We start from the raw sequence: 144179 nt of genomic DNA, 5'->3' as shown, positions 1-144179 counted from the left end.
AAGCAAAAAGTAATGGGGATAGTGGACATCCCTGCCGAGTACCCCTACCTATACAGAAATGCAGCGATACCACCCCATTAACTCTGACACTAGCCATGGGTTTTTCGTATAGTATTGCAATCCAGCGCCTAAACACCGGACCAAATCCGAACTCATCCAGCGCCAGCATAAGAAAGGCCCAGTGTACAGTATCAAATGCTTTTTCAGCATCCAACGACAGGATGAGATGTGGCTCTTCTCTTGTGTTCACCACCTCCAACCAATTATGTAACCTCCTCAAGTTAAGCCTTGTCGACTTTTTAGGCATAAAGCCAGATTGGTCTCTGTGAATGAGCCCAGCTATCACCGCTGTGAGTCTGTTTGCTAGTATTCTGGCCAATATCTTAGTCTCTATGTTAATAAGGGAGATAGGCCGATAAGAGCTGCACATCTGCGGCGGTCTGTCCGCTTTAGGGATCACCGCGATCGTGGCTGTCCTCAAGTCTCTGGGGAGGCTCCCTACCTCGTAAGTCTCCAGGTATAGTTGGAGGAGGTGAGGTCCGAATAGTGTTACATGTTGCTTAAAGAATTCTGGGGGTAGCCCGTTAGGCCCTGGGGCTTTCCCGGTCTTCAGCTGACCAATGGCTGCCGTTATTTCCTCTGTCGTAATCTTATCATCTAGCGCTTCTGAATCGCTATCTGTTAATTTGGGGAGTCGTAGTGCCCAAAGATATTCCTGGGTCTGCGACGGCTCTGCTAGTTCGCGTTGCCTGTAGAAGCCCTCGTAGTAGTCTGCAAAAGCGTTGGCTATTGCGACTTGGGTCAGATGAGTTAGTCCATCTTCCGTCTGGATCTGCGAAACCCATCTGCTTTCACGCTCTTTTTTGCTAAGCCATGCTAGCAGCCTACCTGTCTTGTCTCCCACATCGTATAGACGCTGATGCATGGCCTGTATCGCATGTTGTGCGTCTTTTCTGGCCAGTGCGAAATATTCCTGCCTAAGGAGTTGTAGACTTCGGAGCAGTGATGGATCATTGCCCGTACTTGCCTGTGCTTCAAGCTGCAGTAGTCTAGATTCCAACCCGGTGATCTCCTCCTTACGCCTTTTATGGGCTATAATGTTTTGTGCCCTGTCACGTAGTACGGGTTTGTATGCCTCCCACAATGTAATGGCCGAATCCACCGACCCCACGTTCTCTTTAAAATACAGCTCGGTGTCTACCCTGAGTTCCTTAGCAACCTGGATGTCTTTAAGTTCCCAGGGGTTCAGCATCCATTCCCCGTTCAGCCGTTTCACGCGGGCACCCACCGTGAGCCATAAAGGGGAATGGTCCGAGAGACCCCATGCCAAGTATTCTACCTTATGTATCTCTCGTAGCTCTCCCACTGGGGAAAATATATAATCTATCCTTGAAAAAGCTTTGTGGGCTCCAGAGTAGTAAGAGTAGGCTTTACTCTGTGGATGTTGCATACGCCATAGGTCTGTAAGTGTTAGGGTGTCTACAAACCGTTTGAGTGGCGTGTCCTTGGGGTCTCCCCTGGGGATCGTCGTGCGGTCCCTGATAGGGTCCATCACGTCATTAAAGTCGCCCCCTATAACATGTGTGTCAGAGCCCGCCTCCAGCAAAATTGCTGCAATTTTCTCCATCGTTTGCCTTTGGAGCTTAGGTGGTGCGTATTCACTAATAAAAGTGATATGCCATCTGCTCCACACTCCTTTGACCGCCACATATGTGCCGTAGGGGTCAGTCCAGGTGCGTTCTAGTCGGAAGGGTGGGTTTTTTCTGATGAGCATTGCAATCCCCCTCGCCCCAGTAGAGAATCCAGCATGGGCCAGCGTTTTGTATGCCCCTCGACCTAGAAACCCACAGCGGGTGCCTTTTAGGTGAATCTCCTGTAGGAAAATAACATCTGGTTTCAAGCGTTTAAAGTATGCTGCCACCAGCCCTCTCTTAATCTTATTCCCCATCCCGTTCACATTCCAGGAGAGGATGGAATACATTCCCGGATTAGGTATAGCCATCTTGGTGATGTAGAACTCTCAGCCCCTCAACGAACCTTCCTCCCCCTCCGTACTGCCATTGTCTCTGCAGGTTTGTGATGTCTAATGCATTGCTACTTTGTGAAATAAATATAACAAAACACCAACCCCAGGCCCCTCCACCCCCCCTCCCACACCACCCAATATCCATCCGACTATCCCCAGGGTCAACGGGACCAACAGTGTCGTGATCAGATAGACCTCGCCTATCACCCCCCCCCCCCAAAACCTTAGAACCTAAACAGTGTCCTGTCCCTCCAGCCCTTTCCCTTCTTGTAGAATCGCTGGCCCCAGCCGGGCCAAACGAGGAAGGGCCTTTAGTCTGTAGTCTATAAAGCCCGACTAGTAAGACAGATGTCCCAGCTGTAGGTTACAATGACTTACACAGTCCAAAGCTCAGTCAAATGTCACAGGGACAGGGCACGTGAGTAGCGTGCGATATCCGTCTGCGGTCTGTTTAACCCAAAGCTCTTTGGCCTGTTTAGTGCTCGTCGACTTCACCATCCACCTGTTGGTTCCGAGTGTCTTTTCCATTCCCAGTATCCGTCTCTCCTGTACCTTCCAATAGATTAATGTGTTGCAGCAACGATTCGGATGTAATGTCTTGATCAGTGCAGTCCGCCGAGTTTCTCATGCCCGTTTCCGTCGGTTTCCCAGTTCCTGTGGGGCTATCCAGGCTCTGCACCGTCCCCGGGGGGCGTGCATGTGGAGTGGTCACCGTCAGTTTCCTGTTCCTGTATGGTGTTGATCTAAGTGTTGTGCTTGGGACAGTTTCAGCATTTCTCCTGGTACGCCCCTGAGAGCGTGGTCTGTCACTGCGAAGCGGCTGGGCTCTCCCAGGACGCGGCTGGACTTCTCCAGTGACTCTCGGCATGGGGCGCTCCTCCAACCAGCGCCAGGCCTCCTCTGGCGTGTTGAAGAGGGAACGGGCTTGATAGATCACCTTAAGTTTGTCAGGGAAGAGGAGCATGTACGTGATTTGCATTTGCCGCAGTTTGTCTTTCACCGAGTCAAATGTTTTGCGTTGCTTCTGTACCTCCTGTGAGTAGTCCGGGAACACCATTATCCTCGTGTTGTCCAGGCGGACTTCTCCTTTTTGCCGAAATGCCCTAAGAATTAGATCCCGGTCCTGGTAGTTAAGGAACCGTGCGATCAATGGTCGTGGGGTCTAGTCCCAGGTATTCTGTGCGCTCTCTCTATTATAAAACATGGTGAGAAATGGACTGCCGGAATGGTATCCAACAGCCACCTACGCAGGTAGGCTCCAGCATCCGTCCCTTCAATGGCCTCCGGAAAACCAAGAAAGCAGAGGTTGTTACGCCGGGCTCTGTTTTCTGCATCATCAACCCTCCAGAGGACATCCTTCATGGCAGCTGTCAGGGCCGTGACCTCACCTCGCAGTGTATGAGTGGTGTCTTCGAATTCTGAGATACGGTGCTCAGCCTGAGTAACTTTCTCCGATACCTTCCTCAGATCTTGACGTAACAGGTTGACATCTAGTTTGATCTCGGCAATCTTCCCTTCGAGCACTTCTCTAGAGGACTGGATAGCCTGCAGTATAACCGAGTTATCAGGGGGGCCCACCGGGCCCGCCATGGAGAGGTCCGGCGCCTGCAGTGGCTTAGCGGACTTGTCCATATTCCCTTGCTTCTGCGTCTTGGAGTCCTTGTCCCGCGCCATCTGCAGCTGTCAATCTGAGGGACAGGCCGGACTCAACAGCTGGCGGGCCTCAGGATGTCCACCTCAGCACTCTGGTCGCTACCGAACTCAGCGAACGTCACCCCCAAGCCAGTCGCAGTACACTTCGCGCTCCCGGTTCTGGCAAGTAGTACTCTCCCGTTATTGCCAGCTATGCTGCAGACCGCCAACTCACTGCTCACAATGCCGTTCCCACAATGAGACCCTGATGCCACGTCGCGTCCAGTAATCAGCCCCAGAAGCGAACCCAGGCGTCGTGTGCTGTGCCTGTGAGCTTGTGTACTCCTTCGTCTCCCACACCACCGGGCAGCTCACAATTTGTCCTCCAATAAGTGGCTCCTACAGGCTTACACCCAAGCGTATGGTTTAGTAGCACATCAGTACAGCTTGCTCCCGTACCATAATGCCTAAGACTCCTGCAGTATGATCAATTCAGGCAGCTGACCCCCGTCTTCCCATTTACGTTCCCACCTGCCAGCTCTGCCAAAGCTCCTTGCGTGTATCTCGCCTCACTCCGGGGCCCTTGGGGTCTCGTGAGTCACTGTGTCCTGTGGGTTCCAATTCTGCCCGCCTCCACACTTTGCAATCAGAGGGCGTCGCGCCTTCAATCCCGGGCGATCCCCCTTCACTATAGGCCGTTCGCGCTACTCGTTGCTGGTCTCCGTCTCCTCCGCCCAATCTTCCTCGTTGCTGATGCGCTGGGCCGACCCGCACCGGCTCCACTCTCCGCTCCGGAGCGCTGCTCGTGTCTCTCAGCTCTTCCCGCGCCAGGGCAGCGAGCGGTGTAGAATTCCTGTGCCGGCTCTAGAGTGTGGTCGTCAAGCACGTCTGCCGCGCCTAGGGGTTTCCAGATGAAACCGCGCGATTGTCGGAGCCAGTCCCCAGCGCGTACCTGGATAGGTCGTCCCTGAAGCTGCAATCGGACACCGCAGCCGCCGTGGATCTCAAGCCCCCTCTGCTGGTATGCCGCTGTGCCGCTCTCTGTGGGGGGCAGGACTATGTCGCTACTCCGGATCTTCAGTTACACTTTCTTCCCCCGTTCCGGAGCTCATACCGCCACCATCTTATTTGTGGCCGATCCGCACCGGCTCCACTCTCCTCTCCGGAGCGCTGCGCGTGTCACTCCGCTCTTCACCGCGCCAGGGCAGCGAGCGGTGTTTAATTCCTGTGCCGGCTGTAGAGTGTGGGCGTCAAGCACGTCTGCCGCGCCTGAGGGTCTCCAGCTGAAACTGCGCGATTATCAGAGCCCGTCCCCAGCGCGTACCTGGACAGGTCGTCCCTGAGGCTGCAGTCGGTCACCGCAGATGCCGTGGATCTCACTACCCCGCTGCCGGTATGCCGCTGTGCCGCTCTCCATGGGGAGCAGGACTATGTCGCTATTCCGGATCTCCAGGTACACTTGCTTCCCCGTTCCGAAGCTCATACCGCCGCCATCTTGTTTGCGGCCGCGGCTGCACTGTTGTCTATTCCAGGCAGCTGCACGTCGACTCCTTCCCATTTGGTCCTATCCGTGCGAGCACAATGTCTTTAGGCACTCGTACCATGTATTTTAATGTACAGAATATAGCCGCCAAGCCCAGGATTTCTCAGGATCAGTTCTCGGCCCTTGGAGCTCCGGACAGACACGTCTAGTCCGCCATGCTGCTGGCCTCGCCCCCCTCGAGAGAAGGGTTTTGAACTGAAGTGTGTCTCCAGCATTTGAGTAAAGCATCCCAAACGAGGGAAGTCTTAAAAACTACATTTACCGCATACACCTCAAGGATGGTATTTAACTGGTTTCTAGCCAGCTAAGATTACCTTTAGGTTTGCAGGATGCTAGGAAGATTAGACTCTGAAAAACTGGGGCCATTGTTCCCACCGATGTGTTGAAATGGTCAACGCCTATTGTTGTGAAACAACGTTCTGGTTAAATAGGGATGTGTCTAACTCCTTACTATAATGCAGGAGATGGCTGTTAACAAATTCCCACTTTGCATAGTTTCTGAACTACTCTCTGTATGGGAGAGAGCTAGTTATTTTACCGCCTTTGATCCAGCCTTTGTTTATCAGCAGATGAGGCTAGAGGGAGGTTGTCAAGAATTCACTTATTTTAGAACGCCGGTTGGGGCATTTAAATTTGTGTGCATACCTTTTGGAGTGGCCACCACAGCTTTGTTTTTTCAAGAAGCCATGGCATCTGTGTTAGGGGATATGATTGAAGTTCGATTTGACTAATTAACTGATTTTTGGGAGCGCATAGGAAGAACAAAATGCTATGGTTGTTGAAGTTCTCAAAATATAAGATATTCATGCTTGAACTCTCAGAGATGAGTAGTGCTGCTTCGCTAAGGAGATCTCATACCTTGGTCACTTAGCTTCTCATGGGGGGGCATTTTCAGAGAGTTCCCCCCGAAAAATAAAAAAATAGGGTTTTATTATGACATTGGCAGTCTTGGTGTGGGCCGCCCTGCTCCAAGACCGCCAAAGCTATAAGAAACCGCCCGACCGATTACGACTTTTTGTGTCTCTGGCGGGAGGTTCTTTGGCAGTCCCACAGAGGTGCCTTTAAAAAAGGCACCGCAATGGGAGAGTAAAAGGCAGTTCCTGCAGTGCATGGACTGCAGGAATTGGGGGTGCATGCATATAGTGGGACACTTCATGTGCCCCCCCTGCATGCATCCCCAGGGGCAGAGGCAACAGGGGGCACTCTAGGGCCACCTTTGTTTCCTCACCGTCACACTTTTCCCAGTGGGCTCACTGCCATGAAAGCTATGGTGGTGAGGAACCTCCTTTTATGCTTGGCAGTGCTGCTGCAGTTCCACTAGCATATTAGGGAACTCAGAACGCTGCAAGACCGCCAAGGATTGCAGATCCCTGGCAGCAGCAGTGGCCTAATGGGGGTCCGACCGCCCTACTTGTAATACGTGGGTTTGGCGGTCCATCGGAAAGCCAAACTCATAAGGCCCCTACTCTCTTTTCTTCTGAGGAAGGGAGTGGAATTTATTTGGAGTGATAAATGTAAAAAAGCCTTTAGAGTCAGAAGGGAAGATTTGGAAGGGAACAATCTTGAAAAATGTTTGTTCCTGGAAGGGAGTGGATGGTTAGTACAGATGCAATTGCAAAAGGTCTAGGTGCTATGCTGGTCCAAAAACATGAATGTGCTCAACAAACCACTGCATTTTTTTCAAGGGCATTGAGAGGGGTCAAATTAATTATTCCGTTATTGAGAAGGCGGATTTGGCAGTACATTGGGCCCTTAACAAGTTCAGATGATTTTTTTTTAATGGGGTGAGGTTATGACAGTAAGAAGTGATCCCAGACTTTGGTGGATGTTAAACCTTATTGGATTGTGTGGACTTGTAGTTCAGAAGATACAAAAATAACTGATTTGGCATAGGAAGGCCATTTTAGGATTGTGACGACTAAAGAAAGGTTACAGCTAAATTGTTGGTATCCTAGTTTAGATTTACAAGAACCAGAGAGTGCCCTATTTATTGCATGAGTGCTAACGTTTTTAAAACATTCCCACCACCTATGCATTAGGGGAAACTTTCATTGTCAACGTGGGAGGATGTTGCCCTGGAACTTGGAGGTCATTAGCTGGAGAGGTTGATACTCCATACATATTTGTTGCTGATGACATGTTCTTGCGGTGGCCGAAGATACAATGGGTAAGTGATGTCAGTTTTAAAAGTGTTATATCCGTCTTCCGAGACGTGTTGGTACAGAGGAGTTTCCTAAGGCAATGTTAATGGACAATGGAGTGCTGTTTTATAGAAAAGGAAACTGTAACCTATTTTAAGGAGTGCTGCACTGATCAAAAGAAAACTTCTCTCTCCCACCCTGAATGTAGTGGCGTGGTTGGTAGGCATGTTCAAAGACAAGTGTACAATTGGGGTGGGGTGGGGTACTCAAGGATGGACTGGAAGGATGAATTGCTCAAGAGGGTTGAATCATATAGACAATCTCCTTCTCAGACAACTGGTAAAACCCCATTTGAATTACTCGATCACAATCTGAATTGTATTTTGGACTAAGGGTAAATGGTGTGGCAGAAGAGCTGTGTGAATGTGACCACTGAAGATTCTTGGAGAGGGAGCTAAGTCTCCAGGATGAGTGGAAACTTATTTTGATATTAGGAAAGCTGAACATAAGTGTGTGGTTAAGGTAGGAGATTTGTGTGTAAAACGTTTTCTAAATTCATAAGGCCTCTCAAAGTCAAGACATTATTCAAATTGAAACGTATTGAACCTCAGTCGCGTTTCAGTGTGCGAAGAAGGCGAAGGGGAATATACCCAGGTACCAGACTGGCTCTAGAAGCTTTCACAGCAGTGGCTTGTGACTCTATGTTGACTGTATTCCACCCCAGAAGTAACAGACCAGAGTTGCATATAGGTGCCACCGCTGTGCTTTAACGTTCGTGTTTTTCTTGACTGCTTCTGCAGCATTGGACGCAGAGCACAACACATTTGGAAGTACCATTGGGAATATATATAATTTGCTAAAAGAAATGTCCTCCCCACGCACAGGGAGGTGGGAGGACAGTAAGGAGGGTGCGGTTATAGAGTATCCACCAGAAAGAGTGTTACTGAAAGTAAGTAACTTGTTCTTCTGATGGATACTTCTTTTTTTTTTAAGTTTGAGTTTATTGAAACCATAAAGACATTACAATATGCAATCAAAAACCATTAAGAAAACATAAGTAACCATAATATATATAATAAAGGATAAAAAGTATACTGGTTACAATAAACACTGCATCCTAGAATAAAGAAAAAGAGCAAAAAGGGAAAAAAAAGGTGGGGGGGGGAAGCAATATAAATGTCATTGGAAAGAGTTTGAAACAAAATGTAACAATAAAGTGGAGCATTGCATGTAATTAAAACACTAAAAAAGATATAATTATATAATTGTGCAAGTATAATATGTAAAACAGCATTAGATTGTTCGACAAAAAGACAACGAAACAAAATCAGGGCGGTTTACGGACATCATCGGACGTTCTCACAATAGTAGTAATTGAAGTATTTGAAGAGGCGGAAGCAGATAAATATGTAGTGAGAGGGAGCCATAGCAAATCTCTTTTAATTGCTAATGATACAGGGGTAACATAATTAGTATCAAGTCTATGATGACAGCATAGGGCGTTCCACCAGGCTCTGTAATTAACTTTATCTGCATGCTTCCAATTGGAGGTGATTAAGTGTAAGGCTATAGCAAGTAACACATCAATTAGCTGAAAATGAGATGGGGATTGAGGCCAAGAAGGGGATAAAGAACCTAGGAAAATATTTGGGAGGGAAAAGGAAACCAAACTAAATGCCAAATTTTTTCAATATTGGGGCATTCAAATAACATGTGTTTTAAATCAGCCCTTTAGCACGAACAGGACCAGCATTGTGATGAGGTGTTAGAGGAAAAGGAAGATAAATTTGCAGGTGAATATAATGAATGTTGATACACAAAATAAAGAGTTTGAGTAGTGTTGGCCGCCCGTGAGGTTTTGTGGATCTTATAATTTATCCCACACAGAGACAGACCAGCATTGCAATAGGTCCTTTTCCCATGCCAATTCAGTCTTCATTTTGCATCTTGCCGAAGAAGATAATAGACATTTGTAAAGGGAAGATGCAGAAGGGGAGGTATTTAATAATGGAAATAATGTAGAACATGTTATAGGGAGATCAGGAAAAGGTGGAAGTAATGAAAGATATTGGTGGAGAGAAGGGAGTAGAAGATCATATTGTTTCTTGAAAGAATTAGGAAGAGCAAAGTTAGATTTAAGGTCTGAAAAAGATAAAGGTTTATTATCAGACAAGAGTTGAGAAATCCATACCAGTACTTTGGATTGCCATGCTTTTCAATAGAAAGCACGATTTTTAATGCGTAACAATTTATTGTGCCAGATAGGTTGTTGAGAAAGTGAAATAAGCGAAGGATAGGAAGATGGCAGAAGAGGCGATAAGAGTTTATGTGTATAAGAAATGACAGAATGACGTAAAGAAGAGGTGTTAGCAGAGAAAGCAAGGGATTCTAGAAAGCCAAAGGGGGAAGTGAAGAATTTTTCTATGCGTAGCCAAATCGGAGGATAGGTAGGAGAGTCAGAAGAAAGCCAGCAAGAGGCTTGTTTTAGAGAAAACGCATAATGGTAAGATTTAAAGTCAGGAAACTTAAGTCCGCCATTTGATTTATCTTTTTTAAGAGTAGATAAAGCTATTCGAGAGTGATTTTTAATGAAGTGACTGTGGAGTTACCTTGGATTTTTGAAGTCCCATTTATTTTCAAAGTGTCTTCCTGCCCCATTTGAAATTGTTACATTTTTGCATTTAATTTTTCACAGATACCCCCTTCTACACTAGGGCCTTCGTCCCTCTCTTTGGTGGCCCTGAGGAAGGTGGTCCTCCACCGAAACGCGCGTAGGCCTATTCTACCAATCTAGAGGAGAGGTCCCAAGAGATCCAGCACCATCAGAAAACAACTGTTCTAGTGGCTGTTTCTCTCCTCTTACAACCTTGTGGGACCTTGTTTAGCCTCTGAAAGTTTTTGCTATTTTAACAGTAAGAGTATGACTGATGTATGGTTGAGAATGAGAGTATGATAGTGTTTTTGTGTTACATCAGTAGCGGGGGTATTCATATGTAGAATTGTTTTCTTTATCTGTCTTAGATGGTTTATTGAATATGTATGTTCATTGTATTTAAAGTATCTGATGCTATCACTTTAGTAGAATTTAAAAAATTGAAAAAAGCGGAAAAATAAAATGACTACTTATTAATACATTGTATTGGATGTATCTTTAATCATTACATTCTGGTTGGCAGGATAGAACCTGTATAGGTCTTTGCTAAAGCAATATAGGTCCTGAAAGAGGTTTTTTGATTGTATGAGTAAAATCACTAAACCATGAACATACAATGCGATAAACAGTTATAAGATTAAATGAGTAAATAAATGAGAACTCAGGAGCGTACTAACAAGAAGGTAAAAGAGGAAAAGATTAAAGGCAATAACATTAATAAGCTCAATAGTAGAAAAGAACAATGAACAAGAAGTATAAATTTGCGAATGATCAGATAAAAAGGAGAGAGAAAAAAGAGAGTACAATAAGGCAAGTACAAGGGGAAGAAAAGAAGGGGAAAAAGGGAAAAGAAAATAAAGGAAGAGAGGAACAGTAATAAAAGGCAACGAGAAAGACACAAAAAGAAAGTGTGAACAGGAAACATACTTACATGAAGGAGATCCAAGGGAACAAGGGGGAGGGGTGAGGCCACATGACACAGACGGTACATCCGGGATTGACCGAACGGAGGACGAGGGGCAACATGCCAAAAATATAGGGTATCTGCGGATGTGAGAGAGAACAAAAACAATAGAACTATTAGCATAATGAATAGTGAAAAATGTGAATCATAAGATAAAACAGAGCGACTAATACATAAAGTACCAAGTCAAAATTGCAAGACTATCAAAGCCAAGAGAAACAACAGATGGTACATAAATAATGGTAGAGAGGAGAAGCAGCGAATGAAGAATCTGTAAGAAAAAACAACATAACGTCAAGTAATATTTGAGGACGAAGACCCTGAAGCATCCATGGCATCCGTCTTGCTAAAGTTTATAAAACTCTGTCGTTGCAGCGGATCTTCATAGGTTGTCGTCTTGTTGTTGAACGTGACCTTAAAGAGGCAGGGGTGAAACAGCCCATAGCGTGCACCCATGGAACGAAGAGTAGACCTCATGTCAAGAAAGGCCTTACGTCTGTTAGCAGTAGACTTGGCATAATCTTGTGCGAAAAACAGGGTTGAGCCAGACCAAGTGATGCGCTGAGAAGATTTAACCGCTGACAAAACCTTCAGTAAGTCCGTGTATTCCAAGAAGTACAAAATGACACCTCTCGGCCTCTGTGGAGATGAAGCAGTCGAGGGAGGACGTCCTAATCTATGGGCCCTCTGAATGTTAAGGGCGGTGCCTTCTGGCATATGAAGAATCTTGGGTAGAAAAGTTTTAAAGAAGGCAGGAGGATCCGATCCCTCCGACCCCTCCACCAGACCATAGATGCGTAGATTATTCCGCCTATTACGATTTTCGAGGTCCTCAACTTGGCGCTGAAGTACGGATACTTGAGATTGAAGGTGAGACACATTGGCGGTAGTATCTTTAAAAGAAGACATGTGACATTCAACTGCAGTAATTCTCGTGTCAAGTTGAGACCAAGTATCAGTGAGGATTTGTAGTTTATTATTTGTTTCCTCCATAAAGGGTCGAAGGGCCCTAATCTCCTCCAGTAGTGTCTCCATGGAAACAGGCGAGGTCGTTTTAGGTGGAGAAGGAGGGTTTTGCTTTAGACGCTTGATGACAGATTTTACAGAGGGCGCTGGTGGGGGAGAGGGATCCATACTTGTCACGGAGGCTTGAGATGACGACAAAGAATTCTCTAATTTGGAAAAGGCAGTAAAAAGTCTTGAATTTTTGACGAAGATACGCTTAGGCGTGGGTTGTTTAAAGAGAGTGCCTTTTATTCTACCCATAGAATTCAAAGCCAACACTCTATTCAAAAGGGGTAGAAACGTGGCCAAAAATAAAAATAAGAGCCACTGACAAGGAGAGAAGGCCGCAGAAGGAAGTATAAACCAGAAATATAACAACTCTGGTCAGACGCCCAACATCACTATCAAGTCCAGTAAGTATCAAGCCAATATTAGGCAAAAAAAGGGGTATTTCTGGACAAAGGAGAAGTAATGAGGGAAGTTATGCTCAAATGTGCAGTTGAAGCTCCATAACGCAAGGAGAAAAAAACAACACTGCAATCCAACAAGCGCTCACGCAGTCACAGAGATGAGGAATAGGTTACAAAATGGCTGCCATGAGTGCCTCTTCTCAAGTAAATGTATAAATAGCTGTGTATAAAAATAACAGCATCTGGTAGTGAGTTAAAGGAAAGAAAGTGATAAAGCAGTCATTTGGGCACTTCCAGGCATGCTTAGCAGCCCAAAAATAAAGCCCTCTTCTGAAAAAACTCTTTAGTGTAAATGTTTGAAAACACAAAATGGCGGCCACGAAATCACGTCGCCGCCACCTGGGGACTCACTGTGCTGAAAATAAACATGTCTCGCTATGGAACGGGAACGACGAGGTCCACGCTTCATTCAGCGGGTCTTCCGACGCTCTGAAACGGCATTTTATCCGCGGGAGAAAAGCAGATAACGCGGTGCTGCCAGGTCGCACCGGAGAGCTTCACCCGGACGCCGCCATGCGTCTCGGGCGCCAAGCCACGCCCCCTCTGATGGATACTTCTAACGAAGATCCCTCACCTTTAGAATAGATACCAAAGCAGTATCTCCCAAAGGTAAAGGGTCTGTGGAGTGTGCTTAGAGCAAAAAGCCCTCGTGGACAGACCAGGTGTGTGAGAAATTGGTCACCAAATTAACCTGTGCTTAACCATCTGGTAGCTTGGCACAACAACAGCCAGGCTTAACACAAGAAAAATCTTATTATTTGAAACCAGTAGAACTAAAGTAATATATGTTTTAAGATTTTAGTGCACAACATCTAGTAGTCCGAGAATGGAACAAAGTCGAATCTTATGGCTGACTGAGATGTAGTGGGGTTCGGACACACATGGCGGATTGGGCCTGGTCTCTGCTTACCTTCGGACTTACAAGAAATTTTGAAGAAAAATGTTTGAGAAGGTAAAGTTCAGCAGGGCAAAGCAGCTGGTAGTGTATTAGGGAGCTGTTGGACGTAGCCGTGGTGAAGATTTCTACGTTCTAAAATCTCCAGCAGGATAAAGCTGTAGACAGTAGCCGATTAGAGCTCCATGAGGCTAGATGTCCTTCTGACGAACAGCCACTGAACATGATTTGCTGCTGCAGAAGAATGTAGCAGGAGCAACAGTGAAGTCAGGCTGACCAGCGAAGCACCTCGGGCAGAGCAGTGAGCAGGTAGGTCCCAGCCTCCTCTCGGTTTTCAGAGCACATTTTTGGCAGAACATTTTCTTATTCCCAGGTTTTGGCTAATTAGGCATCGCTAGTACCACTTCCAAGGGTCCATGATTTGGGGTTTTTGGCTGGTTGGGCATAGTTAGCGCAACTTCCAAGGGTCCAGGATTTGGGGGCACTACTTGGAAGGTCAGGACTCACTGAAGGCTGGGTCCATGTGCAATTTGCAAGCTGTTGGAGCTTTTTTGTGTCCCTATAGCTCTGAACAGGAAGCCAGCTAAGTAGCCCTTGGACAGTCCATCTACCTGTTCCCAAGCAATGTTTATCCCTTATTAAATGTTACAAGGTAACCCAATATTATCCTATGGGAGAGGTAGGCTCACAGTACTGAAAACATGAATGTGTTAGTTTTTCACTACCAGGACATGTAAACCTTAAAAATACATGTACAACTTTTTAAATACAGTGCCCTCTGCCCTATGGGCTCTTTAGGGTCTACCCTAGAGGTGACATATGTATTAAAAAGGGAGTTTTAAGGTTGGCAAAATGTTTATTTTGTTAAGTCGAATTGGCAGTTTATAACTACACACAGGCTACAATTACAAGCCTGAGGTATATTTTAAGGGACTGCTTAAGTGGGTGGCACAATAAATGCTTCAGGCCCACAAGTAGCATTTAATTTACTGGCACTGGGTATATGGTATACCATGTTACTAGGGACTTATAAGTAAATTAAATATGCCAATCAGGTCTAAGCCAATTTTACCATGTTTTAGGCCAAGAAAAATTAATTTCAGCAAATAGGAGGGGAGAAAGCAAAACGGTTGAAGGAAGACCACCTTAATGCCGACATGTCTCACAGGGTGAAATACCCTTCTCTTTGGACCTGCCCGTCAAGGCAGAAGTGTTTTGTGAACGTGTGCACAGATGCCCATGCCGTGGCTTGACAGAAGTCAAAGACAGGCACTCCCAGTGCTAATGCAGTGGCAGCCTTGGCCCTGGTGGAAGGAGTCCTCAGTCTTCCGGAAGCTGCTTTTTAGCTCATGCTAGACCAGTTTGTCTGGAACAAAGGTGGTGTTTCACCGAAAGAGTCTGGAGCTTATTCAGTAATTGCAACAAGGAGGCTAGTCTTCAGACTCAAACAATGCAAAGAGCAGCTGTGCATTGGATTCAAGGAAGTACACAAGAGAAAAGTCAGAACTAAATTAAGGTCACACTGTGGCATCACAACCTTTACTAAAACTTGTCACAACAGATAATTTAAACAAAGACGGTTGGTCTAGTCAATGCAAAAAGGTCAAAAGGGCTGACATATAACCCTCAATGGTGCCCACTGCAAGTCCAGTGCTGGTCCAAAGGCAAAGCAAATAAAACATCCGACAGCTTGGCTTGTAACTGATGTGGGCTCCACACAAGGTCACAAATTTGTCCCATCGCATGGTGTAAGAAGACTTTGTAGAGGATATCTACCAACACAGATAACTTGCACAACATCCAGTGGTAGATCAAATACAGTCAACTACTGCTGCTCAATCTCCATGCAAGGTGTACATTGCGTAGGTTTGAGTTTAGATCCCTGCTCTGCTGCTGCAACCGAATATCCTCCTGAAGTGATAGCCTGATAGGAGGACAGACGTTTTCGAAACCACTCTCCTGGCCCAATCAGAAGCCACTAGGATGGCTTGGGCCTGGTTAATCCAGATCTTCAGAACTCGGGGCAAGAAGGCAGAAGCAGAAAGGCGTACAGGAGGCCCTTGCTCCACTCTAGCCTGAATGAGGCTCCCAGAGAGAGCATTCTTGGGAATTCCAAAACATAGAAGTTTTGACACTGTGCACTCAAAGAATGTGTAAAAGATCCAATGAAGCCTACCCCTTCCACAGTTGAAAGATGTCCTGCGCTTCTCCAGATGCAACCCCCATTTGTGATCCACATCCACGAGGCATTGCTTGCTGAGCTCATTTGCCCTGGCGTTCAAAGATCCCATCAGGTGGTTCCTGATCAGGGAGACGCACTGGCGCTCCGGCCAACTCCAGAGGTGTAGCACCTCTTGGAAAAGGACCAAGGATGCCACTGTTACCTGCTGGTACAATAATACATGGCAGTGGTATTGTATGCAAGAACCTTCACCAGCCTTTGCTGGATAGACGGATGGATGGCAGGAAAGCCTTTATTGCCAGGCAGATGGCTAACAGCTCCAACATATTTATTGGTCACCGCCGTTTGCTCTGGGATGGGAAGGTAAAAGTGCTGCAGTTGAGCAGCCACCACTGCAGCTCTTTTGGAGTCTCCTTCAAAACCTGGATGACATTCAACCGGTTTCCTTGATGCTGGGTCCACTGAGACTACGGATCCCACTGCAGAGCCAGCATATGCCAACTGCAGAGTCGGACAAGCAGGATATATGAGGCCAGGATGCCCTGCAGCACTCTCACCGAGTTCGAGTGCAGAGGCTTAAACATCGGGATCATAGCCCGAATGTCCTACACTGGTTATGATGGAGGAAAGGCCCTGAACTGTGTCCATAACTGCTCATATAAAAGGAAGCCTCTGCGAAGGAGTCAGGTGCAGCTTTGGCTCTTTAATCGAGAACTCCAACAAAGCCTGGTGGTTCACTGTTGTCTGGAGCTGGTCTACGACTGTCAGTGGCAAGTCCACCTTCAACAGTCAGTCGTCCAGGTAGGGAAAAACTGGTTTACTCAACCTTTGAAGATAGGCATCTCCGCTGCCATCACTTTCCGAAACAACCGAGGGGTTTTGGTAAGGCCGAAGGGTAGTGCAGCGCAAACTGAAAATGCTCCTGACTGACACTGAACTGCAGCTAACATCTGTGGGGCTACATGTCAGGCACATGAAAGTATGCGTTTTACAGGCCCAAGACCAATATCTAGTTCCCTGGATCAGGGCAGAAAGAACATGGGCTAGTGAGCATTATGAATTAGTCATTTCATAGGAATGGAATTGAGAGGGCTAAGATCTAAATTAGGACGAAGGCCTCTGTCCTTCTCCTGCATGAGGAAATAGTGAGAGTAACAACCAGTCCCTATTTCCGAATTCCTTATCCTCGCTATGGCTCCTTTGCAGAGTACAGTCTACACCTTGTGCAAGAAGAATGACAGGTGCTCCTCTAAAAAGTGTTTTAAAGTGGGTGGAAAATTCAGTGGATTGGTAAGGAATGAAAGAACATAGCGCCACGGAACGATCTGGAGGACTCATCCATCAGACTTGATAGTTTGACACCCTCAGAGAAAATGCTTGATTCTGCCACCTGTAGAGGAGTGGTGCCAAGGGTAACCTAAAGTGGATTGGAAGCTGATCAGAGTCGTAATGAAAAGCAGGTGGAATAATTTGAGGGCAGCTCCATGATAGAGGCAGTGTTTTGTCCAAATCTGACTATATGGGAATCGTGTGCATTGGAATGAAGTTAGGATGTGACTTCAGTCAGGGCCAAGATGAGTTCTCTCGGAGTCCAACTCAGCAAAAGGGCTCCTCTCCAGGGTCATAGGTGTCGGGAAACGTTGCTGACATCGAAGGGACGGGGGCAGGTGTTTAAATCGGTGTGGAAGTTGACAGCTGAGTTAGTGTGGCACCAGAAGCTGGTTCAAAAGGCACTGAGAACAGATTTGCCTGTAGTAACTGACTGAAGGCCCCTGCAGATCCTTGGGGCCCAAAGGCACACCAGAGGGAACAGGAAGAGCGCCAAATTTACACAACGTGACCTCCGTAAAGGTCTTGATCTTTCGCCAATGACCCGGGGAACTCAAGGTGCATTGGAATCAGTTGTGGAGTTAGGTCCTCAATCGGAGATGGGCAGCAAGACTGAGCGGCACCCTTATGCCCTCGCAACGTCTCAGAGGATAACGAGTAGTGGGATGTGGACAAAACCCTGCTTGGCTTGTGTTTTCCCTTCAAATTGGAATCCAACATACCAGACGACCTAGATAGCGAAAAGAAAGAATCGGTGGAATGGCCTTGATAGCAGAAACGAAGCCACCCACACCCTCGACTTTGAAGGGGACTTGCGTGGCTCTTTCCGATGCTCCACAACTTATGGCTTCACTTTGCCATCCTGATTTGCCTATGGGTTCAAGAGGGCGCATTCTTCACAAGTCGTCCCCGAGCCCAAACACCAAAGACACACCTTTTGTGGGTCCATCATCAACATTTGTTTCTGACATGGTTTGAACACTATAGTTTTCGGTGAGGACATTGTTTCTTTGCACACTAGTTTTTAATTATTGGAGGAAAAAAAGTTTGACAAAAGAAGGAGAGCAGGGCTTCGGATCCACATTTCAAGGTTTGGAAAGAAAATAACTGGCATCAGTGTGCAGGAGTGGCACTTTTATGTGGCTCCTGTCTGTCTCTTCCGGGAGAAATGAAGTCAACATGTAGCTGCACAGCACCACATACCCGCACACGGGAGCACTGCTGTGAAAGCTTCTGGATCCAGTCTGGTGCCTGGAAATATTCTAAAGGTGAGATCCTTCGAGAATGTTTATAACAGTATACTGAATGAAATAAAGTTAACAAAAAGACCTGAATGCAGAAGTCAAAATACTCCTACTTTTAGAGGTGATGGTGTCAGTCTCAACCTTGAAAGATGTACAGGGATATTACTCCTAATTCACTGTTACTAAAAACAAGGAGGACTCTCTTAAGTCCTGGCTTGTACAATACTGTGTTCTTAGTGTTATTATATAGCGCAATGTAATGTGTCTGTATTGACTATCCTTAATAAAGGTTTTGGAAAATTTAAATAAAAAAAAAAAACAAGGACTCTCTAATCTAGATCACTACAATCTTAATCAGCACACGTTGGTGGCTCCATTTTCGGCCCGTTTGGAGGCGGCAGTAGTGTAGCCTTATTTTTGGCTCTCCAGTTCACATCTTTCTGTTCATTCAAAATACTGCTACCAACCAGTAAGAAATTTGCTTTTACTGTCTGTAATGAGGCTCCACTCACTAAGCTCTGGTGGTGTCAAGTGGACTTGATCTCTTGTCCAGAGGAAGTCCATCTCACCCTCACCACCCCATCCCAGATTTTGCTTTGCGGTTGGAACATTGGGAAATGAATCACAGATTGTTAGAAGCTTAACTATAACAAATTGTACACTGTGATTCTTTCAAACAAATGTGATTTAGTATTTTATTTTTAAATATCATTCACTTTCTTTTCTCATGCTCTCAACCACAGATTGCCACCACCTCAAAAGAAATCTAAGATATAAACATTTATTGCTTCTATTATTTAGCCTCTATTAAATTGTCTTTTTGCTCACATTATTATGAACCATCCATTTTTTATTTAGAGAACACTGTCCACTTATGTGGGCTTTGCATCTGTTCATCTCAAAGATGGAGCGAAAGACTTCAAGGTGAAACTCTAACTTACAAGGAGAGTGTAGGTTGTTGACTTTGAAGTGTGAGAGGGCATCAGGAATATGCCATACTCAATCGACCTCTCCCACAAATCCACTACCCACTTACAGAATTACAGGGTACATGTTATCCATTGGTTCTAAATGTAGAAGATGGTGGTAGTTTACCACTGGAAGGAAAGATTTGAATGGTATGAATATAGCTTTCATCTCCAACACATTTACGAGCAGAGACAAACCGGATTTGTTTAACAACACGATAGTGAGGTCTCCATTCGTACACTGAATAGCTGACTGTGAATCCGAGTTGTGTATAAGAAATACCAGAAACCGGGATGGATTAAATGAATAGTTATGATAGGTAAGTCAAATAACTCATCCCAGGTCTGTGCCTGGTAGAGTAGCAGCGAACACAAGTGGAGTCTGACAGGAAGAACCATCCGTATGCAAGACTTCAAGTCCCACAAGGAGTTCTGGGTCTGTTTGTTGGTCACTACCTTCTCTAAATAGTTGAAAAACTTTGCAAGACTCAAGTACAGAATTGTCCTGCTTAACTGACTTCTGTTTACTGAGTCAAGCAGAATTTGGAAAGTTCCTGGAAAAACCAAGATCGAATAGGACCATGTCAGACCTTGCAGCCTTCCTTGACAGATGAGACAGCCTGGAGAAGGGTAGCAGCAGACCTTCTGCAGTTACAGAAAGGCAACTACCAGGGACATGACCTTGTAGACGACCTAAGTATTAGACTCAAGTTACCACTAACCTGTAGATCCAAATGTTGAAGGTAGGGGAATAGGGATATCAGAGAAGGCACAGAGGAGAGAACATCATGTTGTAATCGTACAGCTAGGCTCATCAAATCGAGGCTCTCTCTGGTGTTTTGTAGTCTTTCACAAAGGACAGCTCTTTTATACTAAACAATAAAAGACTACTATTACTCTCTGCTCTTACATCAATTTAAATTATAGTAAACACACAACATATCAATGCCACCGTACCTTTATCTTGCTGGACCCAAGGCAATCAACATGAGACTGATCCTGTTCCCAATGTACTATATAGAGTTCTTAAAGCTCCATAACTTGAGGCACCGAACAAAAAGAAAATTTCACTCAGGATTTGTAAATAATTCTGCGAAGGCTCAGGAGACAGTTGCTACAACACCGGTGTACCTATGAAGTATAATGGGCCTCTTTAAATGACACAAAGGAAGGTGAAGTAACCACACAAAAGTCAATGGAACATCTTGGCCTCTTTCTTGATGGCTGGCAGCTAAATATGTTCTTATCCTGAAAGAGAATCATCTTGGACTGTGGAGTAGTGTCAGAGGAAGAGAAGGCTTGCAGCAAAAGGAGCTCCGGACCTGACAACTGTATAGTGTTTCCTGGCTGAAAGGAGGGTTGTGTCCTATACAGTAGTACTCAGCGATCTGATCATTATGTACTGCTGAAGAACACGGTCAGTATAGAATTTAAATGGGTTCTCGCTATCAATTGGGAGATTGGCTATTTTCTCCTGAGCCTTTTACCACAAACCTTAGCCTCCAATTCCGTCTCTTAACTGTTTCATCTTGCCACTCAATTGCATGATGATTCTTTGTTTTATGTAGGATTTATGTGAGAAATGGACAAATGTGAGATAAATCTTGGAGCGGACGTTAAAAACATGAGTTTAACTTAATGAGCTACCTGGCCAGCTCTGCCCAATAGGGAACCAGCCATCACGAACGAATGAAGTTTGGGGAGGAGGGAATATGAAGTGGGTAGCTGCCCGAGAACAAGACTGGATTGGCTTTGGGAGCTCAATATTCATTTAACAAGGGCTCAAAGATGGCAAACAGAGAGGGTGGTTTCCCCAGTTTCCTCAGACAGTTTGAGGACCTGGGGCATCATGAGTAGGACCTGTTTTGGTGGCGAGCCGAAGCTGCACCCAGAACATATATGCCCTAATTTTCCGGTCAAGGATCAGAGTCTGCAGGGCCTAATAAGTTACAAGAACTATCTGATCCATCTGGTGGATACTTATAACCTCACATTCCTCACCTTTAGATTATCCCTATGAGCCACACTAGATCCAGAGGATTTCTTCCAGCAATGCTCCTGTATTGCTGTGTTAACTCTATATCGCCCTGGAAACGACAGAGAAGAACCACATATAAGCGCAACCCCTGCAAATGAGGTCAGTTGTCTTCTTTCCATGCCCTTCAACGCACACCTGGAGAACAGCTCCCAACTCTGTTGGTATTCTGACAACTCATAAAACCTTTTAACAATGTTCACAGTGTGCTAGAAAATGATGTGGCAACCAGAAACAACAGGATTAAAGCAGTGCTGTGACTGAAGTATGCAGATGCGAGCCACAATTCCACACAAGGTCTGTGTATGGTTCTTGAGTTCAGGCTACATGTGACTAGTGCCCTAATGTACCCTAAGGCTATTTTTAATGGTGAAGTTAAACTCCATATCACAAAACTTAAGACAAGGTGGTGGTTGAAGCATTGGTCTTGCTCCACTTAAAGGTCAAAGGCAAGATCGCAGTCCCAATCACAAGGCAGCTCCTGTGAAAATTCAATTTACCACTAAAAGTTTTCTGGTAAGTCGAAGTCAAAATCTGGGCACAAGTGCAAGTAGGCCAAGCAAAACAACTCCATCCTGCCACTCGAAGTTTAGTGAGTGTTAGGGCGTCATAAAAAAGATCACATTCCCCGGATGTTTCCTGGATCTGGCTCAATCCCGCAATTGGTCTCACCATGCCCAGTTTCATAGGCCGCCATTGACCTTTCAGCGAAAAGCATCCTACAAAGAGGCTGGGCTGCTTAAATTTGAAGTAATTTGGCTCAATATGGAACAACTTCTGGCCCTACGGAGCCACAGGGCCTCCGGTCAGATTTCCACCAGCGGGGCCGTTTCAGACACTGTCGAACCCTTTCAATCCTCTCACAGGCCCATACAGACTACTACTCTGGCACCATGGTCCACACTGTCATCTTCTGTGCGGATGCTGACTCGTCAATGATCCAATCCACACACCAGAGACTGTGGCTATTTAACCAGATTCCAATCCAAGGCCTCTGCCTCGATGTCAGCATCAGCAGAGAATTTAAGCTCTTTTTGGCTCAGTTTCAGACCAGTGCAGGACACCACTGTCCCTATTGACATGGATGAGGAGGAAGGGGAAAGATTGCTGTCCCCCTCATTATACTGATGATGCATTTTATCTTGGCTTACAAAATGCTAGAGGGCTATAAATATCCTGGAGGAAAGTGTATTGTTTGTGGAGGTTTGGCAGAAATCTGAGACACTAGAATTGCAGTTGCCCGTTACTGACAGAAAATAAATCTGTTAATTGAAGTTATTCGATCTGGGCCAGCATAATTTCAGCCATTATTGTTGTTTAATTAAGTCCTTCCTGATCCCGTTCTGGCTACATCGTCGAAGGCATGCACTTGCTCGCCTGTCAGTCTCTCTGTGGTTAGGCAACACCTCCCGGCTTGACTCAGGCTTAGTAAGTATTCTAATCCAGAGAGCTACATCTTTCAATTTTCAATATGTGAGGTCAATCCAAATTCCTTTCAGACCAATCCTCCATATAGGGAATCAAGAATGGATGCTGTTGGAAAAATAGTGTTTTCTTCAGCTAGTCTAGATCTATCAACACAGTTGGTCTTTTGAGTAGGTACATACCCACGTTTTATGAGATAGGGCCAGAAACATCTTGCTGGCTGTCTCTGACGATCTCAGGGCCTCCTTGACGGTACAGGATGGTCAGTGTGCAGTCAAATATTTGCTGCAGATCAGCTTGGAGACTACGGACTGCATATGCAGGGCTACTGGCACCAGTGTTGTACTACAAAGGTATGCCAGGATGAGATCAACCAGGCTTCTGGACCTGCATAGGCAGCCCAAATGGGCATGCCCTTTATTAGCTCTAGGCTCCCCAGAGAAAAAAAGAGATTTGGTGCTCGAATAGATCAAGGACAGTCACGTCACAGCACATTCTCAGGAGCTGTTGACACCAAACAATCAATATTCCCACCAAAACAGAAAATTCAGAGGCTATTCCAGGGAGTTGACTTACAAATAAAGCCAGCCCTACCAACTTCTACTACAACAGCTGACCCAGTCCTTTCAGGACCACTCAAGTCAGCAAGGGAAGCATTCTTCAAATGTTGCTTCCCTGACACAGCAGCTGCCAAGCTGCTTTAATTTACCTTTGCAGGTTCCTGCCTGGTCAGTTAGAGGCACAATACAGAATTTCCTCACTGGCTGGAGACCCATCATATTCGGCAGAAGGGCCTTGCAGGTTGGTCAAGGGAGCTACGCCCTAGCATTTTTCTCCTCCCCACCCTATTCCTTGTGCAATCGAGTGATTCTCTAGAGCTGTCCACAATCCTGATGCACAACATTAGCCTTCTGTTGTTCAAGGATGCCAGAAAGAGAGTGCAGACTCGGGGAAAGATGCACTTTGGGTTTCCTCCTTCCGAAGGAGGATGGATACCTCAGCCTACTTTGGACCTCCACCAACTGAAAGCCTTTCTGAGAAAAGACAGATTTGGTTCAAAATACACACTCTGGCTCAGATTCTGTCAGCTCTGGATGCAGGAGGCTTGATGGCATCCTTAGCCTTGCAGGACATGTATTTACATATACATGTCCTGTAGCAGCACAGGCATTAGCCAAGAACACTTTCAATTTACCCTTTGGCCTTACTTCAGCCCCTCGGGCATTCATGAAAGTGTTGACGGTGGTCGCAGCCCATCTTTGGAGATCAAAGAAAACGTACTGCAGCATGCCACTGGTTGCTGAAGGAAGGCTCACTGTAGCCACATTTAGACCACCATCAGGAAAAGGCGTAACGCCCAACATCATTGGGGATGAACATCAACGAGCCAAAGTCTCACCTGAGAACCAGCAGAGGATTTCATTTCTTGGGGGGATTCTGGATATGATGTTATTTCCTTTGCCAAGACAGCAATATTCAAGCTGCTTAAGGATCAGTCCTGGGTTTTCTCTGAGGCTTCTTTGACTCCTCTATACTTCTCATCCTGAATACCAAGTAGCACATGAAGGCCTTCCAGTAGCCCTCACATCTCAATAGAACGAGCATCAGAGCTGCCTCTCTGACTATTCAGATCCCAAAGGAGACTGTGCAAGATCTGCAGTGATAGATGCCAACTTGACCTGTGGCAGGCTGCTATCGCTCTCTCACCCAGAGTTCACAGTGGTGACAGGTACATTACGACTGGTTTGACGGATGAGAGCATATGGAAGAGGTGGAGATCAGAGGCATTTGGTCTCTGGCGTCAGCCAGCTCCATATCTATCTTTTGGAGCTCTGAGTGATCTGTAAGGCCCTAAAAACCTTTCTGCCATCTATCAAAGGGAGATGGGTGTAGGTCCTCATCGACAACAACCACCACCATGTCTGGTACAGCAATAATCAGTACAGAGTGAGATTCCTGGATCCGGTGCCAGGAGAAACTATGTCTCTGGAGGTGGCTGGACCAGAACATCTTCCTGATAGCCAACCACTTGACAGGGTCCCTGAAAGTGAGGACAGATGCCAGCTAGCATCCAAAGGTAGTGCAGGGAGTCTTCTATAAAATGGGAAATGCCTTGGGCACAGCTACTCACTAACATCGATAATGTAGAGTGTCTACAATTCTGCGTGATGGAGTTTCCTCCAAGGCACTCGTTACTAACCGCACTCAATCTGGAATAGGAGGACAGTCTCATGTATCTTTCAACCACTACCAGTCCTTCCTCATTGTTGAGGATGATCAAAACAGACTGGGCTCAGGCCATTTCTAACTCCCTGGACTGGGCCAGGAGAGTGTGGTACCTGAAGCTCCTAAGCTTGACTATTTCTCCTCTGATCAGGCTTCCCCTTTAGGAGAGCCTTCTGTAGCGACAGTAGGGCAGGGTTCTACATCCAAGCCCTCACCTCCATGTCTGGAAATAGAGTGTTGGCAGGTGAATGAGTACAAACTACAGACTGAGATGGCTTGCCCAGTCTATTCTCCAGGACTTACTTATCAGAGGCCATTCTCTAGACTCTATACCTTTGGGACGTACTGCTGTGTATCTGAAGGTAGGGGACTCTGCAGTTTAAAGTATCCATCATAAGTTACTTACCTTCTGTAATGCTCCTTCCGGTGGATAATCTGTCTAACCGTAGATTCCATACTGCCCTCCCACTTTCCATTTCTGTGGAGTGGTGTAATTATCATCTAAAAACACTCATTAGGAATCCGCACACTGTCTCAGAAAATGTGTGCTATGCTCCACATCTGAGGGTGCAGAAGGATAAAGACACAAGAAACTAACGTCAGTCCACAGGATTGGCGCCTGTATGTGGCCTCACTTTGTCACTTCCGAGACAATATGGAATCACTGTGAAGCTTATGGTGCCACGTACCTGCACGCATGACAACTGATGTAAGAGTTCTCCATGTCCAGTCTGGCGCCAAGAGATATTCTAAAGAGGAGTAATACGATGTTCATTGGTTTCAGGTTTGCATGGTGCCTAGAGTCAACATCAAGATCAATATCTGATTTACTCACACAAAGTTCTCTCCATGGAGGAAGCCTGCTACTGACTGACAATAGTCTTAGCAATTCCTGATAGACCTGCTGGGGCAATTCGAACTGTATTTGGCACTGGTAGTTTGGTCATAAACGGTGGTTGCAAAAGTGGAAGAGTGGATTTGTACCTAGAGCTGGTTCTCAAGTGCAGGGAGTAGGACTGTGACCAAGGGCCACTTCACTGTGGGGACCAGTCAGAGGAAGAATGCCTTGTGGTGGTCTCCCCTGGTCTTCAGGTTTGTACTGAAAGCATCCAGGAAGTAGCACAAGCAAAGCCTGTACTAGGTTGATGCGGAGTTGGGTTGTCATGTTGTCAATGTCAAAGATTTTTGTATAGCGCACAAATCACCAAAGGTCGCAGGGCTTGACTGGTCCACTCTGGAGTTCATCTTCCCTTAGGGCAAGGGAGTAAACAGTGGGGTACTGAGAAGTTCTGATGAGGCAGGCTGTTGGTATTGAGACTGAAGTGCACAGTCGGAGACTGAACTGTTGAGAGTGGAATAATGGCACGTTCCTCCAAGATCTGGAGTTGCAGGGAAGATGGCAGGATCATGAACATCTGAGTAACCCCTGGAGCGACCTCTCAAAACGACTACTGCTTGTGGTTGACCTGAGCAGATTACTCAGTGGTGACTAGTGCCTTTGCTTCTTTCTAGAACTCTAAGTGTTTCAGGATAGGTAGTGACTTACACTGGGGAAGGGAGGCCTCATCCCCTTTTTGAGAAGAATCCTGGCACTTAGTGACTTTGATGCCTTCTCCTTATTAAATGCCCCTTGCACGATATTAGCACAAAGCTCCTCTGTAGACATGGATGAAGGGTATATAAAGGTCTAGTCAGGCTGGGACTGCAACTAAAGGTGCGCAAAATATGAGCTTAACTCTTCTCTCTGGTGCACCTCTCCAGAGAGAACTGAGACTTGGTCCGCTAGCACACATACTTGGAGACCTGATCAAAGTTTTCATGGAAAAGTCAGCAGTAGAACATCCAGAGGAGAGACGTGTCAAATCCTACAGCGCAAATGGATGGGGACATTTATGACCTACAGGGAATCAGATCCAACCCAACGGTGCAGTAGAGCCTCCGGAGGTAGTTCGAGTTTGGCTCCTAAAAAGAACTCATTTTCTGATGGCTAGTGCCTTCTTATTGGACCTTTCCAACTCAATCAGGCCAAGATAGGTGTCTAACATGGGGTGTAGGACTGTTGGGGTTCAAGAGAGGGATCTGGATGGTCATGACACCTGTTGCCGTCTCCTTTTCTCAAGTTACTAGTGACCAATGACGGTCCCTGCTTCCTTACAGTTTAGATGACTATAATGCTGAGAGACCTTGTACCACAACTGCCAATCATTATTTCTGGTATTAAAATCTCACATCTCCTGCAGAACAGATGTACCCTTACTCTTTGGAAACCCCATGCAGTTCTTCTGATACTACCGTACAGAGAACATATGTGAACCTGATGACTGCTCCCCAATAAGAGATGCAGAGGTTATAATGCTCCTCTACTGCAAATGGTTAGTGAAATAACACACATAGTAAAATATACCTAAGGTGACAAAGGAGGATGGACGTCAGAGTATAGCAAAACTCTTTGAATGGGAAAGAGGGCATAATGAGTTGCATAACTTGAGAGAAGCAGATTTCCCATTCACACAGTAAGGTGAAAAACAGGGAACTGGTGATAGGGTGCGTACCATTGGCTAATGTCCGAAGGTGTGTGGTACAGGCCATCAAGGGCTGTTATCAAAGCAGGTTCGAATCAAACCACATGGTTGCATTGTAATTGCATGCTGATTAACGAGAAAAACAGTCTGAAAATATGAATACTGTGGGTTGCGCACCAAGCATTATTTATAGGAGCACCATACTTCCATGCTACATTTTTTTTCACAATGTGATTTCTCACTGCTTCAGTGATCCAACCTGTAACCTAATATGCATTTGTTGATTCCAGTCTGCACCATTTTTACCATCACTGTCCACAAACCTGCTATTCAGCTGGAACCCAGGTCGACTCATCATCACCAACAACCGCTGTGTAGCCTTTGTCACAGAAGAGGCTCAAGCCCTACCTTGTTGCTAAGGTCACATGGCCTGAAAAGCATATCAAAAGTAGAATGGAGTACAACAGGACCCTTAGTACTTCAGAAAAGAGTCACATGTTGGCTTGACTAAACCAATCTTTGCATAGGTGCAGGAAAACAAATGAGGTTATTTTTAGTTGACGATTTAGAGCACTCATTTGCTGTGAAGTATCGGTTACAGAACTGACTTTTGCAATTGTTGCTATCAACTCTACCCTGCATGTGCCATCCATTGTTATTACACCATCATACGTACAACACAGATGCTGTGAGTCACTAGGAGAGGCACATTTCTCACACCAACATGGGAGGGAGCTCCCCCGCCACTGCAAGCACTTACTGTAACACCTGTTCCTTTCTATTTCTTGGCTCAGGTCAACTTGGCAGTAAGTACAAACTCATACAGCTCATCCACTTTCACGTTAGCATTCAATAACCTGCAAAATATTATAAAGGTTCGGTTGAGATTTCAGACTCGTGTAGGCAAATGCCGTGTTGCATGTGGGAGAGCCTGAAAAATGCATTGTTGTGGGAGGCATCCCAGCACTTATTTCCAAGGCATATGTGCTGCAAGATCTAGAGAGTCTGACTGAAGAAATCCTAGCCCTAATATATGTATTCCTGTACTCAGATAGACACAAAGTATCACGATTATACACTGTCTGCACCAGCTAGCCAGCAGTGAATCCCAAGCTGAGTATTTTCTGGCATAAATATAATTTGAACCAGTACCCGAATCTGCAGTGTGTTCACAACATCCTGACCATGCAGTGACTGCTGATGGGATTTGGGACAAACCTAGGACATGGGTGGGTGGTAATGTGTGCAAACTGGAAGCCATACCACTTGGCATGCACAAAAAGGGATCCTCTACAACTGGCGACAGCAACATCATTAGAGTTCCCAGCCAACCAGTCACCTGACACATCCCCAGGAAGATGGGATCAAGTATATTAAGTTATGAATGCTTTAAAGGGTACATCCTATGAAAAGAGGAGAATAATTTTGTATTTTGAAGTGCCAGCTGAAAGGAGTGTATGTCTGCTCAACAAGGGAGAAGAGGTCATAGATTAATACATGTCTAGTCGGCCCTACTGCCATATTCACAGCCAATCTGAGAACAAAGCCAAACATCATGTGCGCAGAAGGTTTTCATCAGCATGGATGGGCTCTACAGAAGCATAGAATCAGATCCCAATAAGTCATATGACCACCTTGAGTGGTTAAGGGGAGAATATATCTGCATATATGACCCACAACAAGGAGCTCCTGCAAATAGCCTCCAGCAGGCAGCATGGATCCACATCTGATTTGGTCAGTGTTTTTGTGCAGCAAGTTCTCTACTGCGCCTTTAAATAAGTTATGCTTGAAATCTGGCTTGCGAAATGGCAAAACACTTTTACTTACGTCCTACCCTAGACTGAAAGAATAAGAGGGCTGTCCGAATTCCCAGAAACATAAGCAGCCAACAATCAGCAGAATGGCGCCTCACCTTCTACAGCATGGTGATGAATCCCTTTGTAGGATACTAGGATAACTTTAAAGCATGATGAGCCCTTACTGGACACCCCACTCTCACCCTTGCCACAAGGCCGCACCTGAGCGGCCGAGAAAGACTAAAGGGGATATAGAGATTTCAGAAAGAAGACCCTGTGAAACAGGCACTTTACTAAACTAAAACTGGAGAAGAAAGTCATGTCATAAATTGATGCCCAATCTGTGCAAATCCAACAAAGGTGATATAGATATTCAAGTTCCACTATTCATCAGAGCTGCAGGGAAATGACAGAGTATGGGAAGGAGAACCTAGGATTTGAAGAACAGCTCTATGAGGAAGGTAGAGGATGGAAGTACATTTTTAAAGTAGAGGACTGCTACTGCCCCATGCCAGCCAGCAACTGATAAATGCACTGGTCACAACCCAAGGAGCAAGTGATGGCTGAAGATGATGTTCCAGCAGATCTAAAAGTGCATTCATGCATGGCCAACCTAAAAGCCAGCTCCTATGTCGCCACCATTTACATGCCACTGCAAAAGCAGTACCTGAGTAATTTCCCATAGAACCGATGGAAGGATCTGGCATCCAAGGCACAGGAGAATTCTTGTCTACACGTGGAGAATGGGTATAACAACATCAAGCTAAATCACAGACGCCAAGCATGATGTAAATACATTAGAACTAGCACTAGCCAAACGGTGCTGGAAAATGGCTTTTCCAGGCAACTTTTGTAAAATGGAAATGCCATAAGACATACCAAAGAAAAGGAAACTAAAGACTTGGCTGGTGGGCAGTCAACCTACCCAGAAGACATGTGATTACAATTCCTGCAACAGAGTGTCAGGTGATGATATGTAATGTCTCTAAGATTGAAGTTTATTTCAGAACAGCAGCCACTGGGAAGCTTCAGGCCAAAGACCCAAGCAGGATATGTCCTGGTTAAAATGCCCCAAAGCCCACAGAGGCCAGGCACCATTTACCCATCAGTGTACCAGGCATCAATGTCACAAAGTATTTCATCACTCAGTCTGGTAGTAGCAAGTTGGAACTGATTCGCCTGCCAGGCATAGTAGCCCAGATGATGTCTGCCGATGGGAAGTGCCAACATTTGAAGCTTGGTATCTGAACTTTGGAGACTTCTTCATGATAGAGCCAGCCATGAAGAACCAATAGAAAACCCCTGTGGGCTGACGTGTTATCTTCTGAAAAAGCACCATATTTTTCAGAGAATGGTCCAGGCAAGGACATACAGGGCATGCAGATCTAAAAGCTGCAAGTTCAAAAAAAGAGTCTTGCGGTCCATGATCTTTCCAATAGTGTTGGCCTCTAGGAAAAATAAGGAGGTGTGAATGTGCATGATTGCCATAATTTAAAGAGCAGAACCATGCTAGGCAGAACATAACGAAGATACAAAAGATATGCTGTTCCTAATTTTGAGACAAGAGGAAACTGGTGTTGTGTGTTCATAAAGTGTAGGAGGATGAGTATTCCTCCTCTTGGAATATAGGGTCCTCACACACCCGGCATAGTGTCACGCTTATGACCAACCCTAGTTGGGTTTCTCCATCTACTTCATCGATACCCGGCAGGCATCTCACAAGGAATTTCCTTGTGTGGTTTTGCAAAAGGCCAGCCGACCTACCCTCTTCTGCCGGGAACCCAACTAGGGTTGGTCATATGCTATCAGGTACTAAACATAGCATGTGTTAGGTTGGTTTAAAAGGGTAGATCACACCATACAACCACCCATGTGCACATAGATTTGATTGCATTAGGTCCTGACGAATCGCCACTAGATTGATTAACTACCAGGAGAGAAACATGATGACCGCACAATAGAGCGCCCTATCTGAGACATAATCTCAGACATGTGCCTTTGTTTCTTTTAATCAGGGTGGGAGACCCATTGATTAAAATAGTTTTCGCTGGTACTCCCTGACCTGTTTTAATACTCTTTTCAGGTTATACACCTTCATCTACACTGATTAGGCCCCTCACCCTCCAACGGCATTTGGAATAAAAGATCTACGCCAAAGAGTCCCTCATAGGGAGCCCGTCAGGTATTGCAGCGCCGACCTGACGAGGAGCAGCCCATATGATGAAGCATGACACCTTGCCGGGTGTGTGAGGGCCCTATATTCCAAGAAGAGGAATCCTCATCCTCCGACACTTCATGACAACATAAAACCAGTTTCCTCTTGTCTCAAAAATAGCAACAGCATACCTTTTGTATCTTCATTATTGTTAGGGCATGTATGCTGGACCTGTCTAAAAAGCCCTCAGTCCCTCCTTTGTGATTGGTTTTAGGCAGAACATAACACCTTGAGATATGATGCGCTTAATAGCCTTGCCGATGCCTCTGTTCTCCATAATGGATCTGTCAAGTGGCACTTATTAGGTTCCTGTAGGGGGAGGAAACTCAAAAAAGAGGGTGTTCAAGCTTTCCACTGGGCTTCTTCAAGTTCAAGGGGATGCAACATGGCCTTTTAGCAACCCTGTCAATGCTCAAAAGCCTCAAAGATTACAGTAAGAAACATGAATCTACTTAGAGTATAAGTGTATGTTAAGGGTATCAGTGTCTTTCGAAAGATAGCAAAAGAACATAAGCAATATCTACAGAACGTATTCTATCTTCTGCAAGAGCAAAGACATTCCTGCTGCTCCAGTATCTTGCATTCATGTAACATATCTCTAAGGGACCAAAGAAAACCCAGCAGATGCTCTACGCATCTGACTTAGGCCTATCACTTAAGAAAACTTACAATGTTCCTTACGAATCTTCAGATATTAGCAACATTTTGTGGCAAGGTTTGTTTCGATTAGCTGGCCCATATACAAAACTGACAAGTGGTACATCAACAGCAGTTAAAAATATACAGAGCCATGACCCACCAGAGCAACCTTATTAAGAGAGTCTTAACCCATTTGGATATTGATAACTAAGTCTGTGAGGATACTTTCAGGACACCAACAGATTAGCTAGATCATGTAGCCTATCCAAGCCACACATATATCTGAAGGAATCAGTGACTTCTTGGGAGAACTGTTAGCCTCAAGACTGAAGGCACTCTGCAGAATAAAGGGGATGTAACTCATCCATGTGGTAGCCAAACAGCTGAATGTGTTAGAGATTCTAGGCAGTAGCCATTATTTCACCTGCCTACTTAAATGTTTCCAACTTGGAGCCACTAGCTCTAGCCAACACATATGAGGGATCACAGCCTTTCAGAGGTTCTAAACGTCAAGACAGGGAAACTTGACATCTGTCAGCGGTGCTCGCCTAGAGGCCTGCAATATTCTCCCAGCTTGGGATCATGCAGCATACTTTCTCAAATTCCAAGACTTCCTACTCCCTTTGTAGTTCAGATGGAAGGAGCTCAGGACGCTCCATCATGACAAAGAACATCCAGGCTTTGACAAGAGTTTCAACCTGGTTTGACAATGGCTCTACTGGCCTCGCCTATCAACAGGACTGGCAATAAAATCCCAGTCCAGCAATGACAGAGATTGGGGCAGTTCCCTACTTCCTCCACTGCAGTAGCTCTATGGGGCAGGAACAAAGAAGTATACAAGGAGCCCCAGAAAGATCAGTTAAACATTTGCACTCATTCTTCATGAACCACAACGTTTCTTAAAAACAAAAAACTTAAACCTGGTGTAATGAAACAGGAAAATACATAACTGCCCTCTAACCTTCTCACAACTTCAGATGAAAGCTTGTTAATAAAAAGTTATTGATTCTCTGTTTTAAAAAGGTGAAGACTAATGCATGCATACATTTACGATATATTCAAGATAAAAGTCTGACTTGACAAAGAATGCAGTGTGACGTAAAAAAACAACAAATCGTTCCAACCATTTGATAGAAAAATTGTATCAAAGACCCAACTCACAGGATACTTGATCCAAAGGGCAGAAAAAAATGCCTACTGTTAATGCACTGTTGTAAGTGCTTTCTTGGATGTTACACCAAGTAGAACAAAGTGAAATCCTCATTACAGAATTTGACTCGGTTACAGTTAATGTAGCATCCCAGAACTCGGCCATTAATCAAAGAAAGGTTTCTTTTTGAAATGCATATTTCTGGATCGTACCCATGGATGCAGAAGCGGATTACGAAAATTATTAAGGGTTCCAGAGGTAGAGAACCTGGAGGTATTAATAGCTGGTCCTCCAAAGATGTCAGTTTTGAGATGACTGGCAGTGAAAACTTGGCGACTCAAGGTGTGGGCCACTTGCCACAAACCTTTCTGCCCAATGGGGTGTCCTTTTGTTCTCCTTTGTACCCCAATTTTAAGTACCTGTCTAAACTGATGTACCAGAGAAGTAGAGCAGAGCAAAGAAAGCGATTTTTGTCTGGTGCACCATCCATCAAGGACCAGTTAAAATAAGAGGAAAAAGCATATAACTGTACTCTTGGTATTCCAACATGCAACTCATTGTTACTCCGTGTTTAGCCCAGAGGACACCTCTATTTTGCTATTGGTATTAAGCCCAGGACACTTGCTGATTTTCCACGTTATCAGGCCCACATGGCATCTCTACAAAGCTCTTGGAATAAGGCTTGTGAAAGGTTTCTGGCAGAGAGCCTGTGAGAGACAGGCAAGCTAAAGGATGTTCTGCTTATTTACTTAAGTGAGTTGCAGAACCCCAAGAAATAATTTCAACAAAGATTGCCTTCTGAGGTAGAAAATAATATAAGCGCTCAATCTGAGGGAGAGGTGCAGGAATTCACCTCTACAGTCCTGGTGACTATCAACCATGCGCAGAAAACAGTTTCAGTTGGAAGGGATCTGAACCCCTAAATTCTACACTTAAGTCCAGGCTATTGCAACATTAAGTGGGGGTTCAGAAGGTTGTGCAAGGCAAGAGGCAACTTGTAGAGTAAAAACTAAAAACATTTTTGGACTATGGGAAACAAAAATGTAAACTGCATTTGTTCCCGGAGACAAAGAAAAAGGAATAATCAGTTGTAAGAAGAGTTGTGACAGAAGCCAGTGAATAAGGGGACTGTTTGTTAGGTTTCATGGATGTGTGTATGCACTTATGCCTTTACTGATGAGACCTGAGCCACATACTCATTGTGCTTGATAAACCTCCCACACACAGGAATAAAGGCACCCAGAATACATTAAAAAATAATTTACTTCTAAGTTGTTGCCAGTCTTATGAATATTTGGTACTTTCATTTTAGGCTGGATTCATAGACAATAAATGGGTACACTAATCCATGTTCACGATGGCCTGAATCTGTGGCTGAATTGAATCAGAATGTCCATGCAGCACTGCAAGTTCACTCAAGCTGGTAGCGATCAGTACTTCCTGATGAAGTAGTGTAGTGTTTGGTTTGTTATTTATAGTAGCTGAATTGTCTCGATGCATTTCAGTCATATCTGCTGGAACAACCACCAAATTTTGAAAATTACAATCTTTAGAAAGAGGTGGCAAGTTTTCTGATAGTGTTGATGATCGATCATAATCCTCAGCTCGATGTTCCTTTTTGTCAACGTCATCGCTCTTAGATGAGCAAACCACAAGGAAAGATTTCCATGGTGTCTTCTTGTCATGGATCTACAATAAAAAAAAAGTAATTTTTATTACATAATTTACATGCAGATGTAAAGGAAAACGTTCTTACCTGTAAAACTAGTCTAATTCATAGCCTTCACCAATGCCCACTGCTTTTACTAACCACACTGAGCCATTTGACCTGTAATCCACACTGTCATACTTAGCGCCTGGGTAGAACAATTTCTATACACCCCGAAAAAAAGCAGAGGATCGTTTGCCTGTGCTGTTATGAATACGAAAAAGTAAAAGACCTGATGAAAGTTGCTTACTTGTAATAGTTATTTTTGAAAAAATAACTCTGAGTGCATGGCGGACCACACTATTCGCTCCCAAAAACCATGCACCTCTTTTACAGAAAACCTCTTTTAAAAAAAAAACCAGAGATCTTGAGACTCATTTCCTAGCAACAGCACTGACCAACCATACCACTTTCTATTGGACCAAATTTCAATCACACCAACATCCAACCCAAACTGTGCTCCTTTAAACTTCTGTCCATAAAAGAAGCAATTGAGCTAAAAATGACAAGCAGCATCACTAGATCATCGGCATACCTATAGCCCCCAAACACCTCAAAATATTTTCAAGAACATCCTTGATGCTATATTGACAAATATTGACAAGTGTGTTAATTAATGAATCCCTATAATTTGGAGAATTTTCAAGGGAACTAAAAATGTGTTACATCAAACTAATCCGGAGGAAGCAGGGACTAAAACCTAAACTAATAACAGCTCAATATAGAATGAGTAAATTTTAGACACTTTAATTGAAAAAGCAGCATTCACTCAGATGTCACATTTTCTCTACCAGACAACCTCCTCTCTGATGAGCAATCAGGTTTCAGGACTAATAAAAGCACTGAATCAACACTATGTGCAAATTGGGATGATATCATGAACACAGTAGATTCAGAGTAAGGTTCTAAATTGGATACAGTCCTACCTGATAGACAGAACACAAATTGTGTCTATCTCCATACTTGTTAGCTCCATTCTTGAAGATGGCACACGTTTCTCCAACGTCAAGGACGACACCGCTCTTTTTAGACATATACATGGTTACACCTCATGAACTCTTTTAAATTTACTAGTTACAATTAGGACGCCCAGATTATTCTTAAACTAGAAAGCCCATCAGACCAGAAGACATTTGAACTTACAAGGTGCCTACCAACAGTTAACAACTGGATGCTACACAATCTCATAAAACAAATCCCTTTAGAACTGAGACTGTATCACATGGAAGATGGGAAACCTATGACCAAACTCTAGGCATGGTCAACCATACCAAGAGGTATAAGGGAATAGGGGGTGATCAAGCACTACTAACTCCTACTTGAAAAACAGGTTATCATGTGACAAAAAGCACCTGCAATGATATTGGACATTAAAACAGATTTTCCAATAGCTAAGCTACACTCATAGGATTGAAGCCTCAACCGTCTTAGTACAGTCACATCTGCAATATGACAATGGACAATACATTGGACTAAAAAAATATCTAATCGGCAAACTTCCAACAAATCCAGAACTCTGACACCAGGCAGTTTAATCTGAACAGCCCTAGCACATCACCCTGGCCTCAAAGTCATAAATTGACTACGTTTTGCAAGGAGAAAATCCTTTAAAGCTCTCTATTTTGATGACAGGGTGTTCAACAGCACTGAACCAATTTTCTCCAATCCACACTCAAACTCAACACCCAAACGTTGAAACTTAGAGTGAAACTGGCACCTCTGCTGATCTTTCCTCTTTCAGAAAAGCTAGTAGAAGCAGAAGATGTTTCCTGGTAAAAACCTGCAAGGTATAGAACACGCTACCCAAGAAAATATGGGCAATCAACAACAGTCAGAATTCATGAAAGCAATTAAAGCTATTCTTTTTTCCAAGCCAGGCTCAAGCTCCAGAAGACTACACAACATTTCCAATGTGAATGGATCAAAGGCAGTAGGAAAGTATCAAATATCCCAGAGGTATGCCCACAACGTCACTATATGTATGGGAAAATTACCGGAGGGCTTAACTATGCCCTGTCAACCACAATCTCATATAAAACATCATTAACATATATTTGCTAAGGTCCTGCATCCACAGCTGCACCCATCTTTCACATTCTCTGGAGAAACAAAACATGCTTATGTGCATAAAGCCCCAGGCAACACTTCTAGTCTGCACGACCCCAATGTTTTTCTCCAGCCTGGGATGATCCTACAGAAAACATCATTTCGATCATACACCTGCACATCATACAGGAAGTTGGTGAGAATTACAGCACACGCGTGTCTTCTCAGAGTTATAGAAAGCTATATAAATGATATCACACCTACTTACAAGAAAGCATGCTAAACCTTGCAAAGGGTACGAAAAGTGTTATAAATTGGGTCATTAGTTGCAAAAGATGAGTCTTTCACAAGTAATACATCTGCAATTGCCTTATTACTGGGAACCAAGCACCCCATTGAAGCACTTGACTCTCGTTGGGTAGTGAAGCAGAGCAGTCCAATGCCTACAAAGAAAAGCTGGTGTGAGCAGCAATCCGAATTTTTCAACACCCAATAAATATTTGTCCAGTCTATTTCTTTCAAAAAGGAAAAGTACATTTATTACACACACACTACTAAATAATACAAATATTTACATCAGTTAGATACAAATATCTCTAGTGACATACTTTTATCACATTTCATTCCTGTGGGTTCAGAAACCCATAATCCCAATACCACCACCTGTATCAGATGTAGCATCTTGTCATTGGGTGTCATTTTAAATAAGGCAGTTATCAACTGTAATGTAATGTAAAACTAATTTATAGAGCGCACTGCAACCCATCGGACATCCTGGCGCTAAAGAGGGAAAGACAGTAATAGACAACTATGACATGAGCAGGAAGATGTTAAACTCTAGGAAAGAGCCAGGTTTTTATTTGTTTACGAAAAGATGGAAGATCTTTCATCTGTCGTAATGCCAGGGGTAACTTGTTCCTAAGTCTTGCAGCGGCAACACAGAAAGCTTGTCCCCCCAGCTTAGCTCTTGTAGTCAGGGGTACCTTCACCCAGTTAGCTGTAGAGGACCGAAGGCAGTGTGGGGAGGGGGGGGGGGGGGAGGGGGGGAATAACAGCAGAATTTACTCTGCAATGGTATGGGACCCAATCCATGCAGTGCCTTAAACACAACGCAGAGGGATTTAAAATGAATCCTCTGCACTATGGGAAGCCAGTGCAGCTCCGCAAGAGAAGAAGAAGATTGACGGTGGCGTGTCAAAGCCAGCTTGGCTGCCATATTCTGATTTCTCTGCAGTCTCCCAGTTAAAAACTTGGGGGATTCCAACAGCAGAGAATTATAATAATCCAACCTGCTCAAAATCAAGCTCCTAACTACCAAGGGGTGTGTTTGAGCAGGGAGCTGAGGAAGAATCTTCCTCAGAACCCTAATAAGAGAAAAGTAGTTTCCCACGATCTTATTAGCGTGTGTTTCCAAGGTCAGTTTCTCGTTAAATGAAACTCCCAGATTGCGAACTGGCTTGAATGGTAGCAAGGGGGGGTCCGCAGGAATGGGCCAGAACTGGTTACCACATTAAAATTTATAAGGCAGGCTTTCTGGATTTGTTGGATTGCCACATTAATAATAATAACCACGTTATACCTCAGCAATATACTACCAATAAAACTAATGGGAACAATAATTATACATTATAATGTTTGTAAATACATCTATTAATAAAGCATTAATGTTCAAAATAATGACAAATACAAGGATCAGAGTTTTTCTTTACTTGCTTCAGGTCATATGATGCAGCCACAGGACTGACCACAGGGCGTCCCTCCAGAGCCCAGGAGTAAAACCTTCAGCTACAGGAGTACCTATCCTGGGGTTATGATTGTAATGCCCCCTGAAAAGTAAGATGACTTTCAAGAGCAGCCCAGTGGAGGGGGGTCTCAAGGCCTGCTGCATTGCCTGCAGCCCTTCACAACTCATTTTAGTACATTGGTGGTGTCCCCTCCCAGATTGTGCCACCACAAATATGTAATAAAAGCCCTTGCATGGCATTAAGAGGCGCTTCCACAGTGAAATACATGAAAAGCACTTGAGTGGTTTCACCTGCTCTTCTTTATATCCAACTGTGTCCTCATGCTGTGTTCTTTTACCTTTGTAGTTTACTTTTCTTTTTATTGGGTTCCCGGGCCCTCCCATGGCACTCACAGCCTTATTCTCTCTCTTTTTTTTTTTTTTTTTTTTTAAAAGGGTAGTGTGGAGAGCCCACTCCCTTGCTGTTGAGCAGGTAATGCTGTTGCTGTTTTCCTGCATCCTCGGGTGGGGAGAACACAGATGGTTTGTGGCCTTCTGCCTCCACCGCTCTCTCCCTGCCATACAAGGGGGGCAAAGAGGCAGCTGGCATCACTCCCCGGGCTCTGGCCACCTTGGGAGCTGATTAAGAGTGCAGGAGTGCTCAAAGCTGTGCATTGTTTTTCCTTCTGTGTACCGAGAATGAGAGCCTGCACTAATTCGTATGTCGGCCTGGCAGGGCTGCTTCTCTCATCGCTGCACCAGCCCTCCGAGAGATGGGGCCGCTGGCGACAGAAATAATTGAGGGGAGGCAGCCTCACACATGCGCCCTCTCCAAGGGGGAAACAATTCAACCGAAAGAACAAGTTACTTACCTTCGGGAACTATATATCTGTAAGAAACATTAGTTAGTTATAGATTCCTTACCTTAGAATTACCCCCAGGCGTCAGACTGGATCCGGAAAGTTTTTTGTCAGTAGTACTTCTGCGCGTCGGAAGTTGGCGTCGGTCGGCTACGCTTCTGTCGTTAATTTTGTGTCGCTGGGATGACATTGCGGCAGCTACTTATACGCCGCCTTCGCGTGCTGACGTCAGTTCTATACACGACTTTCCGCGCCAGAAACGCAGAGCCATGCAACACACTGACCACTGTTGCACAATATTAAGGCCCTGAAAGGATAACCTTAACCCTAGAAATCAGTTCGCAGAACGGGGAGGATGGGTGGGGCGGTAAAGAATCTATAAGTAATTAATGTTTCTTACAGATATATCATTACCGAAGGTAAGTAAGTTGTTCATCTGAAAGAAACACGCTAGTTATAGAATCCTTACCTTAGAAGAGATACCCCAGCAATACCAACCCCAGAGGTGGGTCTGCAAACCAAGTTCACAACAGAAAGTCCTGGAGCACAGAACAGCTAAAAAAGCTGTCTCTCCGGACTGGACTGTCCAGGCAGTAGTGCTTGGTGAATGTGTGCAGCGATGACCACGTAGCCGCCTGACAGATATCTTTCAGAGGAATGCCATGTCCCAGAGCAGTAGCGGCTGCCGTCGCCCTGGTGGAATGGGCGCGCAGCCCCACTGGAGGATCCTTCTTAGCAAGAGAATAACATGTTTTGATACACAAGACGACCCGTCGGGAGATAGTCCGCTTGTGTACGGCCCGACCTTTCTTGGTACCCACGTAGCCAAAAAAGAGCTGGTCATTCACCCGGAACTATTTGGTGCGATCCAGGTAAAAGGAAAGCGCCTGTTTTGGGTCCAGAAGGTGGAGCCTCTCTTCCTCTTTCGAACGAGGAGGAAAGAAGGTGGGCAAAGTGATGGTCTGCCCGATGTGAAAGGCAGTGACAACTCTGGGCAAGAAGGATGGACGAGTCCTGAGGACAACTTTGTCCGGATGCACAGACAGAAAAGGAGGCTTAGAAAAAGCGCCTGGAGCTCACTTACTCGTCTGGCAGAAGAGATGGCTACCAGGAATGCAGTTTTAAGAGTTAGAAACCTCAAGGGACAGTTGTGAAGCGGCTCAAATGGAGCGTACATTAATTAGGTTAAAACCAGGTTCAAGTCCCACTGAGGCATAACAAAGGGAATAGGAGGAAAGAGATGAGTTATGCCTTTTAAGAAACGATTTACAACCGGGGACTTAAAATGGGATGGCTGATCTGGAAGCCGAAGGAAGGCAGAGATGGCCTAAAGATAGCCCCTGATAGTGCCCAGAGCAGAGCCCCGCTGGGCCAAAGAAAGAAGGAACAAGAGAACCTCAGAAAGAGGGACAGAGAGGGGATCCACAGGCTTTGCTGTGCACCATGCCACAAATTTGCTCCACCGGCAGGCGTATATCGTTTTAGTGGAGGGACGCCTGGCTGCCAGAATGACATCACAGACTTTGGGACGCAGGTCGAAAGACGTCAACTGCCGCCGCTCAATTTCCACGCAAGGAGGTGGAGGCTGGACAGGTTCGGGTGGAGGACCGTCCCCTGTTGCTGCAACAGAAGATCCTCCCGAAGATGCAGACGGTTCGGAGATCCACGGCCATGTTGAGCAGCTCGGGATACCAGACTCTTCGTGCCCAACCAGGAGCCACAAGAATGACTTGGGCCCGGTCGCGCCTGATCATCTTCAGCACTCTGGGCACAAGTGGTATAGCCGGAAAGGCGTACAACAGACCGCAACTCCAATCGGGACGAAAAGCGTCGCCTAGCAAGTGCTGCCTTGAAAATTCCAATGCGTAGAATTGCTAACATTGCACATTCTCTTTGGTGGCGAATAGATCTTACCAAGGATCTCCCCACTGTCGAAAGAGACCTTGCACCACCTCCGAGTGAAGACGCCATTTGTGATCCATCATGCCTATGCGGCTGAGTTTGTCGGCCCTGGCGTTCAGTGAACCTGCCAGGTGTTGAACCACCGGGGATATGCCTCTTGACATAGGGTCCACGACCCCACCCCGCCCTGTTTGTTGCCGTACCACATGGTGGTGGTGTTGTCCGTGAACACCTGCACTACTCTTCCTCGGACAGAGGTAAGGAATGCCTTGAGTGCAAGACGGATCGCCCGGAGCTCCTGAAGGTTGTTATGGAGCTTGGACTCCGCTGGAGAAGAGAGGCCTATGATCTCCGCCTCTCCTATGTGGCTGCCCCATCCCAGAAGGGATGCGTCCGTCACCACTGTATGTTCTGGTTGGGGAAGGGAGAGGGACCTGCCGTTGACCCAATCCTGGTTCGTGAGCCACCACTGTAGTTGTCGAGCAGTGCCCTCGGAGATCTGAACGCAGTCGGACAGATTCCCCGGATGCTGCACCCACTGGAACTTCAGGTCCCACTGCAGAGCCCGCATATATTATCTGACATGATGGACTAGTAGGATGCAGGAGGCCATGAAGCCCAGCAGCCTCAGGGTCATTCTGACCGAAACCCAGGATAGAGGCTGAAAGATCGGAATCATAGCCCGAATATCCCGGACTCGCTGTTCGGGAGGGTAGACCCGAAACCGTGCAGTGTCCAGAACCGCTCCGATGAAGAGGACCTTCTGAGAGGGATCCAGGTGTGACTTCGGCACATTGATTGAGAACCCCAGCGAATGCAGGAGGTCTGCCATAGACTGGAGGTGGGAGACGACTGCTTGGGGCGAGCCCGCCTTCAACAACCAATCATATAGATATGGGAAGACTGCAACCCCTGATCGGCGCAGATGAGCTGCGACCACCGCCATCACTTTTGTGAACACAAGAGGGGCGCTGGTAAGGCCAAAGGGGAGCACAGTAAACTGAAAATGCTCGTAGCCTACCGTGAACCGCAGGTAACGCCGGTGGGCCGGCAGGACAGGGATGTGAAAATAAGTGTCCTGCAAGTCCAACGCTACCATCTAGTCTTGCGGGTCGAGGGCAGACAAGACCTGAGCAAGCGTCAACATCTTGAATTTCGCCTTTCGGAGGAAGCGGTTGACGTTCCTGAGATCCAAGATAGGGCGCAGGCCCTTGTCCTTCTTGGGAACCAGAAAGTAGTGGGAATAGCAGCCACAACCTACTTCTGGGGCAGGAAGGCGCTCGATAGCTCCCTTGGCCAAGAGCGGTAACTTCCTGCTGGTGAAGGGCCAGGTGATCCTCCGTCATTCGGTGGTATTGCGGTGGCATGGCTGGAGGGGTAGCCTCAAAGGGGAGGGAGTAGCCCCTTTGGACTATCTGCAAAACCCACCTGTCCGACGTGATGGTGCGCCAGTGGGGGAGGTGATGGCGAATCCTGCCACACACTGGCGTTTGATGGGCCTGAAAAGTCAGACTAGGAAGGTTTGGAGGCTGCTGCAGAGGGGGGAAGAGAGGGTGTTGGTGGACTGTCCCCCCCGCTGACCCCCGGAACCACAACGGTTGTTCCCACGTCCCCGGCCGCGAGAAGGTTGTGTAACTTGCTGCAGCCTGTGGCCCTGGGCGGGACGTAGCGGGGCACTCCTTCAGTAGCCCCAAAAGGGGTGAAAAGCGGATTGCGCGGGGCGGCTGGAGAGGCCCAAGGAATTGGCTGTAGCATGCGAGTCCTTGAAACGCTCTGAAGAGTTGTTCACTTTGTCGCCGAAAAGGCGAAGGCCATCAAAGGGCATGTCCATGAGTGAATTCTGGACATCCCCTGAAAAGCCAGTGGATCTCATCCAGGCGTAGCTTTTAAGAGATACCGACGTAGAAATCGTTCTACCCAGAAAGTCGGCAGTATCCAGTCCACAACGGATGGCAAACTTGGTCGCATCACTCCCGGCGGCAACAGCCTGGGAGAGCACTGTCCGGGCCTCCTCCGGACACTGAGGCAACACCTGCGCAACCGAGTCCCCCACAGAGTAGGAATAACGGCCCAATAGACAATGCGGTGTTTACCGACAGCAGTCCCAAGCTGGCAGAAGAGAAAATCTTCTTCCCAAGATGATCCAGCTTCTTGGATTCCCTTTCCAGTGGGGCGGTAAGGAATGCGCTTTTGGAAGTAGAGGCTTGGACAACCAAGCTCTCATGGGTGGGGTGTTGGGAAAGGAAAGTGTGGTCGCCTGGGGCCGGGCGGTGGCGTCGGGCAATCATACTATCCACGGGAGCCCCCGTGATGGGCCTGGACCAAGTGCCCAAAAGGACAGCCTTGTTGAACGGAAGCAGAGGCTCCGAAGAGCTCGCTGCCGGCTGAAGCACCTCTGTCAGGAGGTTAGATCTGACTGCCACGGTAGGGAGTTCGAGGTGGAGAGCCTCTGCTGCCCTACGCAACACCACTGCGTACGAAGCTCCCTCCTCCGTAGCCACAGCAGGAGGAGACAACATGTCAAGGTCAGGGAGGTGTCCAGAACACCGGCATCCCCCAGTTCCTCTCTCCCGTCCTGTTCAGATTCTACCTGATCAGCTAACGGGACTTCTGTCTCCCCCCACTCCCCCCCCCCCGCTCTCCAGTCCTCCTCATCATCCTCTGGGTGCCAATCTGGCTGAAAAGGCACCGAAGGAGTGAACAGGGGCCCAAAAACCCCTCTCAGCACCGGATCCGGTGTTGAGCAACTTTGGTCCGGCTCCGAGTCCACGTCAGGGTGGAGGCTGGGGCCGCCCGGCGTCTAATGCGGTAATGGTGCCGGAGGAAGTGGCGCCTTTGGAGGTGTAATGAGGTCAACCGGCGCCGATCCGGATCAGGCCTGGATCCAAGGTGGACCTGCGGCGCCTGGGCCGGAGCCGTCGACGGAGAAAGCCTAGGCCCCCCAACCGGTTCTGTGGGGCCCGAAGGTGCGCTGGCGGATCCGGCCCGCCCAAAGATGGCATGCATCAATCAATCAATCAGGGGGTTTATAAAGCACGCTACTCACCTGTGAGGGTCTCAAGGCACTAGGGGGCGGGGGGCAGCTCCGGATCAGTCGAAGAGCCAGCTCTTGAGGTCCTTCCTGAATGTGTGGAGTGTCCGGGAGCGTCTGATGTTTACGGGGAGCTCGTTCCAGGTCTTGCCTGCGATGTAGGAGAAAGCTCTCCCGCCTGTTCTGTTTCTGTGGATGACCGCTGCCAGGGTGAGGTCGGCGGAGGGGAGGTTCCTCTTGGGTACGTGGAGGGATACTCTCTCGTTGAAGTATTTGGGTCCGATGTTGTTGAGGGATTTGTAGGCATGGGTGAGGAGTTTGAAGGTGATCCTCTTCTCGAAGGGGAGCCAGTGGAGGTCTCGTAGGTGTTGGGTCATGTGTTTGTGACGCGGTCTCCCTTGTGGGGTGCCGCAGGGGTTCTTGCTCAGCTCTACTTTGTTCAATCTAGATGTAGCTCCTCTGGCAACTCTGGTGCGGTCATTTGGTTTCCAGGTCATGTCATACGCTGATGACACCTAGACTATTGTCTTAGTGTCTGATGATATGCTATCAGTGACCGAGGAATTCTAACTTTGCATGGTGATCATTGGGATCTGGATGAAGGAGCACTGGCTGAAACTGAATACAGAGAAGACTGAGATCCTGGTCTTTGGGGCACAGCATTCAATGTGGTCTGAGCTGTGGTGGCCAGAGACTTGTGGCCTCCTTCCTGCTGCCCCTGTTACAAATCTAGGAGTAATTTTTGATAACATGTTAATTTTTGACACTTAGGTCAGTAGGACCACAAGCTCTAGTTTTTACATTATTAAAAGTTTTAGAAAGATTCATCCCTTTATCCCTGTGGAGCTTAGAACTACAGTAGTCACTGCAGTGATCACCTCTCGCCTGTACTAAAGTAATGCTCTGTACTTGAACATCAATAAATCCTCACTCAAACTCCATGTTATTCAAAACTCGGTTGCCTGTTTGATATTGAATATTCTCAAATGCCAGTCAGTAAGGGAGGGCTTGCGTTCTCTACATTGGCTACCTGTGAGAAAGCGGGCAATTTCTAAGCATTGTCCATGGTCCATCGGGCACTGCACCATCAGAGACCACTTCCCCTCAGGTTAGCTTTCCAATGGTATTAACTTAAAAGGCAGCTGTGATCCTCTTCCTTGAGGAAGGTGACTGTTCTGAGGTTTCGGAAGGATAGATGGGGTGGCCGCACCTTTTCAGTGCAGGTTGCCAAATTGTGTAACACACTACCAATCCACATTACCAGTTCAAACTCTTACATGGCCCTCCCTAAGAATTTGAGGATGTGGTTATATTTTCTTTCATAAGTGTTCCTCATATGGAAAGCTTATATTCTGTTGGCAGCGCCTGGATGCCTTAGGGGAAAGTGTGCTTTATGATTCTAAAATAAAAAATAAAAAAATTAAAAACTAGTTACTTACCTGTACACTATGGTTCTCCAGTATTGATATCTTTCATAGATTCACATGCTTGCATCTTCCCCGTCATCATGGTGGGAGTCTGACGGTAAAAGAATAACCATAGCAGTAAAAGAAAAAAATGCACAGAAAACCCATAGGGAAGCATATAGTTTGTTAGCTTATCACCATTATTATGTGGTCCAAACACCAACCAATCAGCTGCCAGCCCTGAGATCACAATCCCCAGCAGAGCCACCATACCTCAGATTTCCAACCAGCCCATAGAGTGAGCCAAGGATGTATCTAGAGATAAAAGTGGTCTATCTGAGAAAACGGGGAGGCGGGCGGGCCGCATGTGAATCTATGAAAGATATCAACCATAGTGTACAGGTAAGTAACTCGTTTTTTCTCCAGTATTGAATTTTTCATAGATTCACATGCTTGTATCAGAATAGTCAGCAGTGCATAACCCAAGTAGCATTTGTAGGATAGACCCCTTTTTGTATGGCTCTGCTTCCTAATACTAGAATATCATAATGTGTCATACTGCCCCAAAACAAAGTTATGCGTCTTTGTGCTTGTCACCATGTTAACACGAAATATGAAACCAAGTATTGACAATGCATATAACAGACAATCTAATTAAAACATACCAATACGTAGAATGAGAGGTACCTTAGTGAAACAGGTTCCGTAGAACTGCTTGTCCAACTGCGGTGTCCGCTTTCCACGCTGTCTCCAGACAGTAATGCCTGGTAAACGTGTGCACATTTGTCCATGTTGCCGCTCTGCAAATGTCCGGGAGCGATACTCCCGTGAACAATGCGGTTGACGTTGCCATTCTTCGTGTCGAATGAGCGCAAACTCTGGTGTGCAAAGGCTTTCCTGCTTTCTTATGACATAAAGAGATGGCAGAGGCTATCCATCTTGAAATGGTAGATCTTGACAAAGCTAAGCCTTTCCTAGGCCCAGCAAAAGAGATGAGCAGCTGGTCTGTTTTCTGAAAGGATTTTGTTTTGTCAATATAAAATTTGAGGCATCTCCTGATGTCCAAAGTGTGTAGAGATTTTTCCGCTGCTGAAGACGGGTTTCTGAAATATGTGGGCAGTACAATTGGTTCGTTGAGATGAAACGCCGTAGGGACTTTGAGGATAAATTTAGGGTTTGTCCTGAGAATAACTTTATCTGATTTAAATTGAAGAAAAGGCTCTGAGACAGAGGGCGCCTGGATCTCACTGACTCTCTTGGCAAGTTCAGTGAGGTCAACTGCGGATGAAGAACTTGCCCTTCTCTCATGGAGATCAGATCCTGAATCAAAGGGAACTACACTCTGGGATTCACTGACAGCTGGAGGAGTTCAGAGTACCAGAACTGTCTCGGCTATTAGGATTAGATGACACGGTTCCGATCTCATTTTCCGTAGTATCCTCGGTATGAGCGGGAACGGGGGAAATGCATATGCAAACATTCCCGTCCAGCGGAGGTGTAACGCATTTCCTCAAGACCCCGCTTGAGGGAATCTGCTTGCGAAATATTTGCATTTCTTGTTGTGTTGATTTGCAAACAGGTCCATAGTTGGAGTGCCCCATAAACTGAATATTTCTAAGAGTTGGATTTGATTCAGTTCCCATTCATGGCAGAGTGAAGCTGATCTGCTTAGGCAGTCTGCCTTCGCGTTGTGTATTCCAGGGACATGTTGAACTTGCAGAGAAATGTTGTGATGTATCATCCAGTTCCAAATCTCCTGGGCTTGTGCCGAGAGGAGTTTTGATTTTGTGCCCCCTTGCTTCAATAAGTAAAACATTGTTGTAGTACTGTCTGTCCAGACTAGAACAGGCGAGTTTCGGATTCTGGGAAGGAAGGCTTGCAATCCCAGGAACAGCACCTTTAATTTGAGCAGGTTGATGTGTAATTGGGCCTCTTGATGTGACAAATGGCCCTGTATTTCTAGTTCCTGAAGGTGTGCTCCCCATCCCTGTAATGAGGAGTCTGTCGTCATAACATAGCTGGGAGATTGGGGTTCTAAAAGTAGACCTCTTGATAAGTTGCTTCTGATGCCCCACTATGACAATGCATCTTTGATCTGAGGATTGAGAGAGATTCGGTGTTCGAAGGATCCTAGGGCTTGAACCCATTGCTTGTTGAGAAGTTCTTGCAGCGGCCGCTTGCGTAACCAACAATTGGGGACTAAGGGAATGCAGGATGATATCATTACCAGTAATGATTTGAAGATTCTTACCGATGTTAACCTTTTTGATTTTAATTGTGCTGTCAGTCCCATTATTTTTTGCATGCGTTCTTCCGAGGGGTACGCTTTTGCTTCCCGAGTTTGTAATTTGGCTCCTAGGAACTGAAGTGACTGCGCTGGAATGAGGGAGGACTTTTCTAAGTTGATCCGCAGTCCTAGAACTTGGAACAAATCCATGCATCAGTCTAGGGATTGTAGTGCTTCCGGGAACGATGCGCCTTTTATGAGCCAGTCGTCCAGATACGGATATATCTGGAGGCCTTGCTGTCTCAAGTGTGCCGTAACTGGCACCATGCATTTTGTGAATACCCTTGGCGTGGATTTGAGACCGAAGGGTAACACCTTGAATTGGTAGTGGCGCCCCGCCACCACGAACCGTAGATACTGTCTGTGTTTGATGTGGCTCGGTATATGGAAATAGGCATCCAAGAGATCTAATGAGGCCATGTAATCTCCTCTGCGCAACATTAAGAGAATCTCTTGTAGCGACAGCATATGAAACAATCTTCTTGATATATTTGTTCAGACCCCTGAGATCAAATTACCTGCCCCCATTTGTTGGACTGCTTTTTTCTTAGAAGAAAACAATGTGAGTAGAAGCCTTTCCCTCGCTGTTGTGATGGAACCTCTTCTATTGCTCCTTCCACAATGAGGGCCAAGATTTCTGCTTTGAGTGCCGAGAGATGGTTTTGTTTCCTATGAATGGGAGGTCGAGCTGGAGGTATTTGTGTACACTCCAGGGTGTGGCCTTGGTGTATAATATCCAACACCCATCTGTCCGATGTTATGCCACTGATGATAGTAACGAGAGAGGTAATGGATCTGATTAAGGCGTGACGAGGTGGGTGGCACCTGGATATTGTCACTGTCTCCTACAGGAGTCCTGTGCCTTTCCCCTTGCAGCAGGCTTTTTTCTAGACTGCTGTTGGTAAGAGGTGTTAGAAGAGCGAAATTGCTGGGTGTTAGAGAATTGACGGTACCCCGGTTGATGATAAGGCTGGTACCTGTTAGACTGAAAGGAGGATCTTTGATAGAACTGGCCTCTTGATCTTCCACGAAAAGATTGAAATCTTCCTTGTTGCAGGGACCCTAAGGCTTTAGCGATGTCTGTGTCCGCTTTTATTCCTTGCAAGGCATCATCGATATGCCTTCCGAAAAGATTTTCCCCATCAAAGGGCATGTCCACGATCTTCGTATGGACTTCAGGCTGGAAAGACGTAGCCTTCAGCCACCCTTGTCTTCGAAGCGCTACAGCTCCAGCCATCTGTCTGAATCCTATCGATGAGATGTCCATGGCTATGTCGATGGATTCGGAAGCTGCTCTAGCTCCGTCTTGCAGGATCATTGCTGCCTCTTCTTTTTTTTCCTCAGGAAGATGAGACAAAAGTGGAGCGATATCTGACCACATCTGTCGGTTATATCGGCTGACAAGTGCCAATGCATTCATGGCTTTGATCGAAGTTGCTGCCAGCACTGCGAAGCGTTTTCCTGCGCCATCCATCTTTTTTCCCTCCTTCTCCAAAGGAGCCGACAAAGCAGAGGCCGGGTTCTTGGAGCATCTCTGCGCCGCCTGCATAACTACTGATTCAGGTCGAGGATGACCGATCAGGCACGCTGGGGATGTTTTCGGGGCACAATACTTTTTCTCAATTCTACGAACTGAGGCTGCCACCGTGGCTGGATTCTTCATAATCTTCAGCCCCTCTTCCCAGATGTGGTTAATTATAGGTATTGTCCTTATAGATTTTCTTGAAGATTCCTTAAAGTCATAAAGGAAACACTCATTTTCCTTACCCGCAAAGGAAGTTCAAACCTCTTGAAAGCTTTCTCCATTAAGTCATGAAAGCCACCGATGTCTTCCGGCGGTGAGTTTGCCGGAGATGGTGATGGTGAAGGGATAACATATTGATCCCATTCATCGTCTCCTGGGTCGTCTTGTAGTAATTCCCCCTCCTCTGGCTGTTCCTCCTGTTCACTTTCCACAAAGTCATCCCTAATAGTTATTATTTTAGGGGTACACACTTTTTGCATCGGAGGTGGAGGTTGAATCACCGGAGTCTGAACCACCGGCTGAGGAACACTTGTGGTGTTGGAAGCAGGAGCATTGGCATCCGGGAAACAGAGATAGTAGTCGTTAATCATGTGCCTTAAGTCGGAGACTAGAGAGCTAGGCATGGAAATTGCGCCTCCCTGATATTATCATTCTGTTCTTCATCATAATCGTAGTCTTGCCGGAACGATTCATACATCTTGGAGCCTTGAACTGGGCGATCTTTAAACGACAGTTTGTCCAGAACTTCCTGGTACTCTCCTCCTCATCTGTCTCCTGGCTTTTAATATGAAGCTGCGAGGGGCTATAAGCCACTTCGTCTGGACCGTCATCTTCTGGCTCTTGTAAATCCAGTAATTTAGATGGGGGAAGCGGTGAAATCTTAGACCATGAGAATTCTGAAGTTTTCTTGTCCGTCGACGAGCCCATTGACGGATGGAATCTCTTTATGGAGACGATTGATCTGGTCGTCTGCGATTTGAAATTCGCCGTCGACGGGTGCTCCGACGACGGTGGCAGTAGAATTGCCATCGACCACGATGTCGTCATCGTAGATGTTGTCAACGATGCAGTCGTCGCTGAAGATGACGCGGGTGTCGATGTCTTCTTCGGCGTTGTGACAGAAGGCACTCTGGTCTTCAATGACGGGAGCGACGATGGAGTCTTTGTCTCTGAAAGCTTTTTGAGAGGTGTATGAGGCAAAGAGGACGATGGCTCTTTGACTGGAGATTTTTCTGTTTTTTGTTTCTTCACCTCAGCTTTTTCCTCAGACAACTCCCTCTTATGTTTTTTAGAGGAGTGCCCTTTTCCTTCATCAGACTTAGAGTCTGAGGTGGTCGTCTTTTTCTGAAGCCATAATAACAGGCGAGCCTCTCTGTCTTTCAGGGTTTTAGCTGAAAAGGTGCAACAGTGTTTGCACCCCTTGGGGACGTGCTTAGGGTAAAGGCAATATAAGCATTCTTTGTGAGGGTCCTCAGAATATAATCTGGCCTTCCCACAAGATTTGCAAGGTATTAAAAGCCTCCTCTTAGAGCTGTCAGACATGTTGAAGAGTTAGAGGAAAACACAGTACTTCAATCCAAAGCTGTAGAGAAGGTCAAAAGTTCACCAAGTAACCAGAAAACTGAGCAGTGCTCAGGGAGACTCCTTCTCACACGAAGGCGGTTGGAAATCTGAGGTTTGGTAGGTTGGTGTTTGGACTACATAATAATGGTGATAAACTAACAAACTATGTGCTTCCCTATTGGTTTTCTATGCAGTTTTTTCTTTTACTGCTATGATTATTCTTTTACCGTGAGACTCCCACCATGACGACGGGGAAGATACAAGCATGTGAATCTATGAAAGATTCAATACTGGAGAATTTAAACTTTTAAGGCGATCCCCTACTGTGTTGGTAACAGAGATATGGCCCTTCCCCTTTGTTCTAGTAGGCCTGGCATGTCCCAGCCCAGGTGCAGTGTGACAAGCTTATTTTCAGATACAGATTACCCCCATGCACCTTTCCGCTCCCACAATATAATTGCTCCTTTTGTGTGGGACGTCTTTGTTCCTCTGCTAGAGAGCAGAGTAATTAACTTGGCCTAGTAAAGGGGCAAAGTCCGGGAACCGGATTATGAGCTGAGCCAGAGAAATATGATGAATCACAAAGCACCATTAAGATGTGGATGTAGCATGTTGGGAACTGAAACATCAAACTACTAGTGCAGGTTTTACCTCAGTTTGACACCATGCTGGACTATGTAGGCCTAAGTGGAACAAAAGTGACCTTTAGGGCAGATTTCACTAATATGTATAATACAGTGAAAGCACTTCAGATATACTTATGAATAATCATTAATTTAATAAGGTCTACTCCCGGTCAGATGAAAACTATAGCAACTTTGAAGTAAATGATTGCACTTATCAGAATGCAATGGGGTGAACTGTGCTGGGATGAAAGGTAGTGTGCTCCCTCCCCTCTTGTGTTTAAAAGGCTCCCTTGAGCCAACGAGCTGACGAACAAGTTACTTACCTTCGGTTACACTTTTTCTGGTGGATACAGTATCTGCCTGTGGATTCCTCACCTTGTGAATATCCCCTGCGCCAGCAACATTCGGAAACTTTTGTAGCAGTCCACGCCGATGGGGGTCGAAGACGACGTCACAGAGAAGGCTCCGCTCGCGACTCCGCGGACGTCACCGGCTCCATAAGAAGACCTCGTCGGCGTGATGACGTCAGTTCTGCCCTTTTTTCCGTGCCTTCAAGGCACACGGACGGACTGACAGCAATATATACACAGTATACATAGTACATAATATATAAAGCAACACACACAGTGTGGAGAATAAGTAGAAAGTCAAAAGAAACAACACAATGCCTTTGACAGTAATAAATATAAATATAACTTGAAACACCATCCTATACTAAAGGTATACAAGGGTGGATAACGGGGAGGCGGGTGGGTCAGTGAGGAATCCACAGGCAGATACTGTATCCACCAGAAAAAGCATTACCAAAGGTAAGTAACTTGTTCTTCTGATGGATACATCTGCCAGTGGATTCCTCACCTTGTGAATAGATTCCCACAGCAGTCCCACTCCCAGAGGAGGGTGTCCACCCTTCTATACCAGAAAGTCCTGAAGGACGGAACGAGCAAAGTGTCCATCCCTCCTCACCTCGGTGTCCAAGCAATAATGTTTTGCAAAGGTGTGAAGGGAGGCCCAAGTTGCCGCCCTACAAATGTCCTCCACAGGAACGCCCCTAGACAAAGCAGAAGTGGAAGACTTTGCTCTAGTGGAATGAGCCCTTAAACCCTCTGGAGGTTCCTTACCAGCCAGGGAGTAGCATATCATGATGCACAAGACAATCCATCTGGAAAGGGTGCGCTTGTGCACCGCTCGACCTTTCCTGCAGCCAACAAAGCCCACGAAGAGCTGGCCATCAACTCTGAAGTCCTTAGTCCTGTCCAGGTAGAAGCTCACCGCCCTCTTAGGGTTCAAGCGGTGAAGTCTCTCCTCCTCCTTGGAAGAGTGAGGGGGAGGATAGAAGGAAGGAAGGGTAATGGACTGCCCCAGATGGAAGGGAGTTACCACCTTAGGCAGAAATGCAGCCCTGGTCCTGAGTACCATTCTTTCAGCATGAATGGGGGTTTTGAACTCAGACCTTGAAGCTCACGTACCCTCCTTGCAGAGGTGATTGTAATGAGAAAACCCGTCTTAATAGACAACAGTCTCAAGGGACACTTGTGTAAGGGCTCGAAGGGAGAACCCATAAGATAAGTCAAGACAAGGTTTAAGTCCCATTGAGGCACAATAAAGGGAGTAGGAGGATACCTGTTTGTGAGGCCCTTAAGGAAACGAAGAACAATAGGTGATTTGAATAATGACGGCTGATCCGGCAAGCAAAGGAAAGCCGACAAAGCCGATAAGTATCCTTTTACAGTAGCCACAGCAAAGCCTTGCTGAGCAAGAGAAAGGGCAAACTGTAGAATGTTAGATAGACGAGCCTTCAAAGGATCAATTGACTTCTCTCCACACCAGAGAACAAATTTAGACCACCTATATGAATATATAGATTTGGTGGAATGACGTCTGGCAGACAAAATTACATCTACCACATCAGGAGGGAGAGAAAAAGAATTCAGGTTGCCCCGTTCAATCTCCAGGCATGAAGGTGTAAGCTCTGGAGGTGGGGGTGTAGAACCTGCCCCTCCGACTGCGAGAGGAGGTCTGCCCTCAGAGGGAGACAGAGCGGAGGGCACGAGGAGAGGTGGAGAAGATCTGAATACCACACCCTTCTTGGCCAATCCGGGGCGACCAATATGACTTGGGCCCGGTCTTGGCAAATCTTCCTCAGAACCTGAGGAATCAAGGGTATGGGAGGAAACGCGTAAAGGAGTCGTGAGCCCCAACTCAACTGAAACGCGTCCCCCAACGCTCCCTGCATCGGATACTGGAGACTGCAGAATGACGGGCAGTGAGCATTCTCGTGAGTGGCGAACAGGTCCACCAGAGGAGTTCCCCACATTCGAAAGACATGACGAACCACCTCCGGATGGAGCCTCCATTCATGGTCGGCGGAGAACTGCCGACTGAGACTGTCCGCACGTACGTTTAGAACCCCGGCCAGATGATTTGCCATCAGACAAATCTGATGGTCCTGAGCCCAGGACCATAAACGCAGAGCCTCTCTGCAGAGACAAAGAGACCCTACTCCTCCCTGTTTGTTGACATACCACATCGCGGTAGTGTTGTCCGTCAGGACTTGAACAGACTGACCGCGAAGGGAAGGGAGGAAGGCCTTGAGTGCCAAACGAATCGCCCGCAATTCCAGAAGGTTGATGTGAAGCAACCTTTCCTCTGGAGACCAAAGACCCTTGATCTCCAGATCCCCCAGATGAGCACCCCACCCTAAAGTGGATGCATCCGTAATCACTGTGGCCATCGATGGAGGCAGATGAAAGGGCTTTCCTTGAGACAGATTGCCCTCCACGCTCCACCAAGACAGATCCGCCGCAGCTTCTCTGGAGATCCTCACAGACTCCCTGAGATCTCCTTTGTGCTGATACCACTGCCTGCGGAGGCACCACTGGAGCGCCCTCATGTGCCAGTGTGCATGGTTGACCAACAGAATGCAGGAAGCAAACAGGCCGAGCAGGCGAAGGACTTTCAGAACTGGAACGACCGCTCCATTGTAAAACAAAGGAATAATTTCCTGTATGTCGAGAATCCTTTGAGGAGGAGGGAATGCTCGACACACAGTAGTGTCCAGCACCGCACCTATGAACAGGTTGCGCTGAGAGGGCACCAGGTGAGATTTGGGCACGTTTATCGAGAAACCCAATTTGTACAACAGATGAGTTGTAACCTGCAAATGATGTAGCACCTTCTCTGGCGACTCCGCTTTTATCAGCCAGTCGTCCAGATAGGGGAAAACCGAGATCCCCGACCTTCTGAGATGGGCTGCCACCACTGCCATCACCTTCGTGAAGACTCGGGGTGCAGTAGTAAGACCAAACGGAAGGACCGCAAACTGATAATGTTGCGATCCTACCGTAAACCGGAGATACTTCCTGTGCGGCTTCAGGATGGGGAAATACGCATCCTGCAAGTCGATCTACACCATCCAGTCCTCCTGATTCAGCGCTTGAAGAACCTGAGCAAGGGTGAGCATCTTGAACTTCTCTTGCTTTAGAAAAAGATTCAAGATTCTGAGGTCCAATATCGGACGCAATCTGCCGTCCTTTTTCGGACTCAGGAAATACCGGGAGTAGTATCCCTGACCCCTGTCCTGCTCTGGAACCACCTCTATCGCACCTTTTTGAAACAACTTCAGGACTTCCTCCTGCAAGAGAAGACGGTGGTCCTCCGAGCAAGCCCCTTGACAAGGAGGGTAATTTGGAGGGAATTCCCGAAAGGGAAGGGCGTACCCATTTTCTACAAGATCCAGAACCTCCAGGTGTAAGCTCTGGAGGTGGGGGTGTAGAACCTGCCCCTCCGACTGCGAGAGGAGGTCTGCCCTCAGAGGGAGACGGAGCGGAGGGCACGAGGAGAGGTGGAGAAGATCTGAATACCACACCCTTCTTGGCCAATCCGGGGCGACCAATATGACTTGGGCCCGGTCTTGGCAAATCTTCCTCAGAACCTGAGGAATCAAGGGTATGGGAGGAAACGCGTAAAGGAGTCGTGAGCCCCAACTCAACTGAAACGCGTCCCCCAACGCTCCCTGCATCGGATACTGGAGACTGCAGAATGACGGGCAGTGAGCATTCTCGTGAGTGGCGAACAGGTCCACCGAGGAGTTCCCCACATTCGAAAGACGTGACGAACCACCTCCGGATGGAGCCTCCATTCATGGTCGGCGGAGAACTGCAGACTGAGACTGTCCGCACGTACGTTTAGAACCCCGGCCAGATGATTTGCCATCAGACAAATCTGATGGTCCTGAGCCCAGGACCATAAACGCAGAGCCTCTCTGCAGAGACAAAGAGACCCTACTCCTCCCTGTTTGTTGACATACCACATCGCGGTAGTGTTGTCCGTCAGGACTTGAACAGACTGACCGCGAAGGGAAGGGAGGAAGACCTTGAGTGCCAAACGAATCGCCCGCAATTCCAGAAGGTTGATGTGAAGCAACCTTTCCTCTGGAGACCAAAGACCCTTGATCTCCAGATCCCCCAGATGAGCACCCCACCCTAAAGTGGATGCATCCGTAATCACTGAGGCCATCGATGGAGGCAGATGAAAGGGCTTTCCTTGAGACAGATTGCCCTCCACGCTCCACCAAGACAGATCCGCTGCAGCTTCTCTGGAGATCCTCACAGACTCCCTGAGATCTCCTTTGTGCTGATACCACTGCCTGCGGAGGCACCACTGGAGCGCCCTCATGTGCCAGTGTGCATGGTTGACCAACAGAATGCAGGAAGCAAACAGGCCGAGCAGGCGAAGGACTTTCAGAACTGGAACGACCGCTCCATTGTAAAACAAAGGAATAATTTCCTGTATGTCGAGAATCCTTTGAGGAGGAGGGAATGCTCGACACACAGTAGTGTCCAGCACCGCACCTATGAACAGGTTGCGCTGAGAGGGCACCAGGTGAGATTTGGGCACGTTTATCGAGAAACCCAATTTGTACAACAGATGAGTTGTAACCTGCAAATGATGTAGCACCTTCTCTGGCGACTCCGCTTTTATCAGCCAGTCGTCCAGATAGGGGAAAACCGAGATCCCCGACCTTCTGAGATGGGCTGCCACCACTGCCATCACCTTCGTGAAGACTCGGGGTGCAGTAGTAAGACCAAACGGAAGGACCGCAAACTGATAATGTTGCGATCCTACCGTAAACCGGAGATACTTCCTGTGCGGCTTCAGGATGGGGATGTGGAAATACGCATCCTGCAAGTCGATCTACACCATCCAGTCCTCCTGATTCAGCGCTTGAAGAACCTGAGCAAGGGTGAGCATCTTGAACTTCTCTTGCTTTAGAAAAAGATTCAAGATTCAGAGGTCCAATATCGGACGCAATCTGCCGTCCTTTTTCGGACTCAGGAAATACCGGGAGTAGTATCCCTGACCCCTGTCCTGCTCTGGAACCACCTCTATCGCACCTTTTTGAAACAACTTCAGGACTTCCTCCTGCAGGAGAAGACGGTGGTCCTCCAAGCAAGCCCCTTGACAAGGAGGGTAATTCGGAGGGAATTCCCGAAAGGGAAGGGCGTACCCATTTTCTACAAGATCCAGAACCCAGAGATCCGTAGTTACAGATTCCCAATCTTGTAGAAAATGGGTAAGCCGGCCCCCCACAGGACCAGCATGATCCAGAATGGTGGATCTAGGGCTGCTTTGCGGTGGTGGGAGGGGCTGAGGAGGAGGAAGAGGAGGAGGAGAGTTGACGGCCACGTGAGCGACCCCTGATTCTACCTCTGTAACCTTTGGACACAGAGCTTTGCTGCTGTTGTTGCTGCTGGGTCTATCTGTAAGAACGAAAGGCTGCCCTTCCGAAGCCTCTGTATCTTTTAAAAGACCCCCTTGACTGGGATTGAAGGCCCAAAGACCTAGCGGTAGCCTTGCTCGCCTTAAAACGTTCAAGAGCAGCATCAGCCTTCTTACCTAACAAACCAGACCCATCAAATGGCAGGTCCAACAAAGTCGACTGTACATCCGGGGAGAACTCAGAAGACTTTAGCCACGCCCCTCTCCTGGTGGCAACAGAAGACCCCATGACTCTCGCTACTGACTCTGCCGTGTCCAGCCCACTTTGTATCACTTGGCGTGCTCCCGCCTGGGCATCAGTCAAAACTTCATTGAAGCCTACTCTATCCTCCTCAGAAAGCTTTGGTGCCAATTTCTTCGCGAGTCCATGAGCGCATGGATATAGCGTCCCAACAGGCAAGTTGCATTCGTCGACTTAAGGGCCATGCTGGCCGATGAAAAGACCTTCTTGGCCGACTGGTCTATCTTTTTAGCTTCTCTGTCCCCTGGAACCTGAGGGAAAGCACCCTTGGATTTACCGAGCAAGCCGCCTGAACCACCAGGCTGTCAGGCGATGGGTGCGACGTTAAAAACTCAGGATACCCTGGAGACGCCCTATACCTTCTTGCGACCGTCTTAGAGACTGCGGGAGCAGATAATGGTTACCCCATACCTCCAATACAGGGTCAATAATGGCCTCATTAAAGGGCAACAAAGGCTCCGAAACTGTAGTGGGCGAATGCAGCACCTCAGTCAGAATATTTGATCTAAACTCCGTAGTTGGCAACTGAAGATCTAGCAGCTCCGCAGCCTTCCTGATGACCGCATGATACGTGGACACATCTTTTGAGGGTTCATCTGAAGGTGGAGTGATTTCCCACTCAGGAGACAAATCCAGTCCACTAGCCTCCTTAAGCTCCTCAAACACCTCATCAGACTCAACCAGCTCTCCCTCTTCAGCTTCCTCCAAAAGGTACCTCCTTTCATCCACCACTCTCTATGCTTCCCTTCTGGATCGAATCCGCACAAGCGGCGTCAGCGGCGCCGTGTTCGAATCAGACGGCGCCGGCACCGAACGTGGATCCGCAGGAGCAGCCGGCGTCGAACGAGGTCGAGCCGGCGCCGGTGAAGAAGGAAGCGGCGTCGACGCCCTCGGCGCCGGTAGATGCCAAGACGGCGTCGCTGGAAAAAACGGCATGAAAGGAGCCTGCGGATAGACCTGCGGCACCCCCAAATTAAACGCCATTGGACCCATCGGACCCGCAGGTGCACCAGTGGTGTACATGGCTCTCGCGAACACCCCATACATCGCATTCAGATAATGCGAGGGGTCCTGACCTGGCCCAGGGAATGCAGGGTACTGGTCAGGCATCACCGGACTCGGGCCAACCGGCGCCGACGGTGGAACAAGCGGCATCGCAGGCTCACCCGGGACTTGAAGATCTTCAACCGGGGCCGGAGACGGAGCCGGAGATGGAGCCAGAGATGGAACCGGCGTCGGGGATGGCATCGGAACCGGAGATGTAGCCGGAGCCGGCGAAGTCACTGGAGAAGAAGGACCAGGAGAATCCGGGACTGGTGAAGGAGACAGATTCCTTTCGGCGTCGAGCCGGCGACTTCGACTTTGGAGCCGAACTCTTATCAGAGTGATGATGAGAAGAATGCCTCCTCTTCTTCTTCTTGGTTCGCGAAGCATGCCCCGAAGTCGACTTCGACGCCGACCTCGATCGTGACCTCGATCTCGACTTCCTTCTTCCTCTCTTTTCCCCTTAGCGATGAGGAGCTTCGCCTCTCTTTCTTTTAGAGCTTTGGAGCTCATCTTGCGACAGCAAGAGAAACCATCCACATCGTGGTCGGATGAGAGACACCAAACACAGTCGTCATGTGGATCTGTGATCGACATGTGTTTGCCACATTCCCGACAGGGCTTCAAACCAGACTTCTTCGTCGACATCTTCTTCGAAGAGAAACAGGGAAACCCAGAAGAAAAACAAAGTAACAGTAAAGCTACCAACAGCAATTCCCGAAATCCGTTGGCGTCGACGGCGCGGAACAAAGGGAACTGACGTCATCACGCCGACAAGGTCTTCTTATGGAGCCGGTGACGTCAGCGGAGTCGCGAGCTGAGCCGTGTCTCTGTGACGTCGTCTTCGACCCCATCGGCGTGGACTGCTACAAAAGTTCCGAATATTGCTGGCGCAGGGGATATTCACAAGGTGAGGAATCCACTGGCAGATGTATCCATCAGAAAAGCTCACCTGGGATGCACCTGTGTGCCTGTGGAGTGGTACTGTGGCCTGTAAAGAGTTGGGCAGCATTTCACCAACCCCAGATGGTTTTTCTCTGTTCTCTACTGCTTCTGCTCTCTACTGATGAAGGGCAAAACCCAGAAACACGTATCTAGAGATAACAGAACTACCAGCACCAACTTTGGTGAAAATCCACAGCAACTTTGAAGTAAGTGTATTGCATTTACCAGAATGCAATAGGGTGAACTTTGCTGGGATGAGAGGCAGTGTGCTCCCTCCCCCTTGTGCTTAAAAGGCTACCTGTGCGCAATTACCAGGCTGTACACAACGGTAGTCTCACACAAGCAGCCACACATATGTGTGCACACGTTTAACCATTCCAGAGCCTCTTATTTTAAAAGGCGGACACTGACAGTTACTGCACTCAGTTCAATTACTATGAATTTACCATGAGTGAAACTCATTCACAATAAAAGGTAACAAGCATTTACAATGCAATAGGTCTCGCAATGACATTGTTTTGAGCTATTGGCATTGTAAATGTTATTGGTTTGTTTTGTTCCCTTCGTGAAGCATTAATCAAATGGTGTGATGCAAAATGGCAATAGCTCACTTTGTTGTAATTGCGAAATCTATTGCACTGCATTTGTACTAGTGTGAGTTTTGTATTGTAAATGGTACTGACTTTTATTAATGTTTTCTTTTTATCACATTAATCTAATGCAGTAAAAATGTTACTACCCACTCATGTTGGAATAAGGACTCTGAGTAGATATTACATATACCCAAGTATTGTTACTATGATTGCAGTTACAGGTGTGAGATCACGATCACTGCAGATATAGGTGTGACATTTCTATCACTGAATGGAGTCTAAAGACTACGCTCCTTTAAAATGACCTACATTTTTTTAAACTCAGGCCACAACTTTATGGCCTATTACACTATTCTTCTTCTCTTAAGAATCAAATACCATAAAAATCCACTATGGAGGGACCAATACCTTTGTGTCATATTTGCATAAACAGAAATATGGGCTATACATCACCCTGTATGAAAAAGGGAAGGCAATGATGCAATCCTCTGATATCGACCTTCATATCTTCGCTGTTTTCTATTATCATGAAGGCCCTAAAGCTTCTCCATCGGCTGGGGGTGTTCACACGGATATCATGCCTAGCACCGCTATGACACCTCTGGCTCTTACTTTTCCACCCGACACACTGATTTCCCTAACATTATTCAAACACTTCTCCGTGAACAAAACTACACAGTATACAGTCAGCCTAAATCAAGATAGTCCGAACAATAAGTTGGATCAAAGCGTCACAGATCAAAAAAACAGATCCTTGATAACTTGATAATCATTATAATAATTAATGATTTGAAACTTGAAAAAAACCTTACCTTTTTTCAAAGTCACAGGATGTGATCAATTAAGGAGGGGTAGATAAAAGTAAAAACACAGCGGGCAGCAGAGACAAAGAAAGAAAGTTTTTGTGTGGGAAATAATTACTGAGTTACAGGGCATTTGTATTACTTGAGCGACTGTTTTTTAATGGGTATAGTGCAATGGTAAGACATTTCTACACTGAAAGATCCTGGCAACATTATCGGCTACATGTAGTGTCCCAACGCATGCAAATAATAATAGGTAAGAGTGATCTTGAAATCTAGAGGTCTCCTGTTTGAACGGATATGTTGACTGCAACCCTTCGATGTCCACTGTAATAACACTTACTTCCCAGCTGGTAAAGAATAAACAACAATTAGAAGCTGGGAGTTATTTTTCATTTATTTTTAAATCAGTTTAATAAAATGTTCCATATGTGTAGATAACGCTATTGGTTACCAATCTATATATATATAAACAGGACCACTTGAACGATTTTGACTAAACACTATCTCGCTGGCCGGTCAGGGGGCTGTAGCCCATGTGATTATATGCTGCAGGAAGTCCCATTTACAGATAAAAACTCGTCGTTTCACAATATGCACCAAGGCGTTTTTGCTTTCGGTTTCATAATCAGAGCTTGAGAGCTAGAACATGAGCCAGGCTTTCCACCCCCACCCTGCCTCGCAGTCACATCAGTTCGATCACTCGAGGGGAGAGGACATAAATCCCAAACAAGAAAGGTGTGGCGCTAAAACGGGGAACACAAAGGTCGATCAACGTGTATAAGAATGTGTTACTGTCAGCGGTCTTGCTTAAATCATTTTATGTGTTTTTAAGTCGTGTGTAATGTTTACGATGAGTATCTGCCACTCAGGTTCACATAATGCACTGCTTATACACTACTACTACTGTATTTAGACCCCCCCACCATTCCGTGCCAGCCATGAAATGCTGTATTATACGGGTACCCCGTGTGTACCGAGCTGCAGCACTCTCACCTTCCCCCAATTCGCTCTGCTTGTTGTCAGCACTTAACATGGACTCCACGCCGCGGTCCGAGGGCCCGTCGTGCCGCTGCGTCGGTAGTAATGACCGCCGCCCGGTACGGTGTGCGGACAGTTTCCCCGTGTACCCAGGAAGCGGTGCACCGGCGAGAAGTGACCTAGCAACAGGCGTCAGAGCATCTCAGCCTAGCCGGGAGAGGCAGAGCACCGCTCGTGTCTTCCCGTCACGCGCAGCCAGAAAGGATCGAAGTAACTGTGTAACTGCCCCCATTCCCGGAAGACTGGGGGATTCCCGGGGACCGCTAACGTAAGCACAGGCGAGACACTGACAAACAGCTGCTCTACCGGACCTGGAAGTGATTCCTCCTTGCTCCTGGCGCAGCACCGCCCTCGCCAAGCTCTTAAAGAGGCACAGGCCAGGCACAAATGCAGTGGCCGCGGTATACTCAGAGGTCCTCGGGTGCCTGCGCAGAGTCAAGGTTCCAGCCTGTCCAGAGGCTTAGTCAGGTCACTGGTACTTTTATATCGAGGCTAGTAAACATAATAGGAAAAATAAAAGCTTGTAAAAATTGGGAAAATCATGACCTTGTATAAAATTGGAAATAAATCACCAAAAGCCCGCATTATGTGCCTTTAAAATACTATCTAAAAACGGCAAAAGAAGTCACAAGTGTTTTTAGAGCTGTCTAAACCACTTCTAAATGACTTTTAAAGCACTGATCCCACATTTGTTTGTCCTCGCTTCTCACGGTGTCTCGCGGGAGCACTAATAAAACAAGCTCTCCAAACAGTGCTTCTTTGTTACCGCCCTGTCTCCTTTTGGGACAGCTCATCCGGACTGGATCCTTTGATTCACGGCTTGTTTATATAACACGCCACCTTTAGATAAGAAATTGCTTCACGACAGCCGTGAAGCAAACGATCCAGTCCGGATGGGCCGTCCCAAAAGGAGAAAGGGCGGTAACAAAGAAGCCTCATTTTCAATCGGAGGTCACCGTTTACCATAAACGATGACGCCATCCAATGAAAATGAGGGGCGGGGCTTCAAGCCCCCTTCTGAAATCTCCTCTCTCACAATGTGTCTCGCAGAGCTAGCAGCACATGCGTGCTGCAACGCTAGGCGAGACCTAAAAAACTGGGTAGTCATGAAAGGAAAATCCTGGTGGGCTAAACAGGTGGCATCCATATGATACAGGAACCACTATATAAATACCAATACAATACAATCTTTATAAAATTCTCAAACAGTAGGTTATCTCCACCCATGCTACACCCATGTGCCAGCTCAAAGTTCACTTTATGTGTGGCAAAATCGAGAAATGACTCTGCATATCTGAATTTAACTTTCTTTTTAAATAGCCAGACTGGAAATACCCTACAGCTAAAACAATTAGAAGAGAACCCCCAGAAATGGGCTATTCTTAACATGCTTTTTACTTCTCCTTTTCCACAGGAGGAAAGAAAGAATGTGCAGAAGCCTGCAGTAAAATAAAGTGAGCTCTTAGACCTTAATGCAGCAATCTGTTAAACACCACATAAGGCACTGCTTTGAGCTTTCACAGCCAAAGGATATGATAAGCAGAGAGACTGGGCCTATTTGCATGTATGCCTTGGAATCAGAATCCAGACAGTTGTTCCTATAACGGTATGAGTCTCTCTCCATCGGAGAAGGTCCCTTTTGGTATTAGATTTGCACAAAGCACTTTGATCATAGGACTTCCAGACTCATCCTTGTCTTATTCCCTACAGCCCTACCCTCCACAAAAGAGGTTGGTGAAGGAGTGAGAAGAGGGAATGAATGTCACACCAACTTAAGGCAATACTTGGCCATTCTGACATTGACATTTCTGTGCCCACAAGAATGCCACAACTTTCTATATTTGTAGATATAGCCCTTTGACTAAACTTCTTACCATCTAATACTAAGGCGATTCCCTGCACTCTGGCCATCCCCAAAGGCACACAAAATTGGTCTGTGAAGGAGTGGGAAGAATGGAGTTCGGCTATTCTAAGGAAGGCCTGTGATTGCTTATTTAAATTCTGTGCCTACGGGAGGTGCAAGAATTTCTATATCTGCACTAAACAGTTTGATCATGGTGTTTATTGGCTAATTCTTGGCGATCCCCTAGATTCAAAACCCACATATGGAGGAGGCCACATGGGTCAGAGCAAGGACAGGGGTGGGGCGGCAAGCTAAGGCAGGTCTAAAATTGTTCTGAAGTTGAAATTTCTGTGCCCACATTGCCCTTTGTTTCGAAATTCTGTATCCTCAAGGAACCATGCTGCCAAATTGAGTGTTTTCAGTTCCAGGTGAAATACCTGGTCAGGAAGTCCTGCGCTGTTGGTAGCGGCATAACATTTCCCTGTGCTAGTTCTACTAGGTCGGACAACTATGCCTGTCTGGCCCAATGCAGTAGAATCAGGATGAGGTCCATGGTTGCTTGTTAGTAGCTTTGTATTACCAGAGGAATCAGAGGAATATATGGAATAGTATAAGCTAATTACCTTTACCATTGTATTGATAGGACATTCCCCAGCGACTGGTGTTTTTTTTACCGGGACGCAAAGTCTTGGCATTTTTCGTTTTCTTGTTTAAAGAACAGGTCCACATACAAGTTTCCACACATGAAGATTTGATGCTGTGTATGTGTGTATCTGGGTAGCATTGATGTGCTTGCTTAGTCTATCTGCCTCTGTGTTCTCCACTCCTGGTAGCTGGATTGCCACTAGCATTATGTTCCTTTGTATCAACTATGTCCAAATTTCATCTCCTGCGCTAAGCTGGATAGCACATGATCTTGTCCCCCGCTTGTTGAGGTAGAACAAGGTGGTAATGTTATCCGTTTGTATTTTCTCTGACTTGAGACTGGAACAGCTTGAGGGCTAGAAACACTGTCTTGGATTGCAAGATTTTTGTGTGTTCCACAGCATCCTCTGGGCTCCACTAGCCCGATGTTAAGTTTGTTGATGTGTGCTCCCCAACCTGTGTGGGATGTGCCAGTTGTTAAGGTAACAGTGGGAGATGGCCTACTGTAATGTTCCTGTTTTTTCACCTTTGCATCTCCTTGCGTGCTCTTTGTTACAACAACTAGATCCTCTCAGTTCCCTTTTGCCTGTGACCAATATCTGTCGCCACTCCTGGGTCAATCTCATGTGGAGCCGGGTATTTGGTATGAGTGATATACATGATACCATCATGCCTATGAGTTTCCCCCACTGTCCTTACTGTCAGCTTACCACTTTTAATAGAGGCGAACGTGTCCTGTTATTGTTTGAATTCTCTTCTTGGTGGGGAAGGTTCTTTCATGTTTCGAGTCTAGCCTGGCCCCTAGGAAAATCTTTTCCCTTTCTGGTACCGAGGATGTTTTATCCTTTTTGAGGAAGAAACAAAGGCTGTACAATGATTCCATGACCTTCTATGTATTGGTTTTGCAATGCTGGTATGACTTTGCTTTCATCAACCAATCGTCCAGGTACGGTTAGACAATTCCCTTTCTTCTTCCGACTTTTTCCCGAAGGGCAGCACCGTTAACTGGTAGTGCACCATGTCTACAACTCATCTTAAGAATTTGTTTTGTCCATGGTTTATTGGCAGATGATGATATACGTCCTTGCGGTCTATTATTGTTATGTAATCTCCTCTCCCATCTGGAACTTTTGTGTCTTGGTATACCTGTTGAGGCCCCCATCGTCTAGGATGGGCTGTAAGGACATGGTGGCTTTTGTTATTAAGAAGTAGACTCAATATGCTCCTTGCCCCCTTTCAGTTAGGGTACCCTTTCTATAGCCTTTTTTCACAACATGTTGGTGACTTCCCGTTTCAAGTATATGATGTCAATGCTGCTTTGGGGTCTTGCCCTTGGTTTGATGTTGGGCAGTGGTTCTATACAATATCCGTGTTGAATTATGTGAGTACCCACTTGTCAGAGGTGATGTTGTGCCATACCCTGAGGAATCCTATATGCAGGGGGTGAGCTTTGAGAAGTCACTTTCCTGTGTGTTTTGGCGAGGTACTTCTTCCATGAACACTGACTCAAAATGGCTGCCTTTGTGGTTCGGTGAACTGTACCTGTGTTGGTGTGCTGTGCACTGCCTGTTGTGCACCAAAAGATGTACGGGTAGTGCCCTCCCCCGAGTTTATTCTCCTACATGGAGCAGTTACTCTCCAGAAATGGCCTCTGAGCTGCAGTGAGTCCATGGACCTCCTGCTTGAACTACTGCTTGAATTACGACACCCTTAGCTCGGCATGCCTCCTTAGCATGGTTTTGGTGCAAAGCTGTCTGCTGTGTCCATGGCTCACTTCAGGCTAATGTTGGTCATTGCCTTCCCCTCCTGGATGATGTATTATCCCCTCTTTTGATATTGCTCTGGGAGGTGTTCTAGGAAACTCTCCATCTCCTCCCATTGGTGGTGCACATACAGATACAGGGGTGCGGGGGAATTGGCGATTCTCCATTGGACCACCGCTGAACTTTCCATCTCCTGCCCACCATAAATACCCTCTTTCTCTCTCAATCAAATGGTCGGCACAGTGTTGCTGTTGCAATTGCTTGTTTTCGAGCCGTGGACACGATGATGGAGTCAGCATCCACTGAACCCCTGATGTATGCGGGGACTTGTGTGGAATGCCTGTACTTTTTCTCCAGCCAAGGAGTAGCAACCTTCACTGTAGCTGGTTCTTTGAAAGCTTCCCTTCCCTGCTCCAGTACACTTGGAAGCATTGTCTGGACATGGCTCTTTCGCTGCGAAGGCAGCAGTCTCCAGGAGGAAACATGATTCCCTTTGTTCCTCCTCTAGCTCTATGCTGATTGTGCCTGCCGCCTGCTTGACTCCTGCATTGCACACTGAGATGCCATCTGGAGGTGAGGGCCTCTAAGGGGTATGTGTCTTTACCCTCCTCTGGTAAGGCAGCGTTGACATCCTGCCAGACTTCCAAGGGGGAGGACTGGCAGAGCGGGGATCTTTTATTCCTTTAAGGTCGTCAAACTCCTTCTTAAGTCGAGCCTAATCAGAGCGCAAGCGCTGCTTAGGAGTGACCTTTAGAAATCGGTCTGCTCTTTTTTTGCACGCTCGTGCGTGTGGTGGCATCCACCTTGCGGGAGCGAGCAGCAGCGCGCATGGGCCATGTTTGTAATTAACATGGCCGCGCCGCTGCTCGCCCGCAAGGTGAATGCCACCTCAAGCAAGAGTGCTTGAAAAGTGCAGACCGCTTGTTTAACATGACTTTAGCCCCACCCTTCCCTCGTCATTCAGTGGCGTTCATTTGCATTTATTAACCAGATTAACATTAATTTCTTACTTTTGACCAGCGCGCATATTTTCTACACAATATATTTACTTTTATTGAAGCAGTAACTAATGGGGGCCACTCAAATATGCGCTGCTTACCAAACTCTTTGAGCTCCGTCATGCTTTAGTAACTCAGGGCGCGCTACAATTTTAAATACGTTCCACCCCCTACCCCCCTGCACAGTCGCCTGCGTAGCGAGCGCCGAGTTATTTAAAGAAATCTGCAATGCCATTATTCTCGCTCCATCCCCCATCTATGCCCTTTGTGTGCCTGGTTCATTTAGGCCCCATGTGGGCGCTCTTCGGGTTGCTGTCAAGTACTGTGGGCTTCCGTGGACCATCTTCAAAGCCTGGATGCAAGATTTGATCTTATCAGGGCCACACGGCAGACATGTTTGCAGATTTTGCTCGTTACGGTGTTTGCTGAAGGACCAAGTGAAAACACAGTTTTAAGAGCTAACAGTATATGTCCCCCACTCTGCATTCCGTGTGATAACGTTTAGTCTGCTGTGTCTGGTGTGTTCCGTTGTTTCCAGCACCTGCAAAATGATCTTCCAAGTTTATAGTTCCAACATTCTTTGTTTCTTTCCTACTTAATAAGCCTTGCAAGCAATGAATTACATTTTATTTCTCAACGTCAGTGAAGCCTCTGAAATTGCAAATGCTATCGTTTTCACTCATGTTTATTATTCCAGTCAGCCAGCTGTGCTTTACTGTCACACCATCTCCTATCCTGGGTATATTTCCACTCAATGTTTTGAATTGCTCGCTCAAGTATATACAAAGCGCGTCAACACCTAGAGATGGGTATTAAGCGCTGTATGACCGCAGTTACATTACAAAACAAGGTCAATGCTGGTATTCCTCATCACTTCTGTTATGGCTGAAGAGGTAATGTTCAGTTTGCTCAGATCCTCCTTGGTGTTTCTTCATGCCTCTACCATGCCAGCGGCAGCTCAGGCAGCGCCCCATACCCTCTTCATGCTGCCAACCTTGCTCTCGCACTACATAAGGTCACTTCCGTAGTCCTACATCAAAGGACATTTTATGAGTAATTTCCATTGAGCTGACAGGTTTGTAAATGCTGCATCTCTAGCCTTCCTTTGAACAATATTTTACTCTTTAGTTTGTTTTTTCACAGTGATCTCTTTTCTTCCATTGGTAGCTCGGTGTCCCCTTCTAAATAAAATATTCTTATTACTGGGGGTGTCTATGGTGTATTACGTGGCCCCCAATGACATATTGTTCCAAGTATCCTCCTCCTGAGACCATCCAACAGCTTGGAGGCAGAAACATACCAGGCACTTTAGAGCATGCCTCCATCCTTCTTGCATTCCATGCCTTGTCTGGCCCATATTTGTGCTTAACAGCCCAACAGACACTCGACTAAACCGAGTCTGTTTCCCAACTTAATGTGTGGGCTCAACCAAGCCAGGATTTTTCTTCACTTTCTAAGACATGTAGTCACACAACACTACTCAATACAACGCCAATCCATAAAACCACATCACGCAACATAATTACAATCCACACAATACCACTCAACACCACATAATTCTACTCCACCTAATTACACACTACTCTATACCACATAAATACACCCCCAAAAAACCCACACTATACCACATAACAATCCACATACAACACTCCACACCATGTCACATAATTCCACTCAACATAATTTCTCTATACTACACTGTTCCATGCCACATATTCAACTCCACACAAAGCCATTCCACACAACATAATTAAAATAAAAAAAAACATTATTCCACTCCACAACATAATTTCACTACACACACACGTCAAATTTTCAACACATAATTCAACATCATACTATAAAATTCCACAACACACCACATAATTAAACTCCACTACATAACACTATACAGCACAAAATATCATAATTCCAATCCACTACACACAATACCATGCCACATAATTCCAATGCACACAAAAACGCATAATTACTATCCAAATACAACTGCACAGCATACCACATAATTCCACTACACAAATCCACTCTACACCACACAATTCCATGCCACACAATGCCACAAGTAACAATCCCAATCTAACCTACATAATTCCACTACACAACACATACATCCACTCCAATCCATAACATATAGATAAGAAACCTTTACACCGCCAATAGCTCTAACTCCCTCTCTTTTTTTTTTTAACACCCAAACATACAAATCTGGAGCTTAGCACCTACCTATTTCTTCTTTTTCGGCACCAAACAGGTAAAGCTATCCACACAGTTCCACACCACACAATTCAGCTCCACACATTTGCAATCCACACCACATAATTCGACATCAAACCACATAATCCAACTCAACAACACAATTACACACAACATACATCGAATCTACACCACACGATTCCACATTGTGCCACAAAATTCAACTGCACACCATATTATTAAACTCCACTACATACCACTCCACAACACAAAATGCCATTCCACATAATTACACTCCATAACACAGTCCCACTCAAAATAATTCCAGCACACTAAATACCAGTTACTATCCATATAATTCCACAGCACACCATTGCACATCATTCCACTACACAAATCCAATCCACGCCACACAATTCCATGCCACACAATTACACAACTAACTAATCCAATCCAACACACATAATTCCACTATACACCACATACATGCATTCCATAACACATAGGTAAAAGACATTGCCATTTACAATGCCAATAGCTCTAATTTAAACAAATGCGAGACCTATTGCATTTTCAATGTTTGTTATTAATGCCTCCATTTTAGCCTCGATGCATCTTTTCTTCCTCTAAACGTCGAGAGCTTTCTTTTCGACATCGACCATCAGTGCATTCTTTTTTGGCACCAAAGTTTCCCCCTTGTATGCTAACTTCTCCCACCCGTGCTCTTGATTGCTTTTCAGAGTCAAGGCTGGCTTAGCGGGTTTGCCTCTTATGGTATCGCTGTGTTTGAATCCAAGGGGCTCTTTGGACTTTTGTTTGCCCTAAGAATTTTTGAAAGTCGAGGTAGACTTTTTGGTGTTTGGAGTTCGGCCCTTTCAACTCCATTCCTCATGTTCCCTGTGGTACTATGTTCCTTCTTTCTTAGGCAACAGCCTTTTCGGAGCCTTCCCGTTCTCAGTGTTGATTGTCTTGCAATTGAAATACTGTCATTGTGTTATTTCTGCATCGTTGTTGCTGTAGACCTTCCCTGGAGTATGTTTTTTGTGTTGTGTCATGGCATAGTGTGCCCACCTTTGTTTTTCTCTTACTTTGAAGGTCTTCAGTTGGAACTCGGTGCATGTGCTGCAACCCTCTGATGTGTGGTTCTTGGCCAGACACAAGTTGCAGACAAGTGGCTATCCTTCTGCACAAACTTGTGCTGCCATTTAGGGAAGAACTTGAATGGAGTGTGCATTCTCCGGCCCACATGGTCGATGACCTTCTGGTCGGCTAGTGTTGAAGCTGAAACAATATTCTCCTGCTAAATGCCGAAGACAGTGAAGTAGGTTTTTATCCAGCCAGTAGAACAGAAATTGTCTTTCTTCCTATGGTAGATCTGCAATTATAAACGATCCTGCTGGACCTTCCCACGGCCTTTGACATAATGTATTTGTATTATATTACAGCTCTATTTATGTAGCTCTTCAAATCCCTTATGAAACACATTTGCCACCGGGAAGCATAGTATTTTGTAGTAGTGCAGTGGATGGATCAGTATGTGTATGTCATTTGGCCTATTTGGGTAGTGTTTCGATGGCGTACTGGAGGACCATATCTGTATGTTTGGTCGCTGCCCCTAGGCATGAGTTTGAAGTGGGAGATAGGATTGTTAAGCATCAGATGCCCGTGTATCAATAGAGCTCAAACATTTCAGAGCAGTGTGGCTTATGTGGTAACTGTTGTGCTGTTATGTGGTTATATGCCAGAGACAGTTCTATCTATGCTGCAGCAAGTGAGTAGCTGTACCTACCTAAGGGTGTAGGAGATAAGCATAATGAAGCTCACACTGGTGCATGCACATGGATACCTACCAGTTTGGACTGATATGCACTGTCCAGTTTAATCCACCTTGAAAATGGGCATAAGAAGTGCCTGGAGATGAGGATGCTATTCGTGGCGGTTGAAACTTGCATCAACAGCAGTATACTCTCTAGAGTCCATACAGGAGAATCAGAAGAGCTACTTGCAGGAATCCGAAATAAGCATCCAGTCACTATATGCATTGAGGAGTCCAGCTAAAGACAGCTGGAAGCAAGCCACAGGAATGGGGATTATGCAATCAGCTGTATTGTATGTTTTTAGTAGTTCACAATTTAGCAGCATTACACAACCATCCATGGTAAAGGCTATAAGGAGTCCCCAAAGGAGCAGTAAAGAGGAACCTATAGGAATAAACAAATTAGACAACCACCAAAGTATATGCTGTGGTGGGTCACCGTGGAGCAACAGAGAAGTCTCCAATATACAAGCAGCTCCTTTATAGGTCTGAGAAATCTACCTAGAAGTACAAGGGAGCACCCACAGGGATGGGGCTCGTACAATTAACCATGGTAAATGCTCTGAGGAGTTTAACCAGGTGGGGAAAAGGAGCAGCACACAGGATTGGATATTTTACAATCAGCTATGCTACATGGGCTGCAAAGTACTCGGTGATGTGGCAGGGAGTTCACCATAGACAACACTAGACACTAGACAATGTTGGCTATGTCTCACGAGCTTATTGTTTCTTACACTGGTTAACAGTGCAACAGTGTGTAATGTTCTAAGCCTGTCACATGGCCGATAGGGACACTTATGACATCACTAAGTTAGCATGAGCCCTGCAGCCATGATGAATCTTTTGTGCACGTTACTACATGGCTTTATTTTTGCAATACTCTGTTTATGCCTTTCACATGAGAACTGTCTTCTGTGTTCGTTCCCTGCCTGTTCCTGGAGTTTAGTCTGAAAATTGTGAGCAAAGTCGATAAACAATGCCCCTTGTTATTCTGTACTGGTCAGGCCCTAGCGCCTAGAAAAAAACATACTAATGCAACTGCTGTTGGAGACTCGTACTTTGATATTATGGTGATAATTGTTTAGGTAACACACACTTGGAGAGGGACCTTCGCAGGGAGAAGAGCAACACGCACCTACGATGTAGAAATACCATATATATTCTAAGGTACGGGGTATGCTGACAAAGCCCAGAGATCTTCTATTATATAATGATACTGCTTCTTACCGAGGGGAGGAAGGTTAGGCACTATAGTCCTTTCTCCATTGACTTTATACAATGACATCTCCCTTTTTGATGTATGGCCTAGTTGCAATGCTAACTATATCAGTGTTATGCATTTTTCTGCTCGTTGTGGCCTGATATTGCATTTTAGAGCAATATAGTTAAGATAAACATTTTAAACTATATTTGTGTCTCGGTCAGTTCTTATTGTGGACAAGTATGAGTGTGTGAGCGAAAAGGTGTGTCTTGTTACCGCGCTTCCTGAGAGATCTCGGAGTGTTGTGTTCTGGGCTGTCTAATCATTTGCTTCTTCATGAGTGTTTAGGATAGCTGGTGAGACACTACAGCTAATCGGTCCTGGGCTTGTGGGAACTAAGTTGGTGGGAAGGCTTAGCCCCTATACACCGAGGTTCCATAATCCTGCGCATAGTTCTTTGTATGTGCAGAATCCCTGCAACAAGCCTTTTTTTAATGTTTTACCATTCCAGGATCATCCAAGGGTGAAATTCTTATTTGACAAGAATCATAGATATATTTATGTTAGGTCCAGTCAACAGACATAAAAATCTGGTGAACATCTAGTTATTGATAAAAGTAAATAAAAACAAAATAAATAAGTGGTTGACCCTTTTCGCAATTTTGGCAATCTTTTGTGAACTGCCCTTCCATAGCAAATTAGACTGATTCCCAACTTGCTGGATTATCCAACGTATGTAAAATAAATTATTTCATGTTGAATTAGTGGCCTAAGGCTCACTGATGTAGATTTTGCCTTAGGATCTAGGTCAAGAGAGCTTTATAAAAACCAAAAATCAAATTGGTGCCTCTAGTTCAGTTAATGTTTGTATTGGACAAATATTTAGTTTATGCTACCCTTTAAATAAATAACAATACATATGAGGCATCTGAAACCTTTACATCGCTTACAGGCGATTTATTTTAGACTCACAAAAGACATTTTTATTAAAATGCATTCCGAATGTCAGGAAAAAAAGTGAAATGCCCTTACTGAAGTGTGTCTCCGGAGAGTGGATTTATCAGTAAATGTTCTCCCACATGCACTGCACATAAAAGGCTTCTCTCCTGTATGTATCCGATGATGACGTTGCAAAGCATTTAGTTGGGTGAATTGCTTTCCACATTGATCACAACAATACGGCCGCTCGCCTAAATATTAAAGTAAAACATTAATTACTTTAACATTCCCAATGTATTTTCTCATGATAGAACATCTTTTGATGTGAAGACTGAGGTAAATGTTCATGGAACAGCCTTTCAAAGGAACGCCAACTCCAAATGTTGACAATGTGAAATTGTGCCATTTACTGTGCATTCATTTCTAATTAGGCTGCATACAAACAAATATGGCAATCACAATAAAAATTAAGAAAAAGACAACGTTCCGGATACAGCATGAAGCAAAGGAATCAACAATGCAATAGGGGTCACGATGTACAAATTCCACGAATTTGTGCATTCATAGTTTCCTAGGTGAAAAAGGCAGTGGAACAAATCCTATTAATGACTATAGAGAACAATGGCACCTGTGAAATGACAACACTATCCCGTCAGTGCTTTTATGTGTTGAAGGCTTGGGTCTGAGCTTACTTTATTCTTTCAAAATGAAGTGAACAACAAAGCAATAAACCTCACATATGATGGTAGAAAAAACCCATTCAGATTCATCAACACATTATATCTTTCCGCTATGCAAAACAAGGGAATGCCAAAGCTACATTTTGAGTACTATCAAGGTATGCATTGCCAGATCTGTGTCTTTACACGAGGCACTAGCATAAAAATCACTGCCATCTAGAAAGCGCTTTCAAGCCACGTCATTTTCTGGATTCCCAGTTACCACTGATGTCAGGAGATAGTACAAGTTTCACTGATGTCAGCTGAAGTCTACATGGCCTCCTGCTTCGACTAATTCATGTCCATGACTTATACTTTGGAGGAAGACTCTCTCTGGCATTAGGATTGAGAGTCAATCATTCACTATATAGTAGCGGGCTGTCAAAGCAAGGGAAAAGCCCTCCAATTTACTAGACATAAAATGCAAATGTTAGACAAAATTAATCCATGACTTCCCATCCTGATGTCATGAAGGCGATGCTGCTTTAATGGAATGAATATAAAAACCTCCTGTTGGGTGTTACTTTCTAAATAGCTACAGCAGAAGGCTCAACAGACTGAACCTGGGGCATGAGGCAAACACTACATAGTTCCAGGCCTCCCTCTGCTTGAGAAAAGATGCAGTGACATCAATAATTTGAGTAGCTCATGGGCATGGAGTTCAGAGGCAGTCTTGGGTGGGCAGACATTGTAGCACAGCAGCTGCATCCCTGCCAGGGCCAAGTAGGTAGCTGTACTCCTGGTAAGGTCGATGTTGTTGCATGGCAGTCCCTAAAGGGACAATTAGGAAGTTGCAGCCTTGCTTAGGGCGATGACGCTGTATGGCAGTTTAAGCACAGAAAAGGCATATTAGGCAGTTGCAGCTCCAATTAGACCAAAGTCATCATACAGCAGTTGCAGCTTTGAATGGGCCAATAAGGCAGCTGCAGCCTGACTGGGCTGAAGTCGCCATACAGTAGTTGCAGGCACCATTAGGCCGAATAGGCAATTATACTTGGACCGGGTCTGACAGACCATACCACACGTCACTCCTAGCTGACTCTTATCAGACTACCTCCTCTGGATGTCCCACAGCAGGGCTTCTCCTCCATTGACAGTCTCTACTCCTGCAGGGCCAGGAAGATTTTTTCCTTCTCTCAGCAGGCAGGCAAGCTTCAAGGCACCTCCAAAAGACAGTGTAGACTTCAGGTGATTTCCCCACCTCTGTCAGACTGGCTGCAAGGCAGACACCAGCCCTGGTTACACAACAGTCTCTCAAATAAGTCCGAGGAGCTCTCCCTGCTTTGATTTAGCAGGACTTGTAACTGGAAAAAAGCCCCTTTTAATGCTCTTGGCATTGATACTGGGTTCCACAATTTTTGTGTTCTAACCATTTGGTGCCTCAGCCAGTTTAGTGGGTCACATGACTAAGCCTAGCTGGTAGTTGGTTTTTGTGTTTTGCTCACAGAGAGTGAAACAACAGGCCATAGGTGTTGGTTGGATGGGCCATCTCTGACTTGATAAAAGGGGGAGGACCTGTCACCTACCACACTTGCACATCACAAAGACTCTACTTGAGCACACTCACAAGGGGTTTGACACTAGTCTATTGTGAACCCAGACAACCTACGGCCAGGACAGAGAGGCAAGAATTTCCAAGCACCTCTCGTGGTGGAACCTTTTACAACCTTCTCCTACTTCAAATGGGCACCAAGTATAAATATTGGAAAAGCAGATCCCACTCTTCAGTACACCTCTGGGCTTATGGAGGACTCAAAAGAACTGCTGTGCTGCTCAGCCAGTAGGAGACTGCCACTCTGTTGCCTGCAGCCTGAGTGAAGGACTGGACCTGCATCTTGAACCCACGACCACTAGAGTGACTCCAAGGGCTGGTTGGCTGGCCTCCGGAGCATAGCCTTAGGGACGGAAGGCTCCAACCACCTTGCAACGAGCACCTGGACTCTGCTTTGAGTCCTACTCTCCTAAGTGGTGCCACCCCAGTCCAGGACCCTTGGAAGTGGGCCTGAAGGTGCTCTGCCAGCCCCGCTGTGGTCCCAGCAGAACCGACTTAGCGCGATGCATCAAATCACAAAACTCCTTATCGCAACTGCTGCGCAACGCATCTCTAATTCAGTACTCTGCATTGCAGCCTTATCGGAACTGCCGGTGAGTGATGCATTTTCAGCAAAGGCCTTTGGATCGCAAGCCCCTCATCGACAGCGTCCTCAACGATTATGTAGGACCTTGCATCACAACCTTGCAACTTCCCACAATCGTTGCTGTGAGATGCATCTCCACACCAGGGCCTTACATCACCTTGTTTGCACAACGCATCCTCGACGTGGGGTCTCGCAACGCTCTGCAACCAGGATTTAAGGTAGTCTTGTTCAGTGGGCCTACCTTGGTCCCTGTATCCTGCCCACGCTCTATAGCAGTCTGCCTGAATTTGTGACTCTGTCCCAGTCCGGCGCGACCAGATAACAGTTCCAGGGTTGTGCTTCTAGGGACTATTTTTACTTAAATCGTTAAAATTGCAAATCTTCGGTTCTACTGATTTTTTGTTTTTGTTGTTTTGGTCTCAATTTATTACATTTTGCTCTACTTTGCTAAATTGGTGTGAAATTATTCTTATGTCGTGTTTTCACTTTATTACGGTTTGAAGTGCTGCATAAATACTTTACACATTTCCTAGGAGTTAAGCCGGACTGCTCTGTGCCAAGCTACCAGAGGGTTGAGTACAGCTTTATTTGGGGTTTGTTTGTGACTTCACCCTCCCTGACCGTAATTGTGGTTGCTGCTTGAGGAGAGTTTCACCTCCCTCATCCAGCAATCAAATTTCAACCATTGATTTTCAGCAGTGAGATTAGGACTTGTGCTTCTGCAGTGTAATACAGTGATTTTGTGTTACACTATAATACCCGATAAATCATTTGATATCATTTAGAGTTTCTTTTAAATTCTCCTTGATTGGCCTTTTAGCTTTTTCCAAATTTCCTCTTATTCTACTGGACTGTTGTACCCGAAACCACACCTGCAAGGTGCTTGCCAACATGGATTCCTACAATGTGCGGAGCTCGAGGCGTTCTGCAAGGAGAGGGGAGTTGCAGCCAAGAGCAACACCAGAAAGCTGGAACTCCAAAAGTCACTGAGGGTCTTGGCAGAAGTCCACCAGTCGCAGGTTAAAGAAACAGAAAAGGATGATGATGTGAAAAGGCAAGGAGAGGTTCTGGATACCAGTCCTGAGATGCAGCATTCAGCTGAGGGAGATGACTTGACTCCTGAATTGATGCTCCCTGCCAGAGTAGTGAGCAATATATCTTCGCAAAGGTCTGTCCTCAGAGGAGCTGGCGGACAGGAAAGCTGACAGGGAGTTTAGGCAGAAGATGGCGAAGTTTAAGATGGAGGAAAAGAAACTGGCCATGGAAGGAGAAGAGAGGAAGGCTGAGAGACCTTTGGCATGGGAGAAAGTGGCCATGGAGGCAGAGGAGAAAAAAACGGCTCATAAATGGAGCTTCGGAGAGCTGGACATAAGCTAGGCAAGAAGAGTCCAGCAATATTGCTGGCAGTATACCTGCAGTGCCTTGTGGAGAGAAGACGGTACACATTCCAAAGGATCTGGTGCCTAACTTTGCTGTGGGAGATGGCATTGACAAATTATTTGAAGTCTGTGAGGTTGAATAGGGCCCCTGAGAAGCATTGGGGGGCAGTCTACGGAGTCACATACCTAGTAAAGGGAGCGGCGCCCTACTGGCCGTAGAGAAGGGGGACAGTATGAGGTATCCCCCATAAAGGACACCCTTGTCAGGAAGTATGGCCTCACCCCAGAGAAGTTCAGGCAGATGTGTAGAAGCCCGCCCGTCAGTACTGTGTGCATTATGTAGATTCCTTTTGTAAGGCACAGGATGGTTGGATGAAGGACAGTAAGTAAAATATTACCTGGGGCTGCACAATTTGGTTGTCAGAGGGCACATGATCAGTGTTAGTTTTGCAGATCTGCATCAGCACCTGACTGACAGCAATCGCACTGAACCAGAGAGCTTGCCAAGGAGGCGGACCGCTGGCTCAGAACCGTGGTCCACAAGAAGGTATCTGAGGAGATGATCACAAGGGTGGGCAGAGTCCCCACCAGAAGGAGGAGGGGAGACAAACATAAAATCAAGGACTTCTCTACAGATCCCAAAATAGTTACCATCGACAACAAGTCCTCAGGGAAGGCACTCCAAAAATGCTATAAGTGCCAACCGGTTGGGCACTACAAGAGGGATGTCAAATGTCCCAAGTGGGCACAGCCCCCACTGATGGGAAGACACCAGGGCTGGCAAGTGTGGCACTTGGGGAGGAGATTGCCCCATTTAGTATGGAAGGTTGTGCAGAGGTTACCCTAGTGTCCTGAGAGAAGGGGAGATGGTGCCAAAGGCCCATATGCCTAGGAACACTAAAAAGTACAGGCAGTGAGTCACGATCAATGGGCAGAGAGTGGAGACTCTGAGAGACTCGGGAGCCAGCATGACAACCATCAGGTGTCATCTGGTGTTCTCATAGCAGGTAGTCCCTAATGTAGTCCACCAGGTTGTACTAGCTGAAAACCATAAGAGCCACTATCCAGTTGCTCTGATTTCCTTTGAATGGTGGTGGGGGTCTGGGAGGCAGGTGGTGGGGGTCTGGGAGGCAGGGGGTGGGGGGTGGGGGGTGGGGAAGGGGCACCTTGGGTTCTTTGAGTGTAGCTGTGAGTCCATCCATGCCTGCGGAGTGTCTGCTTGTTAATGACCTGAAGATGTTTGGGTTGCCCGAGTGTGTGTACCAGACCACACAGTCCATGGCCTCCGAAAGGGTAGTCAGGAAGCCCTGGAGCCTTGAAGAATGTCCAAGGTCCCTGTCAAAATGAGAAAGGGCAAGGGGCACAGCAAACCCACTCCAGAAATTCCCACGGTCCAGGAGAAGACTGAGCCGGAGGGCGACGCCCCAGAACCTACAGGGGAGGACACTGCTGCCCTGGAAAACCTACCTGAACAGGCCAATTGGCAGTAGGAAGAGGGTCTCACCAGGGAGGAATTCTGCAGAGTGCAGAAGGAGTGGCCTACTTTGGCGGGGCTATGGGGGCAGGTCTAGGCCCAAGCAGCTGGCGACACCTCTTGTGAGAACCTGATTTACTGGAAGAATGGTCTCCTGTATAGCGAGCCTTAGGTTCCTGTGCCTGGTGCAACCCATGTGTTGCTGGTCCCCCAGTGCTACAGGGCCTTCCTACTGGAGCTGGCTCATTATGTTCCCCTGGCAGGTCCTCTGGGCAGGACAAGACCTGTGGCAGGCTTGTCACCCACTTCTATTGGCCCTGGATGAAGATGGCCTCAGATGTGTTCTGCAGGTGTTGTCCCACCTGCCAGGCAGTGGGAAGTCAAGTGGGGAAGTGCAAGGCTCCTAAAGTGTCCCTTCTAGTCATTGGCACCCCTTTGAAAGGGTGGGCATCGACACTGTTGGTCTCTGGACCCCAAGACAGTCCTGCACAACAAGCTTATCCTCGTCGTGGTGAACATGCCACCCGGTACCCAGAGGCTATACCTCTACCTAAGGTGACTCCGCCTGCAGTGGCCGGACACTGATGGGAATATTTACCCATGGGATTCATCAAGAAGCTAGTAGCTGACCATGATGCCAACTTCATGTCAGCATACATGTAGTCCGTGTGGGGTAACATACAAGTTCTCCACACCATACCATCCCCAAACCAATGTGCTTGCTGAGTGGATCAACAAAACTTTGAAAGGCAGATTATGTGCCTGTCAGGGCCCTTAAGGCGGAAGTGGGACATCCCGTTGACATGCATGTTTGCAAACAGGGAGGGAGGTACTGCAGCAGGGTGTTGGATTCAGCCCATTTGAACTTCTGTATGGGCACCCCGTCAGAGGGTCTCTCAGCATGATAAAGGTGGGATGGGAGCAAGCTTCCAAGAAAGCCCCTCAGGATGTCGTCAGCTACATGGCGGCCCTTCGGACCCAGATGAAGCGTTTCTGGAAAAAGGCAAAGGAGAATCTAGAAGCCCGCCAGGATGTTATGAAATGGTGGTATGATCAAAAGGCCACTCTGGGCTACTTTCAGCCTGGTCAGAAAGTGTGGGTGATGGAGTCTGTGGAGACCAAGGTCCTACAAGACATATGGTCTGGGCCCTATGAGGTGTGCAAGGGGGATGTCACCTACTTGGTGGACCACAAAACCCCCAGGAACCCTTTACGTGTCCTGCATGTCAACTGCCTCAAACCATACTTTGAGAAGTCAGAGGTTAACATTCTCCTGGTATCAGTGGAGGGTGTCAACCTCTTCCTTACCTTCACCCTTGAGTAACAGAGGGACTGTAGCCAAGTGTTGGGACAGTTCGCCTCTCTCTTCTTCCTAATCCCATGGCTCACTACATGGCGTACCTATGATACTGGCACTAAGGAAAGTGTGCCTGTGAATAATAAGATCTAGAGGCTATATGACAAGGTGAGAGCTAGCATAAAGAAGAAAGTCTCCAAAATGCTGGAGCTATGGACAAAATAGCTCTGAGGACCAGAACCTTCTGCTACTTGGACACCAGGTATAATTATTGGACCCTCAGATCCAACACTTCAGTACACCTCTGGACCTTTGGAAGACTCAGAAGGACTACTGTGCTTCTCTGTCAGAAGGAGACAGGCAATTTGTTGCCCTGCTGCCTGAGCAAAGGACTGGACCTGCATCTTGAACTCAGACCCTCTAGAGTGACTCTAAGGGCTAGTTGTCTGGCCTCCTGACCAGAGCCCAGGGACAGAAGGCTCCAAGCTCCTTGAACCCAGCACTTGAACTATCTGCTGTGAGTCCTAGCCTCCCAAGCGGTGCTACCCCAGTCTTGGACCCTCAGAAGTGAGCCTGAAGATGCTCTGATAGCCCAGATGTGTTACCAGCAGAACCCAATGGAGCATGACTGATAGCCTCACACAACTCTGCATCGGAACCACTGCATGACTCATCTCTGATGCAGGACTCCGCATGCCAGCCTGTAGCCTCATTGGAACTGCTGCTGATCGATGCCTTCACATCGCAAGCCTCGACAACTGCACCCCTTGATGACGATGCAGGACTCTGTGTTGCAAGCCCCGCAACTTTTTCGGAACCAGCCGGTGTGCAATGTAGGACCTCCCATCACAAGCCATTCGTTGAAGGCATCCTCATCGACAAATGCAAGACCTTGCATCGCAGCTTCCCAGAACCGTCGCTGTGCGTCGCATCTCCAAACCTTGCATTGCCTAGGCTGTGTGACGCATCCTCAACGCAGGATCTCGCAACACTCCGACACCAGGATTTAAGGTACTCTTGTTCAGCTGGCCTACCTTGGTCCCTGTATCCGGTCGGCGCTTCATCGTTGTCTATCTGAACTTATGACTTTGTCCTAGTTTGTTGTGACCAGATAACCACAATTGGCGCTTTATGCCTCTAGGCACTATTTTCACTTAAGTCATTAAAACTGCCCATCTCCAGTTCTACTAATTGGATTTTTATCATTTTGATATCAATTAATCTATTACATTTGACTAAATTTTTCTAAATTGGTGTGGGATTTGTCTTGTGTTATGTTTACACTTAATTACTTTTTGAAGTGCTGCATAAATACTTTATACATTGCCTTATGTTAAGCCTGACTGCTATGTGCCAAGCTGTTGGAAAATGGCCTTCTCTGACGGGTCACCCCAAACGTTTTGCATTCCACCTCCTCTTTAACTGTATCTTTCTGTTGGCCTTAAGACTCTGAGCACTTTACCACTGCTGACCAGTGCTAACTTCCTGGCTGAATCAAAATAATGTAATTTCCAATCTCCAGTACGGGTTCAGGCCAGGGAAAGGCACTTTAGATCAATGCCTAAATTTACAATTGATCATCGAAAAATACAGTGTAGCCAAGTGGGGCATATTACATCTTGCCTTTATGGATTTAACCCCTTCGCTGCGGGGGTAATTCCCTCACGGTTCGGGGGGGCGGGTGAGCACGGCGCCACGGTGCTCGTGACGAGCCTAGCTCGTCATGAGTCACAGTGGAGCTGTGCTCATGACGAACTGGGCTCGTCACGACTCCGCCCACTCATTAATTCGCCCGCACAGGCGGGGAATCAATTGCGCATGGGCGGAGCGCAGCCGTTATGATGAGCCCAGCTCGTCATGAGCACAGCTCCACTGTGACTCATGACGAGTTGGGCTTGTCATGAGCACCGAAGGAGTTAACATCAGCTTTCGACAGAGTCAATAGATCAAAATTTGGCTTCTTCTTGATATGAGGGTAGACTGAAATACCGTGAATTTCTTACATGAGTTACATTTAGATCTTACGGCAACAGTGAGGCACAATCAGCCTGGGAGTCTCTCCTCACCTATAGGAGTGCACAGGGGGGTTTAGACAAGGCTAACATTTAGCCCCACTCTTGTTTACATTATATATCAATAACTTGGGTTCAACATTATGTACTGCTTCTAGAGACATTCTTCGGGGTGGGACTCAGTTAATCCTAGCAATTTTATACATGGTGAATACCATGCTGCTAGCAAGAAAAGCAGTCTGGCTCCAGCATCTTCTTAATTCATTCAAAAGCTTTATGAACACCCTAGATTTGAGCACTAATTATACTAAATCCAATCTTATGGTTGTGGGCCTCAAAAACAAATGTCATATAAACTTTTAGGAGAATGCATGGAATTACTGGGGTAAAAGTCTTTTCCTATCTGGGGGTCCTCTTCAAAGAAAGGGGCACATGGGCCCCGCTATGGAGGGCAAAAAGGAATACAATGACCAGAGCTGTAGCAGTGGTTTTTGATTTTACTATCAGACTGGGTGCCAAACATATACCATTGGTGTTTACCAAGCCAAATGTATTTCCTTAGGCAATTATGGGAGTGATATATGGGGATACAAGGAAGCTACAGACTTAAAGATAGTGGAAAATAAATTCTTTAGATGGCCGTTGTCAGTCCCCCAATCCACAGCCTCCTCTCTTGTTAATAAAGAGCTCGATGTTAGCTACATCTCAGATCTTTTGGCACTTTGCCCATTACTAAGTTGGATCAGGATTTGGCTTAATCCTGATCTTGAGCTGAACAAGACAATCAAAAAAGATTGTTTATCCTTGCAGAATGGTAACAGTATCCTGTCGCTCAATTACATCAAGTCTGTAGTGAGATATTTGGGACGTCCTGAGTTATATAGGTCCCCAGAAAGGATCACAAGGAATGATTTAGGCTGGGTTAAGAAACGTTTCCTCTCTGCTGTGCAGTCTGAGAGAGAAGCAAGAGAGCTCTGTAAACCCTCAGTATGAGTGTATATTTTATTAAAGTCTTGACCCTCCACAAAGCCTTACTTAGCAGTGGTCACAATTCCTTATCATCGTTTCCTTTTAACGAGATTTAGGTTAAATCTTTTGCACTGGCCGCTTGCGGAACAGCAGGGGTTGAATAAAGTTGCAAATTTGGGTCCCTGTATTTGTGACAATTTCTCGAGAATACCATGCATTTTGTTATGTTTTGTGATCATTACTTTTTGATTAGACAACGCTATATACATCCTCTGTTAAGAGGGAAATGTTTTTTACAAGCAAGACCTGCCCTCATATACTTTCAGATTCTGTTGAGCCCTTTAATATGTTTTAATGTAGCTAGTTTTTAGCAGGGGCTATTGGAGCCAGAAAGAGACAATTTGCACTGGCTTGGGGACTCGTTAGAAATTGATGTTATCTGGTCTAGGCCATGCTTTTTAACTTTTAACTGTATAGAATATGAATAGGACTATTAAATAATTTATCTGCTTTTGAAACAATGTTTTCAATGTAATTTAAACTGATACTATGGAAGCACTTCGCAACATTTTTGGGAAATTTTGCATCTCGAATATGGTTTGTGTCTTATGGTTTTAAGTAACCGAAAAAATAATATTTGTCAGACTGTGTCCCATTTCCCTCATGGACTCCTCAGCAAAACTCCTGGGAAGGGTTGTTTTAAAGAGATTAGAGGACTGGGCAATTGACAACTCCATTTTGACTCAGCAATGTGGAATTCCTATAGCCCGACGCCCCAGGACATATTGTTTGGGGTCAAGGGCAACACGTTTTCATGTGTATTTTGTCCTTGGGACAAGTAGGTCCAACCCCCTGCAGCACAAACCCTTTGGATGCCAAATTTACAGTACCACATACTGGATCAGGGAAGGGCATTATCTTCAGTTAAGGTCATATTTGTGTCCCTGTGTTAATTCTGTTCAAACTTGTATGTATGGTTCATTAATGTAAAACTTTATTATTAGGGTGAGCACTCTAAGTAAATGTTGTAACCTCGGACTGCACTACTGACAGTGTTTCCAGAATAAAAATGTGTACACGTTTTCAAAGTTTAGCAATATGAGGATATGTATAATGCTCCCAGAATGCTCTCTGATTAGATGCAAATATTTGCAGAAGCTTGAAAGCAAGATTGATGATTCTTTGCTTTCAAAATAAAATGAAAATAAGAAAAACATTTTGCTAAACTACTGTAAAATATTAGGTACCCTTTCTTTGCAGCATCAAATGTGTTGATGTATGCTAGCATTTCACAAAAATATTCATAATGGATAAATCAGAGTAACCAGTTTCAATAAGATTATGGTAAACATAAATATAAACAAGCACTGGGAAAGCCAGTAGGTCTGTAATTGGTGGTCAGTCTTTTGGTTTTGTCAACGTGAGCCTTGTTTTGGCATCATTTTTGTAAAACCTTAATGGTGTGGGAGCTGCTGGGCCCTCACGGTTATAACATACATTGGCAAAAAAAAAATGTTGGTCTTAAAAAGCAGACATTGACACCGTAGTTCCTGGCACTGAACAAAATCCAGAGAATTTTGATAAACCCAAAAGGTCATGGTTAACGCCAGAACTAATTAGGGGCCCAATTATTAAAGAAAGTCTCAAAAGTGCACTCATGGTTTATGCCCTTGCATTAAGTCCAGATTTACAGCTTTCATGAATTCACAAGAATTAACAGAAGTAGGCCAAGAAATGGCACTCCTAGAAAATATTTGTCAACTGCATTTAAGCATGAGCAAATATGCATGTGTAGAAAATCAGTTGAGTGTTTGTAAGCTCACTTTCCCTCCAGCCACTTTTTTTCCAGCCCTGGAAGTTTTTTGTACATTTGCCATTGTCAGGAGTTCTCAGTATGGGAAAAGATTAGAGAAGAGTTGGTGAAAACCCTTAAAACATGCAAGTTAGTAGGGTTGCATAGACTCAAAAGGCCATTCCAACCCTGTAACTATTGTTTATCATTACCTTCAGCCCCAGTAAGTAGATCTGCGGACACATGGCAAAATAAGGAAATTGCTAGTATTCAAACCCTACTATGGTATGAGCTCTGGCATAATCAGAGAGGCTATATCAGAGCTCTCATATAATGAGATTTGATGCCATAATCTGTAGTCGTGTTCCATGGCACACAAGGAACAAATGGATTTTGTTACAGGACAAGTAGATTTATTGAAGCAACTTGCCCCACTGACAAGTAGATATTTTATTAAATTCCACACCCCTGTGACTAAGGCCCAGTATCGATTCAGGAAGGGACTTGGGACTGTGGAGTAATGTTTAAACCTAGAACTCCTGATTGGGACGTACACAACAGCCAAGACAGGATCGCTCCACTTGTGCTTTGCAGACCTCACTAGCCCTTTTGAATTAGTAGACCACACGATATTATGGCACACATTGCTCTCCTACAGGGCCCCTTTGCAGATTGTTAGTCTCCTTGCACAGTTATACGAGAATCTTTCAGAAAAAGATCGGTTTGGCCCGCATGGCGAAATGATGTCTTCTTTTTTTAGAATTAGATGGGGTGTATCACAGGGATGTGTAATGGCTCCCTTTTTATTCTGTTTATTTATAAATGGGGTTGATGACACTTTACGGTCCCTGCAGGCTGATCCACCAATTGTTGCTGGCCGCTCGATTCCTATGCTTCTCAATGCTGATGACGCTGTACTTATATGAAGGACCGCGTTCGGACTGTAGAGACTAATGGACTCCTTTGCAGATTTTATGGCCTCTAGAAAAACTTTTATAATGCCCTGATGGAAAATCCCCAAGATTGTAAGAACTTTTTACCTTGAAGAGACCCAGATCGCAAAGGTTAAGTCCTTTTGCTACCTGGCTGTGCTGTTCTTTGCAAAGGCCTCCTGGGCAGTCCATATATCCAGTGCGAGGCTGCAGATGAAAAGAGTCTATTTTCATATTCTCCAGTAACCTGGGCTGCCGTCCCGTCAAAAAATTGCCAAAATCTATAAAGCGAAGGCTGTATCCGCTGAAACGAATGGTGGGGGTATGGTGTTACAAGGTTAGCAACTCACTGCAAGCCAAGGAAAATAATTTCTTAAGGCGTCTGCTGTGTACCCCTCCTTAGCATCATCTACCATAATACAGAGAAGTTGGACCGAACCATTTGGATGACACTTTATGGCGTTCTATATGGGCCAAACCGGAATTGAAATTGACAAAGGCAACTATACAGGACTGCCTTACCTTGAATCAAGCTCTCAAAATTTGTTGTCTCCCTTTTATTAATAACGCTCTTAAAATACTACTAGGCCTTTCAGGACTTGAGGATAAAACCTAAATTTTAGCATTGATAAAGTCGCCAATAAAGGCTATCATGTCAGATGCAAGAGAAAGGAAGTGAGCTGTCGCCGAAGGGAGGAAACATACTGTGGTAACTTTTATGTCCCACACTTTACCCGTAGGCTGTCAACTCTATTTAACCAAGGTGACAAATCATCAATGTTATGACCTGACTAGACCAAGGCGGAGTAGCATACAACATCGTGCTGCGTTTCCTAAAAAAAAATCAAAAAAAATAATCAATGGGATCTGACAACATCTCCATGTGATGGATGCTCAAAACAATGCACTTTACATTTTATGCTTTTCTGTCAGTTTTAAGAAAGCCCAAGGAAACATGCTTTAAAACAATTTTTTTATGCATACAATATTAGAGATTTTTAAGCTGCTATGAGTTTTCTGTTTGGCTTGGAATCTCTAGCTATTTGTTTTTAATGTGGCTTTCTTTATTTGTAATGCAATTTGTATTATGAAGACAATGAGTTAAGATGGTGGAAGTTGCATGTTTCCCTAAAATGTAACCGCTTTACCTGTTTTTGCTGTACCATTTTATTGTTATTTTATTTATATTTGGGTTGAATCTTCGCAAGATTCCAGGATTAGCATTAATATATGTAAAGGATCATCAGTGTTTGCTTTAACGAAGTGTATTTTTAAATATGGTTTGAACATTATTATGTGCTTTTATGGCCTATATTAAGTGTCTTTGACTTGACTGACAGACAGTGCTAAAGTGCATGTGCTTCTCCCCTAAACATAGCAACATTGGGGTATACACAATTGGCATATTTAACTTGCGTATAAGTACCTTGTAAAGTGCCACACCATATTACCAGTGCCTGAAAATTAAATGCTACAGTGGGCCTGCAGCACAGATTGTGCCACCCACACAAGTAGCCTTTCAAACCTGTTTCAGGGCTGCCACTGCAGGGACTGTGTGTGCAGTTTACTGCCACTTCGACTTGGCATTTAAAACTACTTATACGTAACCCCTAAGGCAGGCCCTTGGTAGCCCAGAGCGCACAGTGCTGTGTAAGTAAAAGGTAGAACATATACTTTTAAGTTTTGCATGTTCTAGTAATGACATTACTATTTTAGAAATGCCACTTTTAGAAACTGCTCTTTGCTCTGTGTGCCTATATTCTGTCTCCAATACACATCTGGGTGGGTGACTGTTCACTTTCTGTATGCCCTCTAGGCAGCCACAAACACAGGAAGGTTAAGTGTGTCTGAGCACTGCATTCTGATGGCCCTTCCTGGATAGGAAGGGAGAGAGAAGCTGACACTTGCAACTTAACAGGTAATGTGCTGTCCCCACACAAAGTGCTGATTACCCTCTACTGATAGTCTGGGGCCAGGTCTGGGAAGAAATGGAGTCTGTGCACTTAATAGACCCTTCTTTGAAGTCACCCCCACTTCAAAGTTACAACTGGATACAAGTACTGGGTACCCCACCAAATAGTAATGGACCTGTGATGAACTCTGCAAGGTAGGACTGTTGTGCTGCTACAAGGACTACCACTCTGCTGGACTGCTGCTCTTGAATAACTGCTTTTCTGCTCTGCTGTGCTTCCTGTTGCCTGGTAGGTGCTGCCCTCTGCCCTGCTGAGGAAAGGAGTGTACCCATCTCACTTAAACCCAGAGTGACTTCAAGGGCTTACTGGCTTGGCCCCTGATCTGAAACCTCCGGGCCATCAAAGACATCCTTCAATCCTCCAACAATACCTGGACTAGACCATCTGTGAGTCCTGCCTTGCCAAGTGGTGCCAACCCAGTCCTGGGCCCTTGGAAGTTACTTTCTGTGCTGATCCAGCAGATTCCATGCATAAATTACTTTGTGCTGATTGGAACCGGTGCATCTCCCATCGACACCAATGCAGCTGCTCCTCGACGACATCGCAGCAACGGACTGCGCGACTCGACAACGATGGACTACACGGCTCGATGACGAACCGTAGCCTTCATCGCAAAGGGGTTCAACTTCGGAATCTTGCGGACTGCGCAGATCCGAACTGATGCATTGCCTCCATCCACGGAATCGACAACAACGCATCGCCTCCTCTGATCCTCACTTCAGGTCTTCGATGACAACGCTTCCTCCATCCAAGGTACTTTTTCAGCTGGACCTGCGTGTCCTGTAGCCGGCCTATGCTCCAGCGCAGTTGGCCTGAATTTTGGAATTACCCCAGTCTAGCATGACCAGATGTCCCGGTCGGTGCTTTATGACTCTGAGCATTAAAATTTGATTTATTCTTTAAAAATTCATAACTCCGGTTCTACTTGTTGGATTTGTTTCGGTTTGGTCCTGCTTTACTCATTAAATTATCTATTTTTCTAACCCTTTATGGAGTATTTTTGTGGTGTTTTCACTGTGTGTTTGTTGAACAAATACTTTACACATTGCCTCTTTAGATAAGCCCGACTGCTCTGTGCCAAGCTACCAGAAGGTGAACATAGGTTATCTTTTAGTGTGTATCTAGCTTATCCTGACTCGAGTGGTGGTCCCTACTTGGAACAGGTGTATACCTTTGCCGACTAGAGACCCCAATTTCTAACATTAGTGGCAGCTACCAGAGGGCTGAGCACAGTTTAGTTTAGGATTTGCTTGTGATTTCACCCTGACATAAATTGTGGCTGTCGCTTGACTAAGGTTTTACCACCCTCAACCAGTAACCCAATTTCTAACAATGCCGTACGCCTTAAGTGGCAAGGCTATTCTCAGACGTGGGTCCTGTGCTCAGTGTGCCATGGAACCAAGCTATACCAGACTGATGAGCCCTAATCAGTGCAAAACTGGTCTTGGGTTGCTTGTGTACAGGGAAGATCTGGCCTGGCAGCTCAGGCTGAACTGTTCCGATTGTAACATGGTCAAGACTTATTTGCATATAGCCGGGTCCAAACTGAAATGGCACGGTGAGCAAAAGAATGGGTTGAGATGCTACCAGAGCAAATGCCAGTGGTAAGATAAGCATTCCTCCCATCACCTTTTGGGTGTATGAAATGTTCAAACCGGTCACGTCAAAAGCCAGCTACCCTTCTTTGGCCTCGGCCGAGTAATAGGGAATGACAGTGGGGTCCAATTGCACTGGGTATGGAGCACAGACTCCTTTGGCACATACCTTTTCTGGGATAAAGACATTGTAATTTGAGAGAGCACAAGAACTGTGAATCTCAAAGGCAACATAAAGATGGCTCACTATTTCCAAGTTCTCTGTTACAACGAGACTGCACAACCAGCCAGGCTGGTTTTCATGGGACAAGGAGGGTTTCTTCATTTCAATAAGACAGTACGAGTAAGGCTATTAGGAGCTCTGGACATTGACAGAGGGATTCTGGCATTGTAGAAGTACCCTGAACATGGAAAGAGGAAGTACTGCATAAGAGAGCCGGCTTAGCTGTTGGAATTTGGTTAGGACTGGAATAGGAATTGTCAACAATCTGTAGCTAGTGTGCATTATAAAGATGGTTTCCTACCACAAGCAACTCAGAAAAGAGCATGAAGAGACAAGAAGTGGACTGTTGGACTGCCTGGAGAATGTCTGCTAAAACCCTACTTCTCCCTGTACTCTTGGTTTTGGGTGTGCTCTCAAGGGTCGTCTGGCTGGCCTCCTAGAGCTTCAGGGATTTAAAAGGGAACCAGATGAGACTGCATTGGACTGAGACTGACGTACACTGCTGAACAGTGGACTGGAACCTAGGAGCTGCCTAGTAGGTCGTTTGAGAGTTTTTATAGAAACCAGGAAGAAGTTTCCCAGCATCTTCAAAAGTTGTGACTCAGTCATTGTTTTGGTCATCCCTGAACAGCCCCCCCCCCCCCCCCCCATCCAGGTGTCTTCACAGAAAAGACATAAACATGGTGCACAAGACTTTTGGCAAGCCTTTTCCATCTACAATCCTCGGCATTGACCTGCTGAAAGATTTGAGCTCTAAAAAGTAACAATTTAAACGTGAAACAGGTCAAAGCAATAATGTCATCCCAGAAACAAAGCAACCTCAGCAGCTACACTTTCCACTTTTGCTCTGTTTGGAGCTCTAAACACTGAAGGCTTCAGTGGGACCCAGACTCTGCATACTGGATTTTAGGGGTCTCTTGTTGGCTACAGCACCCTGCCTGCTAAAGAAGTTGGACTTACAAGAAAGGTAAAACTTATGACAGGCGCCACCTGCTAGGTTTATCTGACCACAACTCCATCGCAGTTAGCCCAAAATTATATTTAAGTTATGGTCAACAGCAACCATTAACTTATTGTGACCACTTTTGTGCCATTTTATTTATATTCTTTTTAGTTTGATGGTCCCAAAATACGTAATACTAATTTCTCTGAGGAAAATATTTCTGCTTTAGGCCACAGCTACCAAGGGTTAAGCCCAGGTTTTCTCGTAGGAATTGCATTTTGACCTAGCAAGACATTACTAATTTGGTGGGACATTTCGCCCACATTAATAGTCCACTTTTTATGGCCTGTCAGGGTCTATCATACTGTATAATAAATTCTGATTCTGCACCTTTTTGTTCATAGAAAAAAGTAAAATTATCTGGTGGGTAGGCTCATGCTGCAGGTTGCTTATTTTTCTCTCAATGGCCGGGGCGATGTATCCATTTCTATTCCTCATCTAGTCTACAAATGATTGAAAACTCGAAGAATAAATAAATATTGAACTGGTCTGGACATATTATTCCAAGACTGAAAGAAAAACACGGAATAGTTAATGCTGTATAACCACAATTGAATCTGGGATTTCTTTGTACATAGAGATGACTCTGTATATACTTATAACAATTTCAATTATCTATAAACAAGTGTTTGTGATCTGTATGACTGGAGTAAAAGTACAAAGGTTAGGAATCTGAACAAGGTCTCATTATAAAGCAATGTCTAAGAAACAAAAGCAAAATGATTGCAACAGTCCTCCCAAAACAATTCAATAGACAATCAACAAAATAGCTTGTAAACGATTATTATTTCTTGTATTCATACCGGTGTGAACTTTCACATGTTGGTGAAGAGAATTTCTCTGTGCAAATGTTCGGAAGCAGATTCCACATTTAAATGGTTTTGATCCTGTATGTATTCGGTCATGATGTTTCAAGTATTCCTTTGAAGCAAAACTCTTGCCACAGGTCTCACACATGAAAGGCCTTTCACCTGAAGGATAAAAAATTACTAATTTTTTTTACTCAGCTGTTTAAAACATGTAGAATACCATGCTAACTGTCATCAGTGCTGAAATCTCGTACTGGAGAAATACACAGATCTTTAACCACTCATCCTTGCTCAGTTTCCACAAAGCACCCTACACTTCTTCCATTTTGCTAAGTTTAAGTTTGATGCCTCAGTCAACACCAAAGTTTACTACTACAACCACCGCCAACGCGGATCTCACTCCCACTGTTGTTGTACCAGGAACTGCACCGGCAACTCCATATCCCACAAAGCCCTGCTTCTCCCAGGAGGGAGGGGCCACCAGACACGCTCTTAAGTGCCACAGTCTGTCTGAGGCCCAGGACACGCCCGGGCCAAGGGCAGGCCCATCCTTGCCCGCCATCGCCCAGAAGAGGCTGGGCTAGCCAACCCCCCTGTCACAATCAGCTCGAGGTCTTGGGCAGTAAATCTCTGAGGTACTGTTTGACATTTGATCATTATTTAACTACTGCCCCATTCATGCGTCGCCCATTTCTGTGTTTTATCATGTGCAGACTTGATCTATTGACATATTGTTTGTTGTTGTGCCTGCTTGGGATGGGGAAAAGGAAGGGTATAGAGGCTGGGGTGGGGGGTACGTCCAAAAAGAGATCTAAGAAACGGCCCCAGGGAATGAAATTGAGAACGAAGGGGTGTTTGGGGAGAAAGTGCTAGACTGTATCGAGACTATTGTCGCTGATTGCAAGGGGTTGCTTATGTTACCTACTGTCGCTATAGACGCGCTTACCCTTGAAACAACTCTTAAGCTTTCCCACTCATCCACCTTGATTGGGTCCAAAAGCACAGGGTACGGGAAAATCTCAACTTTATTTGAGAAAGTGGCTAATAAAACTAAGCCAATATTAATGCCAATACCAGCTCCAGAAGCCCCATTAGATCGTTCTTGTAACCCTCTGTGTCCCTCGAGTGATGTGTGCCCCTCAGTAGCCGATCTTCCCTTGAGTAATCGTTTTGCCCTCCTTGCAGATCACCTGGCCACAAATGACATACATAATGATCTGGAGCACATTAGCTCCTGGGCTTACAACGCACTCCTCACGGGGAAAAATGCGGGCTGCTAACGATTTTGCCCCCCCGCCAACCTAGACCTGTAGAGGGAAATAGCTGTCCTAAAAGGCTCCATTGAATCCCTGACCATTTTAGTGTCTAAAATCTATCGCAAATTAGAAGAATGCACAAGACACCATCCCCCCTCACTAGTGTCCACCGCACATAATATTGTTATCTTGTGGACGGGGTTTGCATTGCCCTCCCCGAAACGAACCGGCCAGAATTCCCCAATCAAGATCCCGCCCTCCAGCTTGGCCCACTTGATCCCAACATTAGGGCACTAGATATTCCACCGTCTGCCCATTACAGGATTCAGAAGGACCAGGGTGAGAAATACAGGGGTGCACCATGGGATCCAGCAGGTCACGGGACTCTGTCCAAGCAAGCGCCACAGAGATTAAATAGAGGTTGTAGTAGGGCATCTCCACCTCCCCAACTTCTTCAATCAGCTCATCCCATGGACATTGCACCCCAGTCGAAACCTATTTATATGACCAACATTCCCAAAGTGGATAACAACAGTTCCAAATATGAAAACGGAGAAACCCTGAAAAATAAGCCCATACATTGGCTGAGGCATACCAGGGACTGTAGATTCATAATAAGGGATGATCTCGTCCAGGCAAAAAGATATGTCCTTAAACATAGCCCAACTGATGTCTTGGAGCTTATTCTAGTTAACGACCTTCTGGTACAGAATCTAGCTGCCATGGAATCGAGATCGTATTCCCCACCCTCCACAAAGATTAGGCTGAATCATCCCTCTTACAACGGAACGAGATAAAACTGCATCCCAGCTTCTTGGGGATTCACCCAATTCAACACGGTCTCAGAATGATTGACTCTTGTTACCCCCTGTCAAGGATCCCTAGCGCATCCTTAGTATAAATTACGAGCGCACTCCTCCTATAGCTCATATACACCAAGAGGGTCCCCCTCCAGGACTTGAGAGCACGTTCTGTAACTTACAGCCAGTTCGAGATATTGTTTCAGCCTTTGCATCGAACGATCACGTGCAGGCCAGTAGTTTAGATACACCTAGCTACTCTCCAATAAAGCTAATTCCCTCACACATTCCATCGTCTCCCCAGGTTCACTTTCCAACAACCACTGGTAGGGTGCTGAAGATAGTGTCATGGAATGTGGCGGGCATAAGGGGGAAACCTGACTGACCCCACTAGCTTGAGCTTATTAACCATCATGAGATTTGTCTACTCCAGGAAACATGGAGTCTGACCCCCCACATTCATACCTGGGTTTATGACTTTTCACAGACCGGCCATTCCATCTAAATATGGCCGACCGTCAGGTAGGTTGCTCACCCTAATTAATATCACACTTAATTGCGATATTAAGGAGCTGGATGCTAACAGCTCTGATATTTTAAGGGTAAGGTTAAGCAATGGCAAGGGCAAGTCCATTGATATCTTCAATGTGTATGCCAGAAGTACCAGAGGAGGTAGTTCTCCAACTTTGCATGCCCTGAACAATCTAATTGGACGTTAGACACGACGGCCACTCCCTAATAGTCGGTGGTGATTTTAATGTGACATTTGAGCCACTAGACCAGGTAGAGTCTCATGATGCGAGTGAGGAGGATAAGGCGTGGATGGTGCTACTTCTGGAAACTTACCCCCCATTAAAAAATTGTCGAAAGCAGCATTGCAGCTGAATGCCATTTCTTTAGAACATATGCAAAAGGGCCACAAATGGGAGAACTAGCTCAAACAAAGGAGGGGGGTGACATTTAGCGGACCGAAAGGGGTAAGTAGGATAGGTTACCTCCTAGTGAACCTTATTTTATGGTCTCTAGTACGGGACATGGTCATCATCCCATCCAGTGATAGCGACCATAATCCCCTTAGCCTGACTGTTGAACACCCATGGGGTGAAAGGAGGAAGGTCGCTCTGATTCCATTGAGCACCAAGGAGGTAATCCCCACTAACAACAAACGTCGGCTCAAATGGCCTGCCATTGTGGCAGATGAAACCAGGACTAGATTGATTAAAATCGATTTAGAAAAGCACTTGGAGACTTTTTTGAGTGTAGAGCCCGATGACCCACCCAAAACATTTGCTTGCAGCATCTCCCATAGACCCTTTTTTGACCATCTGGCCAGTTTCTTTCTTGTCCATGGCCATAAGACCGGGCCAAAGCAGGGTAAACCATTGGGTTCCAATTTATGGTTCAATAGGGAGTGCAGAATGTTGAGAGGGAGACTGTCCATAGCCATTAGAAACAGGGACGCATCTCGTATACGTGAAGTCAGGAAGGAATATAAACCGGGACAAGCCACTGCGAAGAGAGAATGGGGGCGAAAGGAGATGGGAAGATCTTGGGGTGGGCCATTCGTCATCCAGATTGCAGGAAGTTCTGGACCCTTCTGTCCAAGGGCAATTTTGAAAGATCTCCCCCTCTGGCTGACAACATCCCAGCTGTAGCGTCGCACAAACATTTCAGTGGCCTCTATTCTTTCTCCAAAACACTCGATAGAAATCAGTTGTTCCAGGATATAGGCTACCCAGTGTGTACCCTTTCATTCTCTAGAGATGAAATCCTGTCCTCTTTGGACGCAATTGCACCTGCGAAAGCCCTAGGCCTGGACAGCATCCCTGGTGACCTTTTCCGGGCAGACAGGGAAAACTGGGCTACATACTTCACGACACTGGCAACGATATAGGTGGTGGGGGGAGGATCCCCGATTCGTGGAAACGGGCCGTAGAATACCCATTTTTAAGAAAGGGGATAGGTCGATGCCCTCCAACTACCGTCCGATCAGCTTGATCGATTGTGCCCAAAAGGTCTTCTGTCGTTCCCTCCTAGAAAAAATCCAGGACTGAATAGATGAGAATGACATCCTATCTCCACTCCAAGCAGGATTCCAGCGGAAGACCGGCACAATCGATCAAGTATTCCGTCTTGTCACGCTATATTGGAGGGTAGTTGTTTTGGGCAAGGAAGTCTATACCTTGCCTTTATAGATTTAAAAACAGCATTTGACCTTGTGCCAAGGTTTTCACTATGGAGGGTGCTTAGGGATATGGGAATGCCTCTGAAGATCCTGGAAATACTACTCAGGTTGCACGATGAAAACCACACTCAGGTGAGATGGGGAAACCAGGGACAATATACTGAGTCTATCATGATCCAGCGGGGGTCCGTTGGGGATGTTTTAGCTCCAACCCTTTTTTCACTGTACGTCAACCAGGTAGCAGACCTTTTGTGTTCTCTACCAGCTGATGCACCATCTCTGGCGAACCATAACATTTCCACACTACTATTCGCTGACGATACCCTATTGGTTTCCAAAACTTAAATGGGTCTCCAAAAACTTTTTAACCACTTCAAGGCCTTTTGCGAGGCAAGGGGCTTGGTCATTAACATCACCAAAACCAAGCTAATGATGTTGAACCCTCACAAATCCTTCAAGGGAAACTTATTCCTGGATAATGTCCCGCTCAAGAGGGTCAGTTCCTTCGACTACTTGGGTATCAAACTATCAGAGGGAACGCCTTAGAAGAATCATCTAGAGAAGGCTTCCTTGAAATGTACGCAGCTTACTGGGGCTCTGAATGGGGAGCATTGCTTATCCTATACGAGGCCTGTAGCTCCTGCTCTCAAATTCTAGATCTGCAAGGCTGTGAGCAGTGCCCTTTACGGGGCAGAGCTGTGGGGCACAGTACCCACAAACAAGCTTGCAGTTGTGGAAAATAAGATCCTCAGGAACTTGATATCCCTTCCCCTAAGCACACCTCTTTTTCCTCTTAAGCTTGATCTGGGTATTAAGTCCATCAACGATCTTGCGAGGCTCCGCCCATTGTTGTTTTGGCACAGATTAGTCTCCACTCCTGAACTGGCACCTTATGCTGCTGCACTTTGTGAGATCTCTTATTTGGACGCAGCAAACAAAATTGGCTGGATTAAACAAGTAAAACGCTCTTCGGTCCAGCATTGGTTTGCCAATTCAGGTGATCGGCCACCCACCTTCCCACTCAAGAAGCCAAGTAAAACTCCTGTATTGGGCATGGGTCGAACAGAAAAACCTTCGGAAAAGCCAACTCGGCAGCCTAACAAATGCTTTCACTGACTTGAAATCTAATTGTCATCTAGAAAGCTACTTTGATATTATCAAGTTGCCAGCCGACAGGAAATTGTATACACAGCTCAGACACGGTAGTTTACCAATTAGCGCTTTTACCAACTCCTGGCAGATCAACAAATCCCAACCCAAGGGCTGTCCCTCCCGTTCATGTCCACACGAATCAATAGGTCATGTCTTTTCTGCCTGCACAGCATATGTGAAACCAAGGAGCAAGTGGTTAGCTCCTGTGTGCAGACTATTAGGGACCCGAAGCTCCAAAGACGCCCATGGATACTAAAGTCAGATTCCAGACCCCTTTTCGCCTGTGCCACTGCGAAATTCTTAGGCCATTTCTGGGCGATTAGAAGGAGGGCACAGTTATCAGTGTTGACTGGTCCTGATAGATAAAACAGAGACTACTGACCAGACAAGAGAGGCTTAATTTACAATGCTGCTATTTTATATTATAAATAATTGTTTTTATGTTTGTATTTTATCCTGTCTACTGTTGATTAGCGCAAGGGCTCTATCCTTAGACAAGTGGCAATTATTCCTTATTTGTTCCATGTGTGGGTCATAAACCCGGAAACTGATTTGCACAAACTTTGATAACGCATTAGCACTTTAGCCCCATAGTCCTGTCAGAGAGACCCTAACCATGAATTATGGGGAATTGCATCATCCATGTTATGTCCATGCTGTCTTATTATGTCAATCTGAGCGCTTGTCTTCCGAAACGCTCTTTTTAGCTAAGTATGATATCTTCACGATTTGTATGGTTGTTTCTCTTATGGTTTTTGTAACCAAAATAAATCATTTTGATTGAAACTACAACCACTTCCTCCTCAGTTTCACCACCTTTCTTCAAACCATATAAAAAATGCTAAACTTCGCAGTGGACGTCATGTTTCACCTCTTTTTCTCCACAACTGCTTTTCTGAGGTGTTATCAGGCATGTTATTTCACAGTGCATCATAACTCTGTTCAATGTCCACAATGTAGCAGTCAACAAATCTTGATTAGAGCACTTCACAAGCTCTCCATGGACTCTGGTCAATAGGAAGGGGATGAAGGAGCTGAGCTATATAGCAAATTATAGGAGGAGCACAACTTCGTCCCATGAGAGGTACAATACAGGATGCTGCAACAATCTTCCTAGTATTTTCAGTAACACTCAAAATCCGTTAGAAAGAAAAAAGCAATGAGGCCAAGATCAAAAGCCCAAAAGACATTATGCTCAATATATCTGGAGATGCAGGTCCATCCCAGTCTTAGAGTCATCCAAGTACTTTTCAGCAAACATATGTTCAAGTTCAAGAGATACTTTATTTCGGCCTAATAAGGCCATAAAAGCACAAATAAGACATTTAAAAAAATACACAGTGGAATCAATGCAGCATTTCCGACATTAAAAATAAGCATACATGTTAAAATATCTGATCAATAAAAAATTTTAATGTATAGATATCCTAAAGGGTATAAGTATCTCAATCGTAATATACAAAGTCATATGTTAAAAAGGCGGAGCCCTGGGTCATACTAAGGACGTAAAAAGAGTTGGTTGGGCTTGCTCCTTCTTTAAAATTGTTCTACGTACACTCCACATTGAAAACAGATAGCGGGACACTGAATATGCAATAGGCATAATGCTATCAAATTTTAGAATCCTAAAAGCCTGTGAACAGTGGGAGGTTCCAAGATTCCTACATAGCTGTCGTAGCCAGCGATGTCTTACTTCCTTGTATGCTGGACAAAAAAATGTAGGTCAGTCTCCGTACAGTTATTAAAGGTCAGACAATCTTTTGTCGAACTGCCCCCCCCCCCCCCACTTATGAGTAACGGCACGCAAGGGAAATTTGCCTAAACTGCAAATATAGTTGTTTAGCTAGAGATGGCTGTATATCGTCTATAATAAGTTCTAGAGTCTATTGCAGTTTAACTTCTAGGAAAGATGTTGTGAGTGTGCCTGTCCGGGGGCCCCTCAGTAGTCGGATGAGATTATGATCCTTGAAATTCCTTATCAAAACCTTCCTAGGAGTTAGCGGACATCTGGCTTCAGCACTAACCCATAAATCTCCCATTCCAATGGCTATCAGGGAACTCTTAATATGAGCTGCCACTTCCCTCAGTTCCTCTCTGTATATAGATAACTCTGGGGTGCTCCATAGACGGCGCCAGTATAGCAAGGGCCTGAGGGCAACCTCCAGTGCAATTGGGCTAACTCCAAGGTCCATTCGGAGCGGGGCGAGTGGTGTGCTTTTGGGAAGTCCCAAAAGTTGTCTAAAAACGAGTTCTCGATCTTGGCAAGCTGTAAAGAAGGCCGATGACCCCATATTTCCACCCCATATAAGGCAGCTCCTCTGGCTTGTGCCTTATAGATTTCCAGAACCGGCCCCATCATCTTGTGCACACACTTCCTTTGCTGTTTCGCTACCCCCCCTGATGTTTGATCCAGTTTAAAGCAAACCTTCATAATTTGAGCATCCCACTCCATTTTCTCATTTAGTAACAGACCAAAGTATTCGCATACAGGGACTCTCTCTGAAAGTTTACCACCAAACTGGGGATTAAGTCGTTTAGAATGTCCTGCATTAACCAAATATTTGGTTTTCGGGGTATTGATTTCCAAGCCCGTTCTTGCACAATCGGTGGAATATGTCCAATGACCTTTGAATGCCCATCGGTGACCTTGACAGCAGGAGTGTATCATCTGCGAACATCAAGTCAGGTATCTTGCGGCTCGCTAACTAACTTGGGAGCATCTATGTCCCCTCCCGCTGTCAGGGCCCCCACAAGGCCATTGATAAAAATACAAAAGAGGGTCGGGGCCAAAACACACCCTTGCCGTACACCTCTCTCTATGGGTATACAATCGGTATTCCATACATTATTCCCGTATCTGATTTGGGCAAAGTTGTGTTCGTGTAACCTTATTAGAATGTGGCACAGGTACGGGGGCGCTCCCAGGTCTGATACAATAACCCTAAGTTTCTCCCTGGGAACTAAATCGAAAGATGATTTTAAGTCCACAAAGATCATATAGAGGCTGCCACCCTCCAAGATCACGGTTTTCCAGTGCAATAATTGCAACCTGAAAACGTGGTCGATTGTGGACATTTTTGCTCTAAAACCGGCCTGATAGGGACTGAGAATGGAAAATTCCTCCATCCTGTTTTGTAATCGGTCCAAGAGCACTCGAGCAAACATTTTCTGTGCAACATCAATGAGGCTAATGGGACGATAATTTGCAGGATGGAGGAGTGATCCCTTTTTAGAAATTGGGATAATTTCCGCCCCTAACCATGTTGTGGGGATCTCCATTCCCTGTAGAATAGCATCGAATATGGCCCATAAGTACGGAGCCCAAATACTAGGTTCAGTACGATAGAGATCTCCAGGGATCTTATCTAAGCCCGGAACCTTTGCGGGAATTACTCGGTCTATTGCGGCCGTTACCTCTTTAAGGGAAATTTCGGGGGTGTCCAGGCGAGCCAGCTGTAGCTGGGGGACAATAAATTGCTGCTTGCCCTGGGTAGCACTCCACCCTGGAATAGAGGGGCTGAAAGTTGGCCTTCCATTTCTCAGCCCCTGGATTCGGTTTGAGTGCCGGTTTATTCTCCTTGGAGTCTGTGTTTATTCATTTCTAGAAGGTCTTCATGTCCTTGCTGTTTAGAGCAAGTCTCAAACTCTCCCATTTTTGTACTTCCCAATTTTTTTGGGCTATCTTAATTGTATTTTTATGGGATAACCTTTTGGCCTTTATTGGCAACTTATCTGATTTAATGGCTGAGACAAGGGTTTTCTTGGCCTTGCGGCAGTTGCCATCATACCAGGGGTGCCTAGGTGCACTGCCTACCTTTGGTCTTGATACATAAGAAAAGCTATCAGCCAAGGCCGCCACTAAGCCTTGGTGGTTTTCTGCAATTTCACAAAATGAACGAGCTGTATCTACACGCTCGCTCAGCTGATTTGCAACCTCAAGATATGGCACGATGGTTCGATAGAGTGAAGTTAGTCTATCTGGAGATTGGCATAGAGCTCCCCATCTTACTCTCCTCCAGCAGTTAGTGAGGATGGGCCCTGGGGTATTCGAAGATTGGCCATTTGGGGCATCCCTGGTATATGGCAAACATATGTGCAGAATATGGACTTTTCTTGTTGTTCAGAGACACTATTTTATCCACTGCAGCATGCATGGGGTATAGGGTATAAGTTAATATGTGCTGCCTCTATCAACTACAGCCTACAGCAACCGCAGTCAGACATCTTTCAATGGAGCTAACGCCTAAATGCCTAGGGACAATTCAACTCTGTGTGCGCTATAAAACAATACTCTGTAATTTATAGAATCAAAAGTATAAGCATTCTTTTACACTATACAACAAAGTGGCAACCAATGCTTAATTGGAGCCGGAGGGGAGACCAGCACTTATTTTTGTTGAACTGGCACCTATTTGTCTGCATCAGATATTTACTGAAAGCAAGAAAGAGAATAACACACAAATCGGAAAGATAGAGGAAGAAAAGAAAATTGTCACTAAGGGAGAAAGAAGGAACTTGCAGGAGTGAGGTAAATGGGCATGGAGTGGATTCAAGACTACCAGCCTTGGGCTTCAGCATGCCACCATTTAATTGGACCGGCTGTGGACTTCGGAGTAAAGCTTCGGGCACTAGCACACTTTCTTTTACAAACTATACACTGGTGGCAACTATGGGTAGTAATAGTGCTACATACATTTTTTAAGTGTACACCCAGATCTACAATCTACCAAGTCAATGACCTCCTTCCAGCTCTACTGTTCTCTAATGCACCCTGACTGCAACTCTTTAAAAGTGTTGAATTGTCACATTCCAGCATAGTTACGTTGCTTTATCCAATGTATCCATGTGGTTGAAATTGATTTAGGGGCTCTGTCATGACCTAGGATAGCAAACACTGCTCCAAAAATAAGCACAAATACATGTTGCAAGTCAAAGTACTTCCAGAGCAAGTTGAACTTGATGCTGAATATAGGCACATTTAAGCCAAGTGACGCAATGCAGCATGGTTGCAAGAATTCACAAACATGACAGACACACTGTATTTTTCTCTGAAATTACCTAATCAGAACTTGTCTTCCCAACTGCCATTCTGCTACCAATACAGCATGACTGAATGTCTTTAGTGCACTACACCAAATTTCCAAAATCTGTAAATGACGGGGACAGATCTTTAAGATTGATTGATTGATTGATTGATTGATTGATTGATGTGGAACTTTTATAGCGCAACTATCGCCCTACGGGCATCTTGGCGCTTTTGACTTAAAGACAGCATCAAATGGTGACAGAGGGAGAGTCGGGAAGACTAATGCGGTTATAAAAACCTGGTTAAATGTTATACATAAGCAGGCTTATGGGTCTTCATGTGGATAAGGAGTAAGGGAATTTATTTGTGGGTGAAAAATGTTTTGTTTGCAACTTGAATTGAGAGCAAAGGATAAGGCGTTCTGTATAAGTCGAACTTAGAGTTGAGATAGCATTGTGTAAAACTATGGTTAGGAGGCAAGCACAATAAGAGTTGCAGCAATGTTAACCCAAAATGTACAGCTTCTGTCAGCACTATAACTTTTGGCAAATGAATACATTTTTATAGCATGGATTTGCAGCCTAAAGTGCCTCAAAATGTTCGCTGATTGGGAGTAGTTCAGTTTTTTCTAGATAGCCGTGAAAAATGTATCTTATTAATAATAATAATTCTAATGAGGTTTATAAAGTGCATACCTACGTCAGCTGATGTGTCCCATCGCTGGGGTATCAGTCCTATAAACCAGAGTGCGACTGTGAGAATCTTAATCTAAATTAATCTGAAAAAACATGTTTTTAAATTCTTGTGGAAGACTATTTCAGATTTTTCTTGCCTGAGCCCGAGGGGTAAGGAGTTCCACATCTTGGCAGTCAAGCAGCTGAAGGAACGCCCTCTAATACGAGATCTCTTAATTCTGGGGAGCCATACAAGAGAGGCGTCAGCTGATCTTAGATTTCTTTTAGGAAGCTAGGGAGTGATCAAAGATTGAATATATTTAGGGCCTTTATGGTTAAGAATCTTAAAGTAATAGCACATGGCTCTACAAGACACCCAATGCCTTAACAGAAGTTAAGTGCAACATGGCTAGAGCTGGGGCCGATGGCAAGCGTCTAGGCAGATTTAATAGCAGCCGAGTTGCCATATTCTGCATCAGCTGTAGTCTTTCTAATCGTGCCTGTGGCACCCTGAGGTACGAGACATTGCAGTAACCCAGTCTTGACATGATTTAAGACTGGACCACTGTCTTTCTGGCAACTTCTGGCAATAACACAAGAATTTCTTTTAAGGTCTTTAAGATCCTAATGCATTGCCCTGCAAGACTCATGATTTGAGTGTCAGAGAAAAGTTCAGAGTCAAATCGGATTTTTCACTTTCGATTTAGGCATAGGTAGCTTGCCCAGAGTCACGCCACCAAGCCATTGACCAAATTGTAGGCGGTTTTCCCGGGATGAGGACATCTGTCTTCCCCCCCGCGTTAAGCTTCAAGCAGCTCAGGCTCATCCATTCAGCTACTCTGATAGACAGGAATGGAGATCCCACGGAGCATTAGAGGCATCTTGAGACAGAGTGATTACCAGCTGCGTATCGTCTGCGTACGACACAATGGAGAAGTTGTGGCGCTCGATATCAGCCAGAGGGCGCATATACAGGTTGAATAGTGTTGGACTCATGAAGAGCCCTGAGGCACCCCCTGCTGTAGTGGAAAGACCTTCGGGAGGTATGGTTTTTGTGTCACCTGAAAACACCGATCTTGTAGGAATGATGCTAACAACTGCAAAGCCTTTCCCTCAATTCCATGGTTGTATAGCCGTTCAAGAAGTAGGCTATCGGACACAATGTTAAATGATAGCATCAAAGCAAACAAGTGTTTTTCTGGACATCTAAAGCCCAATTAACATACCTGCAGTATTTTTTGGATTTTCATTGGGTCCACAAAAGATACTAAGAATCAGATACGAATAGGTCAGAGCTCTGACCAATTAAAAAGCAGATAACTGCCATTCACTTTAACAAATCCATCGTTAAGGTCCTTGACCAAATTGCCCCAGCCAAACTAAAACGACAGAAAAACTCCTCCAATTCCTGGTTCAATCCAGATCTCAACAGTGAGCGGCGCACTCTTAGATCGACTGAACGCTTATGGAGGCAAAACCCTTCCCCCTGTAACCTCTCTCTCCTCAGATCAAACTATAAAAAAACACATCCTCAGCGCTAAGACATCATTCTTCCGCTCCCAACTCGACCAGGCAAAAAACCGACCTACGGAACTCTTCAGCATTGTGAAAAAACCAAACATCCTCTGCACCCCCCAAAGTGATTGCCACCACTGAAAGATGCAAGGAAATTGCCAACTACTTCTTAGAAAAAATCTCCAAAATTGACCAATCCTTCGCGCCAACCCCCCCCCCCACCCCCTTCTTAACCCTCTACCCTTACCAGACACTTCCTCAAATTCTCCTTCTCTCTCTACGCCTCCTGACGACTCATTATCGCTCCCTCTTATCTTCCCTATTCCTGAACCCGGCCCCATCATACTTGAACTAAAAAATAATGCTTCTTGGCACGACTTCCATCCAGTCACTGAACTTGATGTCCTTAACGTCATTTCCAAACTGAAACCATCATCTCACACTAAAGATACTCTCCCATCCAACTTTCTCCAAGACCTAAAACATATCATTACCCCCTACTGGACCACCATCATCACCTCCTCCTTTACCTTTGGTTGTGTCCCTGCATCCCTCCAATTGGGACAAATCACTCCCATCCTCAAAAATCCTGCTGGCGACCCTAATGACCTAAATAACCTTCCTCTTCTCTCAAAAGCCCTTGAAAAATGCGCCCTGCTCCAACTAGATAGGCACATTGATTCATTCAATCTTTTAGACTAGTTTCAGAAAGGGCTGCAGTACTGAAACGGCAATACTAAACATAATTGATGACATCCAACACGCCCTTGACAAAGGCGAATCCTCCATACTCAATTCTCCTTGACCTCTCCGCTGCTTTCGATACTGTTAATCACTCTACGCTACTTAACACACTTAAAGATCGATTCGGCCTCTGCGGATCAGTCCTCAAATGGTTCACCTCCTTTTTCCAACACAGAACACAGCAAACTAAAATCCAGGACTGCCTTTCCAAACCTCTGCCCGTCTCCCTTGGGGTCCCACAGGGCTCTATCCTCTCCCCCTCTCTATTTAATCTCTTCATGGAACCCCTCATCCTTAAACAAGCGGGAATCAAACTACCACCTTTACGCTGATGACACCCAACTCTACTATAAGATTCAATCCCGCTCCGATATCCTTCACCTCAATGATGCCTCGAGTAAGATTCAAATCTGGTTCCACTACAACCACCTCAAGCTTAACCCAAAAAAGACCGAAATCATTCTCGTCTCCCCTAAGAACAACTCGCTCTCCATTCTATCATGGATCTCTGACCTTACAGCTCTCAACTGCTCTCTCACTATATCCAACACAGTTAAATCCCTCGGTTTTAACATTGACCAGAACCTTACTCTTATCCCCCATATACAAAAATTCAGCCAAAAGCGCTCTCTTCACACTCCATCACTTAAAGAAAATAAAACCCTTCATTCCAGCAGACGACTTTAAATTAGTAGTCCAATCGCTTGTCCAGTCAAAGATCGACTATGGGAACGCCATCCTCGTTGGAACTCCTAAAGCCCACCTCACCCCAATCAAATCTGTTCTGAACCTCGCCGCTAGGCTCATTAGCGACCTTAAATGGTTCGACCATATCTCCCCTGCCCTTAAAACCCTCAAGTGGCTGCCCGTTGAAGGAAGAGCCCCCTACAAGACTGCGTGCATTACGCACAAAACCCTGCATCAATGCTCCCCACAGTACCTCGCAGATAAACTTCACAAAGCTGGCTGCTCTAGATCACTGAGGAGCTCCAACACCCTCGCTCTTGTGCCTCCTCTATTAAACAAGAACACCACACAATCTTGCTCCTTTTCCGGGAACGAACCTAACATCTGGAACTCCCAGTTGCAACCCCCGTACGCCAGCTTAAAAAAAGACCTCAAACTTCTCCTGCTGAACAAATACTGGGGTCCTTAAATCTGCCCCTGGGCACTCATCCCACCCCTACCTCCTTTTGTTCTCCTCCCCCTCCTTCATCTTCCTTCGCCCACTAACTCCTCCCTCCAGCCTTTCCTACAGGTCCTGGCCGTCCCTTCAGGTACTACCTAATCCTCCCCCCCCCCTCCTCAGCCTCCCCCCATTCACATACCCGTCCCCCCTCTTCTCCATGCTTTCCCTCCCACGCTAGGATAATTCTCTCAGGACTTACTACAACCCTTTGTAACTCATGTAATGCGATGGTGTAAAACTAGAGCTGCTTTTGACCTTCTTGTTGGGTTTTGAATACTACCTCATTGTAATCCTGTTACGCTCAACTAATTTATTTATGTATAGCTGTATGATATCGCCTTAACTACCCCCTCACCTCTCCCCACTTCCATACCCTGCCCCCTTTTTTTTGTTTTTCATCCTCTCCCTCTCTCACTAACCTAACCTCTATTGATTGATTTGTTGCAACCCTTTGGCAACTTGTTGTGTAGATTATGTAATATCTAAATTGTTTTCTACCGTTCTGTATTGGTTTCTGAACACTACCTCATTGTAAATTTTTCTTACTGCAATGAATACTCGTGTAAAGCGCTCTGATCCCCCCGGGTCCAGCCAGCGCTATATAAAACATGTTAAATAAATAAATACATTTATTAAACTCTAGATTTCATCCATTTAGTCACCTTTTTAACCTACATAAATCCTAAACTGTCTCACGCAGATTCGCATTATTGCTTGCAATCTTATTTCCTGCCACCAACTGCCGCTCTACAACTAGCGAGGGATGCAAATTATGCAGCAGAAGAAGCTCTGATGAAGAAGAGTCACACGAGGACTCTGCTATCTACTACAGTCTCAAAAGAAAACAAGATATTGTAACAAAACTATGATCCCAAATTTCCAAGAGATTATAAATTCATAGTTTAAAGTCATTGTGCATGCTAGCAACATCCAGGCATATTGTACAACCTAGGAGATGCTGACAAGTGCCCCATCCAGTATGGCGGAGAGTTCAACATTTTTTATCCAGGAATCCTATTTTCGAAGCCTCATGGAGAAAAAAAACAGGCTTGTGAGCGAAAACTGCTAGTTTGCTTTTAAAAGTGTCACATGGTTAATTTGTTTAAATGTGCTTTCTTCTGTTAAGACAAACATGCATTTATTCATTTATGTCATTTGTAAAGCGCATGCCTACCTAAAAAAGTTTCCCAGCACTGACATCCTCACTAACTCACCAGAATTACTGAAGCAAAGGGAGACTCTTAATAATGAAAAGATGGGAACAACCATGTTTTGAGGTGCTTATGAAAAGCTATAAGTGATTTACAAATTCTCAATGATTGTGGCAAGGTGTTCCACAGTTTTGGTCCAAGATATGAAAATGCTCGGCCACCTTGGTGGATTTTCTTGACTCCTGAGATTGCAGCTAGCACCAGGTGGTTAAAGCGGAGCAGGCGTTTAGGTGTGTACCAGGACACCAAAGGTCTCAAGTACAAAGGCCCTGTTATGAAAAGATAATTGTAAATACAGCATAAGGCTTTAAATTGTACCAGACGTTCAACTGGCAACCTGTGAAGGCTGTATAATGTACTGGTTGAGGAAGTAATTCTGGGTGGAAGGAAAAGGAGCCATGCAGCTGCATTCTGTACAGTCTGAAACCGTTTAAGCAGAGAAGTAGCAGCACCAAGGATAGAACATTTCCGCAGTACAGTGTGAACATTACAAGGGAAGGGCTACTGTTCTTTTAGCAAGGTCCCGAAGGCCCACCAAGGTTTTCCTTAACCATTTAAGGATGCCAAAACAGCAGACTGCTACTTTGTTGATCGGATAGCTCATAGACAGCTTGTCATCGAGCCATACTCTCAGATTTTTTTTTACTGGACTGGTGATGGAGTACTACCCATAGCAGATGGCCACAGATGAGGGCCCCAGAGATGGGGTTGGTTGCCCACCAGCAGAACCTCGGTCTTGTCCCCATTCAGTTTTAATGAATTTCCATTCATCCAAGGTGAACCTTGGGTAAGACAGCTGCTAAGAGATTCTGTCCTGTTGATATCCTGAGATAAGGATACCACAAATTGGGTATCATCTGCATCAGAAAACAATGTCAGCCCATGCGATTTTACAATCTCTGCTAAAGGTCTCACATACAGATTGAAAAGTAGGGGGCTCACTCAGGGACACTCCGGAAGCTAGGTGGTGTGGGTTAGACCTATGATCATTGGAATGCACCGGAAAGGTGCGGTCATGCAAAAAAGAGCTCAGTCACACCAGGGTTGCGGCCCACACACCCATGTCCCCTAGCATGGTCATTAAAGTAAAACGTCTCACAGTGTTAAAAGCGGCACTGAGATCCAAAAGGATCAGTGCCGCTGCACCCCCTTTATCTAGCCGGCAGCAAAGATATTCAGTGACGCAGAGAAGGGTTGATTCTATACGGTCACCAGGCCTGAAGCCTGATTGCAAAGAACGTAATAGACCATTTAGTTCAATGTAGGAGGAGAGCTGTGGATTATCATGTTTCTCCAACACCTTAGCCAATGTCGGGAGAAGCGATATCGGCCTATAATTTGACCATACCAGAGGGTCCAAGTTTTTTTTATTTAGTAAACATGTAACTAAAGCGAGCTTCCATGCTAGCGGAACAATGCCTTCTGACAAGGAGGAATTTAAAAATGAATTAATAGCTCCAAAACTGATAACACAAGCTTGCCTAGTACTGGGCAGTGAGTGTGTGTGTGTGGGGGGGGGGGGGGGTCAGGGATCAACTGGAGAGCTTTATCTGACAGTTGCACCCAGAGAACTAAATAAAATCACATCTAGGGGTTGAAAAAAATTCGGTGTACAAGTTGAATCAGAAGACACTTCAGAGGGGCTAGCCAGTGAAGCGCCTACAGAAGAGGCCTGAATACCTGTGACTTTGTTTTAAAAGAAGCCCGTAATATTATCACATTGTACTTATGTGAGGGGAGTAGCGGGGACAGTGCTAGCCTGATCCGACAGATTCTTAACTACCCTAAATAAAGATTTATGGCAGATTTTAGCCGCCATGGTCCTATCAGAGTACAATTTAGCTTTAGCAATGCAACATTCTTTCTGATATTGCTTTAGAGCTATTTTACATCTCAAAATGTCCTCATGATTCTAGGTTTTATGCCATCCCATTTATGACCTTTTGCACAATTGTTTTGGTTTAGTGCAATAAATCATTGAGCCATGGGGCAGGGTGGAGAGGTCGATGGGAGTCTTTTGCTAGAAGCAGGAACTAGTATATCAAGAGGGGATCTCATCGAAGAATCTAGAGTATGAGTGTCCGCTCTTACTGACTCACTCAAAGTGGGGCAATTAACTTCAAGTAAAGAATTGAAGGCTGAAACATTAAGCTTAGACCATCTCCTACCATGGAATGCTTTTGAAGCCTCTCTTAACCCCTTCGCAGCCAGGCCTTTTCCCCTCCTGTGCCACGACCTTTTTTGGCTATTTGGGGTAGTGCGCACTGAGGCCCCTGTAACTTTTTGACCACATAAGGTATTCAAGCCAAATTTGCGTCCTTTTCTTCCAACATCATGGGGATTCTGAAAATACTCAGGGTTTGTGGATTCCCCTGGAGGGGTCACAGAAATGAGCCAAAATACAGCAAAATTTAGTTTTTTGGGGGGTAAATGGTAAAAACGGGCTGCAAATGAAAGCATCTGGGTTTTTCCCTGCAAATGTTATCAAAAAAGGGTTTGTGGGGCTGAAATCACCATTTTCCCAGCTTTTAGGGGATAGCAGACTTTAGTCAGAAATCCAACATTTTTTACACAGTTTTGGCATTTTTCTGGGACATAGCCTATTTTTGCTATTTTTTGTGCTTTCAACCTCCTTCCAGTTAATGGTAGAAATGGATACAAAAGCAATAATGGATCCTGGAAAGTTATAGATTTTTAGAGAAGTAGACACAATTCTGAATTCAGCAAGGGGTCATTTGTGTAGATCCATCAAGGTTTCTTTATAGAAACTAACAGTTAAATATAGGATAAATTGAAAATTTGTTGAAAAAAGCGTCTTTTGTGTCAACATTTTCACCTGTAACTTCTTCTAATTTTGACAGCTCTTTGAAAGCAATATACTGTTACATCCGCTGGACATTACTGGTTGTGGGGATATATAGGACTTGTAGGTTCACCAAGAACCCGACGAACCCAGAGCCAAAAAATGAGCAGCAACATGCAATCGTTTTTTATTATGTACCAGGTATATAGTAATTATTCTGTAAAAATGTGTACATGGAAAAATCGGTATGAAAGACACCTATGTATTTCTGAAATGGGAACAAAATATAGAGTTTAGAAACAGTAGATATTTGCACATTTCCGAAATTGGGATACTCATACTAGCATGAGAATTATCAGTCATTTTTTAGAATGACTTCTTTTTTACACAATGTCTTTCATTTGGAAGGCAGAAATGCATCGAAAGTCAATAGGTAATAACAGGTCCTTTACAAATTTGAATTACCCTAAGTCTCCCGATAAAAATGGTACCTCACTTGTAGGGGTAGGCATAGTGCCCACGACAGGAAATGGCTCAAAACCCAACGTGAACACACCACATTTTCACAATGCAAAATTACCCTTTTTTAGCAAAGTGCCTAGCTGTAGTTTTTTAACCCTAGCTCTGCCGGCACCTAGGGAAACCTAGCAAACCTATACATTTTTGAAAACTAGACACCCAGGGGAATCCAGGATGGGGTGACTTGACTGCCTCCCACCAGGTTCTGTAACCCAGAATCCCTTGCAAACCTAAACAATTGCCAAAAAAAGCATTTTCCCCACATTTCTCTGGTGGAAAGTTCTGGAATCTGCGTGGATCCACACATTTCCACCCACCCCGCGTTCCCCAAAGTCTTCCGAGAAAAATGGTACCTCACTTGTGTGGGTCAGCCTAGTGCCCGCGACAGGAAACGGCGCAAAACGTAACGTGAACACACCTCAATTTTGATTCTAAAAATGACCCTTTTTAGGCGAAGTGCCTAGCTGTAGTTTTTGAACCATAGCTCTGCTGGCACCTAGGGATACCTAGCAAACCCACACATTTCTGAAAACTAGACACCCGGGGGATTCCAGGGAGGTATGGCTTGCGTGGATCCCCCTAACGTTTCCTTACCCAGAATGACCTGCAAACCTCAAATTTAGCTGAAAAATACTAAATGATGTCAAAATGATTTGGGGGGAGCAAAGGCCCGTGCCCAAGGGGCCGCTCCCCCCTCCCTGGTGTCTAGTGGGGGGATCCCTGCTTGGGGATCGCCCTCCTGTGGTACCAGGGGTACCATTGGAAAGGGGAGATTTTCCCCTTTCCAACGATACCTCTCCCGTCTTTCTACGTGCTCAGGGGGCTGAGATAGCCCCCTGAGCACGTACAAAGTGAAACTGAAATGAGCCTCTTGGCTCATTTCAGTTTCATTTTCAGTGCAATGACGTCGGCGCGACGTGCGCGCCGATCGTCATTGCACTGAAAGCAGGGGGGGCCTCGGGAGCTGGGTAAGCTCTTCCCCAGCTCCCGAGGCTATTTTGGTTAAAAGGGAATCCCTCTGGTGCCCGCACCAGAGGGATTCCCCGGGGAATGCCTCATGACGAGCTGGACTCGTCATGGGCACAGCGCGACTGTGCTCCATGACGAGTCCAGCTCGTCATGGGCACAGAAGGGGTTAACTGTGGTCCAGATTGAACCAGCAAAGAGAAAGGAACTGCAAAGTCATCCATCCGTGTTGAAGGAATAGGTTGATAGGTTTGAAAACCACTAAAGTTAGTTAATATAGGATCCAACATATGGCCGGCCAGGTGAGTTGAGGAGGTCCTCTTTAACAAACGAAGCCATGCTACAGTCTCCTTCCTCAAAATTAATGTTGAGGTCGCTTAATATGCTTAAGTTGGGAATTTTAGGAACGGGCAATGTGAGAACATCAGAGATACTAGAGCTTCAATTGACCACATTGCCCGGTCGGCGATAGATAAGGGCTCGACACAACGTAAAATTCTTAGTTAAAAACAATGAAAAAAAAGAAGAGCTTTGCATTCGGGATTAGCCAATGTATCTATTTTTTTTTACATAAAACACAATCTTTAAAAATAATAGCAGTGCCTCCTTTTTTGCTTGAGGTCCTGTCTCAGGATCCCAGGATCCTATAGGAAGGCGGAAAACTGAGATGACCTCTGGCCCGGGGGTCTCAGTGAGCCAGGTTTCTGTTAAGAAGACAGCGTCAGGGTCATGGTCTATAAGAAAATTCAACACGTCACTGTGATGTTTTGCAGGTGAGCGACAATTTAACCAAAAAAACTTAAGACCATTATAATTCTGGGCAAGCCAGGCTTCCTCTGCTCCAAATGGTTCCCTATGGAGGGCACAGGTTTTGAGGGCACAGGTTTTGAGTGCAGGGGAGAGGTCATTAACTTACCATGTGGGCACTTTTTAACTGCTACCATCTGGTCTAAATCAGCCAATGGGGACAAGCAACTGTAACCAAAGGGCGCAGGGCAAACAATTGAGCAGCAGAATAGGTGGGCTTACCTAAAAACGTAGGGGCAGCATTCCTGGCCCATGACAAAGATCAACTGACACAACAGACTGGGATTATCTGCACTTTTTCTACATTCTTTCATGCTGAAGCTTAGCGATAGTGTTAGGAAAAGGCTAATCTAATGTATGTGTCTGAACAAACACCGATTCGAAATTCATGGTCTTCCTTCGTGCCAAAATCAGCAGAGGCCAACTGCTGGGCTTCCAAGACCAACTCAAACAAACTGATGCCTTAAGCGAGGGAGATCTTGCTCCTCTCCCCCACTCCCATACACACACACAACCACATCACATTTTTCTTTAAAAGGGAAGGCACAAAACTAATTTTACATTGTATAAATGGTCTATCCTCAGAACACTGGAGATATTCCCAGTAGGGAAAAAAGAGCAGATGGGAGCTGGAGCATTTACTTTATTAATGAGAACAGGAACTTGACCAGTTTTGGGAGGAGCTGTGAAGAGATGAACACAAGTGATTCACACTGCGATTATGTTTTTCTGTAGTAAAAAGGACTCTGAGGTCACTTTTGCAGTAACTCAAGCCACTTAAATAGAACTGAAACACAAAATTATCTGCAGGTAAAGTGCAAGAACTAGAGTTTGATCTTCTCAGGTACATTATTAGCCCTTAAAGGAAACCCAGATAACTAGTTTCAGAAAAAGAACTGCCATGTTCAGATGAACTAATACCTTTTTGCATGCTGTTATTAAGGATTCTGCCAGAGTAATGGAGAGACAGTCTCCAGGCTTGAATCTATGTATGCATGCATCTATTTATGTTGCGTTTTTATTGTGTAAACCGTGCCAAAGGCAGCGGAGCACTGTATAGGGTCAGTGCCAAGGATACAGTCCAGTTCCCGATCAGTGAAACTCGATAACAAGTGCAGCTATGCAGACAAAGTAATTTGTGTCTACCTGGAAGAGAACAAGAGGACCAGCTGCCACTAGACATTTCTTCAGCCTCCATATGTACATCTCCTCCTGTGTCTGCGGTGTAAAGAAGGCTCTGTAGAGAAAGTAACTCAGAACTGCTGCTAAGGAGTTCTGGGACCCAGATGTCATTGGACACTTTGCCATGAACCTGTACTAGAGAACTGATGAGCCTTTTTACAACCTGTCCAAGACTTTTGGAGAACCAGGGAATAAATGACAAAACTTTTTGTAACGTTTGGGACACAGACATTTTTCTATTTCTGAAAGACACAACCTTCCTGGCTGCATTTTAGTAGTTGGTCCCGTTCTATGGTTTATCTACAGAGTTCAGCTATACTGAAAGGCAGAGAAAAAGGAGTATCTACCCTTGTAGAGACCTATATAACTGGCTCCATTCAGGATTTTCACCCTCTAGAATTTTGAAAGGCTGTATGTAAACCACCAATGCGCTCAATCACCAGTTAACAATGAAGGGTGCGCAGATCCTGGTCTACCACAAAGACCAACACTTAGGGCCTGATTACGAGTTTGGCGGTCCTGGAGCGGGCCGCCACACCAGCGCCCTGCTCCAGGACCACCAAGCCCGTAGTCAGACCACCCGCCAGATTAGGAGTTTTCTTCTGGTCTGGTGGGTGGTACTTTGGTGTTCCCAAGGCAGTGCCTATTAAAAAACAAAAGTGCAGTGAGAACGCCAACGACTGTTCCTGCATGCAGACAAGGGGGCACACCATGTGTCCCACTGCATGTATCCCATGGCCCTGAAAGTGAGATGGTCAGAAAAATCCCAAAACGTTAACCGGTGCCGCAGCGGCCGCCGGAAAGCATATTTGGGACTCTGACCGCCATGGGATCCTTGATCCCCGGTAGTCCTGTGGCGGTCCCACCACGGTATTTGCAATACGGCGGGGGGACCACCAGTCTGGCAGTCACAGGTACCACCACCATGGGTTCGGCAGTCCGATGGACCGCCGAGTTCCAGATTGGTTTCAATACAAAAGGTTTTTGATTTTTACGTCAGGTTTTCCTCAAAATAATTTTGTCAAAAAGATAAAACTGCCACACGACTCGGATGGAATTTTGGTATTGTTGCACATGTACCAAATATTTTTTCCCCTGAGAAGGAATTTTCCTGTTGTGCCAAACTTTATAAGAATACACCATGTAGCCCTCACACAAACCAGTTTAGCTAAGAGGAGTTAGCCGTTTCGGCTTTGTGAGAAATGAGTCCATCTCACACAACTGGGGCCTCTATTCCAATAGCTTAATACCATGGTTTGGTACAGCTTGCATGCCCCGAAGAACTGCGCAGGAATTCTTCCGCAGGTTTTGGTCCCCTTATAGCTAATGAGATCCTAATGTGAAATCCTAATGTGAAATCCTAATGTGAGAACCAGAAGGATGTAAGACACAAAAGAAACTGTCTCAAAGAGTTGGCCAATGGACAGATTTCAAAGGCAATGAAGACAGAAGTGGTATTTGTTGAGCGGATACTGCCAAATGTAGTGATACTCAAAGTACAGCCCAGGGCCTCATGCGGCCCTCCTGGCCTTTATGTGAAGCCCCCCCCTCAGCAACAGCACTGGGCTGCTTTTTACTCGGCGTAGCACGAATATTAAAAATGTTAAATAAATGTGGAAGCATTTATTTAAAGTTTAATTGTTGTTAAAGAGAGGAAGTAACGAGGGTGTCTTGCACTGCTTAACTTTAGGAAGACCTTCATTTATAAAGACATCTTGCAGCAGGCTCTTACAAATTCAAAAGCGTATTTCATTAACATGCAGAACCATCTCACCTTAGTAAATCAGATTACATCAGTTACATTCATAAGTATTTTTTTAAAGTGATAAGTTTTCAAACATGAATTTAGAAACATTCATGCTTCCGCTCACCCAGGCAACAATGCCAAGAGTGAACTAAGAGGGAAGTCAGTTGTTATGTGCACCCTTTCTTTGGGTGACCAGTTTCTAGTTTAGATGAACAACATTATAGTTTATTAAATCAAACACAGGAGAAGGTTTTGTAAGGCGCACATCATGAAGTCATATATTTTGAGGCCATCCTTTATGTAATAATGAACGGAAAGTAAAATAAAACAGTTGCCTAAGATCACACAATTTGGTCAAGAGGGGAAGCCATCTGGTCTAAATCAGCCAATGGGGACAAGCAACTGTAACCAAAGGGCGCAGGGCAAACAACTGAGCAGCAGAATAGGTGGGCTTACCTAAAAACGTAGGGGCAGCATTCCTGGCCCATGACAAAGATCAACTGACACAATAGACTGGGATTATCTGCACTTTTTCTACATTCTTTCATGCTGAAGCTTAGCGATAGTGTTAGGAAAAGGCTAATCTAATGTATGTGTCTGAACAAACACCGATTCGAACTTCATTGTCTTCCTTCGTGCCAAAATCAGCAGAGGCCAACTGCTGGGCTTCCAAGACCAACTCAAACAAACTGATGCCTTAAGCGAGGGAGATCTTGCTCCTCTCCCCCACTCCCATACACACACACATCACATTTTTCTTTAAAAGGGAAGGCACAAAACTAATTTTACATTGTATAAATGGTCTATCCTCAGAACACTGGAGATATTCCCAGTAGGGAAAAAAGAGCAGATGGGAGCTGGAGCATTTACTTTATTAATGAGAACAGGAACTTGACCAGTTTTGGGAGGAGCTGTGAAGAGATGAACACAAGTGATTCACACTGCGATTATGTTTTTCTGTAGTAAAAAGGACTCTGAGGTCACTTTTGCAGTAACTCAAGCCACTTAAATAGAACTGAAACACAAAATTATCTGCAGGTAAAGTGCAAGAACTAGAGTTTGATCTTCTCAGGTACATTATTAGCCCTTAAAGGAAACCCAGATAACTAGTTTCAGAAAAAGAACTGCCATGTTCAGATGAACTAATACCTTTTTGCATGCTGTTATTAAGGATTCTGCCAGAGTAATGGAGAGACAGTCTCCAGGCTTGAATCTATGTATGCATGCATCTATTTATGTTGCGTTTTTATTGTGTAAACCGTGCCAAAGGCAGCGGAGCACTGTATAGGGTCAGTGCCAAGGATACAGTCCAGTTCCCGATCAGTGAAACTCGATAACAAGTGCGGCTATGCAGACAAAGTAATTTGTGTCTACCTGGAAGAGAACAAGATGACCAGCTGCCACTAGACATTTCTTCAGCCTCCATATGTACATCTCCTCCTGTGTCTGCGGTGTAAAGAAGGCTCTGTAGAGAAAGTAACTCAGAACTGCTGCTAAGGAGTTCTGGGACCCAGATGTCATTGGACACTTTGCCATGAACCTGTACTAGAGAACTGAGGAGCCTTTTTACAACCTGTCCAAGACTTTTGGAGAACCAGGGAATAAATGACAAAACTTTTTGTAACGTTTGGGACACAGACATTTTTCTATTTCTGAAAGACACAACCATCCTGGCTGCATTTTAGTAGTTGGTCCCGTTCTATGGTTTATCTACAGAGTTCAGCTATACTGAAAGGCAGAGAAAAAGGAGTATCTACCCTTGTAGAGACCTATATAACTGGCTCCATTCAGGATTTTCAACCTCTAGAATTTTAAAAGGCTGTATGTAAACCACCAATGCGCTCAATCACCAGTTAACAATGAAGGGTGCGCAGATCCTGGTCTACCACAAAGACCAACACTTAGGGCCTGATTACGAGTTTGGCGGTCCTGGAGCGGGCCGCCACACCAGCGCCCTGCTCCAGGACCACCAAGCCCGTAGTCAGACCACTCGCCAGATTAGGAGTTTTCTTCTGGTCTGGTGGGTGGTACTTTGGTGTTCCCAAGGCAGTGCCTATTAAAAAAAAAAAAGTGCAGTTAGAAAGCCAACGACTGTTCCTGCATGCAGACAAGGGGGCACACCATGTGCCCCACTGCATGTATCCCATGGCCCTGAAAGTGAGATGGTCAGAAAAATCCCAAAACGTTAACCGGTGCCGCAGCGGCCGCCGGAAAGCATATTTGGGACTCTGACCGCCATGGGATCCTTGATCCCCGGTAGTCCTGTGGCGGTCCCACCACGGTATTTGCAATACGGCGGGGGGACCACCAGTCTGGCAGTCACAGGTACCACCACCATGGGTTCGGCAGTCCGATGGACCGCCGAGTTCCAGATTGGTTTCAATACAAAAGGTTTTTGATTTTTATGTCAGGTTTTCCTCAAAATAATTTTGTCAAAAAGATAAAACTGCCACACGACTCGGATGGAATTTTGGTATTGTTGCACATGTACCAAATATTTTTTCCCCTGAGAAGGAATTTTCCTGTTGTGCCAAACTTTATAAAAATACACCATGTAGCCCTCACACAAACCAGTTTAGCTAAGAGGAGTTAGCTGTTTCGGCTTTGTGAGAAATGAGTCCATCTCACACAACTGGGGCCTCTATTCCAATAGCTTAATACCATGGTTTGGTACAGCTTGCATGCCCCGAAGAACTGCGCAGGAATTATTCCGCAGGTTTTGGTCCCCTTATAGCTAATGAGATCCTAATGTGAAATCCTAATGTGAGAACCAGAAGGATGTAAGACACAAAAGAAACTGTCTCAAAGAGTTGGCCAATGGACAGATTTCAAAGGCAATGAAGACAGAAGTGGTATTTGGTGAGCGGATACTGCCAAATGTAGTGATACTCAAAGTACAGCCCAGGGCCTCATGCGGCCCTCCTGGCCTTTATGTGAAGCCCCCCCTCAGCAGCAGCACTGGGCTGCTTTTTACTCGGCATAGCACGAATATTAAAAATGTTAAATAAATGTGGAAGCATTTATTTAAAGTTTAATTGTTGTTAAAGAGAGGAAGTAACGAGGGTGTCTTGCACTGCTTAACTTTAGGAAGACCTTCATTTATAAAGACATCTTGCAGCAGGCTCTTAAAAATTCAAAAGCTTATTTCATTAACATGCAGAACCATCTCACCTTAGTAAATCAGATTACATCAGTTACATTCATAAGTATTTTTTTAAAGTGATAAGTTTTCAAACATGAATTTAGAAACATTCATGCTTCCCCTCACCCAGGCAACAATGCCAACAGTGAACTAAGAGGGAAGTCAGTTGTTATGTGCACCCTTTCTTTGGGTGACCAGTTTCTAGTTTAGATGAACAACATTATAGTTTATTAAATCAAACACAGGAGAAGGTTTTGTAAGGCGCACATCATGAAGTCATATATTTTGAGGCCATCCTTTATGTAATAATGAACGGAAAGTAAAATAAAACAGTTGCCTAAGATCACACAATTTGGTCAAGAGGGGAAGCCAGGATTGACCCAGGTTTTCTGGTTCTACATTGTGCAATTCAATTCAGACAGTAGATGCACATGTGTTGCGTTGTCTACACTAAACTTACTCCCCAATACCCCACCCCGACCATCCCCTACTGGCATCAGTGTGGCCGTCGGTCACACCACCAACCAAACGTTTTGGCCCCTGGGAAAATGTTTGTGAGTACCCGTGGCCTAAAGAGAACAAGTTATGTTTCACAATACCTACTGTGTTCACAGGATGCTAAAGACATTACCTCAACGTCCTGAACCATTGAGTTTTTCAACCCTCTTTTCTCCGGTTAAAGATTCATGCCATCAGTGTTTTAAAATTTCAATTCCTTAGAAAACTACTTAGTAGCACTTCTTCACGACACGGCACAGGTTCCCTACCCTTTTCTTCATGAGGATGACACTTCATCGCACTCTCCTAGAGATAAGAATTTCACAGTTTTCATATTATTTCAGTATATTAATTCAGTTCTTCTTTGATGTTAAGTACACTCTTGTGACTTTGGTCTTTGCTAACCACCATGTGGTTGTAATTGGATGTGCCAACTGCTCTTGGCTTTTATTTGCCACTTGGCATTTGAGCTATGCATTCTGTCCTTAAGGGTGCGTTTGTATATGAGGCACTAGTCCGTATAGAAATCCATACAATTGAGTTCGAAGTTTGAAAACCAATATATGCATGCCTGCACATCTATGGGAACGTATGCGGCACTAGTCCGCTTAATGCATATATAGTGGAGTCTACCGGGCTTGACTATTCAGTATTACTAGCTTTTGTCTGATTATCAACTCGCAATGGATAAAGTTGGTTGAATCTTTTGTCGGAAATTTAATGTGCGGTAAAACGTATTGCATATATCCGACAACATGACATAATTGGAATTCAATATGTAAAATGTTAACAAGCTGATCGAATGTCAGAACTCAAAGAATACTAGGTTATATTCATCTAATTGTACGAGGTTTGTACCTGTTTAGAAATGGCGGCCGCTTTGAAGCCTAAATGAGCAATATGTTAGCACCTCTTCTATGTTTACATATACCTATATGTATGTTTGAGAATCCAGAAGTAATCGTGTGACCAAGACACAGGTTGTGTCGAAACGCGTAGCGATTTATGATTAAAAAAGACTGACCTTTGAGAGTGCGTTTTTCGTTTCTTGAGACTGGTAATTGGATTATCCGGCAGTGGGTTCGCCGGACAACGCACCACCTGACGAGGGCTTGGATCCCGGAAGGACCCGACTATTATTGAATTGAAACGGAGGGATCACTCGCCGGCCTTGGAGATACGAGGAGACTCCGTGGATAGACGAATCGGGAGAGAAACGAGAGCCTGCATGCAAAGGAGGTAAGCCGGGTCCCGGTGTGTGCTGCGGGGGAGGGTGGCAGGCGGGCACTTGTGCACGAGTGTTTACCCTCCTAGCGCGGATGCGGGGGGGCCCGGTACTTGCCTCCGATCAAATCGGATTGTACTTTACTGTAACAACGGAGACAAGCAGACAGGGCCACTTCTAACTCCCATACGATTCAGACAATATTACATCCCAAGGCATCAGGAACCGCGCATGTACAGCGGGGAGGTCTGTCATGATTAATTGAATCGGAGGGTGTAACAGACACTACAGGTTCTGTTTGTCCGCTGGTTTCTCAAGTGCAAACAGAAGACACAGAGTGTGTGCTGCATCCGGAAGTAATTGATCTAAGTTATGGAGAGTGACAGTGAGAGACGTAGGGAAGCACAAACTTTGTTCGCAAGAGCTCCCGGCAAGGGAAGCCAATCTGGAGCTTCTATAAATAAACCAGATGTTAATACGTTGAACACCAAAATGCGGAGGTATGAGAAACTAAAAAAACAGGAAGCATCGAAATGGTGGGAGGCAGTCTCACTTCAAGACTACGTTGACAAGGAAATGGTACCACGTGGTTTGCGCATATATACTACCCCGTCACATGAGGCACGGAACCCACGGATGCTTGAAGACTGGGCAAACAATTCGGCCCTGAGTTCCAAGAATATGCTTCTGATCCTCATTAAATACGCATGGGAGGATAGAGAGGAAATAATTAAAGAATTGGAAGCGATCAATGACGATTTCAAAAAGAGTACCGACCAGGAGGAGATCAAAAAATTCAAAGAAGACCTGGTGAATAGACTCAAGAGATATGAAGATGATATCAAATCACGGAAACAGAGAAAGCTGCATAGGGATTGTGCGGACTACGAGAGCGGTCGTATCTTAACATATAGCCAGAAATATGATCATCTCTATAAACAGAAAGACAACCAAGGAAACACTTCTGAAAATGTGGAAGCAGTAACTGAAACACCGACAACAGAAGATTCGGACACAGAACTCTCAGATACCACAGCCAGTACTTCCTCTGAAGTGGAGATAACAAGTAAACCTGCGTCTTTTTTAGACGAATTTCGCGTCATGAGGACCAGACGACAGAAGGAAGATACCCAACCGACCACTCCGAAGAGAGGACGGGGACGTGGCCGGGGGCAAGGAAGAGGAAGAGGAAGAGGCAGGGGCGGTCCAAGCAGAGGAGACTCAGGCTCCGACAAAGGAGAAATAAGCAAGGCACTCATGGGAACCAAAAGAGGAGGCCAAAGGAAAATATACTAATCATGGATGAGGAAATGGTAAATAGAACAATCATCAATCTATCCTCTAGATTCCTTACACCCATGGAAAAAACAACGCTATGCTTAGGCCTAACTTACTGCCCCACTGAGTTGTATAATTATGCTAACACTAGAGTGGATATCTTTAAGTTCGTAAGAAAACTTAAATTAAAAAAATGGCATAGCCTAAGGAACGCCAGACCACCTGAAAGCATTGATCAACAATTGGATATCTGGTCGCAACCGAATCTCAATGTTGGTGATGCAGATGTCCTAGAAACTATGTATGATCTAGCAGAGCCTGTGATGGGCACTGGAGGGTCCCAGGATTCAGAAGATCTGGAGGGTGTCAATATACATAGGGCAGCTTGCACTACGTTCAAGCCCAGATCCATTTTCTTTCCGACTTTGCCACACGACTCAATAGACACCTTTCAGGAAGTGGTAACGAAGGAAATGATTAAGCATAAACACAGACTAGGTACACGTCAGAATTATGACTCCAATCTTTCCAATCAGCAAAGAACCTTTATTCTTTCTCTAGCACAAGACAGTAGTATGGTAATCAGACCCTCCGACAAGGGAGGCAATATTGTCTTGTGGGACAAACGTATGTACATTTATGAAGCACTAAAACAACTTTCTGATGCGAACTTTTATTGCAAATGTACCACTGATGTATATAATGACAGCATAAATAACACATGGGAAAAACTAGCTAATTGGCAAAAAGAAGGACTCATCACATGGCAGGAATACTGTTTTCTAAAAAAAGATTTCCCCAAATTACCTATCTTGTACTTACTCCCGAAGATACATAAAAACCCACTTGTACCACCAGGGAGACCTATAGTATCATCACTAGGCAATGTCAACGAGAACATATCTAAATACGTTGACTTCTTTCTTAGAGAGTATGTCACCCAGTTACCCTCACACATCAGGGATACTAAAGATTTTCTGAATAAAATCTCTGATATCACATGGGCAGAGGAATATCTACTCATTGCCCTGGATGTGAGTTCATTATATACCATCATTGATCACACCCAGGGCATTGAAGCATGTCTCCACTTTCTCAAAGCAAGAAATATCTGCTATCTTGATCACACCAATATGTTAATTGACATGATGGGTCTATGTCTGAAAAATAACATCTTCCTATTTAATGGTGAAATTTACAAACAGGTCCGCGGCACGGCCATGGGAACGTGCTTCGCACCTAGTTTTGCGAACCTCTTCCTGGGTAAGTGGGAGGAGGAGCTCCACACTAACAGTGACATGGACTCAGACTTTGAAAAAGTCTTGGTGTGGTTAAGGTATATTGACGATCTCTTCGTCATTTGGAAGGGCAATGAAGAGGAAGCTAGGAAATTCATTAGCAAACTTAACAACAACAAGTATAACATACATCTTACTGCTAGTATAAGTAGCAATAAAATTGAATTCCTAGACACCGTCATTTCTATACAGGAAGGCAGAATGGTTTCCAGCTTACACCGGAAGGAAACTTCCGGGAACAGCCTGCTCCATGCTAACAGTGCTCATCCAGAGCCACTTAAATGGAGCATCCCCTTTGGGGAGGTGCTAAGAGCACGGAGAAATTGCAGCACGGAGGAAGACTTTAAGAAAGAACTAGGTATCGTACTAGGCAGATTCAGAGAAAGAGGGTACCCGGAATGGGTATTAAACAAGGCAGTAAAGAAGATCAGTGGAATCAGCAGATTACAAGCCTTGGAATACTCCACCAGGGAGGACCAGGAAGAAATGCCAACTAGAGTGATAACTACATTCAATCACGAATCCAAACAGGTCCAGAAAATGCTAGCTGACAATTGGAGGATCTTGAAATCAGATTCTGTCATTGGTGGGACCATCGGTGACAGACCTCTAATAACATATAGAAGAGGGAGGAATTTGAAAGATATTTTGGTCAGAGGAGATATCACAGAAACACCCAATAGGAACCGCTTCGATCTCAAAGGGTTCTATCCATGTGGCCATTGCAAAGCCTGCAAATGTAGCCACATGGTTAAGGATTTTAGGATCCCGGGATTAAGACAGAATAAAACTATCCCGCAGTTCCTTATATGTAGTACTAACTATGTAGTGTATATCCTGGAATGCCCGTGCGGACTCTGGTATGTTGGGAGTACAACTTGCATGGTTAAAAAGCGGATACAGGAACACCTTAGAGCCATAACCAACAAGGACCAGAATTATCCCATTGCTCGACACTTCCAGGGTGTACACCAGTCCAATAACTCTCTTTTGAAGTACTTCGCCATAGAACAGGTGCATGTTTCCAAAAGAGGAGGTAATAGAGAGCTGGCCCTGAGGAAGAGGGAATCCAAATGGATCATGGAATTAGAAACTAAGTTCCCTGGGGGGCATAATATGGACGAGGAACTTGCAACACACTTACATGATGATTGAACAGTTAATCGTGTATTGTGATATCTATCTGTATTTTGTAGTATATATGTAATTTATATGTATTTTATGAGTATTGAATGCCTTTTATATCGTTTTGAATAACATGCTAGTTCAGACATGTGATTTATGAGTAATCGATAGCCAATTTTTAACCTATGTTTCTCTCACCATCCAGGAGGAAAGGAAGGGACCATTCACTTCTTCACGACACGGCCCAGGTTCCCTACCCTTTTCTTCATGAGGATGACACTTCATCGCACTCTCCTAGAGATAAGAATTTCACAGTTTTCATATTATTTCAGTATATTAATTCAGTTCTTCTTTGATGTTAAGTACACTCTTGTGACTTTGGTCTTTGCTAACCACCATGTGGTTGTAATTGGATGTGCCAACTGCTCTTGGCTTTTATTTGCCACTTGGCATTTGAGCTATGCATTCTGTCCTTAAGGGTGCGTTTGTATATGAGGCACTAGTCCGTATAGAAATCCATACAATTGAGTTCGAAGTTTGAAAACCAATATATGCATGCCTGCACATCTATGGGAACGTATGCGGCACTAGTCCGCTTAATGCATATATAGTGGAGTCTACCGGGCTTGACTATTCAGTATTACTAGCTTTTGTCTGATTATCAACTCGCAATGGATAAAGTTGGTTGAATCTTTTGTCGGAAATTTAATGTGCGGTAAAACGTATTGCATATATCCGACAACATGACATAATTGGAATTCAATATGTAAAATGTTAACAAGCTGATCGAATGTCAGAACTCAAAGAATACTTGGTTATATTCATCTAATTGTACGAGGTTTGTACCTGTTTAGAAATGGCGGCCGCTTTGCAGCCTAAATGAGCAATATGTTAGCACCTCTTCTATGTTTACATATACCTATATGTATGTTTGAGAATCCAGAAGTAATCGTGTGACCAAGACACAGGTTGTGTCGAAACGCGTAGCGATTTATGATTAAAAAAGACAGACCTTTGAGAGTGCGTTTTTCGTTTCTTGAGACTGGTAATTGGATTATCCGGCAGTGGGTTCGTCGGACAACGCACCACCTGACGAGGGCTTGGATCCCGGAAGGACCCGACTGTTATTGAATTAGTAGCATGTAACTAGGGTTATTCACACAAACGTCTGAAAGTACACTAATCATATCGGATAAAAAAATCAATTTCCCTTACATTAAAAAAAACACAATGGCAATCTTACCTGTGTGACATCTTTTATGGTAAATGAGTATGTGGTTCTGTGTAAATCTTGCACCACAGTCATCACAAGAGAATGGTTTTTCACCAGTATGAATTCTGTAATTACAAAATATTAGTAGCATCGTTACTTGAGGATCCCCAGTATATTGTGTGCTTCTCTAAACTTAAGAAGTAACAATACCTAGAAAAAAAGACTACATTTTGGGTTTCTGATAAATAAACATGCAAGCACCTGCGAAAACAGAGGATTAATCACAGAGTAGAATAGATAAAGACAGCAAAACCAGAAAACATTATGGATTCATTCTTAAACAGACCTACCAAGCTAAATGTCTAAGTGTTGGAAGCATTCTGAGAATCTTTTAAGAGAACTGATAATACAAAGTGCAGGAATCCTGTTCTATTCAATAACAGCAGCATTGTGGTCCATTTGATTTTCCCTAGAATACTTATTTTAATTGCACAAGCATCAGTGGCCCATAACATGACAGGACATACCACAGAAAAAAAGAAATCACAGCTCAAGAAACCCCTGGCTATCAAGATTCCAAACTACTATGATATCAACCTTATTTACCGAAATAAACCAGTCTATATCTTTTCCAACCAAATGATCCTCAGCACTTTACACAGCCAAAATTACATCAACATATGAACCCAGCTATGATAACTATAGGTCTATTCAAAATATGTCACAAGCTCAGGTACATTTGGAGTTGGGTCTTGCACATCAACAATTAGTCAGACAGGGGGCTTCATTACAGTTTGCAAAAAATTGTGGGATGCCCCCAAAATACATTAAGCAACCAGATTTGGACTGAAATTATGAGACCTACATCTTAGAACCTATGACAAATATTTGTGTGCTCAACAATTGTCTCTTTGAAACGTAACGATTTGTGGGAATCCTAATGGTGTTTAAAAAGCTAGTATATAAACCTGTAAAAATGCTTTTGTAGGACAAGAATCAATTCGCCAACAAGACTGATGCCGGATGATGATAAACTCATATGATCAAATAATTGACCATCAATACTTGAAGACTAATTTCTCAACACATTTACAACGAAAAGTTCTCTCATACAGAATGGCCAATTTCACCATAAAGGAATTAAACCCCCAATGGGAAAAGGGTTGCAATGGAAAAAGGTGTGGTCCGCTCCAAACTGCAGGCTCTATGGTTATGAAGACATAGTTTTACATATTCTGTGTGGGTGTCCAATCCTGATAGATGCTCACAGGCCGTTTTTAGGCTAAAGCTTTAACACTCTCCGAATAAGAACCTGCAGGCAAGTTTGATACAGAGTCTAAATGGCCACCATATGCCGCTAAATTGCAAACTTGAAACAAGCATTGGCATAGCCAATAGGTCTCGTCTTTGGGACCTTATAAGTGTTTAGCCATGCAACAGTTGCATAAGTAAATACATATAAGGTCCCAAAAGCTAGACCTATTGGCTATGCCAAGCGGCCGCGGAAGTTAAAGTGATCACGATCAAACATCAAAGCGGCCGTGAAAGTAATTGCGGTCAAGCGCAGCGCGCGCGCCCGCGCACATGCACTGTAGCTCTAGGCTGGCCTGGTAGCACTTTTTGGAGCCCTCTCAATAAGCCTCGCCAGACCAGCGCATGCGCTGGGTCAGGCGAGACCTAAAAATGTATGGATCATTTCACGCCTATTAGCTGCACAAGACTGAGCGTACCATTGCCATTCTGCCCAATTGTACTGCAATGTATATAATGAAATTATTTATTAAATCATCAAGATTTGTTATTTATTATTTGATTTATTGCATTTTAGAAATTCGACTGTATTGTTTTCAACTGTTTTTAAGATCTAGAGTCGTGAACAGCTTCTTATTTTAAATATGATTAATTTTGTAATGGTTTTAACTAACCATGCAATAAAGAAATTACAACTGTTCTATACAATCAAGACAGAAATACAGCCTTCAGGGTAGCCTTCAAAAGAAGCAATGGCAAATAGAAATCCTGCCTCACAAGAAAGCAGGAAGAACTAGGAGTTGCTTCAGTCCAACAAAGCAATGGCATCTATGGGGTCTATATATTCCAAAGAAAACACTAAAATGCTCCCAAGTAATTGAATCTAGACTCCCAAAGAAGCAATGTATTCTAGAGGCATATATTCCCAAAAAGATCGATGCCAACTAGGGAACCGTTTTATGTCTGAAAAGTAAGTTCTGGGTCCAACCTCCAAAGTATGTTATGTCAACTGCAGTGTTCTGCTCCCATGACGGCAGTTTCTTCTTTCCTGGCAGTAATGCCAATTATGCACCCCTACCCAAAGCAGGGAAGATGTTTTTCAAGGTTACAAGGTTGTATTGTTCCCAAGGTAGTACCAAGGATTGGACGGATCCTCCCAAGGATGTGGGTATAACCTTTAAGGTCGCTGGTAAGATTTCTGGGGCTAACAAGCCAAAATGACGTTATGTTGGGTCTGAACAAAAATTACAATTACAAAGCATTAAGCAACCAAGATGACCCGAGAGCATAAAATATATACGTGGCCCCTCCAAATGTAGAAATTACATTTGAGCGCTACCCATGTGTAAAGGGAAAAAAGAGGGATGCTTTAAGAATTTATCTCCAAATAAATGTAACCAGATACTTATCATGCAGCAATGCCTATCTGTGCGGCTCATCACTATATGACACATTATATTAAGTGAAAACTCCAGAAATGCCCATATAAGAAAAGAACAAATCACCAAATAGCCCATAAGCAACTTTCCCAAAAATCAAACAAAAAGGCCATCTAATGGAGCTGGAGATGTAAAATAGGCAGGAAACATAAACCAAAACATTATTTGCAAAGGTTAAGGCATCCAAGAAAGTGAGTAAAGGTTTGCTTTTACCAAGTGAAAAATGTGGTCCCTCCTATTAAAGTACTACTGAATGTATGATCACATTTGCGCCATGCAATTACAAAAAAGGCCTCACGTCATCACACTGCTTGTAGCCACAAATATACATTTTATCCTAATCACTGACTTGTTTGCACTGAGTTCTTACAATTCAAGACTTGATGTTTTAGAAAGATATTTTAATTTCTCATCCGGTTCTATTCTCAAGCCCCAAAAACACAATCTGCAACAACCCTATGGTGCTATTCAGTATTCGGCTCAGCAAGTTAGTGTGCAGTGTTCTTCATAAATATGCTACGCTGATAAAACCACTGTGACTCCCATGTCACAGCATCAATTCACAGCCTAGGCGATCTGTGCCTTGTTAATACTAGGCCAGGGTGGTTAACTCCACTCCATTCGCAGAGTTTTCTGCACTACGCGCTCTGTGGAGCTCGCGGAGTGCAGAAAACTCTGCTCCGCACTTCACGCCGCGCTCAGCTCCTTGCGGAACTCTGTAGAGTTTTTTTGACACTTCGCAGGAGTTTCACATAGCGTAACTCCGCAAACTACGCCCAGGCCTAGTTAATACGCTTTTATCACTTCATCGTAAAGGAATACAACAATTTAGTAACAGACAATAAAGCAGACAATGGCATAAAGCGTCTATTTTTTAGCAAAATTGTGAATGAGAAGTTCCTGTATGAATGCCCTGGTTCTATCAGCCAAACCATATTATACTGTGCCCTTAAGAGCAGTCTTGTACGCTGATTTTCCTGAATTGATCTACTTAAAACAACATTCAAGATAGTACAAACATATACTGTTTATGCAACAGACAAGAATAGTAATTTGCTATATACTTCCCGATTCTTAATTCATCTGGAACTTGCGTACGGTGCATAATAACATTCTCCCCAATTATGTTAATGTATTATCATATTAAAATACTTTGCAAGATGTAGAACTCAAACAATATACTATAGCCTAGAAAACAAAAACCAAAATGGTAAAATGATGTTCACAGATTAGCAATGTGTACACCCCAAATACATTGGAAATGCACAAGTCATATCCATATAATATTTAAATAGCGGTAAGAATAAAGAAATTAAATTGGTTTACAGCAGTATCCCCATGAGCAACTAAAATGAAAGGGGATTTGCACTCAATTCTCTATTTAGATTCCTATCAGTGGCTTTTACCTTTCCTAAAAGAATCCAATAATGTCATGGAGTCTTTTCATACCTCATGTGTGTTTTAAGTGCAGAAGGCTGAGAAAACCTTGCCTCACATTGAGTGCACCCAAAAGGTTTGTCTCCCGTGTGCGTTCGTTCATGAAGCCGCAATGCGGTTTTGGAGCTTAAACCTTTAGAACAAATTTGGCAAAAGTGGCGCTCACCACCACCCTCGTGCACCTGAAGAACATGCCTCTTTATGTCCTTTTTCCGCTTGAACTTTTTCCCACAGAGCTCACATGGAAACCGTCGCTCACTGCTATGAACATGACGTTGGTGGCTCCTCAAGTTACAGCGGTTGGCAAAAGTCTGACTGCATGTATCACACTGGTACACAACTTCGGTAAAAACACCATGAGTATGTTTGTTGTGCTTCAAAAAACTTTTTTCATATAGAAATTCCTTGCTGCAGGTTGTACACTTAAAATTGCCACCCTTCCTCTTCTTGTCATCCGTTTTTTTTACGCTTTCGTTGAATTCACAGTTGCTGTCAGTCTCTTCATCCTCGGACTTCATATTTTTCTCTGATGGTTCTTCCAGCCCCAAAGTTCTATTTTGGTTATTTATGAGCATGTTCCTGACAGAATTATTTTCTGAGTCCTTCTGTTGTTCTCTCAATCTTCTAGTATACTTCTTCTTAGGAATTTCCACAAACACTTTCCTTCCTGCCAGTCTCCCACTAGCTCTTCTGATTTTTGCAAATGGGGGATTGAGGCCTTCTCTTTTCTCTTCTTCCACTGGGGATTTTTCAGTGGATGGGTTGGAACGCGCTCCACTGCCACTTCCTACTGGTGGAGAGACTACAGATTCTGATGGAACCTCTGCGCTAGTTGCAGGCTCATCGATATGTACATCCAAATCCAAGAACACATTTCCATCATGAGCACCTTCATCGTCCCTGGACTCCACCTGTGACTCTGAAAAATGCTGCAATTCCAATAGCACTGTCTCAATCATCTGCTTTTTAAGATGAAAGCAAGTTTCAGTTAAGTCCAAGCATTTTAACTTTTCTGCAGTTTCAAACATTCTCTGCACTCTGTGTTCTTCCACTTCAACCTTGGCAGTGTACACAAACTCAAGAAATGAAGCAAAGTCAACCACTTGAACTTCATTTAGGAGTATATCAGCTTTAGAACCACACATGATCGGGTCCTCACTTAGAAATACTTCCTTAAAATACTTGCTTGTAGCAGCCAAAACAACCTTGTGAGCAAGAAATTCTCCTCTGGCTCCCTGATGCTCCACTCTCACTGTAACATCGCAGAAGTGGCCAAGAAGACGCAACTGATGCATTTCCTTCAGAAGGTTAAAAGAGGACGATTTTGACTCCAACATAACAGCACGAGACTCCATTTTGAGTTTTTAGACGTCATCTGCTGAAAAACATAAGAATATACTTCATTAAATGGAAAAAAGCCCTTCTCACCAGCCACACAGAACATATACATGTAAACACAAAGTAAATTTAAATTTCACAGTAAAAAAAAAATATCACAGGGTTTGTTACGTGGAAATTGCAAGTCCTGCAGTGGGGCTGAGGCACCTATAGGTACAGAAGCGGCAAGCTTCAAAATGCCAGAGCCAAGCTGTAAAAGTAGTGCACAGTGCTGAGTGCAATTTTCAGCCTTCAGGAGATGCCATATATCTCTGCGAGGACCCAAGAGTGAAGTTCTCAGTGCTCAGAGTAATGGAAATAGGACAGAGAACATTTTTTCAAAGTCACATTTTACCCTAACAATTCTATATTTCTGCAGAGGTTTAAGAGAATTAGACTGAAATTCAAATGTGCAGTCAACAGTAGATTTAAGAATTACGGTCTATATTTTAGTTTATGAAATATGATCAGATATACTGATGTTGTTACACTGTTCAAGGCAACTGCCTTTGAGCTTATACTCTGTGACCAGGAAGAAGCCTGAGAATAATTAAGCAGCTGCCTGTCTGCTCTTGAACTGTTCAAATAAGTTTACATTTTTGTAAATTTCTTAATAGTCACACAATTAAATTATAACTTTGCAATAGTTCATTTTTTTTTAAATGAAAATCAATGCCCTTCCCTCCTGTAGTGCACAAAACTGGTTCACTTGCAGCATGGCCCAAGACACTGCCAAACTTTAAAATCAATCACAGTCAGCTTGAACCAGAGACTAAAAGACATTTTTGGAGTAAGATTACTTCTTCTAACAGCTGGTTTACCAAATGCTACCATAAAGCGTAGGCAATTAGTAGTTTTCCCAAGTGCAAGTCTTATAATGCAAAACGTTATTCATAAAATTAAAAAAGTACAAATGTGAACACGAAAGCCCAGCATCATTACGTAAGAACAAGAAAAATGGTGAAGAAAGAATAGGTTATACAACATCCTTCAACGTTATAGCTGAAATCCTGACAATATTTCAGCAAGGAAATGCACTTGTGTACGCCTTTCGAGAGGTGATATAGTGCTAACAACAAATGTGTTTACATTGGATTAAATATAGAAGGAATCACTAACCAGAGCTCTGCATTAGTCAAAAAGCAAAGTATTATGGCAAACAGGCACAACTTTCTGATGTGTGCACAGAGGGCGTCACTGCTGAAGTTAAATGAAATATTAGGATTAAATCTCATTAAAAACATCTAAAACGGGTCACTTAAGGCTCCCTTCAGTACCCCAAATAAATACTGGCTTGGGTTCGCCCGTGGGTTCACCGGTGACCATAACTAGGCTTATTTTAAACGTTTTTAATTCTTACTCGTAACCACAACCTTATTTCACATGTGTTTTTGTTAGCGAAATTGAGATTTTGATTATGATACACCTATTTCAGAAGTGAAGCAGTGTCATTCATAAAAGTCACTGCCCACTAACAATGCTCTCATGATAATCTAGAAAGCTGTACAACTGCACGTGTTAGAAGACTTTGTTTCAAAGTCTTGGAATCTCTGGGCTTAGAGATGGCACTTTTCTCATGGAAAATAGGGGCATTTCTGTCCTCTGCAATGTGCCCTGGAACACACTGTGAGTTGTTTACTTATCTGGCATATCATTATATGATTTTCTTTGCAGAGCATGGTCTGCCGAGCTTTATAAAAAAAGGCCCACAGATCTCTTAGAAGGCAGGCAAGGAAACTTCATTTTTCAACAGCCAATATGCATTAGGACAGCGCAAGATTTACACACATCTGCAGACTCCAATACATAACTTTATGTTTTAAATTATAGTAAATGTACACAACTGAATCTAACCAAATTTGAAAAAGAGCATAAAAAGGCAGTTGCCTCTGTGTGTCTGTACAATTCTTTTGAGCTGATTTCACGCTATTCTCACCAAACATAAGTAACATTGGTTTTTATTTAGACTCTAGATACAGCACATTCATCTGGGTTTAATAACGTTTCATTTCTTTGATGAAACAATGACCATTTTTCGGGTATCAAATAAAAGATTATATATGTGTCTGATTCACTGAGTGTGGCTTTAACAAATGGTGAAAACGTTAGGAGCAAAGAAATGAATTTACAAATCTGACCATATCTCTGGGAGTGCCTATGTAACAAGTTAAAAAGATGGCATTTGTGCCTCTTTACTTACGGTTGACAAAACACTTAATAAGCAAATCTATGTTTTTTATCCTTAAACAATCTGCCTCAAACTTTGGAAAAACAAGAGTTCAAATGTAGGGCTTTTAACTATTTAGAAACTAACAAAGGAAATTTCCGCAGGTAAAGAAAAAATTAACAATCAGTGGCTAAGCCCAAACGTCTTGCCTTTTCACTGCCAGTTCAGACCTACTGCCTTTGGTATTGCTTTTTGCCAACACTTTTCAGCACTGCCAAAAAGAGAATGAAAATGTTTTTGCTTGTCAATGTTGTACAGCATAGGACCAAACAATGCTCCAAAGGTGGGGTCAAAGAAAAAAAGAGAGCCGTTGAATAAAAAGCAGGGAAATAAGATAGAAAAGGAAGCCATCCAATCAAGAGCAAGGGATTGACCTAAAGCCCACTGTTAGAAAATCCCCCGGTTTGTGGGATCACCCCCATTTTTTGCTAACTAGTATTGCTGGTTTTAGAACTCCACACATTGGGGTTCTGCTGACTAGTCCCCAGTGTGTGTGCTCTGACCCTTAAAACATGGTGAAATTGGCAAATTTAATTTCCCAGTAAGGTCACGTAATGTAATAAACACGTTATATAACGCGAACTTGACCCAAATCCAATCAGGTATCAGAGCGCTTTACATAGCACCAGTTAAGTTACATGAGGACACACATTCATTTTTTGTTAGGCACGGGGAGATTAAGTGATTTGCCCAGAATCACAGGATGTTCAGCGTCATTACCGAGACTCGAACCCAGTTCCCCAGGTCCGAGGTCGAGTGCCCTAGCCGTTAGGCCAACTCCTCTCTACATATAAAGCGCACTATCAGCCCACGGGTATCCTGGTGCTGAGATTATCTTAAGTTTAATTGAGCACATACAATACCAATCCACAACCAAAATTAATACAGATCGAAGGCCGGGTTTAATTAGTCTCTAGGAAAGAGCCAGGTTTTGAGCCTTTTTCTAAATTGAAGAAGATCGTCTATTTGTCTGAGATCTACCGGGAGGTCATTCCACAGTCACGCGGCTACAGTGCTGAATGCTCTACCTCCCATCCTGTTTTTTCTAATTCTATGGGCGTTCACAAACCTAGCTGTTGATGACCTAAGACTTCTGATCGGGTTGTACCACGTAAATTTACTCTGCAGTGGCCTGGGTTCCATTTTGTGTACTGCCTTGAAGACTATGCATAGCGATTTGAACTGAATTCTCTGCATAATCAGCAGCCAGTGGAGGTACTTGAGGGACTGGGTAGCCAAAGACCTACGCTGTCTTTTTAAAGTCATCTTGGCCGCTATTGTCTGAACTCTTTGAAGTTTCTTCAACAAAGAGTTTGGTGCACCTAGTAGCAGAGCGTTACAGTAGTCGAGCCGACTCATGATAACACTTCTCATCACCAACGCTCTGACTGTCGGTAGCATAGGGAGTATTTTCCGTAAGGCTCTGATCAGTGAAAAGCAGATTCCCACATTTTTGTCTACTTGGGAGTCTAGTTTTAGATTATCATCAAACATCACTCCCAGATTACGCACTGTCTTTGATGGGATTAATTGTTTTGCTGTGGTAGTTGGCCAAAAATTGGTCAGAAGTGGGCATGGGACTTTACTTGCTGTGTAGTGCAAGATTTCTGTCTTGTCACCGTTAAACTGTAAAGAGTTGTCCCTAAGCCAGCTTGCCGTTTTTGTCATACATTCGTGGAATCTGTCCAGTGATACCGATTGATTCCCCTCCAGTGAGAAGATAAGTTGTGTGTAATCAGCGTAGTTTACCAGTTTAATGCCATAGGATTTAATAATGGAGATTAATGGGCTCAGGTACACATTAAACAGAATCGGGCTGATCGCCGATCCCTGAGGGACACCATGTCCGATAGATATGACTTAAACCAGTCCAGCATTTTTCCCCCCGAATACTGACATCCATAAGTCTTCCCAAAAGAATGTTATGATTAACCGTGTCGGAAGCGGCTGACATGTCTAGTAACACTAGTATAACTGAATGGCCTGTATCTGCTCGCGTTCTTAATTCGCCTAGGACAGTTACTAGTGTGGTTTTAGTTCCATGAGCTGGACGGAACCCAAGTTGTACATCGTCTAATTTATGGTTGTTTTCTAGAAATTGTGAGAGGGTTTTGCTGACTAGTCACTCTAGAATCTTTACCGGGTAGGGGAGCAAGGAGATAGGTCTGTAGTTAGATGGACAGAGAGGATCAAGCGTGGTTTTCTTTAGCAGTGGTGTCACCGTTACCATTTTCCAGCAGAATGGGACAACTCCCTCACTTAACGATTGGCAGCAGACTTGTCGGAGCTGAGGAAACAGCTCTTCCTTAAATTCTTTGCACACTCTGTGTGGGAGAGGGTCCAGTGGTGACCCGAAGAGACGCTCAGAACAAGTTGACTGAACTCTTCTTCTGTGGGAATCTGGAGATAATCCAGACTTATCAGCTTGTCTTTATCTACTTCTTCCCTCTGCTGTCCCGGTGTCCTCGACTCACATTGTCCAGATCCACGATCTATCTCATCTCCCTTATTGATGTTCAGATCATCAATAATTTAAGTAATCTTCTCCTCGAAGTAGTCTGCTAGACGGTCACAGAGATTCTGTGTTGCAATGATCTTATTTTTCATACAGTCTGGTTTGGAGAGGTCATTCGCTATTTTAACAAGCATTGGCATAGCCAATAGGTCTCGCTTTTGGGACCTTATAAGTATTTAGTTATGCAGCACAATGTCCTTGGTGCGAAAGGCAATTGATACCACGCGTCAGCTCAACATCCTATCATTCTGGGCACATCAATTAATCTCCCCGTGCCTACCAAAAATGAATGTGTCCTTATGTAACGTAACTTGTGTTCATGTAAAGCACTCCAATACCTTCGGGTAGAGTTTGCGCTATATAAAACTGCAACAACAAAAAACATACCTGATGTTAGGACAACACCCTGGGTTACCAATTAAATAAATCACCACGTGAAAAGGGACACTATACAGGGGACAACAGTGAACATGGGCAGCAGTGTGCAAAAAGGGCACATTTGTTTCCATTTCTTCAAATTATATATGAATAGTCCGATTTTTCTCCTGTTTTGGATACTGTACTTAGGACAGCAATAATGATCACCAAGGAACAAACTAGAGTGATCAAATACACAACAGAAAGCAGCTCAGCAGGCAATGTGTCACAACAACAGCAGAGAAACATCAAAAGGAGGCGCCTGAAAAGCTGACTAAACTTTCTCAAGCAAAGCATAGTTTGATTACGTTCAAGTGCTATTAAACCTGTGATAAACAATGATCCCCAGACCTATTAACGAGGTAAAAGACTATATAATCAGATCTCCACCTAAAACGCTCAACAGGGCCCACGCTCTACCCACCTCGACTTGGAGTGGCTCCCGGGCACAAACAGTGCAGGCAGGCCTCTAATAGACTGGAAGTGTGTGGAGACTTCCAGGCCCGAGGAGCGCAACTCATGCGGAAAAGCAGTTGTCAGAGCGCAGCCAACACCCGCGTGGGAAGCAAAGACAACAAACAACTCAACAGAGAAAACAATGACTATCAGAGAGGGGCTGTTCTAGTGCTTGAGCGAAGTACACTAAACACCGAGTCACTTCGTCTGCCTGAGGCACCCTCAAAGGGTGGCTAACGCTTAGAGGAGACTTGTGAGTGCACACATTTACTGCCTGCCATGGGAATGCACAGCCATTGTCACACAGCTTTCTTCATGGGAAGTCTTGCATACACTGGGGATTTGCACAAAATGTCTCCAAAAGTTGACATTTTATTTATTTAATTATGAGGGAGTTTTATGAAGACCTGGGTGTCGCCTTTAATTCAATGCAACATTTTGTGGCGGTTTAAGAACAGAACGTTTGACATTAAGTTCAACGCCAAACTGCTTTCAGAATTACAAATTCGCAGAGGATAAGTAAATGTAAAAAAAGCTGAGATTCTACGCAACGAGTTTTATGTTTTTTTAGGGGCATGTGAATGTAATGGATTTTTGCTCATGAAAAAAAACGCAATCTGCGCAGTTTCTTTCGACGTTTGTTGGGTCATAACAAAGGTATGCTAACAACTGTGACTTTCCCGCCTGCCCTTACTTAAGTAACAGCCCGAAGAAGGGTCTCTTTATTCTGGCCCGCTGCCTCTCGGGTTACCACCTTAAAGCAGGGTGATCAAGGTGGGCTTTGTGGTGTTGAGTGACATCATTATTTAAATATAAAATCCTATGCGTCGTTAAAATATCTTTCACATTCTGCACTCTGAAGAGCGAGCACAGGGCTCAGGGACTGAAACTCCGGAAGAAACTGCAGTGTCTTTGTTAGGTCGGTGAGGTTGTAACTTTGGGAGATGGAGTGCTGCTGGTTAGATAAAACAAGCATTGGACGCGTGACGCGGGAAGCTTGTAATAAGAAGCTGATGAGGTGGGGGAGGGGCAGACCGAGGCGCTTGGGAGAGCGCTGTGCTTCATTAGCCATGACGGCCAGACAGAGGAAAGACAGATGGCAGCTGCGTGCGTGTGCAAGCGCTCGTGAATGCAAGCTTGAGGCCAGGAAAAGCCTCTGGTGGCACTTTTAAAAGCCACTTACTAAATGTCTCTCGAAGAGACAGCGTATGCGCCGTCTCAGACGAGACCTAGAAATGGCTCTGGCATTGCTCGATGCCTCTAGAATGGATTTTGCATAGTAATCGGCTTTTGTCTTGGCAATTGTTTCTTTGTATGTGCCTAGTGCTATTTTCAGTGCTACCTTATCCTGTTCCTCATAGAGTTTCCTCCATTTTCGTTCAGCTTGTTTGCAGTTCTTCTTTAATATTTTTAGCTCCTCATTGTACATAGGATATGGTGCACGGAAATACACCTTTGTAATAGAAAGTTAAATATCACCTGTGGACTGCAGCACCTATTGTGCCATCTGCTATGCTGACAAGGAAAAGAATGGCTTCAGGCTTACACATATAGCCTGTTGCAGCTTTTGAACATGCGAGCAAACATGCCATAATAATCCTTTTTGATAAGAAAGAATCCTACTTTTCAATATTATCAGTATCTCTGATGCCGCAGGAGGATGAATCTCCCGGGAATAAAGTGGCCGTAGATCTCTTTGGAGAGAGACACGATGCGGACCGACCCGCGGAGCGGCGAAGGGGTGAGCAAGCCCGACAGCTGGATTAGCCTCCGGGTTCGGTGAGAAACAGGCAGCTCGAATGAGTGAGTCGGGGCAGTATGGCGGGAATACCCTCCCCACAGCCGCAGCACATAGAGGGTTTTCGGAGCCTGCGCCTGTTCCCCCTTTGCCACGGAAATTGCTGTTCTTTGCTGCGCGTGGTAGTGTGCAGTACTGGATGCAAGCGGACGCTCTTCGGCTACTCCGAGAGGTGCGGAAAGGCCGAATGGAGACATCCCGCTAACAGGATCCGCGGTGAGTTCCCACTATTCGACCAGAGCCCAAGGAGGCCAGGAGGGGCAAACAAATTCAGTTTTGGAACATCACATTGGCTCCAAAATGACCGACACTCCCGACCACAGCGCCTTGAGGCTCTTCTATACTCATCACGGAATGACCGTTTCTTGTTGGAGAAAGCCATTTGTGGCCCTCCACTCAAGGTACCCCCCCTTCTTTTGGTTTTACCTTTGTTGCGCTGTTCTCACTCCTTGCGACGATCGCTCCGGAGTCACTGCCTGATCTTAAATTGGCGACCGAGATTGTTCTTCGATCCGCATCTACCCGCAACTCACCAAAATATTCTGTCTCCTGTGTAATTGCGGATTTCCTAGTCTGCCTGAGCTCTCTTCACTCTATGGCCCCTGGCCTGCTATAATCTGCTCTCTGACTCAATTCAGTCCGAATGCAGATGCTATTGATAAAGCTTTGATCTAAATGGTCTCCTACACTTGTTAATTGACTGTTTAGAACCTACACTATTACCACCACCATTTGTTCTATTTGGGGCAGCAGAATCCCAGGCGATTGAACCAAGGCCTCAACTTTCAAATCTTCCTACAGCAATGACTGTCCCCAAGATGGCCACCATGAGTGGGCCCTTCTCCAAAGCACTCCTTCTCCCCTTGTTGGGGAGGGTTCCTGCATCTGTTCCCTGGAGTTTCAGAGTCCCTCTGGATGAGACCACAGAGACAAGGAAGACACACGCAGGAGAGGATTGGGTATGTTCCCACTACCATTGGGAGCACAGCACCGTACACTATGACCGATGGAACTCTTTTGACAATGCCCCCCTAGGCGGAATCCATAACCTTCTGAATGCATTGCGGTGCCTGAGCTACCTTTGACCGATGACCAGTGGATCTGTCATATGCAGCTATAGAGGAGTTTGGATCTGGTTCATCCCTCAGCCGTCACCTACCCAGCCGGAAGTCGGACACTGTTCTCCTCATTTCCCCGTAGTGTTTCCTACCCCTGCCCCACCTCTTCCCTCTATTAGTCTTTGTCTACGTTGCCTGTTCCTTTCCTGTCCCGCCCAAATTTCTCTCCCCATGCCTGTTCTTCTTCTTTCTAATGTTTATTCTACGCTTTGGTAACTCACGTAACTACGTTCCTTGCAACGGATGTAACTATGTTCTAAAACAATGCTCTTCCTCATGTAAAGCGCGCCGATACCTCCGGGTCTAGCCAGCGCTGTATAAAACTTCTCAAACAAATAAATAACTTCTCAAATAAATATTAAGCAAGTCACAAGTGTGCAGCCCACATGGTAGCATGCCTAGTATTTTAACTGGCACAGCAAGAACTTCATGTTGGCATTGAAATTCCTATTTTTGCTAACTGTGCTTTGGTATAAACTACCAAAACGTTTCAAGCACTGTTTTTAATATTCATTAAACATCCAATTGAATAGTGAAGCTGGATTTTTGATAAACATATGGGAAAAGTAACTTTTCCAAAAGTTAGACTCTGCCTGCCTAAACCTTCAGTGGGCTAATTAGCATTAGCCTGTCAGCAGCTGCCCAGTCAGTGCTTTCCTCTTAATGGGGTTTGAAAACTGCTCTAAGAGCAGAGACAATGGCATGGACATTTTTGAAGGAGGACCTGGATGGAAGATATATGGCTCTTCTCAACTAAGGAAGAGCAGTTAGGAAGGTTCATGAACTTCATGATCTTGAAATGGTCCCAGATGAGGCCTGGCCTAACACAGTTATGTGTAAAAGGAGACCTGAAGAAACAGACCTTTTAATCCCAGAGCAGAGTGTTGGTAGGCATCCTTGCGCCATCCCAGTGGGAGGGAGTATTCCTAGATTTTTGCCCTGAGCTGCACCCTCAGGGTAGCACTTTCTGCCTTTCAGAATTACTACTTTTCAACTATTCCTAAAAATACTTGGGAAATGTATAACTGTGCCCAAAATATTCCAGGACTGAAGTTGGAATACTAAATTGGCGTCCTGGAATGTTCTGGAGAAAGTTGCTTTTTGTCTAAATGTTCTAGGACTGGAGTTAAAATAGTAATTCTGACCTTCCAGTGTCTGCCACACCCACAGATGCTGTGAGGGCGCAGTTCAGGGCAAGAAATATGAACGAGCGTGGGAGGGGGAGCTGATTCCAGAACCAGATGGGTGTGGTTGATGGGGGGGTGGGGGGCTGTTAAGTTCCCTTGAAACAACCCAGGGAGGGCCAACAACTTATTCTAGGGACAGATAGGTTCTGTCATGTTGGGTTTTACTAGGAATGGCACACTGTGGGATAGTTTACAGTGAGGCATACAGGATGTGCTGCAAAAGTAGGAAGGTTTTCCTGGAGAACTTTTTGCCCACTAGTTAGGTATTTTCTAGGAGACACCCCCACCCATCGCTAGAGAAACTACAACAGTGCCACTTCACCCATAGCTCATCAGCACACATCTGGACCTGTAGATGAACAGAAGAGGACTGGGCCTTCTGTCTCTGACCTGCGTAGACACCTAAAGGGCTGGACCTGCTCCCACTTGTACCAAAGGACAGAGAAATGAACTCCAGGAGTCAGCAGGCTAACCTGTCTGGCTACTGCACTCTCTAAATGATGAAGGAGAAGAATGGAGCAACAAGCAGCCGTGGTCCAAATTGCAAATGTAGCACCACTGTCGAGGCCTGCTGACCCAGAAACATTTTTTCTGTTAAAGAACACAAATCGCCTCTGAAATACCTGTTCGTGGAAAGGCAGGGTGGAAAAAAAATTAACAATCATCATCCATGGTTTGAGGAGGGGGGGGGTAATTCCTTAATTATTGTGTAAGATAAGGAGTTACCCTTCCGCACATTTGGTAAGGTTCTTATGGCCAAACAAATAAGTTAAATCCAACAATAAGTCCTTCGCTTTGGGCAAGACAGGGAACTAACAAATATGTTAGGAGAGGCGGAGGAGCTAATAAAGCCTAGGTTGTTCATTATTCCTGTATGACACTGTAAGGTTCTGGCTTGGTCATCGAGTCTGGTGTTTCAATTTAAGTACCATTCTATCCATTAGCAAAAACCTGTCATATCATACAATTAACAGGAGCCTTGTGCCAGGGTGTGATCTATTGGCAGAAACAGAAACAATTCTGATATGTTGAGTCGTTGGCGGTTGACTGATCTGAGAGGCTATAGTAGGGGACACAGCCGCACCCAAGGAGGAAACCTCTGAATCCCCTGCATACTATTGGCATGCTCGTAGAGAAAGACTTTACGCTTCCACTTTATCCCCATTTAGAAGATGTGTGACAGCTCGAACAACACATCCTCCCAAAGAGTATGATGGTGCAAAGAAGCCACTGTGTGAGCGCATGCACAACTCAAAGACCCAGAGATTCAGACAAAGAATGGACTGAGGAGCAGTTGATTTAGTTGAGAAGGTAGATACTGCGAGCGAAAGGGCAGGGAAGTCCAGGACAATCCAGAAAACGCACCGGGAAATTAGAGACGCAAGTTAAATTGCACAAGTGGAGTCAGAAGAATGCGCGGCAATCTGAAATGAAGACCAATTTATAGTACAGAGGCATATAACTGAGTTGTCACAGCATTACAGAAAATAGCTGCGACATGCCAGTGAACTTTGGATTCGTGTAAACAAGCAGCCTCGCAGGTAAATTAATGACCTCTGCTGGTGGTGTCTAGGAGACGCACAAAAAAGAATAGCCCTATGCAATACATTCACAAGGAATAAGATACAAGCTTACTTGTTTCACTTTATAAATAAACCAACAAAGAAGACGACCTATGAAACCCCTAATGCCATATACAATTAAGTGAATGTGTATCCTAAGAGACTAGACCTAACGAAAATGGCTCCTCTCAGCCCAGTTTACCACACATAATGTTAAGCAGACACCGACCCTACTATTTGCAAGGATACACCATTCTCAGTACCAAGAAGTTCCTACCAAGGTAAAAAATCTTGGGTCTCCACCGAAAGCTATTCTCCCAGCCATGCGTAGAAACTCTACTGGCTTCACGCCCACCCAATCCAATTCCCCACCCAAGATCCAAAACATCCTGGGTACATGGAATCCCGAATTAACGTTTTAACATCCCAATTTCTCGCTTAATTATTTCCTGCCGTCACCTTCACCATTCTGTCTTCACTTGTAGATGCAGCACATTATATGCCATGTAATGAATTGGGAAGTGCATTTGCTTTTACTGAGTTGAACAACCGACAATAGTTCAATATAATGCTGATAAGTTTAATTAAAGTTTAATTAAAGGGGTTATGTCGACAACTATATTGTTAAAGTTTCTTTAAACAAACACGCAAGGCGTCCGGAGCACTTGTCCACTACTTACACGGACCGTAGGTGAATTCAGTCTTATGATCGTTGTCCGTTATTGATATTTTAACAGACGACATTTGTCCATAATGCCAGTGCTTCCGGGTCGCATGTCAGCCAATCCCATGAATGGAAATATCCCGGGTGCTGTGTGGAAGTGGGAAGGACTCGTAATATGTAAAATGACATAGGATTGGAGAGCGGTCGGCATCTCAGCCGCCTCTAGTACGCTTCAGAGCATTCGAAAAGTGCGGATTGGCTGTGGAGTCAGCACGTGCCTTTGTAGTATATAAACATTATCAGTCTCCGACTCCAACCCGTCTTGCTTGCTTACTGCTCTGCTGGTTGGCGTACGTTCACTCGGATGGATACTCTAGCCGGAAGCGATAGCTGATCTTACACTGGCAGGCGCTACTGATGCCACGCACGATCGAAAAAGGATGGGCGAAAGGGTGCTAGTTGAGTGCAGGGCTGATGGCGGGATATGAGAGTGACTGATATTAGAACCCTAATCACAGCTGTCCAATCGGATGGTCGAGGAGTAGATCCTCACCTGATGGCAAGAGGTTCGTTCGGGGCTGCATGAGCAGACCGCTGCCAACGTTTCTCGATAGGGATTGGATGGTGCTATTTACAGTGGTCCAAACCACTGCGGACTCAAAGTGTTTTTAATAGTAAACTTTCATAGGCTTCTACCCAGTCTCCAAGGGTCCGAGATTATGCTCCCAGTTCGCACCCTGCCTATGTAGTCTGTTTGCAGTAACTACCCGCTTATCGCACCCAGGACCAAAACCTATGCTACCCACATGTATTGCCATCCGACTGTCCCCGAAAGCACTCTAGGTCCAGAGCCGCCAATGCTAAGTCCTCATCCGAGGTAGAGGCAGTATGTATAATGTGGGGCAGCCACTTAAATTCATACATCTTACTCCTTACAGGGATAAACCCGTCTGATCTGGGTGTACAAGCTTGTAGACCACTCAAGAGTAATTTTGCTCGCAGCTTAATGTCAATATTCAACATTGTGTTGTAATGAAACTAGGGTCCATACTCCATCTTAGTTTCAGGTAGAAGTTCCAAAAGTAAGGTTCTAGGATAAGCCAGATGTTAGGCCCCTCTAGGAGTAGCCTCCCTGCTGCTCAGCCCATACTCCAACTGACACTGACAGGCACCCAACATTCCAGTGCATCACCATGCACCAACATTCCACACAGCACACTCCTACTGGGTGAGCAGCAGGTATAACACATCTCCCCTCTTTACAGAACAAAAGAACAA

General features: G+C 45.0%; 1 protein-coding gene across 3 annotated transcripts; it reads right to left on the bottom strand.

The window, feature by feature from the left end:
- Positions 1-34305: 34305 nt before the first annotated feature.
- GZF1 (GDNF inducible zinc finger protein 1) lies at positions 34306-143056 on the bottom strand. Of its 3 annotated transcripts, none has more exons than XM_085612621.1 (6): positions 142918-143056; positions 129593-130958; positions 125484-125578; positions 91893-92060; positions 73677-73834; positions 34306-34749 (listed from the first exon to the last, which is right to left on the bottom strand). In XM_085612621.1, exons 2-6 carry the CDS (start codon positions 130933-130935, stop codon positions 34402-34404), a joined length of 2112 nt encoding a protein of 703 aa, XP_085468747.1. In that variant the 5' UTR covers positions 130936-130958; positions 142918-143056; the 3' UTR covers positions 34306-34401. The 3 variants fall into 3 exon arrangements, with proteins under 3 accessions (XP_085468747.1, XP_085468748.1, XP_085468749.1); XM_085612622.1 differs by having other exon boundaries at positions 129593-130955; positions 142918-143020; XM_085612623.1 differs by lacking the exon at positions 142918-143056 and adding an exon at positions 142515-142619.
- Between the last annotated feature and the right edge of the window lie 1123 nt (positions 143057-144179).

This window comes from Triturus cristatus, chromosome 6 (genome assembly GCF_964204655.1).
Source record: "Triturus cristatus chromosome 6, aTriCri1.1, whole genome shotgun sequence".
Taxonomy (NCBI): domain Eukaryota; kingdom Metazoa; phylum Chordata; class Amphibia; order Caudata; family Salamandridae; genus Triturus; species Triturus cristatus.
The sequence above is the reverse complement of the archived record's forward strand: the minus strand, read 5'-3'. Positions and strand labels throughout refer to the sequence as shown.

Bases quoted from the DNA above. Each gene is read 5' to 3' on its own strand.
- GZF1 (XM_085612621.1), bottom strand. From the start codon at position 130,935: ATGGAGTCTCGTGCTGTTATGTTGGAGTCAAAATCGTCCTCTTTTAAC. The intron at 125,579-129,592 runs GTATGAAAAGAC...TTGTAATTACAG, and splicing joins GCACTTAAAACACACATGAG to AATTCATACTGGTGAAAAAC. The intron at 34,750-73,676 runs GTAAGGGCATTT...TTTTTATTGTAG, and splicing joins CTCTCCGGAGACACACTTCA to ATCCATGACAAGAAGACACC.